Source organism: Ammospiza nelsoni, chromosome 11 (assembly GCF_027579445.1).
Source record: "Ammospiza nelsoni isolate bAmmNel1 chromosome 11, bAmmNel1.pri, whole genome shotgun sequence".
In the NCBI taxonomy this organism is placed as follows: Eukaryota; Metazoa; Chordata; class Aves; order Passeriformes; family Passerellidae; genus Ammospiza; species Ammospiza nelsoni.
The window spans coordinates 14,148,329-14,280,465 of NC_080643.1; the positions used below are offsets into that span (position 1 = coordinate 14,148,329).

General features: G+C 62.1%; 13 protein-coding genes across 14 annotated transcripts in view; 7 read left to right on the forward strand and 6 right to left on the reverse strand.

The window, feature by feature from the left end:
* The first annotated feature begins 283 nt into the window (after window positions 1–283).
* GRM2 (glutamate metabotropic receptor 2) lies at window positions 284–6,708 on the forward strand. The gene is made up of 5 exons (XM_059480102.1): window positions 284–742; window positions 2,463–3,300; window positions 4,005–5,068; window positions 5,919–6,093; window positions 6,536–6,708. The coding sequence occupies exons 1-5, from the start codon at window positions 284–286 to the stop codon at window positions 6,607–6,609; spliced, it is 2,610 nt and encodes an 869-aa protein (XP_059336085.1). The 3' UTR covers window positions 6,610–6,708.
* A 657-nt stretch (window positions 6,709–7,365) lies between these two features.
* On the reverse strand, window positions 7,366–11,739 carry RRP9 (ribosomal RNA processing 9, U3 small nucleolar RNA binding protein). The gene is made up of 16 exons (XM_059480357.1): window positions 11,452–11,739; window positions 11,121–11,258; window positions 10,902–10,984; window positions 10,533–10,645; window positions 10,380–10,453; window positions 10,220–10,261; window positions 9,927–10,053; window positions 9,612–9,736; window positions 9,295–9,387; window positions 9,095–9,195; window positions 8,843–8,977; window positions 8,649–8,711; window positions 8,427–8,572; window positions 8,260–8,339; window positions 8,045–8,118; window positions 7,366–7,949 (listed from the first exon to the last, which is right to left on the reverse strand). Exons 1-16 carry the CDS (start codon window positions 11,737–11,739, stop codon window positions 7,844–7,846), a joined length of 1,788 nt encoding a protein of 595 aa, XP_059336340.1. The 3' UTR covers window positions 7,366–7,843.
* A 726-nt stretch (window positions 11,740–12,465) lies between these two features.
* Window positions 12,466–16,462, forward strand: NAA80 (N-alpha-acetyltransferase 80, NatH catalytic subunit). Its single transcript, XM_059480358.1, has 4 exons — window positions 12,466–12,845; window positions 13,521–13,665; window positions 13,697–13,700; window positions 14,549–16,462. The coding sequence occupies exons 1-4, from the start codon at window positions 12,466–12,468 to the stop codon at window positions 15,268–15,270; spliced, it is 1,251 nt and encodes a 416-aa protein (XP_059336341.1). The 3' UTR covers window positions 15,271–16,462.
* Window positions 12,807–18,126, forward strand: HYAL3 (hyaluronidase 3). Its single transcript, XM_059480171.1, has 4 exons — window positions 12,807–12,845; window positions 16,436–17,365; window positions 17,473–17,562; window positions 17,691–18,126. Exons 2-4 carry the CDS (start codon window positions 16,469–16,471, stop codon window positions 18,042–18,044), a joined length of 1,341 nt encoding a protein of 446 aa, XP_059336154.1. The 5' UTR covers window positions 12,807–12,845; window positions 16,436–16,468; the 3' UTR covers window positions 18,045–18,126.
* Window positions 18,127–18,560: 434 nt separating this feature from the next.
* Window positions 18,561–20,392, forward strand: LSMEM2 (leucine rich single-pass membrane protein 2). Its single transcript, XM_059480064.1, has 4 exons — window positions 18,561–18,582; window positions 19,734–19,874; window positions 19,956–20,165; window positions 20,251–20,392. Exons 1-4 carry the CDS (start codon window positions 18,561–18,563, stop codon window positions 20,385–20,387), a joined length of 510 nt encoding a protein of 169 aa, XP_059336047.1. The 3' UTR covers window positions 20,388–20,392.
* Window positions 20,393–20,591: 199 nt separating this feature from the next.
* Window positions 20,592–24,270, reverse strand: IFRD2 (interferon related developmental regulator 2). The gene is made up of 12 exons (XM_059480063.1): window positions 24,232–24,270; window positions 23,983–24,099; window positions 23,804–23,891; window positions 23,565–23,689; window positions 23,329–23,486; window positions 23,052–23,102; window positions 22,546–22,715; window positions 22,329–22,434; window positions 21,999–22,136; window positions 21,743–21,871; window positions 21,574–21,669; window positions 20,592–21,428 (listed from the first exon to the last, which is right to left on the reverse strand). The coding sequence occupies exons 1-12, from the start codon at window positions 24,257–24,259 to the stop codon at window positions 21,348–21,350; spliced, it is 1,287 nt and encodes a 428-aa protein (XP_059336046.1). The 5' UTR covers window positions 24,260–24,270; the 3' UTR covers window positions 20,592–21,347.
* Window positions 24,271–26,952: 2,682 nt separating this feature from the next.
* On the forward strand, window positions 26,953–29,343 carry LOC132078135 (2'-5'-oligoadenylate synthase 1-like). Its single transcript, XM_059480065.1, has 6 exons — window positions 26,953–27,396; window positions 27,566–27,860; window positions 27,952–28,127; window positions 28,208–28,449; window positions 28,533–28,668; window positions 28,752–29,343. The coding sequence occupies exons 1-6, from the start codon at window positions 27,202–27,204 to the stop codon at window positions 29,277–29,279; spliced, it is 1,572 nt and encodes a 523-aa protein (XP_059336048.1). The 5' UTR covers window positions 26,953–27,201; the 3' UTR covers window positions 29,280–29,343.
* Window positions 29,344–30,224: 881 nt separating this feature from the next.
* On the reverse strand, window positions 30,225–41,721 carry SEMA3B (semaphorin 3B). The gene is made up of 18 exons (XM_059479979.1): window positions 41,513–41,721; window positions 35,206–35,333; window positions 34,208–34,365; window positions 34,065–34,127; window positions 33,857–33,976; window positions 33,690–33,783; window positions 33,482–33,601; window positions 33,025–33,170; window positions 32,812–32,926; window positions 32,666–32,735; window positions 32,436–32,580; window positions 32,109–32,328; window positions 31,924–32,015; window positions 31,732–31,773; window positions 31,482–31,639; window positions 31,312–31,367; window positions 31,098–31,237; window positions 30,225–30,989 (listed from the first exon to the last, which is right to left on the reverse strand). Exons 2-18 carry the CDS (start codon window positions 35,303–35,305, stop codon window positions 30,549–30,551), a joined length of 2,280 nt encoding a protein of 759 aa, XP_059335962.1. The 5' UTR covers window positions 35,306–35,333; window positions 41,513–41,721; the 3' UTR covers window positions 30,225–30,548.
* Window positions 41,722–49,767: 8,046 nt separating this feature from the next.
* On the forward strand, window positions 49,768–63,103 carry SLC38A3 (solute carrier family 38 member 3). The gene is made up of 16 exons (XM_059480016.1): window positions 49,768–49,908; window positions 57,079–57,230; window positions 57,364–57,448; window positions 57,541–57,656; window positions 58,062–58,135; window positions 58,216–58,308; window positions 58,391–58,472; window positions 59,038–59,120; window positions 59,277–59,335; window positions 59,784–59,957; window positions 60,078–60,157; window positions 60,719–60,819; window positions 60,913–61,037; window positions 61,393–61,537; window positions 61,989–62,092; window positions 62,199–63,103. The coding sequence occupies exons 2-16, from the start codon at window positions 57,121–57,123 to the stop codon at window positions 62,301–62,303; spliced, it is 1,536 nt and encodes a 511-aa protein (XP_059335999.1). The 5' UTR covers window positions 49,768–49,908; window positions 57,079–57,120; the 3' UTR covers window positions 62,304–63,103.
* A 2,325-nt stretch (window positions 63,104–65,428) lies between these two features.
* Window positions 65,429–80,556, forward strand: GNAI2 (G protein subunit alpha i2). The gene is made up of 9 exons (XM_059480001.1): window positions 65,429–65,602; window positions 74,172–74,214; window positions 74,395–74,536; window positions 74,735–74,895; window positions 77,310–77,438; window positions 78,596–78,725; window positions 78,961–79,114; window positions 79,395–79,592; window positions 79,675–80,556. Exons 1-8 carry the CDS (start codon window positions 65,485–65,487, stop codon window positions 79,583–79,585), a joined length of 1,068 nt encoding a protein of 355 aa, XP_059335984.1. The 5' UTR covers window positions 65,429–65,484; the 3' UTR covers window positions 79,586–79,592; window positions 79,675–80,556.
* Window positions 80,557–81,662: 1,106 nt separating this feature from the next.
* On the reverse strand, window positions 81,663–84,923 carry GNAT1 (G protein subunit alpha transducin 1). Its single transcript, XM_059479945.1, has 8 exons — window positions 84,818–84,923; window positions 83,308–83,350; window positions 82,977–83,118; window positions 82,748–82,905; window positions 82,535–82,663; window positions 82,326–82,455; window positions 82,087–82,240; window positions 81,663–81,853 (listed from the first exon to the last, which is right to left on the reverse strand). The coding sequence occupies exons 1-8, from the start codon at window positions 84,921–84,923 to the stop codon at window positions 81,663–81,665; spliced, it is 1,053 nt and encodes a 350-aa protein (XP_059335928.1).
* A 3,761-nt stretch (window positions 84,924–88,684) lies between these two features.
* On the reverse strand, window positions 88,685–110,264 carry SEMA3F (semaphorin 3F). 2 transcript variants are annotated; one of them, XM_059479956.1, is made up of 19 exons: window positions 110,141–110,264; window positions 107,130–107,292; window positions 98,661–98,821; window positions 98,451–98,513; window positions 97,910–98,029; window positions 96,249–96,329; window positions 94,179–94,272; window positions 93,740–93,859; window positions 92,566–92,705; window positions 92,363–92,477; window positions 92,107–92,176; window positions 91,856–92,000; window positions 91,518–91,740; window positions 90,612–90,700; window positions 90,232–90,273; window positions 89,920–90,077; window positions 89,770–89,837; window positions 89,300–89,433; window positions 88,685–89,188 (listed from the first exon to the last, which is right to left on the reverse strand). In XM_059479956.1, the coding sequence occupies exons 2-19, from the start codon at window positions 107,239–107,241 to the stop codon at window positions 88,775–88,777; spliced, it is 2,349 nt and encodes a 782-aa protein (XP_059335939.1). In that variant the 5' UTR covers window positions 107,242–107,292; window positions 110,141–110,264; the 3' UTR covers window positions 88,685–88,774. The 2 variants fall into 2 exon arrangements, with proteins under 2 accessions (XP_059335939.1, XP_059335941.1); XM_059479958.1 differs by lacking the exon at window positions 96,249–96,329.
* An 18,875-nt stretch (window positions 110,265–129,139) lies between these two features.
* RBM5 (RNA binding motif protein 5) overlaps window positions 129,140–132,137 on the reverse strand; it is a 15,015-nt gene continuing 12,017 nt past the window's right edge. Inside the window, exons 20-24 of the mRNA XM_059479779.1 lie at window positions 131,294–131,473; window positions 131,007–131,081; window positions 130,475–130,572; window positions 130,256–130,385; window positions 129,140–129,757 (exon numbers count right to left, since the gene is read on the reverse strand). Coding sequence (XP_059335762.1) covers window positions 129,632–129,757; window positions 130,256–130,385; window positions 130,475–130,572; window positions 131,007–131,081; window positions 131,294–131,473 — 609 coding nt within the window. The 3' untranslated portion in view covers window positions 129,140–129,631. The remainder of the gene's footprint in view (window positions 129,758–130,255; window positions 130,386–130,474; window positions 130,573–131,006; window positions 131,082–131,293; window positions 131,474–132,137) is intronic.

A 132,137-nucleotide genomic window follows, 5' to 3' on the forward strand; every position in this document is an offset into this window, starting at 1 on the left:
ATCCCACATGGGGGGCACAGGCAGGCTCATGGCCTGGCTCTCCCGTGCAGCGCTGACTGTCCCAGTCCCTGTCATCCCTTGCATCCCACAGACCCAGCAGCTTTTCCCTTTGCTTTTCCAGGTGCCGAGGGCTCTGCTGGGGTGACACCACCTCTCTCTCACCGACACCACGCCGTGCCACCCCCCACCACCCAATGCCTGGGGACTGCCGGCCCTCGCCTTGACGGGTGGCAGCGGGTGACGCGGGGTGGCGTGGGTCCCCCAGCCAGCACCAGCACCCCCCATGGCGGTGCCCCTGGCCGCCTGGCTGGGGCTGATGCACCTGGCCACCTGTCTGGCTGCTGGGCACGGCATGGCTGGCAAGAAGGAGATCAGCATGGATGGGGACCTGGTGATTGGGGGCCTCTTCCCCGTGCATGAGAAAGGAGTGGGGAGCGAAGACTGCGGCAAGATAAACGAGCACCGGGGCATCCAGCGCCTGGAGGCCATGCTCTTCGCCCTGGACGAGATCAACAGGGACGGGAGCATCCTGCCGGGGGTGAAGCTGGGTGCTCACATCCTGGACACCTGCTCCAAGGACACCTATGCCCTAGAGCAGTCCCTTGACTTTGTGCGTGCCTCCCTGACCAGGGTGGATGGTTCTGAGCACATCTGCCCTGATGGCTCCTACGCCGTCCACGATGACGTTCCCACTGCCATCACCGGCGTCATCGGCGGCTCCTACAGTGACGTCTCCATCCAGGTACTTCTCTGAGGGGCAACAGGGGCTCTCATGGGGCTGGGGCTTTGAAGTGGGGGAGAGGGGTAAAACCTTGGCAGCAGTGCAGTGTGGCACAGGGAAGCTCACTCATCCCTCACGGTGATGCTCTGCCCCTTCCTCCAGCAGAGAGGGAATGCTAGGTGGGCACCTGAATGAGCCATCTCTGTGACTGTGGGGGATGTGCCCAGGGACCCCTGGGGGCTGCATAAATCCCCCAACATTCCATTAGCCACAGGAGCCAAGCCTCACATGGGGACAGGTGTTTATTCCTCTCCTGGGTTCAAGGTGGCAAGTGCAGCTCCTCAGCCCAGCTCATGTCTGGACTGTGCCAGGCAGGGCAGACCAGTGTGAGGGGGCACTGTCCCCCTTTCCCTCCCAAAGGTCAGCCCATGAGTTGCTGCAAGGGACATGCACCTCAGAGGGGCTCAGCCATAGGGCTGCCTGGCTAAGGCAGGCTGTGCTCAGAGGATGAGTGCCCCTGTGTCCCCAGTGATCCCACAGGCACCTCAAGCTTCAGACCTGGCTGTGACCCTGACTGGGGTGCATCTCAGTCCCCAAACCCACAGCTCTGTGGATCTTGAGGCTGGTTTCAGCAGGGAGAAGAGCATCCCCTGAGGACGCAGGACTCAGCAGGACCAGCTGGGTCACAGGGGTGGCTGGTGGGCCACATGCTTGCTGAGATTGAATGAGTCCCCAGCATGTGCCAGACTGTGTGTCCTGGTCCCTGGGGTCCCTGCATCCCCCAACATGGGGTAGAAAAAGCTGGGACTGCGTGATGGAGGCAGCATCCCAGCCCACCTGGGCACTTGTCCCTTGCCTTGCTGCGAACTCATCATGTCCCCATGTCCCAGTTCCGGGCAGGCAGTGTGAGCAGGGGCAGAATGTGGGCTGGCTGGGCAGCTCAAGGGGCACTGGAGGGGCATGGCAGGCTGGCAGCTCCCATGTATGGTGAGGACAGGCAGCAGCATCATTGTGCTCAGGGACACTCTTGCCATTAGGGGAATTTGTCGTCAGGATCATTTGTCCACGTTAATTAAGCTGCGTCTCCTGCCTGGGGAGCAGTGAGATGTGGGCAGGCTTGGCAGCCCCGCTGGCACACCCGAGGTCCCCTTGCTGCCCCCAGAGCCTGGGTTTAACAGCCTCATTAGTGGGGATTTTTCCCCTTTGAAGCTAACGAGGATTCTGCTGAGTGCTGGAAGGTGCCAGTCCCACTGAGCTCCTGATGTGGGATGCGCAGGCGCCGCTCCCCTGACCCACTTCTGCAGCATCCCCCAGCCTGGTGGGGGGACTCTGCCCTGGCTCCCAGCCCCTAGAACCCTTTCCCCTGTGCTGTGGGGCTGCCAGGCATCCTGGCTTCCTCCTTGCCATTGACAATCTCCCACAGGTCACCTATGGCAGACTTTCTGCTTTTGTCCCATCCCCAGACCAAAATTTCAAAGTGTAGTGCTTGAAACACTAAAAAATATATAAAAATAAAGATTAATGAGCATGTCTGAGGGCTCAGGCACTCTGTGAATGTGCCATCCATTCTTCTCCAGTCCCTCCACAGATCAGGATGCTCTGGGATGGCATGGGCTGCTCCTCAGCCCAATGGTTGTGTTTGGGAGCATCCTGCAGCACTGGGTACACGGCGGGGGTCCCCCCACAGCAATGTCCCTTGCTGGCCACCCCTTCAGGCACTCACCTCTCCTCCTGCACGCAGGTGGCCAACCTGCTGCGGCTCTTCCAGATCCCGCAGATCAGCTATGCCTCCACCAGCGCCAAGCTCAGCGACAAGTCCCGCTATGACTACTTCGCCCGCACCGTCCCTCCAGACTTCTACCAAGCCAAGGCCATGGCAGAGATCCTCCGCTTCTTCAACTGGACCTACGTGTCCACTGTGGCCTCCGAGGGCGACTACGGCGAGACGGGGATCGAGGCCTTTGAGCAGGAGGCCCGCATGCGCAACATCTGCATCGCCACCTCCGAGAAGGTGGGGCGCTCCATGAACAAGAAGACCTACGATGGGGTGGTGCGGGCTCTGCTGCAGAAGCCCAATGCCAGAGTGGTCGTGCTGTTCACCCGCAGTGAAGATGCCCGGGAGCTGCTGGCAGCTGCCCAGAGAGCCAACGTGTCCTTCATGTGGGTGGCCAGTGATGGGTGGGGAGCCCTGGAGAGCGTGGTGGCCGGGAGTGAAGCGGTGGCAGAGGGAGCCATCACCATTGAACTGGCAGCCTACCCCATCAAGGAGTTTGCTTCCTACTTCCGTAGCCTCCACCCCTACAATAACAGCCGAAATCCCTGGTTCCGGGAGTTTTGGGAGCAGAAGTTCAGGTGCAGCTTCTACACGCAGGACTGTAGCCGGTACTCCCTCAAGACAGGCAAGTTTGAGCCAGAGTCCAAGATCACGTTTGTGGTCAATGCAGTCTATGCCATGGCTCACTCTCTGCACAACATGCACCGGACACTGTGCCCCAACTCCACCAAGCTCTGTGATGCCATGAAGCCTGTCAATGGCAAGAGGTTTTACAAGGACTTTATACTCAATGTTAATTTTGATGGTGAGTCCAAAGTGGAGATGGGGTTTGGCTGCCAAACTGGAAAGGGATGGGTGAAGAATAGGAAACACGGAGTCCCAAATTTGACCCAAAACCCTCCAGTTCCTCCAGCCTGCTCATGCTCAGGGCTGTTGTTGTCCTGAGGTGCCAACAGCCAGCCCACCATCACCCTTGGGAGGCAATCCAGGCCTTCTGTCCCCAGTGGAAACATGGAGAAGCTGGCCACCAGCTCCATCCTGCTACAGCTGGGTGGGACCACTCCCACCCAGCCCCAGGGAGCCTCGAGAACAGGGTCCTTCCAACCATCATGATTTATTTACATTTCAGGGATTAGACTGGTGGGATACCCTTGATCAGGGAACCCATGTAGTTTGGGGTGCATTAGAAGCATGTCCTCTGTGACTTGGGCTGAGGATGTCTTGGCTCCCAGGAGTCACTGAGAGCCATGGAGGCTGCACAACCACCCTCTGTCCCTGCAGAGCTGGCTGGGGCTCACAGGCTCTCAGGCAGGTCGGTGGTTCTCCACCTTTGCTTTCCTGCCCCTGACATGCACAGGCAGCAAGGATGGGAGTGAAGGCAGGAACCAGGCTGGGCATTTTCCTGTGGCCATTGTGGGATGTGACCCTTTGGATGAGCCCTGCCTCGAGGCTGGAGTGAGTGTTCTCCTGCCCTGGGGCAGTGACTGTCTCCCCCTCTCCTCCCTGCAGCTCCTTTCAGGCCAGCGGACACTGAGAGCGTTGTTCGGTTTGACCGCTACGGCGACGGCATCGGGCGCTACAACATCTTCAACTACCACCACACAGATGGGCGGTACCGGTACCAGAAAGTGGGCTACTGGGCAGAGGGGCTCATGCTGGACACCAGCCTCATCCCCTGGGCTGACACCTCCATTCCCGTGTCCCAGTGCAGCGACCCCTGCAAGAAAAACGAGATCAAGAGCATGCAGCCCGGAGACATTTGCTGCTGGATCTGCATCCCCTGCCAGCCCTACGAGTACCTGCTGGACGAGTTCACCTGCATGGACTGCGGCCTTGGTTACTGGCCCAACGAGACCCTGAACGGCTGCTACGAGCTGCCCCAGGAGTACATCCGCTGGAAAGACGTCTGGGCCATCGGTCCTGTGACTATCGCCTGCCTGGGCTTTATCTCCACCCTCTTCGTTATCGGGGTCTTCGTGAAGAACAACGACACTCCCATCGTGAAGGCCTCTGGACGAGAGCTGTGCTACATTCTGCTGACTGGGGTGCTCATGTGCTACAGCATGACCTTCATCTTCATCGCCAAGCCCTCCACGGGCGTGTGCACGCTGCGGCGCCTGGGGCTGGGCACCTCCTTCGCCGTCTGCTACTCGGCCCTCCTGACCAAGACGAATCGCATCGCCAGGATCTTCAGCGGGGTGAAGGAGGGCGTCCAGCGCCCCCGCTTCATCAGCCCGACGTCACAGGTGGTCATCTGCATGGCCCTCATCTCCTGCCAGCTGATCATCGTCATCATCTGGCTGCTGGTGGAGACCCCTGGCACGGGCAAGGAGACTGAGCCTGACAAGAGGTACATTGTCACCCTCAAGTGCAACAACCGGGACTCCAACATGCTCATTTCGCTCACCTATAATGTCCTCTTGATTGTCCTCTGCACGGTCTACGCCTTCAAGACACGGAAATGTCCCGAAAACTTCAACGAGGCCAAGTTCATTGGGTTCACCATGTACACGACCTGCATCATCTGGCTGGCCTTCCTTCCCATCTTCTACGTGACCTCCAGCGACTACCGTGTAAGAACTGGAGCTCTGAGGGGCTCTGACAGGGCTTGGTCTAAGTGGTCCTGGAGATCTGGGCCAAGCAGGGTCCATGATTAGGAGATGCATGGGCCAGGGGAGTGGTCTGCATCCACACACCTGGTGATGGTCACCTTTGCACTGGGTAATTCAGGACCAGGTGGAGGGTCCTGAAGGGCTGTGGCTGATGGGGCAATGAGTCCTGGAGAGAGGACCTGGCCCTCTCCCTGCTTTATTAGGATGAGAATGGGAAATGCCCTGAGACCTCCAGAGATCCTCCATAGCCATGACTATCATGGAGCAATGACAGTCATCCTTCAGCCTGGTCAGACAGCCCCTGGCTCACCCACACACCACAGCCCAGGGCATGAGTGCCAGCCCCAGGGAGAGCCTAGTCCCTGGGCTGGAAGCAGTGCCAGGAACTGGGTAGCATGTGGCACATCCTGGCATGGACAACCAAACACATCCTTGATGGGCCTTGAGGACTTGGTGGGGCAGTTAGTCAGGGGCTCCCAGAGAGGACCTGCACCCCCAGAGAGAGTGGGCACCGGGGTGGGGGAGTGCGGGCTCTGGCCCTGGGCAGTGCCACAGAGCAGTATGTTGGCAGGGCTGGGGTGTACCTGCTTTGCAGGGGCAACTTGTCCCCACCAGGGCAGTGGCCATACTCTGCCCATGGGTCTCCTGCAGGGCCACCCTGACAGAGGGATGTGGTGTGGGGTGGAATGTGCCTGCAGGGTGCAGCCTGTGCCCAGTGGGGCTGGCCAGCGCCACACCATGGGCTTCATCCTGCCCTGCTTGGGGCAGAGGGCTGACGGGTGGAGCACCTGATGCCCACCCCTGTCTCCAGGTCCAGACCACCACCATGTGCATCTCGGTGAGCCTCAGCGGCACCGTGGTCCTCGGCTGCCTCTTCACCCCCAAGCTGCACATCATCCTCTTCCAGCCGCAGAAGAACGTGGCCAGCCACCGCGTGGGCACCGCCCGGTTCAGCGTGGCAGCCGCCAGCTCCAGCCAGTCCCACGGTGAGCACGCTGGGGCTGGGGCAGGGCTGGGGGACAGCACCCCTGTCCTGCTGGGAGGGGTGTGGGCACCCCAGCATGGGCTCCTGAAGAAAAGGGGGTGTGGGGTAGGGCAAAGCGGGAAATGGGGGGAAATGGTGGGTGTGCCCCCAGGGGCTCTTCCCTGTCCTCTGTCCCTCATCTCCCAGCGCAGCACAGCTGCCAGAGGGACTCTGCTCCTGGGGGGCCCTCATTGCTCTGAGGGGACAGTCTCCACCCCACACAGGGGGTTCAGCTGCCCCCATGTGCCTGTCACTACCCGAGGCACTCTCCCCTTTAGCTCCAGGGGGGACATGGCCATCCTGGGCACCCTCCACCCCAACTCCCTGGGCACCACAGCCATGGGATGCTGGGCAGTACTGCTGCCAGACCCCAGCCCAGCCCTGACTGCTGCCTTCCTGTGCAGGCTCAGCCTCGCCGTACGTGCCCACGGTGTGCAATGGCCGTGAGGTGGTGGATTCCACAACGTCATCCTTGTGAAGAACAGGGGGCCAGGCTGTGGTGCTGCCACACAGCACCCCCACTGCTCCCCAGGGAGGGCAGTGCCCACAGCACGGCCTGCTGAGGTGCCAGGTGCAGCCGGGAGGCTCAGTCCCTGCCCCAGCACGAGCTACACATCCCACATGTCGTGTCACCCCTCCCTTGCACTGAGCCACCTTACATGTACCCTGTCCTCCACACCCTGCACTGAGCCTTGGTGAACACCCCCTCCCTGAGCTGAGCCACGGCGCACATCCCCAGGTCCCCAGCCCTGAGCCATGGCACGTCCCTCTGTGTCACCTGCACTGAGCCATGTGCCCCCACAGCCCTGCACTGCGCCATGGTGAATGTCCCCATGTCCCCCAGCCCTGCACTGAGCCGTGGTGCACATGGCACGGACCTTGCACTGAGCTGTGCACAAATACCCTGTCCCTGTCCCTTGCACTGAGCCCTGGTGCAGACACAGCCCCTGGCCCTTGTCCCCAGCCCTGGGCACACCTCCACTCCCTCTCCAGCCACGTTCCACCTCCTGCTTTTGGCTTGCACCCATCCCACTCCCTCACTGCAGTGCCACACACTGCCTGTGCCCCAAAGCCCACCCCAGCTTCCCAGGGATGCCTTTCCCATCACCTCCTGTGCCAAGCCTTGGATCACGTCACCCTTTCCCCAGTGCTTTGCATTTTCATGTTTTCCTCCTGGTTTTGGGCTCAGGAGAGCCACCGAGCGTGGCTGGGCTGGGCCTAAGCCTCCCCCATCGCTTCCCTCACTGGGTGTGGCGCTTCTCAGCCCTTACTGGGAGACAGGGCACGAGTGGGGGCAGACAAATTCCTGCTGACCCCAGCCCCTGCAGAGCCCAAGGGGGCATTGGAGGCTCAGGGCAAGTAACAGGACCCAGGTATTTGAGCCCAACCAAGTTTTTAACAGTAGACTTTTTCTGTGAACAAAAGTGTGATTTTTTTTTTTTTTGTAATTTATGTAAATAAAGTGGTTTTGGTGTTGTTTTTTTTTTTTTACAAAACGGATTGTTCCAGAGCTCAGGTACAGCCAAACCTGAGAGAAGGGAACAGACCCTCGCAGAGGGCAGAGCCACATCAAGACATGGGGGCCAGCAGAATCAGGGGCCGTGGGACAACCCCCACTCACATCCTGCTGAGCACGGTGGTGGCTGCACCAAGGATGGGGGCACAGCTCCAGGGACAGAATGACCTGCTCCAGTGGCTCCAGGGACAGAGGGCTAGGAGCTGCCAGGGGATTCAGGGCTGGAGGTTGTGGTCTTCTGCTTCAGGGGGATGATGTAGATACTGTTTTTGGCTTCTTTGATTCTCCACCACCGTCCAAGCCTGTGGGTGAGAGAGATGAGGGGGTCACCATCCAACAAGACCCAGAGGAGGGGGAAACTGCACCCACAGGCAGCACCAGGGAGGGGGGACAGTACCGGTGCTCCTGCCCAATGCCAGCCACCAGGAAGTCACCAGCTGCTGAGAACTTGAGGCTGTTCACAAAACCCACCTGGAGGGAACAGGGCAGGGTAAAAGGACAAGGCAGGGTGAGGGGCTCCCACAGCTTCTCCTGCTGCCCAAGAAGGGCAGTCCCTGCTCAGAGACCCTCCAGCCCAGCTCCAGAATTCCCAGCCTGCCCATCCATCCATACCAAGGGGATGTCCAAGAGGTGCTCCAGCTTCCGAAATCCTTCCCCACACTTCCAGAGTTTCACGCTGCCGCTGTGGGACCCTGGGGCGCAGAGAGGAGCCTGTCACGCACCCCAGCCCAGGGGTGGGAGCAGGACTGGTGTCCCCCCCAGGCTGCCACCCCACACACCTGTGGCCAGGAGGTCACTGTTGCGCAGGGCAGCCACGGCTGTGACCCAGCAGGGCTGCTGCAGGCCCTCGGTGCCCTGCTCGCCGTGCGCCTGCCGAGCCAGCGCCAGCGGCTTCTTCTTCGTCAGCCCCCACAGGGCTACAGACCTACGGGGATGGGAGGGATGAGGGGGCTGAGGGGGCACCCTGCCCACCCCAGGCATCATCCTGGCCCCGTGCTCACCCATCATCTGCACCAGACACCATGTGCTCCTCGTTGATGAGCTGGATACAGTCGATGGAGCCCCTGCGAAGAGAAGAGGTAAGTGCCAGCAGTTACAGGTGTGCTTTGGGATCCTGCAGGGCTCCTGGCACCCACACAGCACTGCCCCAGCTGGACACACCTGCCCACAGCCCCCTCTGCCACCCCAGACCTACTGGTGCCCAGAGAAGACGAGCTGTGACTCCTCGGGGATCTTCCAGAGCCGCACGGTGCCGTCCCGTCCCCCCGCGGTCACACAGCACTCCCGGGTCAGGCTGTCCAGCCCTGTGATGACGTCCTGGTGTCCAAACCTGCACAAGGAGATGATGACAAACAGCTCTAGCAAGCTAGAGGGTCCTTTGCCCCCTCACTCCCCAGGGCTGCTGGGCACCCCCTGGAGGGGTCAGTGGGATTTCCCCAGGTCTTACAGGGTCTCCACGTATGCGTTCTCAGCCACGTCCCAGACCTTGACGCAGCGGTCGTGAGAAGCGCTGTACAGCTGGTGTGTGCCCTTTCGGAAGGACAGGCCCTGGGACAGACAGACAGACACAGCACAGCAGTGAGGATGCCAAGCAGGACACAGCAGCCTGGCCCCACAGACACTGTGCCCAGAACACCCCCAGCTCACCGAGACGGCGTCGCGGTGCCCCGTGAAGATGTGCAGGCGCTTGCAGGTGGCAGCATCCCAGATCATGATCAGCTTGTTCCTGTCTCCCGTAGCCTGGCAGGCAGCAGGGGACACCTGAGACCTGCACCCTGGAGACCCACAACCCACCCCTGCCTCCACCCCCACTCCTGGGCTGTGGCTGTCCCAGGGACCTATTCCTGACCCAGCAGGGGACAGGGGCTGCTTTAACCCAGCAAGGCACATCTGGGCATGAGGCTGTGCCTCCAGAACCCAGGGAGAACACTCCCCAGGGCCATCTCTCCCCTCTGTGCCCGTACCAGGTACTTGCCGTCCGATGAAATGGCCATGCAAAGGACCTGGGACGCGTGCCCCATGTGCCGCTCCTCCGTGCCCTTCTTCCCCCCGGGCGCCACGCACAGCCTCTTCCCACTGTCCACCTCCCCTGCGGGAAAATCGTCACAATCACCCTCTGGGAGCCTCCCACCACTCCCAAAAGTGTCAATGAGCCTTCCACAGAGCCTGGAATTATGCACAATCTAATAGTCAAGGGCCAAGCCACCTCAGAGGGCACCTGGGTCCCTGCAGGGGTTGGGCTTGGCAACAGCCAGTCACAGCCCCAGGTGAACACTTGCATTTGATGAGGGAGCCGTCCTTGGAAGCAGAAAAAATGAATTTGTCATCAGGAGAGATGACGAGGCAGGTAACGGGCAGCTGGTGTCCCCGCAGCACACGGATCCTGGCTGGATCTGGGGGCTGTACCTGCAGGAAGAGCAGGACGTGAGCTGGGCTGCCCAGGATCCCTCCCCGCGCACAGCAGCACCGGAGCACAGCACCCTGACTGCTCCAGGGACAAAGGCTGCACTGTGCTGGCCGTGCCCTAGTGTCCCCGAGGCTGGCACTGGCAGTCTGGCACCCCGGCACTCACATCTTTGGCGACCAGGCGCTGCAGCCGGCCTCTCTGCTCCAGCTGGGGAAGAAGGGGCACGTTCAGCAGAGGGGGCGGCCTCAGTCCCGGTCCCGCGGGAAGGGGACCGAGCCCGCTGCCGCCCAGGGGACCGAGAGGCCGCGCCCGCCTCCCCGCTCACCACGTCCTCCTTCAGGCGGTCGCCGATGAGATCCGCCGGCTCGAGCTCCTCCTCGTCCTCCGCCCGCTCCTCCTCTGCGGCGGGACAGTGCGTGAGGCTCGGCCTCAGCGCCCGGGGCCGCCCCGCGGGGCACCGGTACCGGGCGGGACTCACCGAGCTGCCGGAGCTCCTCCAGGTACTGCTTGGCCAAGCGCAGCTTCTTCTCCTGCGGCGTCTCCTCCACCTCCTCCTCCGCTGCCTCTCGCCGCCGCCGCCCCAACAACGGGCTGCGGGGACACGTGTGGGTAAGCACCGGTACCGGCACCCCACAGGTACCGGCACACCTCCGGTACAGGCATCCCTCGGTCCAACACCCCCTCCGGTACAGGCATCCCCGGTCAGACACCCCCTCCGGTACAGGCATCCCCCGGCCCGGTATCTCTCCGGTACAGGCATCCCCCGGCCCGGCATCTCTCCGGTACAGGCATCCCCCGGTACCGGCGCCCCGCTGCGGTAGCGGCACTTCCCAGGCGCAGCCCTTACCTCTCTGTCTCGGAATCGCTGGACACTTCCTCGTCGGCGGGCCGACCGGCCGTCGCCCGGGGTCTCCCATCGGCGCCCGGTGCCTGCGGAACAAAGTGGGGCGATCGACGGGACGGGAATGGGGATGGGGACGGGCGCAGCGAAAGCCCCACGGCGGGGACCCCCGCGAGGCAGCCCTTCCTCGCCGACCTCGCTATCTCCCTCCGGCCCGGTCCTTACCGCCGGTCGTGGCCGCCGCCGCGCCGCCGCCCCGCGCGGGGCCTTGGCCCGCCTGCCGCCCGCCGCCGCCGCCATGCTGCCGCCGCACGTGGGCGCCCCCGGCCGCCACCGGGGCCCAGGCCGCGCCCCCGACAGCGCCTATTGGCTGTGACCGGCAGGATCCCGCCTCCTATCCGTCCCGCGGCACCGCCTCCCGGTCCCGGAAGCGCGCCCCGCCCTGTCGCCGTCCGACGGCCGCGCTGTCACTCCAGCGTGACGTCACGTGTTAGCTCCGCCCTCCGACATAACCACGCCTCCATGGTTTGGCCACCTGTCCCTCCAGTACCGGTACCGGGGGTCCCTGCTGCCGGGACCGGCCACTCGTGCCGGGGACCCGCGGCTCGGAGCGGCTGTCAGAGCCCCCGGGCCCCCGGGCTGCCTCCTCTGCCCCCATGGCCCTTCGGGCCCCGTCCCGCAGCTGGCAGCCCCCGTGGTGACAGTGGCAGTGGGTTGGTGCTACCGAAACAATGATCAGCTCGTCCTGCCCCTCAGGGACCCTTAACCAGCCTCCACTGCCGGGCATGGCCTCTGCTCCCTTCCCATGTCCTTTGTGGAGTGCCAGGGACCCGTCCTTGGCCATGCCGGGGTAGCATCTCTCTGTTGGGGATGGATAGTGCTCTGAAGAGCTAAAAACCACTTTTATGCAGAAATTTTATTATGTGCAAACAATCTCTTTTCTCTTTGGCACAGGGGAATCAGGGAAGGACAGTGGGAACGTCCTGCACTGGTCTCTGCAGGGCAACAGGCCTAGGGAGAGCCTATCCCAGCCTGCGCAATGGATGCACCAGTGGGGACTGATGCTGCCCCCAGGTTCAGCACCCCAGGGCATGACAAGAAGAGCCACCGTCTCTGGCTGGAGGCCTGTCCAGGCTATGGAATTGGTGGTCTTGGTGGCCCCAGGCTGCTGTGGAGCTGCTGCTCAGGCTCGGAGGCTGCAGGAACCCATGCCAAGGGCAGTGCTGAAGGAGCTGTGTGGACAAGGAACCCACCCCCCATCCATCCAGGCAGCAGGAGCAGAAAGGCAGCTGTGGTCATGGAGGGCAGCTCTGCCTAGGAACTGAGCATGCCAGAACCCATGGGGGCACATCTGAAGGGTCCAAACTGCAGTACCCAAAAGGCAGAGCCAGGTTGGGAATCCCACCTTGGCCTCGTCTGTGCCTGGTCATGCAAGTGAAGGAGCTGTCCTGCACCTCCTGCTTCATTATCTTCTGGGTGCTGCCCTCTGTAAGCCCCATCGCGACGTGAAGGAGCGGGATGGAGAGCTCCCGTGCAGTGTATCACTCCTTGGGGAGAGGGGAGCGTAAAGATGGACATCCCAAAACAGCCTCGGGCCGCCCAGCTCCAGAAAGGAGCGGAGATGCAGCACCGCACGTCTGCCCAGTGGGGCTGGGTGTCCCGGAGGGCCGGCCAGGTCGGGCTGGGATGTGCCGCCGTCCTGCCGCGGCCCGGGGTGGGTCGGTGTGTCCGTGCGGGAGCGGCCGGAGCCGAGCGGCAGCGCGGGGCTGGGGCACGGGCCGTGCGCCCTCCGGCCTCCAGGGGGCGCGGGCGGGCCGGGCCGGGCCCAGGAAGTGACGGCGGCGGCGGGGCCGGAGAGCGGTACGGGCGGGACCGGGCTGGGCAGGGACAGAGCGGGGAGACGGGCAGGGACAGGGGCTCGGCCGTGCCCCAGGGATGGGCCAGTGATGGGTCAGTGATGGGGTCACTGGTAGGGTCAATGACGGGTTGGTGAGGGGTCAGTGGTGGGGTCAGTGGTGGGTCCGTGGTGGGGGAGTGGTGGAGTCATAGGTGGGTCAGTGCTGGGTCAATGCTGGCGTCAATGACGGGTTGGTGGGGGGGTCACTGATGCGACAGTGATGGGTGAGCGTAGGGGTCAGGGATGGGGTCAGTGATGGGTCAATTCTGCGGTCACTGGCAGGGTCAATGACAGGTTGGTGGAGGGTCAGTGATGGGGGTCAGTGATCGTTCAGTGAAGGGGTCAGTGATGGGTCAGTGTTGCGGTCACTGATAGGGTCAATGATGGGTTGGTGGAGGGTCAGTGATGGGGGTCAGTGATGGTTCAGTGAAGGGGTCAGTGATGGGTCAGTGATGGGTCAATGCTGCAGTCACTGATAGGGTCAATGATAGGGTCAATGACGGGTTGGTGCGAGGTCAGTGGTGGGGTCAGCGATGGGGTCAATGGCAGGCCAAACGACAGGTCAGTAATGAGGTGACTGTTGGGTCAGTGGTGGGGTGGGGACCCGTGTTCAGGAGGTGCAGCCATGAGGTGGGAGCAGCGATCAGCTGCTGTGTCTGTGTGTGAGTGCTGTGTGCTTTGGAGCAATCGGGGTGCAGGCAGGCTGAGTGCCCCGTGTGGGGGTGCAGCGTGCAAAGTGGGGGGTGCTCTGTGGGGCCCTGGACAGACGTGTCATTCACACCGGGGAAGCAGAACGAGGCGCTGTGGTTGGTCATGAGCCTGGGCTGCTTCCTGCTGCGCTGGCACCCGGGGCAAAGGAGCCAGCAGCAGCGGGCAGGGTGAGTGTGAGCAGGGTGAGCATGAGCAGGGTGGGTGTGAGCAGTGACTGAGCAGGGTGAATATGAGCAGGGTGGGTGCAGACAGGGTGGGTAGGTGAAGGCAGGGTGATGTGGGCAGGTGGGTGGCAGGCAGATGCTGTTGAGGTCATGGCGTGGCTTTGCTGGGCAGGCAGAAGGAAACCATCACCTCCTCAGGAGTGCTGGTGGGGTCCGGCCTCTGAAGGGGACAGTGCAGGCTGGGCTGTGAGTCAGGAGTCTTGGAGCTAGGGGGGTGACCCCACCATGTCTCCTAGAAGAACCTCGGGTGTGGGAGGGCAGACTCAGGCCCTCCCCAACCCCCAGAGAGGAAGTGGGGCAGTTTGCTCAATCCTAGTTAATCAACTGGCATGGTGGTTGCTCCTGCCTTCTGCCTGTGGCTTGTTTGCAAGGGGAACTGCCAGGCTGAGAGAGGGGACCCCACGGCATGGTGTAGGATAGGGGTTTTCTGACCCCTCAGAGGCTATTTGGGCTCCTCAGAACCCTGACTGAGGACATGTGTGATGAGCTAGCTGGTCTGATGGGTGCCAAGGTGGCAGGACGTAGTGGCAGGGGCTGGGGAGGAAGCACTGTGCCTCCTGCCGCGCAGCTGATTTGGCAGTGCTAGACCTTTCTGTAGGTCTCATGGCATGATTTCCTGGAGCTGGCACCATGTGCCACTTCCCTGCCATGAGTCTCTTGTTTGTTCTTGGACCTGCCAAACCTCCATGAACTCATCTGGCTGTGCTGCTGGGGCACTCACTGTGCCTGTACTGGGGCCAGTGGCAGGCTGGGGGGAACACACACACACACGGTCTGTGCCTTACTGCCTCTAAGCTGTGACCTGCTTGGTTTCCTGTCAGTGAGAAGAATGGGTTCTGTGTCAGAGGAGCTCAGCTTGGTCCCCTTGCACCAGAGGCCGGAGCTGCTGGAAGCCTGTGCAGAGCTGCTGGGCGAGGAGTGGGGGAAGAGCCGTGCGTCGCGGCTGCACTCGCTGCAGCGCTCCTCGGACGCCTTTCCCGCCTGCCTGCTGCTGCTGCGGAGCCGCGGCCCCAGCGACAGCCCTGCCACCCGGCAGGGGCCCTGCGAGCTCGTGGGCCACGTGCGACTGTCCCGCGTGCTCAGCCGTCCCCGTGACCTCTTCGTGGAGAGCGTGGTGGTGGCGCGGGCGCTGCGGGGCCGGGGCTACGGGCGCCGGCTGATGGAGGCCGCTGAGCAGTGGGCCCGGGCCCGGGGCTTTCGCTGCCTGCGCCTCACCACCCACGACAAGCAGCATTTCTATGCGCACCTGGGCTACGTCCTGGGCGAGCCGGTGCAGAGCGTGGCCTTTCTCAGCCCGGCGATATCCTCTGAGGTGCTGCGGCTCTTCTCCGCCCCTTCTGGGGCTGCCGCTGCCACCAGCGCCAGGCCGTGGGTACCCGCGGTTCCCCCGCCGCCCCTCGCTGTGCCCCCACCGCCTCCCCCACCCACTGTGATCTGGGCGAGGGGTGTCCTGGCTGAGGGCGGCGAGCAGCAGAGCCTCCTGCAGACGCCGCACCGCGATGCCAAAGGGCTCCCCATCTTCTGGATGAAGAAGGACATCTGAGGGGCCCCGAGCAGTGATTGATTAAAGCAGTGCGGGTGGGAGCTGCCCTCCACAGCCCTGCCTGACTGCTGCCATTCTTCAGGGCTGGCACCAGCTCCCCCAGCCTCTGTGGTTCACCCTGGCCCCATTGCTGGGGCAGGGAATGGGCAGAGTTCCTGTACCCTGCCCTACCTGGGCACGCTACCTCTGCTCCTGCCTGGCCCCCAGCTCGCCTGGCTGGGGCTCTGGCACCACCAGCATGGTGGTGGGGTTGGCACTAGTCCCCAGGAGCACTGCCCAGTCCCACCAGTTGTGTCCTCCACTCAGGATTTGCTGTGGGGCAGCTGGGGCTGATGGAAGTGGTGGCCTCCAGCATGGCCACAGCTGTCCTCACTGAGCAGTCTGGGGAAACTGAGGCACAGGATGGCTGGGGGGGCACTGTGGGAGTAGGGCATGGTGGTGGGGCTGCAGAATTGGGTCCCCTGCACTGCACAGCGAGGGGGGCAGGTGGCCAAACCCCGCTAAGGCAGCGGGTGTCAGTGAGGGACAGGCATGGGAGCGGGAAGGTCAGAGAGAGTGTCCGGCCTGGCAGCAAGGGATTAGCGCTGTCCTTGCTGTGTCACGCGGTCCTGGGCCCATTCCCTGCCTAATCCCCTCATTCTGGGCAGCTGGCCAGTGCTGGGCAGGGGCATTAGACCCCTCTGGCCCTGCCTGGGCTGGGAGGGACAGAGCTGTCCCTTTGGCCCCACACCATGCCTCTTGGTGGGACTCGGTCCTTCAGCAGGTCAGCCAGCCTGGCTCAGCACTGTGCTGAAATGGGGACCAGGAAGTCTTGGTGCCTCCACTACAGGCAGGACTGGGAGCCAGCAGGGAAATTGAGGCACAAGGGTCAGTGGCTTGCAGTGCCACTCCAGAGCTGTGCCATGGCTGTGGTGGTGCAAGTAGGATCACAGCACCAGAGAGCAGCAGGCATAGGGTAACACTGGCAGTGCTGAGGCAGGAGGGATCTCAAAGCCCCAAGTGTACCCAGTCCTGTCAGGTTTTGGGGTGGGCAGCATGTGCTTGCAGGACAGCCCAGCCCCTGTGGCCAGTCCTAGTCCACCATGTGCCGGGGGGCAGTGCCTGCATTGCTGGAATGCCCACTGCATCCCACAGCCTCATCCCCACGGCTCTCCTTTCCTCGCAGGGTGCCGGCCCCGCAAGCAGCTGGTGAGGCGGGATGGTGCTGGTGCTGGCACTGTGGGCCTGCCTGGCACTGGGCACAGCCAGCGAGGAGAGCCCGGCACCCGAGCCCCTGGCAGGCGGGCAGCCCTTTGCCGTGGTGTGGAACGTCCCCACCGAGCGCTGCCAGCGCCGCTTTGGCATAGGGCTGCCCCTCGGCGACTACGGCATCGTGGAGAACCAGGGTGGCCACTTTGCCGGCCAGAACATCACCATCTTCTACAAGAACAAGTTTGGGCTGTACCCCTACCTGTCACAGCACGGTGTGCCCCATAACGGGGGCCTCCCCCAGCGTGTCTCCCTCGACGCCCACATCAACAGGGTGGCTGAGGACATCCACCTCCTCCTGCGACCTGCTTTCCATGGCCTGGCTGTGGTGGACTGGGAGGAGTGGAGGCCCCTGTGGGCCCAGAACTGGGGAGCCAAAAGGATATACCGGACAGCCTCGGAGCAGTGGGTGCGGGAGCAGCACGGCTTCCTGCCAGCACGGCAGCAGCTCCGGCTGGCCCAGCTGGAGTTCGAGCAGGCGGCACAGGCTCTGATGGAGGAGACGCTTCTGGTGGGCCGAGCCCTGCGCCCCAGGGGGCTCTGGGGTTTCTACCGCTTTCCCGACTGCCTCAATGGCAACTGGGCCAAGGAGGCAAACTACACCGGGCAGTGCCAGCCGGCGGAGGTGCAGCGGAACAACCGTCTGGGCTGGCTCTGGGCCGCCTCTTCTGCCCTGTACCCCAGCATCTACCTGCCGCTGGCGCTGCCGCCCGTGCTGCGCCGCCGCTTTGTGCACCACCGGCTGCGCGAGGCCCTGCGCGTGGCTACCCGTGGGGCCCACGGCCTCCTGCCCGTGATCCCCTACTCCCGCCTCTCCTTCCGCCGCTCCGCGCGCTTCCTGCAGCTGGTGAGCACTGTGGGGCCGGAGCTGGCTGCGGGTGCCACGCGGGGTTCTGGTTGGCGCAGGGACACAGGCCATGTCCCCCAGATGGGTCACATCTGTGTTCCTGGCAGGCTGACCTGGTGCACACCATCGGGGAGAGCGCAGCGCTGGGAGCGGCTGGACTCGTGCTCTGGGGAGACCTGTCCTACTCCCACTCGGCTGTGAGTATGGCCCCTGCAGCACCAGAGGCTGTGGGATGTATGGGGTGGCCACATCCCCCGTGCCCACCAGGGTGGGCTGGCCAGGTCTCTGTGGCTGGGATGGGTTCTCACTGGTGCTTCCTCCCCAGGAAAGCTGTGCCAGCCTGCACCACTACCTCGTGTCCACCCTGGGTCCCTACGTGGCCAATGTGACAGCAGCAGCCCGAGAGTGCAGCTACGGGCAGTGCCATGGGCACGGGCGCTGTGTGCGCCGGCAGCCCCACGAGCTGGGCACCCTCCTGCACCTTGGCCCCGGTGCCAGCCCGTGGGCTGCTTTCCGCTGCCACTGCTACCGTGGCTGGGCAGGGGAGGGCTGTGCCCAGCGGGTATGGCTCAGCCCTGCCACCTCCTGCCAGGTGCCCGCCCATGCTCACAGCCTCTATGGGCACAAGGATCTCACATCCTCTGACACCTGCCTGCCACAGGGCACGTGGGGCTGGTGACAAAGGCCAGGGGCCACCACGGTCCCCTACCCCAGCAGTGCTGCTACTGGCACTTCCTGTGGTCCCATTAACATAAATAAATTCTCCTGGCACAGCTGGCATGGTCTTTGTGGGCAAAGCTGGGGGACTCTGTGGTGTCCCCACGCTGGGCACAGTTGCCATTGCTGCTGAGAGGCAGCACAGCCCGCAGTTTGGCTCTGGATGGGTCCAACAGTGCATCAGTTTTCCTGCATGGGCTCTGCCCTGATCCCGTGAGCTGGCAGCAGTGTTACCCTGGGAAAGGGGGCATGGGGCACTGCCACAACCTGCTGTCCCTTTGCCACTGGCACTGTGCTGCCCGCAGCTCTGTCCACGCCACCAGGCCCCCCTCCCCACAGCTATTTTTATCGCCCCCCAACCGTGTTTCTCACTGTCCTATTTTAAGCGGCGCAGTTGGCGCACCGGGAGCCCAGTGCCCAGCTCCTGGGGGCCCTGCACCACCTCACTGCCCGCTCACACTGCCCAGCACAGGCAGCCATGCCCAGGGAGGCTGCAGAAGGTACTCAGGGGAGTGGGCTTGGGGCAGGGGCTCTGGCACCCCAGGGGATACTGGGCGATGCAAGGCTGTGGGGTTGGCATGGGAGCAGTGGACAGATGGTGCCCTCTGCCATGGGGGCTGTGGGCAGAGATGCCTGCCCAGGGAAGAAAGGGTCCTGGAGGGCTGCAGGTGTAGGGCAGCAGGGTTTAGGGAGGGTACAGGCAGCTGGCACACACAGCCCCCTGCAGCGAACCTACGTGACCAGCTGTGCCCCCGTACCTGGGGCAAGTGGGTGCAGGGGTGATGTGGGTATGTGTGCAGCAGTCCCTGGCCAAGGGTAGGGCTGTGGGGAGGGTCTGAGGGGGCCCTGGGTACCGGCTGAGGCTCCCCAACCCTGATGCCTGCCAGCCTGTGGGTGACACACAGTCTGGACAGCAGCAGCACGGCGCCACGCTGCCCTGTGACACACCACTGACCCCGGGAGGGATTGGGGGTGGGCACACTGCCAGCCTGCCATGCTCTGCCAAGGGCACAGTGCGTGGGCCCTGCACACCACTCAAAAATACACAAACACCTAGAAAACAGTCTTTCCCTCTACCCCAATGCAGGCATGGTTGCTTCCCAAAACAGTGCTGGAGGAATGCCTACTTCCAAAAAGCCCTCTCAGTCCCGTGTGACATGCTCACTAGGGCAATGGGCACCAGGGCCCCCTGGCACAGCATACACCCCACATCTCCATCTGTGCACCCCAAGCAGCACAGGTACCTGCAGGGCAAGCCGGGCCACATGGCAGACTGGCACTGCCCTGAACCTGCCCACCAGCTTCCAGCTGGCCCTTGGAGCCCCAGCCAGTCCCACAGTGCCTGGGCTATCCTGGGGGGTGGCACATTCCTGCCCCCAAGCCAGGGCCAGATTCCAGCCCCACTAACAAGGCTCCGGGATCGTGGCCACCAGGCACCCGCTAACTGCTGCGATGACAGCAGTGGGGCCGGGGGGGCACAGCCAGGGCTTGCCCACGATGGCTGCAGGGCTGGGCCAAGGGAGCACCAGCCTTGGCTGCCTGCCCTGTACAGCACCGGGCTGCTGTGGCTGAGATCCCCCCAGCAGGGCTCTGGTCCCACAGGGGTGCCCAGGGCAGGGCACAGGCTGACCCTTTGCCTCTGTTCCAGCAGACACCATGGGAAGGGCTGAGGGTGCTGCACCAGCAGAGCCTGGGGACCCCGAGAGCAGCGAGTCTGGAGCCATCAGCCTGCGCCCCGTGGAGTCCATCAGCGACCTGTACTGGGCCTCGGGCGGGCACAAGGGCACAGAGGGTGAGAGGAGGGGCAGGGGGGCTGTGCAAGGCCCGGCTGTGCCCGTGGCCAGGCTCTGACTCCTTCTCTCCCCTGCTGCAGGCAATGGCCCGGCTCCCTCCAGCAGCCTGCACCGGCCCCCAGCTCGGCCCGTGTCCCCCGTGCCCCCGCCGCTCCTGCCCACCCTGCGCCCTGTGCCCCCCGCCAGCCCCTGCCCCTGCCTCGGCCCCGGCCACCCCCTGCTGCTGGCCCTGCTGGCGCTCCTGGCACTGTCCAGCCTGGTCCTGGCCACGCTGGCCATCTACCTGAGTGGTATGTGGCACTGGCAGGGTGGGAGATGGGGAATGTGGGGGACCAAAGTGCCCCCGCTCAGCACGCTCCCGTCCTGTCCCCGCAGTCCTGCAGAGCCAGTCGGTGAGGGCGCTGGCCCAGTGGCTGCAGAGCCAGGAGGACGCCGTGCACCAGCTGCGGGCAGCCAGCAGGCAGCTCTGGGCTCGCCTCAACGCCAGTGCCCAGCCGGGCGGGCACCGCTGAGCTGCCCCTGGCCCCGCCACGGGCTCTGGGCCGCCACGGGAAGGGGCACCGAAGGGCAGGAGGGGGGAGCGGCAGCCTTACCCACTGAGACCTGGCAGCATTACCCCTTGGGGCATAGAGGCAATCCCAGACCCTGTCCCAGGCTGTGAGAGAAAGAAACTGGGCTGTAAGGACCTTCATCCGCCCCAGTGACAGCCCTTCCTCTTAACAAGGCAGAAGGCATACTTTATTTAGCCTTTTAATTACCTCTTACAATCAAAGTCTTAGAAAATCACCATGATAGATACATTCCCAGGGTGGCAGGCACTGCCAACTGGCATGGCCCCATGTCCGCCTGGGCAGTGGCCCCCCCGTAATTAATTTCCCACAAGATTACTATTTCATATAAAGCATTTGGCTGCAAAAGGATTGAGAGTAGGCAGCTGGCAGGACTGGGCAGAGCTTCCCACTCCACACTGCTCTGCCACCATCACTGATGCCAGGCTGGCTGGGGAGGCAGGGGCTGTACCCAGCATGGCAGGGTGGGGAGAACGCTCCTGCCACAGGCACAGACACCAGGACCAGCTGCTCTGCAGCCCTGCACAGCTCTGCCCTCCCACCCACTCTTCAGGCTGTGCCAAGCCACCCTGGTGCCCCTGCAAGTCTAGGGAGAGTATACACAAGCCCTGCCACTGAAAGTGGCTGCAGAAGCCTGGGTGAGACCCCCTCCCACTGTGCCACATAGATGCCCAGCCACGGAGCAGGCACACGGCAGCAGGCCACCACCTCCCCCTGCTCTTCTTTTATCCTTCCTATTTTTGGTTAAAAAAATAAAAGACGGGGGCAGCCCCCCCTTGGGGCAGCTCCAGGCATTAAATACTCTGCTGTACATGAATAAAAGCCCGAGGGCTGGGGGCACCTGCCCCTCACAGTGCAGGGTCTGCAGTCCAGGTGGGCTGGGGGCTCTGCCCCCCGTGCCCATCACAGCACATCCGCCCGCTTGTCCCGCACGCGGCTCCGCGCTTTCGTGCGCGCTTTGAAGGCAGCTGAGTTGTAGAGGTGCTGCAAGGAGAGGGACGGAGAGATGAGGGTTGGGAATGCCCCTCTGCTCACCTCGCCAGCAGCACCCACACACTCAGGCACTCAGCTGGAACCCCTGGTGGCAGAGGAGGGGACTGTGGGCACAAATGTGGGAGGTGGCACCCACCTTCTCGAAGCGGGAGACCTTGCTGGCTTTCAGAGCAGCCGCATCCAGCACCAAGGGGGGCCCGAGGCCGAAGATCTCCCGTAGCAGCTCATTGTTCTGTGAAAGCAGGGGTCTGTCAACGCCCACCAGCACCAGCCCAGCACTCCCTGGTGCATCTGCCAGCCCATACCTGGAGGTGGTGGTGGATGCCGGAGCCCAGCACCTCCTTAAAGGCTTGGTAGGTGCGCTGGCGTGCCCAGCTGTCCAGGTACATGCACTCCAGGCCAAATCGGATGGTCTCCTCCTGGTACTCTCCAGTCTGAGCAGAGAGAGGGGCATCAGCAATAACCTGGGCACCAGCCCTGTGTGTCCCCTGGCTCTCCAGAGAGGAGTCATCAGGCAGCTGGGAAGCAGGGGCAGAGCAGGGCAGCCCCAGGCTCCGGTACCTCGATGAAACGCAGGATGTCCCGGAAGATGGATCGCTGCCTCCGTCGGTCTGTCTTGGCTCGGTACTTGTTGCTCTCAGTAGCCAGGACCTTGAGCTGGGTACACAGGAACTCTGTATGTTGGTGGCACAAGTCCTCCTGCCAAAAAGCAGGGGATTTAGAGGGATGACCTCCAGGCACTGCCCACTGCCATGGCCAGGGCAGGGCTGGGGGATCACTGGGGCCAGCCCCTCTGCCTGGGTGCCTGCTGGTCAATGCCAGCTCAGCAGCTCCCTCCCTGCTGCCTGCTTAGTGCCCACCCACTGTTCCATGCCAGAGTCCATGCCTTACCTCCAGGTCCTGGGCCAGCTCGAAGAGCAGAGCAATGGTTTCCCCAGCCAGGATGCGCAGGGCAACGCTGCTGCTGGTCAGCAGTGGGGGCAGCTGCAGCCAGCGACTGGGACAGGGAGGCAAGAGGGCATCAGAGAGGCCAAGCACTGCCCCAAGAGCTGTGTGCTCCACAGCTGGCTGCCCACACCAGCCTCCACTCACTTCACACCCCACTCACTTGTCCAAAATACTCCTGAGGTGGGAGGGGGGGCAGATGGTGAGGAGCAGGGACCATGACTGGAGCGCGCTGCAGTGCAGAGGCCCGTGCTGGGCAGGTGCTGAGCCCCCTTCGCCTGTGCTGGGGGTGCTGAAGATGCCCTCCAAGCAGGACAGGCATGAAACCAGGTCCTGGAGGAGAGAAACTGTGCCAGTCAGACCACAGCTGCCATGGAGATGCCACACTGAGCTGTGCACTCGGGACCAAAGGGGGACACACTATACCAAGAGGTGCCAGGAGCCCCTTGGGACAGGGGAGGCTACTCCACCCACAACACCCCATCTGCTGGCTCCCCCCAGCTCAGCTCCAGGCTGCCCAGGGAAGGGGGCTGGGCTGTCACTCATGTCCCCGTACCCCTACTCCAGCTCAGCTCCAGGCTGCTCTGGCACTGTGGGCTGAGGGCAGGTGGCATGGCAGCCCCAGGGTGCCCTCTTGCAAGGGTACAGACAACACCCAGGCACAGTTACCTCGAGGTCAGCAGCAGCAATGTAGCAGCACATGCCCAGGGCCATGGCACACTGGCAAGAGAAGTTAGGGAAACAGTTAGATCGGGCCCAGGATCATGCCAGGCCTGATCCAGCACCCAGCCAAGGGGCAGCCGGGTTGGGATGCCCCTGCTTTGCCCCAGCGCACTCCACAGCACCCAATCCTGTCACCCTCCCGGCACTGCAGGGGCTCCCAAAGGCATTGCCTGGGCTCTCCCCAGCACGGAGGTGTCCCCAGGAGGAAAGGGGCCAGGCTTACGCTCTGCCGGGCGCTGGGGCTGGCTGTGCTGTCTGTCAGGACGCTGACGAGCAGAGGCTTCAGGCTGCGGAACAACTCTTCTCCCTCCGGGCCGGAGCCCATCTGGAGGCAGAGGAGGGTGAGGACGCTGCCCGCCAGCGCCTGTTCTTCCCCTTTACCTGTGGGCAGCACCAGAGACCTGCCTCAGACACGGCCCAGCGACCCCGCCGACCCCGCCCGCCCGCCCGGCCCCTGACCTTTCTTGAGGCACTTCTCCAGGGAGTCGGTGAGCGTGAGGCGGCGCTCCAGCAGGAACTCGGACAGGGTTCTGGAGGACAGGGCCAGGCGCAGGCCCTGCAGTGCCGCCTGCCGCGCCTTGGCGCTGCGAGACACCGCGGCACGTCACGGGCTGGGCTGTCCCGGCACCGGGCACGTCCCTGCCCGCGGCTGGCAGCGCGCCCGGAGCGCCCGCCCGCGTGGGGACACCGCTCCTCACCTCTTGTCCAGGAGGGTGTCCATGTGCTCCTTCAGCCTGTCCTCCGCCTCCTCCTCCTCCTGGCCGTGCTCACTCGTCGCCTCGCTCCCTGCCCGGGCGGCACCACGTGAAGCCGGGAAGGCCGAGGGCGGGCACACCGCGACCCACGTCGGGGTCACCATGGGCTCCGCGTGCCTCACCTGCTCCCTCCTCAGCGGGGCCGGCGCTCTCGCTGGCACTGCTGCAGTGGCTCAGCACCTCGCTGCCGGCCTCCTCCTCGCTGCCGGGCGAGCTCGCCCGGGCGCTGCCGGTGCCGCCTGCGGGGTTGGGAGCAGACTCGTGTGAGCCCGGCGGTGCCAGCCCGGCGCTGTGAGCCCGGCCCCGCCAGCCCGGCCATGTCACACTCAGACCCGACCCCCGGTCCCCTTTCCCGGGCCCCCCTCACTCACGGCGCGCGGCGCGGCGGGAGCGCGGCATGGCCGGCGCGCGCGGACCCCGCGCCCCGCCCCCGCCGGGAGAGCCCCGCCCACACCCCGCCCACGCCACGCCCCTGAGAGCGCCCCCGCTATCTGCGCGTGCGCCGCGGGACCTGCCCGAGTCCCCTGTCCCTGTCCCTGTCCTGGTCCCTCTCCTTGTCCTTGGTCGCCTCCCTGCCCCTTTCTCTGACACTCTACCTGCCCTTCTCCCTGTCCAGGCGCTATGTTCATCCCTGCTCCCTCAGCATCCCTGCCCCTCTCCTGTCCTGACGCTATCTTCATCCCTGGTCCCTGATAGGAACGGTGCCTACTGATGTCTTTAAGACAATTTGATGGGTGCGGGTCTTTAGGAGAAATCGGTGTTCATGTATTTGAAATGGGTCTTAATGTCTCTTCTAAGCTCAAGCCACACAGGTTTGGTACAGAACCCAGACAGTCTGACTACAGCTCGAATTCCTGAACTTTAAGGCAATAGATAATTGGGTCAGCACAAAGTCTCTTGCAGAACTCAGCCTGAACTTCTGAACTTCAGGGGCAAATGACAGGTTTAGGGGCGGAACACGTGGTAGGCGGTCCGGGAAGGCTGTACCTTCCTAGTACCTCAGCCAATGGGGAAAGGAAGAGGACAACAAGCAGCTGGGAGTTAGGATAAAAGGATGCTGCATCGTGAACGTCAGGAGAGAAATTCCGTGGGGATATGGCCCAGTGGAGTCTCTCCCTTTATTTGAATAAAGTTGCAGGACTCCTCTGTCTCCTTTATGGACACTGGCCTCTCCTAATGTGATTTTCTGCACATCCCTGCCCTGTCTGTGTCCTTGCTCTATCTTCATCCCTAGCTACTCAGTATCCCTGCCTGTATCCCTTCCTCTGTCCCTGTCCCTGCCTGCATCTCATTAGGAAAATCTCATTCCTTGAGTAAAGTACCAATTAGCCTTTCTAGTATGAAATGGTTTGGCCCTTACTAAGATCTATACATCCCCTGTACTGCTGTACACTGCATTGCTGTGGTTGGGTAGGCAGGCAGATAAGGCCCATACCCTGGGTCCTCCCACCATCTGGCCTCACAGATAGGCACCCCTTGGCATAGTGAGACTGACTCCAGAACGAGGAAAGGAGGAGGCCAAAGCCACAAATTGCACTGGCTTTACAAAGCCATGGGGACAAGCAGGCAATCTGTGGAGCCTTGTTGTACCCCAACACTTGTAGGGTGTGAGACCCACATGTGAACCACATTCGAGGTGCCTCTGTTTGGCTGGGACACCCCCTGGGTGAGAATAAAGAACATCTCTTGTCATGCTCACCTTGGTGTCCTGGCCTTGCTCCTCAGGTATGAAATGCTCATGACACCTGTCCCTGCCCACAGCTCTGCCCCTGCCTGTAACCCTGTCCCCAGTGCTGGTCCCCTCCCTGCCTCTCCTCCTAATATCCCTGCCCCTGCCTGTATTCCTGCCTTGTTGTCACCCAATACTCAGGGACACCCCTCCCTGCTCCTGCCTGCATCCCTGACCTGGCCATTTGCTGCTGCTGCCAACCACGGAATCACAGGGTTGGAAGAGACCTTTGATATCACCAAGTCCTACCCAGCCCTAACACCTCAACTAAACCATGGCACATCCAGCCTTTTTTTAAACACATCCAGGGATGGTGACTCCACCACGTCCCCAGTACTTTATCACTCTTTCTGTAAAAAACTTTCTCCTAATATCCAGTATCTCTACTCCTGTCCTTGTCCCTTCTCCTGACTGTATCCCTGTAACCCTGCCCATCTCCCCTCTGTTCTATCTGTACCCCTGTCCCAATCCCTGACCCAAAATGGACCCTATCTCCCTCTTCTTCATATCCCTGCCCCTCCTGCTGACCTTTCCCTGCCCCATCCTTGTCCCCATCCCTTCTCCTCCCTCCCTGTCTCCCTCTCCCCAGCCTCTGCCTGTCTCCTGCCCATGTCCCGACTCCCTGCCCCTTTTTGCTCTTTCCCGCTCTGTTACAGCCCCCGCCCATCCGCCTGGCCCCGAGCCGAGCTCCCAGGTGTGTTTCTGTCATTTGGCTCTTCGCTGTTTATTTGGGCCACGGGGGCAGTCGCGGGCTCCTTCGCACTTTCGTTTCCAGCTTGGCAGAGCTAGAAACTGAAAATTGCGTCGAGAACAGAAACCGAAACTCCCGATCTCCCGGTTTAAGGCAGCACGGGCTGAAACATCCCACACGTACTGCCTGCTCCCGGCATCGAGGGGCTCCGGGGGCTCTGCTGGCGCTGCACCGGCCGCATCCCCCTGCAGGGGACGGCACAGCCTCCCTGGTGATGCCGGCATCAGCCGTGTCCCACCGACGGTGCTGCCACCAGGAGCCTCAGAGAAACTGGCTATGTCTGCATCTCATTGCCTGCAGCGGTGCCGGGCATCTGCTGGCACTGGGGACAGCCTCATTCCATTGCCCGTGGTGGCACTGCCACATCCCTTGCCCCTGCTCACACCATGGCACAGCGTGAGCCGTGTCCCAGCACTGGCTGTGCCCCAGCCTGGACACTGGGGCTCTGTCTGTCAGGGGAGACCCTGTGTCACCGAAGGCACGGGGCTGTGAGACCCTGTGTCACCGAAGGGGCTGTGAGACCCTGTGTTACCGAAGGCACCGGGCTATGAGCCCCACGGCACCCCAGGGCCAGCCTGCAGGCTGCTGCCTCTCTGCCACGGCCAGCCGAGCTGGGTGTCAGGGTGACCGCAGTCCCCTCCCAGCCCCCGCAGGGTGGCACCGGAGACACCCGGAGCATCCCGGGGAAACGACCAGGGGCCACCTTAAGTTCCCCGCGGTGACGCATCGGGGCGGTGGCCCGGGAAGGTTTAAAAGCTGCTGCAGGCAGAAGCAGCCTGTGGGCGTGGAGTGCTGCGGGCAGGAGTAGAGGTAAGAGGCAGCAAATCAGAAGAGGACAAAGGGAGCGATACACCTGTCAGGATGGATGTGGACCCGGCGGCATCCATGGACGGACTGAGAACAGTAACTGCCAGGGAGCTGGATGGCTGGATCGCCAGAACCCTGCAGCCCAGCCCGGAGTTCTCTGCACAGGTGAAGGGGACAGTGTGGAAAATCTGTGAATTCCTGAAGAGGAAGTGCTTTGAGGATAATATCCACGTCCAAAAGACCGTCAAGGTGAGTGCTGCCCGACTTGGGGGCTAGCTGCCACCCCTGCTGCCACCCTTCCCACTGCCCCATGCTCCAGCTCCTGCCCTGCCTCAGTTTCCCTTGGCAGCTCCAGGAGTGGTGGCAGCCGATCCTGGTGCTGGCAGTGGTGCTGAGCAAGCAGGGTCTCTCTCTGCAGGGTGGATCAGCAGGAAAGGGCACAGCTCTGAAGAACAGCTCTGATGCTGATGTGGTGCTCTTCCTCAGCTGCTTACCCAGCTACGAGGACCAGAGGAACAACAGAAGGGTTATCCTGGATTTGATCATGATAAGGCTGAAGGACTGCAGGGAGAGCTTGCAGTTCGATGTGTGCATTGGTGAGCCCAGGTACAAAGGTCCTGACAGCACACCGCGCTCCCTCAGCCTTTCTCTGTCCTCCCCGGAGACTGGAGAGTCCATTGATGTGGACATCCTGCCTGCCTATGATGCTTTGGGTAAGGGCTGCAGGCTGGCACAGGGACAGGCAGTGGTGTCAGTGCTGGGATGGCTCTCACCCTTCTTCTCACCCTCCTTCTCACCCCACAGGGCAGGTGACCCAGGATGCCCCACCAAACCCAGAAGTGTATGTGAGGCTCCTGCATGCCTACAGCCACCCCGGGGAGTTTTCCCCCTGCTTCACTGAGCTGCAGAAGAAGTTTGTGAAGCATCGCCCTGCCAAGCTGAAGGACCTCCTGCGCCTGGTCAAGTACTGGTACAAGAAGGTGAGGGCCGCCCAGCTTTCCCAGTTCCCAACAGACACCCATCCCAGCCAGCTCTCACCTCCATCTGTTCTTCTCCCCAGCTGCTGTATCCACAGTACCCCGATGCGCACCTGCCCCCTAAGTATGCCCTGGAGCTGCTGACCATCTATGCCTGGGAGGAGGGCACAGGCTCCTCCTGCAGCTTTGACATGGCTCAGGGCTTCCGCACAGTGCTGGAGCTGCTGGGCCGGCACCGGGACATCTGCATCTACTGGGAGGAGTACTACTCACTGCAGCACAGAGACATTGGTGCCCACGTCAAGGGCTTGCTGAGCAGTCCCCGGTGAGGACCGTGCCCAGTGGGATTGTGCCTGCTGGCCCCATGGTACTGCCCAGGGCTGACAGCAAAACACTCTGTGTTTTCAGCCCTGTCATCCTGGACCCTGCTGACCCCACGGGGATCCTGGGCCAAGACAAGAACTGGAACTTGATGGCGCAGGCAGCTGCCAGCTACTGCCGCTCACTGCCCTGTCTTGCAAACGTCCAGCCCTGGAATGTGCAGGTAAGGCTGCTTGACCCTGTGAGCATCTTGTCCCCCACCCCTGTCCCTGCTGTCTTTGCCCACCCACTCTCCTGTCCCTGCAGCCAGCCCGGCCCGTGACCATTGAGGTGATGCAGCTGTCAGGCACCAGGCTGACGCAGCGTGTCAGCCCCTACACCACCATCGGGCAGCTGAAGGACATGATCCACCAGAGCTGGGGCATCTCCCCATACCAACAGCGCCTGGCACAGCAGGAGCCAGGCAGGAACAACATCACCCTGCAGGACAGCGATACCCTGGCCACGCACAGCATCTTCTACAACACCACGCTGATGCTGCTGCAGACCGAGCTCCAGAGGATGCAGGTCCTGGTCAAGGACGATAAGAACCGGACCACGACCTACACGGTGCTGCCCACCGACACCGTCCGACAGCTGAAGGAGCAGATCCAGGCCCGGCAGGGGCCCTCTGCCAACGAGCAGCGCCTGACCTACGGCTCCAGGGAGCTGCAGGACCAGCACACGCTGCAGCACTACGACATCAGGCCCATGAGCACAATCTACATGCTCCTGCGGCTCCGGGGGGGCGCAGGCCCCCAGCTCCCCCAGCTCCCTGCCTGCTTGACCTCCTGAGCACTGCCCTCAGCACCAGCCCATGCCCCTGTGTACCCTCCTGTCATGCTGGAAATAAATACTTACTAGATTCTTGTGCTGCTTGCTCTGTTGGGTGACAGTGACAAGTGTTACCTGGGGTAGTCAAAGGAGTTGGGGTCGCCAACACTTTGAGGGGGGACCTCAATGCCACAAGCTGCCGGGATGGCACAGGGACACAGAGGTGCAGTAAAGCAGTGCTCCCTGACCCCAGGGTGTTTGGTGGGGTGAAGGATGCCAGCCTGCTGCCAGCTGGACCTCAGGAGAAAAAACCATCTGCTTTATCTGCCTGCTCCTGCCTGCACCACTGCCTGCCTGTGCTCAGGCTGGGGGGCAACCAGCGCTGGGACATGGTTTGTGCTGGTAGCATGGTGTCACTGCAGGCCGTGGGATGTGGCCAGTGCCACCAGGGGTCCTGATGCCAGCACAGACAGCAGGAGGCAGCAGACTCCGAGGTCACCTTCGGTCACTGCCTTAATTGCTGCCTGCTGGCACCGGGGAAGTTTGGTTTTCATCTTCCAGAAAGCAAAGTGGAGCTGAAAGCACGGGCAGCTGGAAGTCTGGGGAAAACCCATCAATCTTGGCAATGTCCCTGCAGGTCTTGTCTCCCCTCAGCCCTCCAATGTTGCCAGGCATCCTACCCCTCCAGGCTTGGGTGCCAGAGTGGGTCTGTGCTGTGCGGCACCGGGCTGCCCCTGAGCGCTTCTGGGGCTCTGGGTCAGACGCGGGAGCCTGGGCGGCTGAATCTGCTTTATTGTGCTCAATTAGTACAAGGTCCCCTGTGCCACTGTTCTACACCCAGAGCAGTGGGTGCCACCTTTATGCCCCCCAACATCTCCCCTTTATGCCCCCCTCCTCCTGCGTCCCACCAGTGCCTGTGCTGCCCCTCCGTGCCCCCACTGCTGCCCGTGGCCCTTTTGGGACCCGAGCGTGACCCTGCTGTGCCGTCCTCCCGCAGTGCCGTGCTGGGGGGAGCACTGCCTGGCCCCGCAGTTTACATTCATAGTAACAGTCGTTAATAAATATTTCGGTGACTCTGCGATGCCGGCAGCCGGCTGGGTCCCCACCGGTGTTGCAGCCGGTGGCAAGGGCGCTCGGCAGCCCCTCGAGGGGCGGCTCAGCCCGGCTGCCCTCCTGCGGCCCCGGAGCTGCTGCCAGCCCCCGGCAGTGCCCCCGCGGCGCTGCCGAGGCGGTGCCCCGCCCGCGGCCCCGCTCCTAGGCAGAGCCCGGCGCCCGGGGCCGGCGCCCGGGTCACCAGGGGGATGCGCTGCGGGGCCCCCGCTCTGCCCGCGGCCCCTCGTGGGTGCGCCGGCGCCGGGCCCTGCGCGGCTCCGAGCCCTGCCCGCGGCCGGGGGGCCCGGCGGGGCTGCGGGCCGGCGCCGGGGGTCTGCCCCGGCTCCACAGCCTCTGGCACGCCTTGTCCGTGGCTCCCAGCGGCGGGCGCTCCACCAGCTGGAGGAAGTCCCGGTACCAGACCTTGCGGCCGGGGATCCCGGCGGCGAGCTGGGGGTCCCCGGCAGACGCCGCGCCCGTGGCCTGCCCGGCGCCGATCACCTCCAGGGAGAGCCGCAGCAGGGGCTGCGTGAAGCCGTGCTCCGTGGCGTGGCAGAAGTAGAGGCCGGCGTCGGAGCGCTGCACGCTGCGCAGCAAGACACCCCGCTCCGTCCGCACCACCCGCTCGTCCATCTGCACCTGCAGTACCCGCGGGGATGGGCGGTCAGCTCGGCACGGCACGGCACGGCACGGCACGGCACGGCGCGGCACGGCCCCACCGGCGGTACCTGGCCGGGGAGAGCCTACCTCTCGCTGGGGATCATTCAGGGTGCGCTGGTATGTCCAGAGGATGTGGGCTTGCAGGGATTTGGGGATGCACTCCAGAAAGACGGTGCTTCCCTCCACCCCATAGAGCTGCTTCTGGGGCACGGTGTCCCGCCTGGGATCTGTGGGGACACAGCCTGGCTGTCAGCCCCCACCACGGCAGGGCAGCCCCAGACTCGGGCTGGTCCCAGCTCACCTTCAGAGCAGAGCACGTTGGGGTCCCCGTTGCGGACGTCCTGCCGGCGGAAACGCCTGTGGGAGGGCGATGGAGGAGCAGGGGCTGCACAGCCTGACCGTGCTCCTCACCATGGCCTGGGAGCAGGCTGGCTGCCCCAGCACTGCATCCCGGCACGGCATGGCACCTACCTCTTGGTGTTGGGCACGTAGCGGGTGCAGGTGTTGCCATCCCAGGCGCAGTATGGGTCCCGGGCCAGGCAGCACTCGGCACAGGCTTTGCCATAGGCGCTGCAGCGGTGCAGGGGCAGCTGGGCCAGCGCTGTGGTTGAGCCAGCGTAGAGCTGATGCTGGGGGAAGAGCAGAGCTGAGCACCCCGTGCTGTGGCATGGGGCTACGCAGAGCCATGGTGGACCTGGGAATGCCCAGGGGTCCCCCTTACCCGCTTGGAGGAGAGCTGCAGGCTGATGACGGGGGAGGAATCCTGTGGGCAGAGCATGGGCAGGAGTTAGGGGGGAATGGGGCAGCCTAGGGATGCAGCATCCTGGCTCCCACATGCAACCCAGAGCATGGACAGCACATGGGGATGCTGCAGGGACGTCTGACTGGTGGGATGTGGAACCCTGACCCTCACCTGGAAGACCTGCAGCTCCTCCAGAAGCAGCGGCTCCATGCGGTGCCAGCTCTCCTTGGGCACTGAGACCACCTTCAGCACTGTGCCCACATCTGCAGGCAGGGAGGGGTGAGGCCACAGGTCCCAGCCCCAGCATCTCCCCGCTCTCCCCATCTCACTGCCCCATCCCTAGGGTCACCACGTGCCTGTGCCAATGAAGAGGACGTCGTAGTGGCCATCGGCAGCGGTGACACGGTCCACAGCTATGCGGGTGAAAGTGTAGGGCACGGTGGCTTGCAGAAACAGGGGGCGCTGGCCATGGGGCAGGACAGGGTTGTACATCAGTGGGTGGTGACGGGCAAACTGTATCACCTCGTCTGGGAAGTCCTTGGTGGAGCCAAAGGTGCCGAAGGTTTTGCTGGGGCACTGCAGGGAGACAGCAGTGGCTAAGCAGGGTCTCACAGCCCATGTCCCCACCCCACGTAGTGGCATCCCAGTGGTGGCAGCAGCCAGGACACCCCTACTCCACGTACCATGCCTGGGCGGGGGTATGGCACCCGGCCCTGGTATGACACCCACTGGTAGTTGGGACCTTCCTTGTGTGCAAAGGGGCCCAGGAAAGCCCGGCGGATGTCAGCCATGGTGTAGACACAGACAGCTGAGCCTTGGAAAACAGAGCTGATGGGAGAGAGAGGGGAAAGATGTGAGGGGGCAAGGGAGGGCACCGCTGGGTATGTGCAGGGTGCTGGGGAAGGGGCTCGACCTGGAGGTGGAGAAGATGGCGTAGATCAGAGGGTTGCGCTTGTCTCTTGTCTGCAACAGGAAAACATCCCCTGCAAGCAGGGAAGGCATCAGTGCTGCCAGTGCTGCCCAAGCTGCACTGCTGGGGCCGCATCCCTGTTCACTCACGGAGCTCATCAAAGTGGGTGTCTGCCCCGTCGGGCCCTGGCACAGCGCACACCAGCCGAGCCTTCAGGAATGTCGTCCACTTGTTCACCAGGCTGCGCTGCCCGCCCATGTCGTTCTGCCAGGGCAAGGGGGACACCGGTGTCAGCAGCAGCAGCAGCAGGTGGCACCCCTGGGCACCCTGGCCCCAGCCCCCCTGCCCGTGCCCGCTCTCACCCGGCAGATTTGGCCGATGCGGGCGAAGCTGGTCTTGCCCAGCCCCTGCTGCCGTTCCACCGCCGTCTCACGGAAGAAGAAGTAGATCTTGTCATCGTCGGGGTCCTCACTCTCCGGCACCAAAAAAACAGCCACGAACTTGGGCTCTGGGGACAGAGGGGTGGTGCTTCCAATGCTTCCACTGGCTGTGCTCCCCAGGGACCCTGGAGCACCTGTTGGGGTCCCAGGGGAGGGTGCAGAACCAACCCTGCCCAGCTGCAGAGTAGAGGCATAGTGAGGATGGGACTCCACCAGACATTGAGGGTCTGGAGGCAACACACGAAGCCCTGAAATCACCCTCTGGAGGCAGTAAAGATATATCTGAGCCTGGAGGAGTCCTTGCCCTGATGCCTCCAGGCAGCAGCACTGCTGTGCCAGTGGCTCCCTCTCCCCCACCCTCCCAGTGCCCAGCACTGACCGTTGAGCCAGCGAGAGTCGTGCTGCTCCGTGCGGATGGAGGGACGCCGGCCCAGGCTGCGGAAGATGGTAAAGTCACGGCCCATCAGATCGGTGGCCACCCCAGAGTAGAGCTCCTCGCCTGGCAGGCACCGAGGGAAGTGTTATAGGGGCCCCCCTGGCACCCCTGTGCCACGCTGCACCCAGCACCAGGCTCAGAATGCCCTTACCCACAAGGACAGAGGCGGCTGTGTGCCGGGGGTCATACGGGCTCTTCCCCTTGCCATCCTCAGTGTGGTGGGGGTCCAGCTTGAAAACGGGCTCCTGGAGAGGGTAAGGATGGGAGGTGGGCAGGTGGCAGCAGCTGGAGGGTGTGGTGGTGCCAGGGGAGGCTCACTTCTGCATGCTGGCCAGCCTCGATGAAGGCACAGACTGGGTGGAAGGCACCAGTGCCGCAGGCGTATAGGTGGGTCCGGTTGTAGGGGTGCAGGATCTTCACAAAGTTCATGCACTCAGCCTGAGGATGGAGGGAATGAAGGGTGAGGTAGTGCTGGGGCAGATCCCTGGCACAGTCCTGGCATCCCACAACACTCCCCATAACTCACAGTGATGTCCTTGCCGGCCCAGTTGCATTCTTCCCTCCACTCCACGGGAGCCGGCCAGTAGATCTGCGGGTGGAGAAGGGGATGCTCACCACACCTGGAGCACCCAGCACTGTCCTGCCAGCCTGTTCCCCCCGCCCCGTTACCTTCCTGCCCCGCTGGCTGATGTCATCCAGGGCCAGAGAGAGGAGGTGGTTCTTGGCGCCCACGAAGAGACGGCCGCGCTCCTCGTCCAGCAGCAGGGCCTCGTAGCAGCAGGAGTGCTCCAGCGAGAAGAGGTGCAGCCCATGGCGAGCCCGCAGCTCTGCCGGGAGCCAGCGGCGCTGCTCAGCCCGGCCCCGCCACTGCCCGTCCATCCCCGCTGCCCCGGACACGCTCCGAGGCAGCCCGGGTCAGGCCACGGCCCCCTGCCCTGCCATCCCCTCCCCCAAACCTGTCCCACTGGCTTGACCAGGTTCACCAAGCCCTTGCCTGCCCAGCATTCATCCCCATGCCAGCTCCACACCCACCCCCGAGTCCCCCGAGACTCATCCCCAAACCGCTCAGCAGTGATTCCCATGCCCTCGGCACCCATCCCTGCACCGCTCACCCGGCAGCGGGGGAGAAGGGGCCATTCCCTGCCCCGCGGAGCTAATCCCACCGTGGCGGGAACAAACAGCCCTTTGTCAGGCTGCGAGGAGAGCTCTCGCTGAGCCCCGCCGCTGGACAAAGCCCCCTGCGCCGTGCTGGAGCCCCTGGAGTGGCCGGTCGGGACACGGCAGCAGCTCTCCAGGTGGCACAACATTCCCGACAGGTATGGCACAGCGGAGGCCAGGGAGTGCCACCACGGTGCACGCAGGGATGGGGCACCTGCGCCTGCACATGCCGGGGGATGGGAGCGAGGTCCCAAGCACCGGCATGGCCCTAAGGACAAGCAGGTGGCCCTGGAGGGGCTGGCATGAGGTCAGGAGCAGTACCAACACCTGATAGCCCGCGGGGAGGGCGGCAGCAGTGCCAGGGATGTGCCACCGCTGGGGCTTGCACCCACCGCACGGTGCTGCCCCCGGACCCTCCCGTCCCTGTGATGATGCTGGCTGTGCTGACACGGAACCAGCGCACCCAGAGCTGACCCCGCACCCCCGCCCTGCCCGTGTCCCGCGCTCACCGGGGAAGGACAGCTTGAGGCGGGGGGTGGCAGCGGCCGGGGCCCGGCCCGCGGAGAGCCCGCGCAGCAGGAGCAGGAGCAGGAGCAGCGTGCGGCTCATGGCCGGGCTCTGGCTGGTGGCGCCGCGGCTGGGGCACAGAAACAACACCTCAGCTCGGGTTACAGCCCCCTCCCCACAGCCCCCAGACCACGATCCCTCCCCGATGCTGCCGAGTGTCTGCAGAGCCCTGAGCATCAGCACGGGGCAACTCCAGGCACGGCACAAGGGGATCCCCCACTGGGCTCGGCCTCGTAGTCGGAGGGGATGTGAGCCAGCCACGTCCCTCCCTATGTTAAAGTCCCCATTAATCTAATCCCAAACATAATGGGCTTCAGAAATACCCCTCCTGCTCCTGCCCGTGGGGAAACAGAGGCAGCCCAGCCGAGCAGCATCCAGCCCTGCCCATGCCTGTCTGAGCCCATCAGCAGAGTGTGCCGGGCTCTGCTCATTCCTGCCTGCACGCACGGAGCTCTGCTAGGAATGGGGACAAGGACAGAGCAAGCACCGAAGTGGTGACAACCAAATAGGGCACGCTGGGCAGTCAGTGGGCTCCTGAGCACTGGGCAAGCTGTCCATGATGGTAGTCATGGGGTCCCGTGCCTCAGTTTCCCCCACTGCTACAGCCCCACCATTAGCCCTTGGCCTTTCTTGTACCACCATAGAAATGAGAGCAGGATTTGGGGGCTCTGGCTGAGCAAGTGCCCACAACACCCAGAGGGACCCATGCTGGTGTGTCTGCCACTCTGATGGGTGCTCACCACGAGGTAGGAAACTCCTCCTCTGACTCTGGCAGCAGCAGCTCTCCCCTGGGGAGTGGGAGGTGGTGGTTATCAGGGCACTGTGCCAGAACACAGATCCCACCTTGCCTCCTGGCCATGCTGCGGTGCCTTGTGCAAGGCACACACTGAGCCATGCCGATCATGGCACAGCCACAGCACTGGGTCTCACCAGGACACCAGTGACAGCCAAAGCCCCACCACAGCCTGGAGCTCGGTGCAATCACCCCAGGCTCTGCTGCCCTGCCTGAGCTGGGAGCCGGTGGATGCTGGCCGGGAGGATCGCACGAACACGCGGCACGGAAGGGGCTCCTGCGGGCAGGGCAGCCCCTCTGGGCTGGCCGGTGAGCCCGGGGCGGGCAGCGGGCAGCGGGCAGGGCCTGGCTGGGCGCAGTGCCGGCTACGGCTGCCCGGTGTCCCGGCACGGAGGCGATCGGCGCTAATGGCATTTACAGAGGCGCCGGGATGAGGCGCGGAACCCGCCGGGCTCTGCCGCCAGCCGGGGCCGTGCCGGGGCACGGGGGAGCTCCCGCCTGTCCTCACTTACGGAGCGGCCGGGGCAGACCCCCGGGCACGGACCCGCGTGGCTCCGACCCGCCTGGCACGGGGGTCGGGCGGGGGGCGGGCAGCAGCGGCAGCACCACGGACCCTCGGTGCCAACCCTGGCAGATCCAGCCCGCGAAACTCCTCGTGCCAACCCCGACGCCAGCCCGCCGGTGCCCCCCGGTGCCGGAGGGGTCACGAACCCCGCCGCGAGCCCCCCAACACCAGCACGGGCCGCCCCCCCGACGGCAGCGCAGAGGCCCCGTCACCCCGGGACACTCCCCGGTCACCCCCGTACCCCGCCGGCCCGCGGCCCCGGCACCCACCTGTGTCCCGGCTCGGCTCGGTCCGGCCCGGCCCCGCCCGCGTCCGCCGGGAGCGAGCGGGGCGGCCCCGCGGGGCGGGGCGGGGCGGGGCGGGGCCGGGGGCGCGCACAGGGACACGCACACGAGTGTGCGAGCACACGCTCACGAGCGGGCACCTCACACACGTGCACACACACACGCACAGGCAAACACCCACGGCCCCTCACACACACACACAGACAGAGACACACACACACACAGCCGTGCGGCCACCCCCCCAGCGGCCCGGGGTGACGCCCACGGGGACACCCACGGTCACACCCGCTGCCCCGGGGCAGAGCTGAGGGTGCCCAGCTCCGCACACGCGTGGCCCAGCCCACGAGCGGTGCCGGGCTCCCTCCTCTCCGGGACAGGCACTTGCTTGCCCGAGCGTGGGGGCCGTGCCGGGGGTGCCGGGGCCGTACCGGGGGTACCGGGGGCCGGTCCCGCGCCCCGCTCAGCTGCAGCCCAGATGTCTGGCCCGGGCCCAGCCCGGAGCAAACAAAATTCCTCCGCTGCCTCCCATTTTCCAGCTGCCGCTGCCAAGAATAGCAAGTGCCGAGCGGTGCCGGCAGCGGGGCCACGCGTGCCTCGGCGGGCAGGGCTCGGGGCGGGGAACAGGAGCTGCCCCGGGGGCCGCACCTGCCTCGCTCTCCCCCTGACTGTCCCTACCTGCGGGTGCGGGGGTGCAGGAAGGCGGGTCCGGAAGGCGTGGGGAGGCAGAGCTGTAGGCGGGCGGGCAGGGGTGCGGGCAGGCAGGGGTGCGGGCAGCAGGCTGTGCCGGCAGGTGCAGGGTGAGCAGCAGCGCGGGCAGCAGCGGGTGCGGACAGGTGCGGGCAGTGGGTGCCAGCAGGCAGCGAGCGCAGGTGGGCTGGCAGGGAGTGCGGGCGGGCCGGCAGCGGGTGCGGGCAGGTCAGGTGCAGGTGCAGGCAGGCAGCTGGCACAGGCAGGCAGTGAGTTCAGCAGGAAGCCAGAGCCGTGCAGTAGGCAGAAGCTGTGCCAGGCAGGGTGCCCGGGAAATGCCCTTCTGTCCCGCTGCCAGTAACCCTCGTGCTGCCAGCCCCGGTACTCTGGCGTGCTGGCAGGCTCTGTTCCAGCACCACATCTTGTTCCTCTCCTGGCTGTGCCGCGGTGCTGAGTGGCATTCAGCCCAGCCCAGCCCAGCCCAGCTTTATGGCAGCAAGGAGGACAGAGACAGCGAGGGGACGGGTGGGGCAGCAGGGGAGCTGGCACCGGTACGGCAGGGGTTACTCTGCTGTCAGACTTTGACCAGGCACCGGCAGGACTCTGGGCTGGGTGGCCCCACACGGGCATTGCGTCCCTGTGCCTACTGTTACGGGACGGCTCTGAGATGGTGGGGACAGGGATGTCGTGCGCAGCCCTGCACAGTGGGCACCTTCCTATTCCAGCGCCGTGCCTCAGTTTCCCTTCACCCAGTTGGGACCTTTCCAGCTACCGCCGCTCCCGGCAAGCGTGGCGAGGTGACCAGGTGACGTCACTATCGCCCCGGAGCCCTGAGGGGACCTTGCTGGCAGCGGCTCCGCCTGGAGAAACCATCAAGCGTCAGGAGGGCCGGGCTTCCATCCCGGAACAAGCGGCGCGGGAGGGATGCGCCACGTCGCCCGCCGGCCACCCCTGCCCGCCCCACGGGGTGTTCCTGGCCAGCCCGGGAGCCACCGGCCGCTGGCACGGTGGCGGTGCCCATGTGGAACGGGCATGGCCGCTGGCATCCCGCCCCCATCCCCGCGCTCCGCAGCCCGCCGAGGATTTCACAGCCAGGTGCCGGCGGCCTGGCTCCCCGCCAGAGCGGGGGTGTCGCTGCCCACGGCACCTGCAGGTGCTGCCGCTCTCGCTCTTTGATCCCGACCCTGCCGCTGGCAGATCCGCACCCGGGGATCGCTGCCTCGGCCAAGTCTCCCCCGGCGGTTCCGGCTCCGGAGAGCATCTGCGGCTCGGCCGGCAGCGCCCGGGCCCGCGGCGGTGTCACCGGGAGTAAACGGCTCCTCTGCACCCCCGCAGGGCCCGGGGGCGGCACGCAGAGGCAGCGCCAAGGCTCCGGCATCTCCCGTGCCGGGCTGAGCCAGCAGGGCACGGGAGGTGCCCGGGATGACCAGGAGCTGCTGGATGCCCTGCATGCAGGGAGGAGGGCTGGGACTGGCATCCACTAGCCCTGAGGATGGGTACCAATCCTGCATCCCAAACAGGAATGGTACCTCACCAGAGGAACCCTCCTGATTCTGTGGGGTGACTCCCCCAGGGGTGCTGCAGGGTGGTTCCCCATATCCCTGGGGCCTAAAGTGCTTCCCTCAGGCCTGGTGGAGCCATCATGGCTGGGACATAGCAATCCCTGGGTCCAAGGGTCAGGGTGAGCTGTGCCATGACAGCTGGTGCCATAGGCATCCCTGTGACACATGGGCTGGGCACGGCACTGCTCCCCAGCCAGGAGATGTGCTTGTGCAGCAGGGTGCCTTGCCAGCACTGCTAGTGACACTGCCAACTCGTCACAGGGCTGGAGAGTGGTGGCATCCTCCCCCCAGCCTACACCCATACCCAAGCACAGGGATATGCTGCTCAAACTAGTCTCCCCTGGGTCTGGACACCCCAAAAAATTGCTGGTCCTTTGTGATGGCACTAAAGATGTGGCTTTAGGACTTCTTTGGGAGCCTGTCTGTGGTGGTCCACATCCATAATGTTGGGCCATGAGATGGCATCAGGCCTTGCATGGCTGCCACATTCCTGGTACAGGGGAAGGATGTGCTAGGCGGGGGACAGAGCTCATGGCATCCCAAGTGGGCCATCGTGAGGGCTTGGCTGGCAGCAAGCAAACGTGCCTGAAACAGCTGCATCCTTGCAGCACAGCATGCAGCAATGCCCCAGGGCGACACCAGCTCTGGGCTCACACCCTGTCTGTGGATACACCCTGACCTTATGTCCACCCCCATCACAGCAGGCTGGTGAGACCCCAGCCTCAGGGAGCCCAGTGGCCCCAGTGCATTCCTGCCGGGATTAGGTGCCGGCTCCCGGCAGTGCCATGCTGGTGTAGCCCAGCTAATCCCTTTTTAATTGTCCCAACCCTGTTCTGGACTGATCTGGGCTGCCCAGGGAATGGGGGCCTTGTGTGCACCCCAGTGCCTGAGCACCTGTGGGGTGCTGCCATCGTGTGTCCCTTCTGTGGCACCAAGCCATGATGAACCTTTGGGGTGGTGATGAAGAAGGGGATGTCCCTCCTCCAGGTGCAGGGCAGTGGCTTTTTAGAAAGGGAAAGGGAGGGATCCTGGTCTTATAGGATCCTATCCTCCTAACCAAGGTGACCATTTGCCCTTGCCTTGGTGTCTGCCAGCAGCCAGGCTCTGGGACAGGCAGAGGGGCCATTGCCCTGCACTGAAAAGCACCAAAGCTCCTCAAAGCCATACTTGGGGCAGGAGCAGGACACCCAGGCTTTCTGCCGCCATGCAAGCACTCTTCCCACCCCAGCAGGAGGGCAGTGGGAGATGCTGGCTGAGTCCCCCTGCCTGCTGTCCTGCCCACGTCCCTTTGGCCCTGCCCTGAGCCACACCAACCAGCGGCATCCAGCTCCTTAGGCTTTAAAAATAGGATGGCGTCCCTGCGATGGGGTCAGTAATTTTAGCCAGGGTGTGTCTTGTTGGGAAGCATGCTGATCCATTCATCTTCTCCTGCTGGCCCCGCTGCATCCACGGACACAGGGCTGATGTCAGCCCCTCACTGCCCATTGCTCCTCCCTGCCCCGGGGCAAAGCAGCACAGCCACGGCCTCCTCGGGCACAGGCAATGCCCTGGAGGGATGGTGAGGGTGGGGAAGAGAGGACAGGGGTGTCCAGCTGCCCCCCGAGCCTGCCTGCTCCCTATCGTGGGCTTATTGCCCCCAGAGCTGGTGGCAGCAGGGAGCACAGCACTCCTGGCACCCAGCAGCACCCGGACAGGCAGCCGTGGAGCAGTGCCGGCACCCTGCCCTCTCCTCTCACCCTGCTCCTCTCACCCCGGACCCCAGCACAACAGGCACTTCAGCCTGCCTCCCACGGTGCTCCCGGGGGGCTGTGCCGGCTGGGAAGGCTGCGGGGGCCGCCACCGAGAATAATGGGGCCATTGAGGGCCGAGCCGGCACGGCACAATGGGGCCTTGTGTGCTGGCCCCGCTCCGCTCCTGCCCAGCCCGTGCCCAGCCGCAGGACACCCCCTTTGCCCATCGCCCCGGGGCTCACCCAGGTGCCAGCCCCTGCCTCGGCCGAGCCACTGAGTGCCGCGAATGAGCAGCAGGTGGGAGGCCAGCAGGGCAGCTCCCCTTCCATAAACCAGTGCCAGGGAAGGAGCCCGCTTGGGAAACTTCCCAGCGTGCTGCTGCTCACCCCTGCCACCCCCGCTGGGACAGGGCTTGGGGGTTCCTGCCCGGCTGTGGGGTGACGGGAACAAGGAGGTGGCACCTGCCCTGTGATGCCTTCACTTCCCTCTCAGCACCACGTCCGAGCCCGCTGGCACCCGCTGTGGGGACTCAGGGACCTCACAGCTTCCCAGGGAGCCCCGTTGTCCCAGGTCCCCAATGCCACAGCCCCCCTCATCGGGCCGGCCCGGCTCCCCAAACCCATCTCACCTGCTGTGTGCAGCGGTGCCTCCGCCGCAGCTCGCCTGCCTCCTGGCCCGCGGTTCAGCTGGGCTCTGCCTGCCGCCGGCTCCTTAAACCCCAAATCCCGGCGCTGGGAGCCAGTCCCGCCGCCGGCGGGGGTGGAGGGAGGGGATGCAGAGCCCCGGTCCTGCTCCCGGGGCCGCCACCAACAAAAGGCGACTGTGTCGTGTGTCCTCCCTCTGCACCCAAGGACCTGCCTGGGAACAGCCCCTCGGGAGCGCGGGGCTTTCGGGGCGCTGCCACCCCGTCTGCCTGCCCTGGGAAGGGAGGAGAGGTGCGAGCAAGCCCAGGAATCCCGATCACAGCCGCGCTACATCCCGATGTCCCCACGCTCCCGCTCCTGCCTGCTCGGTCCTGTTCCTGCCTTGGAGCAGCGCCAGGGTGAGGGCACTCATCACCGTCCCAGCGCCTCAGCTGCTCCTGCAAAGTCCAGCCCAGCCGGGCTGCAGGGGGAGGAAGGGGATGCGGCTGCTGCCATGGTGCCGGTTCTGGGGGGACTCACACCCCGGAACCCCCATAGCTGCCGTGGGGCCGGGGGAAGCGCCCCTGCGGTCCGAAGGCCGAGCAGCCGGCGACGCCTCATTAGTGCGGGGTAAATGTGTAACAAGTTCTCGGCTGGGCTGGGGCTGTTTGAGCCGCATGACTTCTCCTGCCTTCCCGGCGTCCTAGGAGCAGGGGATCGAGTGGCTCTTACTGCTCTTTGCTGCTCTATCGCAGTAAGAGCCGCTCAGGCAGGGCAGGAGGGAGGAGGAGAGTCCGTGTCGTGGCTGGACACGCTGGGGTGCCCAGAGCTGGCTGGCGGAACACAGTGGGCAGCGCTGGGCTGGGCACAAGCACATTGCTGGAGGGACACGATGATCTCAGCCCATGTGCCCTCCAAGAGGGCATGAGGTGAGAGAGCAAGGGAGCAAGGCTTTGTTCAGCAGTGCCTCCCAGGACGGGAAGCAATGGGCACCATTCTAATAAAAAAACAAAACAGGAAATTCCATCTGGAGGCAAGGGAATGTGTTTTTCTTCTGTGGCAGTGGCCAGGTGCTGACACGGCTGTGCCAGAGGCTGCAGAGCATCCAGCCACGAGGATCTGTGCCCAAGCAAGCAGTCGGCACCAGCTGAGCCCCTCCTGCATTGGGGTGGGCTCAGGACAGCCAGGGACTCTGCCTGAACTGTGCCAGCCCAGCCTCCCTCCTGGCAGCTGTGGCCATGCAGGTGGAGAGGGGCTGGGGCACATGATCCTGGCATGTCAGTGCCACCACAGGGCTGAGCAGAAATGACAGTGGATCACTGTGCTGTGCCATGTGGTACCAGGTGAAACTCCAGAGCACCTCTCAGCGCTGAGTTCCATGGAAAGCACTGGGGCGGCCAAAGGCCTCAGGAAACAGATGACACACACTGGAGATGTGCAAGGCAGCACGGCCACCACTGCCCATGGGATAGATTGAGGGACTGGAGCTGTCCCACACAGGGGCAGCCAGAGTTTTGGGGTGCAAGTGGGGCGAGAGGGCTTGTTGGGACACACATCTGGGGGAACATGGGCTGGAGTCACATGGGTGTGACAGGGCAGGGGGTGCTGGGGAAGCCCCAGGCACGGAGCAGGCAGAAGTGGGCAGGGTGCGGGCAGTGGGCAAGCAGGGGGTGGGAGGGGGCAGGCAGTGGGTGGGCAGGCAGGGCACGGGCGGTGGGCAGGGCATGGGCAGTGGGCAGGGGCCGGAGCGGGGCGGGGCCGGGGGCGGGTCCGGCTGTGCCGCCGGTGGCCGCCAGAGGGCGGTGGCGCAGCGGTGCCGGCCCTGCTGCTCCGCCCGCGCTCGCTGCCGCTGCCCCCGGTGCCCCCGGTGCCTCCGGCGCTCCCGGTGCCTCCGGCGCTTCCTGCTGCTCCCGGCGCCCCCGGCGCTCCCAGGCAGGGCATCGCCAGCCCACAGAGTCACGGGACCGCCATGTGCCGCGTAGGTGGTGTGGGGTCACCGACGCCATGCCCGTCCCTGCAGCCGGTGGGAACCGGGAGCGGCTGGCCGGTGATGGGGATGGCGAGGCCGGTGCTGCCGTAGCACCGCGCTGACCTTGCCGGCGGCAGCGCTCAGGGCAGAACCGGCGGAGCTGGAGCAGCCGCCCGTGGCCTGGCACCCATGGCTTGACCTTCCCAGGGACAGCCGTAGTGCCGAGAGGGCAGCTGGGGGCCTGTATCCCCATCCCACGCTGCTATGGTGTCACCGTTGTGTCACCGTTGCGCCACGGTGGCTGCTCCTGCTGGTGATGCCATTCCCCATCCCATCCCAGCGCTCATCCGTACTTCCTGCCGCCCACCAGGCCGGTGGAGCGTGGCTCCGGCTGCTCACAGGCAGGTGGGGGTCCCAGCAGTGCCACGGAGTGGGTGGTAGGACTTTGGAAGGTGTGGGATGTGCCCAGGGACGTGGGACTGGAGCTGGCCTCAGGTGTCCCCCTGGCATCTGGTGGGACTGGGGTGGTTCTCCAACAGGGGAGCTCTGGGAAGGGTGCCAGGGGGACTTCTGTGAAGCACCGTGCTCTGCAGGTGGGAAAAGGCTTCAGGGAATTGGGCTGTGGGGGAAACATGTGAGGTGGCTGGGCAAGGCCATGGCACGTGCCCTGGGCTTGTGCTGGCCTCCTGCCACCAAGCAGCTGCCCCGGCCAGCCTGCAGCCCCCGGGACTGGCCCAACCCCACGGCAAACAGGGCAAAAGTGGGCGAGCTGACCCTTGGACTGGGCGAGCAGGGACGACCCCGCGCCCAGGGTCAGCGGTCACAGCGCCACCCTGGCTGTGCCTCACTTCCCCCGCTGCCAGCGCGGTGCGTGCTGATCCCGGTTTCTGTTTCCTCCTCCTGGCTCAAGCCCTGCAGCCCCGGGCTCACTCCTGGCTGTGGGGCGGGTGGGTCGGTAACCATTGCCCCGCCGGCAGCACCAGGCAGGGCTGGGTGGCAGGGCTGGGTGGCAGAGGAGGGTGGCAGAGGAGGGTGCCAGGGCTGGGTGGCAGGGCTGGGTGGCAGAGCAGGGTGCCAGGGCAGCGTGGCAGAGCTCCGGGGACAGCAGCCCTGGCCGGGGTGCCGGGCTGGCCGCATGCCGGCGGTGGCAGGAGCGGCCGGGGCTGTTTTGCTCTCTGTTTGCTCGGCCCTGGGGACGGCCAGCAACGCGGATCAAGGCCGGCGTCCTTCGGGCAGCCAATTGTTGTACAGCTCAGAGGGGAGGGAGAGGGGCAGCTGCCCCTGGGCTTTCCCAACCCCAGAGAGGGACACCATGCCAGCACTGCCCAGCCTGAAACAGCATCACGTTTAGTCCACCCAAACACAAGGCTGGGTGGTGCCAGCAGGGACCCAGGGGTGCCTGCCAGATCCAGCTCCCCGGCTGCCCCCTGGCTGGGCAGGCACCCACATCCACCCTGGGACAGCTCAGGAGCCCCGGTGCTGTGGGACATGGCAGCCTCAGTCCTGAGTGCCAGCACCTGCTTTTGTGCTTTTCTCTGAATCCTTTCTCCTGATGGGCCATGAAAGGGCTATGAAAGGGCCTTTATCCCCTCTCCTGCTGGATCTCACCAGGCAGGAGCCTGTGGTGGGCTGTCTAGCCCTGGGACTGACAGTCACCCCAGCCGGGGAGGGGGTTCAGGACAGCCCTGTGGGTGCCTCTGCAGGGAGCCAGAGCAGGCTTCCCTTTCACTGGGGCTACAGGGACCAGATCTGCTCCTTGGTCAGCTCTGGACCGACCACAGCGCCTTGGGGAGAGGAGGGACACGGCTGTGGCCACAGCTCCATTTTTGGCCCAGTTATTTATAACTCTAAACAAGGATGCTACAGTTGTGTGGGCTGAAAGGTGTCCCTGCTCCTCCCCTGCTCCCTGGTCCCCAGCTCCCCAGCCATCTGCCACCCTGCTGCCCAGGCCCTGGGCACTGTGCCTGGCATCCCCCAGGGGCTCCCACACTCCTAGCAGCTTGCAGGGAGCTTGGAGATGAGCAGGAGAGCCCCTCCCCAGGGACTGGAGACCCCCCAACACTGCCCCATGCTTCCTTCCACTGCCCCATGCTGCACTGTGGGCATCACCTTGTGCCTCCCCAGAGGTTCTGGCAGCTGCCTGAGCTCCCTCCCTGTCCTCAGGAGGCCTTGGTGGCTGCAGGGTGCAATGCTGAGCTCCCTGAGGCTTGGGGAGCTGATGGAAGGCAGCTCCCAGCCCGGAGAGACTCAGGCCATGTGCACATGGGGGGGTTCCCCTGTGAGCAGGGGTCCCCCTGCAGACTGGAACCAGGTCACCATCCTGGGGGATAATTGCCAGATCACCCCTCCAGAGGCTGATGGAACCCAATATCTCTTTGCCCACCCAAGAGAAAGTACTGCTGGCCCCATGTCTGCCTTTTGAGGGGGATGTGGGGAACAACAGAGCCCAGCAATTGGGGTCACTGGGGAAACAAGCCAAGACTCAGGGGAGCTGGGTGCTGGATGTTTCAGGAGCATCATGGTTACTTGGGTTTGTTTGGCTTGAAAGGCATTTGAAGGCATCCAAGTCCTTGCTAAATCCTTGCTTAATTACCTTAACAGCATTTAAGCCTTTGCTGCACGATTGTCAAGCCTCAGAAGCAAAGCCCCTGGCCCTGGTGGGGCTGTGGGTGCTGCCTGTGGGGATGGTGGGGACACGGCTGCCCAGGGTGGGTGGCAGAGACGAGCAGGCTGCCAGCAGGTGCCAGCACCTCTGGAGGGAACTGAAGGGACAGTGTCCCTGTGCCAACAGGAGCAGTTTATTCCCACACCTGATGGCTCAGGGCATCCTCCTGTCCCCAAGTGCTCCCAAGCAGCCATGGTGCCTGATGGGTTGGAGCTGGGGGAGCCTGTGTAGATCCCGCCAAACCCCTCAGTGGTGCAGGGAGAAGCACTGGGGTTACCCCGGGGCTCGTCCTGCAGCCCTTGGTTCCCAGATTGAGCGATTGAGCACAGAGATAACCCACCCTTCAGGTCTGCTGAGCAGTGCTTTGCTTCTGGCTTCTGTAAAGTTAATTGGTTTCGAGGTTCCAGGAACAAACGAAGGAGAAAAACCCACTCTGCGATGTGCGGGATCATTGAATGCTCTCTGGTGAGTTATAATTGCAAATCATGTTTTGAAATCACATTAACCAATTAGCCCGTGTTGTTGTTGTGCCCTGCCACATGACAGCATGTGCCGCGAGGGAGGCGGCCAAGGGCGAGGCAGGGGGCACCAGCTGCTCCCCAGCCCCTCTGTGTGCAGGCACAGGCACCAGCACTGGGCTGTTTCTGAGCTGGGAGGGCTGGGGGAGCAAGGCTGCAGCCCTGGACATGGCCTGGGGTCACTCTGGAGCCCACCCAGCCCGTGCTGCTGGCCACAGGCATCCCTCTCCTCTTACAGTCAGCATTCCTTTTGTGCCTCACTTCTTCATGCTTCAGGATGCAAAAACCTCTGCAACTGCTCCCTCTTGGAGCCCCTGTGTGTGCTGGCGCTGTGTCTGTGGGATGCCCAGGGATGGGGACAGAGGCACCCTCTGGAACGTTCCTGGAAAGGGCAATCTCCGGAACACTTCTTGCTCGAGAGGTCACAGTGGTGGTGAGGGGAGCGCTGCTTGGGCTGCAAATGTCAGCATTATCTCTGCCCTATCTTCCTGCCATCTGGGCCCTGGGAGCAGCGGGCAGCGGCAGGCAGCAGCGGGCTCAGGGCTGGGGAGGAAGCCGAGCGTGACAAGGAGAGCGTGTCCTGGCCATACACAGCACCCACTGCTCTGTGCCCGGCTCCTGGGCTGGCCTTGTCCCTGCTGTGACATTTGAGGCCCAGGGTTTTATGGGTTCCCTTTAATCTCTGATCTCGAAGCACTGCTGAAGGATAAGAAACAGGGCAGCTTTTGGCTGGGGGAAATGGTGAGAAGGCAAAGCCCACGGGGCTGTGCTGAGGGCAAGGCTCTGGCACGGCACTCGGCTCCCTGCCATTGGTGAGGCTGCTGGAGAGATGAGCCGTGCTGGGCCGTGCTCCCCTGAAGGCTCCTCACATACGGGAATCCGGCGTCAAACTTTCCAGCCAGCTGGAGAAAACCGCACGGCTGCAATTTTGCAATCCACTGGAGCCCTGACACCAGCAGAGCCATTGGTGAGACTGGCCAGAGCTGCACTGGGGCAGCCCTGGTGACCAGAGGGCTCAGGGGTTGAGAGAGGGTCTTAGCCCCCCCCTCTCATGGCTCCTCTCTGTGCTGCCAGCCCGGCTGCAGGAGCCTGCCGCTACTGTGTGCCGAGTGCTGGGACAGGCTTTGGGAGGTTCTGGGGACATCTTCACTCTCTTTTCCCCCTCTCCTCACTGCTTTGATTCTTCACAAAGCTTCAGCTTGACACGGTGGAGCCCTTGTCCTCTGCCCACCTGGAAAGTGGGAACACCAGTGAGGCTGTCACATGCTGGACAAGAGAGGGGACGGGACAAAGCAGACATGGCTGCATTTGTGCCAATAGCAGGGGAAGGGCATTGGAGGCTGGGAAGGAGCACACAGCCTCCAAATCACTTCCCACAGGTCCTCCAGCACGCAGCCCCAGAACAGTGGCTGCACCCAGTGCCACAGGCCCACAGTGCTGTCCCCAGGCCCAGCACCTGTGCTGTGTTTGCTCACAGGGCGGGAGCTCCCGCCGCCTTTTCCAGCCCCGCTGAGACGCGTGGCCGCCCAGCCCGGGACGCTTCTCCGCAGGTGCCACGTGGCTGCACCCGCCTTCACCAGAGCAGGGAAAGGGTTAAAGTGATGGCCTGAGGCCAGCCATGCCCATCCTCTGGGTGCCTCTGGCTCCCCCGTCACACTGCCAAACCTGGCTGCCTCCAGTCCCCCGGCGTGCCAGCCAGCGCTGGTTCAGCACTTACGCATGCTGCTGTTATTAGAAATTAGTTAATGGATGTATGTCTGCAGCCAAAGGAGAGCGGCAGTAACAGGAGCCGCGGGATTGCCGGGAGCGGGAGGGCAGAGCTGCCACTGAATTTTTAACATCCCTCGATGTCCAGGCGAGAGGGAGGGTGCCTCTTCTCCCGATGGCGACGCTCGCTGCTGGCTGGCAAAGCCATTTCCATCCCAGGCTGCCCGAGGCTCCGCAAGGATTTATGAAAGATATGCATAACACAAATAAAACCTTCCAGCAGCGTGAGGAGCCATTCTGCCCAAGCACAGCAGCTGGGCAGGGTTTGCAGCTCGGCATGGGAGCTGGGGGGACTCCCAAGCGTGGACCCCCAAAATGTTCCTCTGAAGTAAAAGCTGGGCAGGACAGAGGAGCAGGAGGTAGTTTAGGGGGGGGGCAGACCTTGTAAAGGTACAGGGAATCTTTGGGGACACAGCTGGTGACTCTCCAGAGCTCATGGCTCTCCCTGAAGCATATGGGATGCACTTGGAGAAATTTCTGCTTTGGGGAACTGGGGGTTTGTTTCTTCATGAAAATAGACATCTTTCAGCTCAGGTGGGGAGGTTTGATGGAGACTGGGGAAGGGGGATGGCCCAGTTACTCTGGGTCTTGTTGGGATGAGTCCACATGGGTTGTTTCCTCCCAGTGTGCTGAGATGCTGGGGTGAGAACTCTGGGGGCAGCAGGCACCATGAGCAGGGCGGGCAGCTGGGCTGGCTTAACGTGGGAGCAGCCTGAGCTTCCCAGGCCAGGGAGAGAATCTGACTGAAGGACGGGGAAAACCCTGTCCCCACACTCAGCATGTACTGGATTTATCCCTTCAGGTAGATTAGAGCAGCTGCCCCAGCCCTGCTTCTTTGGAAGCGGCCCCTGGCCTCCTGCAGGAGCCTCGGCTGCTGTAGGCAGGGGTGCCCGGTGGGATGTCAATACCTGGCAGGATAGGGGTGCCCCATACAGTGATAATGCCATGAGGGGCACAGACACCAGGTGCCGTGAGGGGCACAGACACCGGGTGCCATGAGGGGCACAGACACCGGGTGCCGTGAGGGGCACAGACACCGGGTGCCGTGTGCGGTGCGTGGGGATGTTGGTGACTGCCCTGTTCCGGACAGGGCAGCGCTGCTTGGACACTGACAGCCCGAAGGGGATGATGCCTGGTGCGGGGTGATTCACTGGCGGGAGGCGATGCCCAGGGACGCTGATGCCCGGCGGGGGCGATGCCCCGGGGGCGGCCGTGCCCGGGGAGCGGTGGTCCCGCCGGAGCGGGGCGGGGCGGGGCGGGGCGGGGCAGGGGTCGGTCGATGCGGGGCGGTCGCTCCCCAGCGCTCCTCCCGTGCCCCGGCGGAGTGCAGATTGGGAGCCTTCGCACTGGGGGCGGGATCGGGTCCTGTTTAATCTCGGGCTCCGCCGGATTACGGTCGCAGGATAGTCTCTAATCCGCGGCACCGGCCACCGGGGGCTGCTCGCCCCAGCCCGCAGCAGAGGCACGGCGGAGAGGGGGCAGGTAGGTCTCTCCGCTCTCCCCTGCCGCTCGCACTCCCGGGCTCGCTCCTCCCTGGAGCTCCGTGGTTGGAGGCTGCCGGGCGCTCGGACCCCTCACCTCCCCTAATTCTCCTCCGCACCCCATCCAGTCCTTTCTCTCATCTCTCTCTCGCCGGCCCCGCTTTCCTCTCACAGCCCGTCTCTCTCTCCTCCTGCGTTTCCTCCTCCTCCTCCTCCCGGCTCCGGGCAGCACGGGGAAGGCTCCGGGGCCCGGCAGCTCTGGCAGGTGCTAACGCCCCGGGACTGTTTGCTTTGCTGTACTCCTGCCACTTGCCAGCGGCTGGCACCTTCCCACGGGTGGGTGAGAGATCCCGCGGGTGCCGGGGGAGGCAGAGCCCAGCGCCCCGACACTGCCCCTGCCCGGAGCGCGGTGTGGGGGCTTCGGCGTGCATCGTTCCGCTGATCCTCACAGTGGCACCAACCCCCAAACTCCCTTTACTTTCCCTGTTTTCTGCTTTAATTTTTAATCGCCCGTGGGAATGACATATGTTTCTGAAGGCTGGAAGCGGCTGTGGGCAGGATCGGGTGTCAGGGTGCCGGGGTGCCGGGGCGGGGGGCACGGGCAGGGAGAGAGGTGCCGGCCGTCTCGGGCACCGGGGCTGCCTGGCACCTGCGTGCGGCGATTCCACGGGCTGGGGTATTAATAGAGCCTGGCTGGCCGGGCCAGCAGCGTGGAAAGGCGGGCAGCACACTGTGTTCCTGTCGGCCACGCGTGTCCTGGGCCAGCCGGCGTGGTGTGGTGGCTCTCTCTGCCGTGTCAGCTCTGAAAGTCCCACTGGAGAGAAACCTTCCCCAAGGGAAACTGAACCACGGCAGGTGGTTGCTGGACTTGTGCCCCCCAAGCCGTGGGGTGGCACAGGTGAGACAGGGGACCTGGCAAGTCCCCAACAGGTGGGATGGCAGGGACGCAGAACCCTGACTGGCTGTGGAGGGCATGGCTGCACTGAGCTGACACACAGGAGATGGGGAATTTTCCACTGGTGCTGGACCAGGCCCAAGATGAGGCGTTAGACCTGTCTGGTCCCTGTGGCTTCAAGGGGGTACCCCAGAGAAAGGTGCCTTTGCCTGGCAGCACTGCCCCGTATCCCAGAACAGAGTGCCGGTGTGCCTTGGCTCAGGTGCCAGGGATGCTCAGGAGCAGTGGGACACTCCGTTCCACTGGGGGGTGGCACGGGGGTGCTGGCACTGCTGGACCCTGGCTGGGGCGCAAAGGGCCCCACAGCACCCGGCCGTGCTGCAGCTGTAATCACACACCGGGGCCGTGGCCACGGCAAACAAACAAGCGCCGGCAGAGCCTATTTTCCTTGGCACGTGGGGATGGGGGAAGGAGCGGAATCCCACGGGCTCCTTTGGAAGTGCAACCCTTGAGAAAACAGAGGCGGGTTGGGGCCAGAACGGACCCCCGTGCCCCGGCTCTCCTCGCTGCGTGGGTCTCGGCCGCCGTGTGCCTCCCCAGCTGCTGACGCAGCTCTGGGACTGGCTGGGTCCCCCATGCCAGCGGGGCACAGCCAGCCTGGTTCCGCTGACCCTGTGGAGCAAATGTCCGGCTGGTCCAATGGTGAGAGTGCCATGGGCAGGCACAGCGGTGGTGCCATGGGGCTTGGGCAAATCGTGGTTCCTGATTGCCACAGGAGGCTGTGCTGGAGGTGCCAGAGGCACGTGAGGCTGTGGCTGAGGCCAGTTCCTCCTGATGGAGGGACAGTCCCCAGCACAGCCAGCAGCAAATGGCACCTTGGTGGTTTTGCTGTTGACCCCTCTGTGTCATCCCACTAAGGCCGGTTGTGTTTTGGAGAGTGTGAACTCCTGGAAAGCATCTTGCTTCCAAGGCAAAACAGAACTCCAGAGGTGTGGTACGAAACCTGACGTGTCCTTTTCCAGGCACTGTCTGTCCATCAGTCTCTGCAGTGCCACTACCTGTGCCACCACCTTCCCTGGGCGGCCCTGTGTTTCCGGAGGGGAGTGTTTGAAGTTTATAGCAAAACTCATCATACAGCCTAGCACTGCCTGAGATGCTTTGGGCTCAAACTGGTGTCTCACCCAGCCTCCCCAAGAACCACACTGAGTGCCATCGGCCCCGTGCTGTGCCCACCCTGTCCCCATCCCCGTGCTGCCAGCTGTACCTGCCACCTGACCTTGTACCACATGGACTCAAGCTGGCAGGTGACAGCAACAGCCTGGGCTGTCCCAGTGCTGGACATGACTCCCCTTGCCTGGCCTCAGCTTCCTCACTGCTTTTCCCAGCTTGCCTTGTCCTGGTGCTTGGATGTTGGAGGATGTGGCAGGATGGTGATGGCTGACACCTGCAGCCATCCTGGGTTGTGTGCCTGGCAGGTGATGCCATGGCTGAGCTGCACCATGGCTCTGACACTGGAAACCCTCTCCATGGCCCCACCATGAAGTTTGGCTCCACCACTCCCTTCCTGGAATTGCCTTTCCCTTCCCTGATGTGTCCCAGACCCCATTCCCAGGCTCAGGTACAGCTGTCCCCCAGGAAAGAGATGCCACTTGTGCTCTTAGAGGTAAGACCCTGGATGGACAGAGATGCAACAGAGATGGCCAGAAGCGCCCAGGCAGCTGCCAGAGCCCTGCTAGCCAGGACAGCAGCTTTCAGAGCCACTTGTTCCTACTTGCTACTGCCAGTCCTGCCCTGGCTGGAGCACTGGGGGGATTGCCTGCCCCGAGGCTGAGCCGTGGTGTGGTATTTGGGGTGAAAGAGGTGAGGTGAGCCCAGTGCCTACTCTACCCACCTTGTGCTGGGGGCATGAGTGGGGCTGGCTGGCATGACCAGCTGGTGGGGCTGTCATCTCCAGAGGATCCCAGGTGGATCTATCTCAGGAGAATCTCCACAGATCTGTTTGGGGAAGGTCTACAGCAGGGCTACCCAGAGAGGTTCTCCAGCCATGCACCAGGCAGGTTTTGCCTCCAGTTGTCTTTTCTCACAGCTACTGGGGATCCCATGCCCACATGGGCACCCCCCAGAACCTTTGCCCCAAAGTGGGGTGCCTGGCCATCCCCTGAATGACTGGATTTGCCCCTTTGGGTGCCCCTTTCCTCTGTGGGAGGTGGCACCCTGGCACTGCCTTTGCTTGGCTGGTAGGTGGGGGGTGGAACAGCACTGGTTAAATCCAGGTTTGGGTTACTAATTTTAGGAAGACAGGCTGGGAGGAAAGCTTTGCCTGTGTGTGCTTCAGGGGAAAGACAAAGATATTCCCAGGGCAGCTCTGGAGAGCAGTTCTCAGTGGAAGGCAAGGAGAGAGGGGTTTCTCAGCTGTGTGCCCTGCTGGGGTCAATTTCCCTGGGTAGGGGTTGCCCAGGGACTCCCCAGTTTGGGCTGTTGCCCAGCTGTGCCCACAACCCCCCTGTGCCCACAGCGGGGCCAGAGGCTGACCAGGGACCCCAGGCTGGGCTCACCCTGGGCTCAGTTCTGGGGGGAACCCCAGGGCTGGGGCTGATGGCACTGGGGGAACATGGCTGGTGCCATCCCTGCCCATTGCCCTTGCTGCCCATCTCTCTGGCAGGGCTCGCTCGTCAGCACAGCCTCAGGGAACATGAGACCTGTGTGCCAGCTCTGCTGAAACCCGAACGGCCACCTGGGCCGGGGGGGCTGCGGTGCCCGGCGCACAGCAGCGGGATGGGAGGGATACCTGGCTGCCAGCACGCAGGGCAGGCCGGCAGCTGCGGCAGGCTTGGCGCTAAAGCCGGATTACCACCCGGAATAGTCCCACGGCTCCAGCTGGGCCGGATTAACAAGGATTCATCTACAAGGAGAGGAGATGGGGAGGGACTCTGCCCTGTGGGGGTCCCCGGCCTGGGGGAGCACCCACCTGCTGCCAGGGACACCCTGTGCCCTCGCTGGGCACAGGTGGGAGCCGTGGGTGCTTGCATGTGGGTGCTGCGGGCTGTGGGGACACTTAGGCTGTCACTGTGTGGCACAGGCAGGGCTGGCAGGACTGGCTGCCTGTCCCCACGTGTGCTGCTGGGGACCGTGTGTGCTGCTGGGGGCTGTGCCGGGCTCTGACCGGGGGAACGGGCACAGCGCAGGAGCCAGTCTTGCCCAGGGTCATACACATCCTGCTGGCCACGTTGCCTGATGCAATGGACCTCCCATCCTGCATATCTGCTGGCACTGCCGACAGAGCTCCCCTGCCCAGCCCCCAGCTCCCGCCTCCCGCGGGGATTTTCCACCTTTTCAATGAGATGCGTGGAAGCGAGGTGTGAGGCAGAGAGAGGGATGCGGTCCCTTCCAGGACCCAAACCCTCCCCGTGGTGCCCTGGTCCCCGAGGAAGCCTGGCCGGGGGCCGAGGTGAGCCCAGGACTGCCCGTGTGCCAGAGCAGGGCCGGGATTTGGGAGCCGGGCCGCCCCACACACGTGTCCCCATCGCAGCGAGGGCGGGCAGGCTGTGTGCTGGCCGGGACGAGCGTGCAGACCGAACGCAGCCTGCCCGGGAGCGCAGACGTGGCCGGCGGGACGGGACGTGCCGTCCCACGCATCCGGCTCCGTGTTCTTCTGCCGGGGCTGCGGGACAGCACCGGGGCCCGGCCCAGGCTGCCTGGCCACCCCGCAGTGTTGGTGGGGTGTCAGCAGCTCTGGGAGCAGCCTGGCAGAGGTGGGAGGTCTGGCTGCAGCGCTGTCCTTGTGTCCCAAAGCCCGGCAGGCAGCAGAGAGGCACATGCTGGGAAATCGATGCAGCTTGCCCAGCACCCCCAGGAACGCTGCCCTGGGTGCCACAGCCTGGAGGGTTCTGTGCCCATGCATGTGGCCAGGTCCACACCGTCAGCTGGGTGAGTGGGCACTGGAGCTGCTGGTCAGGAGTGGGATTATGCCAGGCAGCATGCGAGCTACCCTACATGTCAGTGAAGATGGGATGGCAGTATCCCATCTGCGTGGTGGCACCCTGAGGGAGGAGATCCCTGAGGAGATGCTCTTTGCCCAGAGCACAGGGTTCCCAGCTAAGGTGGGCACACAGTGAGGTGGTGAACCCACCAACCCCACTTGGAGGGGAACCAAGCCACCCCTTCAGGGCCGCCCGTCACTCTGTATTTGCTGTTCTGCCTTATCGCAAGGCAAACAGCAGCAGGCAGGGCTCACACTGCCCGATCGAATCGTCTCATGCTCCCTCCTCTTTCATCTCCCCCCTTGCCCTGGCTACTGCCACCAGGAGAGCCTGGCCGGGGGGGCAAAGGCCAGGGCCAGCTGGGGAAGTGGCAGTGAGTGGTGCTGGGCCCGTGCCAGGGCTGTGCCAGGGCTGTGCCAGGCTGCCCGGCGGGAGGAAGCGTCTGGGTGGCAGCACGAAGCCCGGTGCATGCTGAATGAGCCCGGCCGTGCCGCTTGCTATTCCGAGAGACGCTTGGGGGAAGAAGTTGGTATTTCCTGAGCTGCCCAGAGAGGTGTAATTATAACCTGGGAGAAGAAAGGGGCTGCAGACGAGAGTGCCCAGCCTTCCTGGCGCCCGTGGGGGAGCGGGCAGGGGAGTGGGCAGATGCTGCGTGCCACCAGCGGGATGCGGTGAAGCCCTGCCCGCAGGCAACCCAGCGGCACTGGGGGGCTTAGGGAGGTGTTGGAACCTCACAGATCTGGTGCCCCCACTCAATCCCACGCTGGGTGAGCGGTGGGTTCAGCGATGCCTGCCCGTGGTGGTGGGAAGGCGCAGAGTTAACGGTGGCTTTTGGACGTGCTGGCAGCCTTGTTCATGCCTGGATCCATCCCAAGCGGAGGCCTAGTGGAGGGGATAAATCATCACCCAGAACCCGCCCTGCGCTTCCCTCTCGTCCCCCGCATGGCTGAACCTTCTCATTTTGGTTCCTGCTGGCCTGTGTCCTGCCTCAGCCTCCCCACCTGGCTGGGTGCTGCAGGTAGGGTGGCCCAAATATGTGCCCACCACCCGGGCCAACCGCAGGGGTTCGGCCCCCCTGGCAGTGCCAGCAGCCAGTGTGTGGCCTGGGATGACCCTGCCAGGTCTTTGTGGCCTGGATGGGCAGGGACAAGCAGGGCAGCAGCTCAGGAGACCGGAGGTGCTGGCACCCACACCCTGACGTGTCATCCTTCCCTTGCGTGCCAGCAGGACTGCTGGACCCGACTGTGCTGTGGGAAGGCTCCTCAGATTTCTGGGGACACCAGTCCCCTGGGAGCATAAAGATGGGCATGTCCCCTGCTCACCCCATGGCGACCCCAGGCAGCGGGGTGGTGGGGCAGCAGCATCCTCCCAGTACTGGGGACCATACTGCATCCCAGCCAGGCCTAACCTCCGGCTGGGTGGCAGCAGCCCTTGGCTGGACATAGCCCCAGTGTGGAGCCCCCTGGCCAGCCGGACAAGACCCCAGCCCCTCGGGGCAGTGGGGGGTGGCGGGACCCTGCCCCGGCTGCCAGCCTGCCCCAGAAAGCCACCCTGTGCCGTTTCCCAGCGGGGCGGGGAGGGCCGGGGCTCGCACAGAGGCGGCTTTGTGCGGCGTGCCAAGGCGTCCCGCGCTCGGCAGCCCGGCCGCCTTCCCCTGCCAAGGAGCTGTCTCCCGGCCCCGCGCTCTTTCCTGCTCCGTTTGTCCAGCCCTGACGTGCCCCCGAGCCCCCCGCCTTGGCACCCCGGCAGCGGCGGGACGCGGGTGAGCCCTTCGCGCCGGGCAGCACCACGGGCTTTACATAACGGCGGCCGGGGGGTCCCTGAGCTGCCTGCCCCGTCCTCAGCCTCCCGAACGCCCCCACTCACTCGCCTGCTGGCACCCGTCTGCAGGAGGGGAAACTGAGTCATGGAGCCGAGAGCTGCGGGCAGGGGAGTGGAGGTGGGCAGGCGGTGTGCATGGGGACTCTGGGGCTGGGCAGTGCTGTGAGCAAGGGGACGGGGTGGGCTGTGGGATGTCTGGCTGGGCGAGAGGGCACCCGCACACTGGGGCTCTGGTGGGGCACTGGAGCTGGGGCTGAGTTCCGTGGGACATTGTGTGCTGAGCAGGCAGAAGGGAGGAGAAGAAGCACACCACCGTGATGCCTGGCTCAGTGACCCTCCCATCCCTGCCGTGCCACCAGCGCTGGTGCTGAGCCCAGCTCCAGAGTCCCTGATGGAGGCAGGACTTGTGAGGCTCCAGGCCAGCCCCTCCGCTGCTCCTGCCCAGAGCTGGACCGCTGTTGCCTCCCTCTTGCAGAGCCTGAGCAGAGCCCATAGCAATCCCAGCTGTCTCCCAGCCATGGATACCACGGACGTGCCCCTGCAGGCTGAGATGGTGGAGCTGGTGCCCAACGGGAAGCACACGGCTGCACTCACCACCTCCACTGTCCCCTCACTGGCGGGTGACAGGTAGGGCACTCAGGGCAAGGGGTGGTGCAGGGACTTGGGGGGTCCTCCGAGCTGCTCCCTGCCCGTGAGATACCAGCCAGGGCTGATGGTCCCTGACTCTGCTTTGGCTTCACTCCTCTCCCTCCATGGGCAGATTTGAAGAGAACCAGACTGGCGTGGCAGAGATGGAGGAGTTCCTGCCCCACGGTGCTGAGAAGAAGCAGACACACTTCACTGATGTGAGTAGCAGCATGGGCACAGTGCCTGGGGTGGCATGGGGCAAGCTCCCAGTGTGACTGGTGCATCCCCTCCCTGTTGTGTCCTGTAACAGTTTGAAGGGAAGACGTCTTTCGGGATGTCCGTCTTCAACCTGAGCAATGCCATCATGGGCAGCGGCATCCTGGGGCTGGCCTATGCCATGGCCAACACTGGCATCATCCTCTTCCTGTGAGTGCCATGGGGGCATGGGAGGGATGTTCAGGCATGGGGGGCTCCTCCAAGGGGATCGGTGGGTGCAGGCAAGAAAGAAGTCTCTGGCTTGGGATGATGCAGGGACCAGTGTCCCCACTTGGGGGGAGGAGGAAGAGGGTGAAGGTCTGCCTTCCTTACTACGAAGTCAGATTTTCAAAAGTAGCTTGAAGGAGGTGAGTCATGGCTCCTTTTGTGTGTGGAGACATGGACTGAATCTGCCCCATGAACACCCAGCTGGTGCTCAGGCAAGGGTGTGGTATCCTGGGGGTGGTATCCTGGGACAGCTGCCCACAGGTAGAGCACATCTGCATGGGGTTTGCCCCACAGCCATGTCTGAGTCCTGTGCTGTGACCCACTGGTAACTGTGCTCTCCTCCTGCAGCTTCCTCCTCACAGCAGTGGCCCTGCTCTCCAGCTACTCCATCCACCTGCTGCTCAAGTCCTCGGGCATTGTGGGTGAGTGCCAATCCTCAGCAGGGCTATGCTGGGGCTCCCACCCTGACTCTCACCCACCACCACCGCTCCCTGTCCCACAGGCATCCGTGCCTATGAGCAGCTGGGTTATCGAGCATTCGGCACGCCGGGGAAGCTGGCAGCGGCCATCGCCATCACGCTGCAGAACATCGGGGGTGAGCTGGGGGACCTGCCAGGGCTGGGGATCGGGTGGGACCAGAGAACACCAGTGCACCAAGACCTCCTTCTGCCCCGCAGCCATGTCCAGCTACCTGTACATTGTCAAATCTGAAGTGCCTCTGGTCATCCAGACCTTCCTGAACCTGGAGGAGAAGACCACGTGAGTGCCTCCTGCCCACGCTGCCTGCGTGCCTTCCCTGGGCAGGCGCCGGGGCTCTGGCTCCAGCTGTGCAGCCCGTGGCAGGGATTTACTGTCATTAAGCCACTACTATTTTTGATAACTGTCAGTGCCGAATAAGCCCCTGGGTGAGATTAAACTGAGCTGAACTTCCAATCCCTGCTCCTCACATCCCCTTGGGATCAGGCTTTCCTCCTTGAGCAGAACCTGGGGCTGCAGGGTGGGGGTCTGGTTGGGTATAGGTCCCCCCACCCCATGCCCACATCCCCACTAGCAACTCTAGCCCTTGTGGGCGCACCACTGTGGGGGTGGGCAGAACCCTAGTTCGAGGGCCCCTAGGGATGCTGGCCTCAGGGTCTCCAAGGATGCTGTCTCAGGGGTCCCCAGGGATGTTAGCAGAGCAGGAATGCCAGCCTCAGGGGACACCAGTGCCCCTGGGATTTGCCAGCTGAAGGGTCCCTAGCAATGGCAGACAGCCCCCACAGTGGCTGCCTCTGCCTGCTGTGCCCCAGCAGACTGAGGTGGTGAGCAGACCTTCTGCTTCCAGGGACTGGTACATGAATGGGAACTACCTGGTTATCCTGGTTTCTGTCACCATTATCCTGCCCCTGGCGCTCATGAAGCAGCTGGGTAAGTCAGGGAGATGCTACCCATGGCACTGGGGCCTGGCACCCTGGGTCTCCCACGGGGCGATGGTGCCAGCCTGGATGTGCTGGGCAAGGAGGGAACACTGAGCCAGTGCAAGGGTCCTGCCCACACCCAGCAGCCACTCTCCTCCCTCCGCAGGCTACCTTGGCTACGCCAGCGGCTTCTCCCTCAGCTGTATGGTCTTCTTCCTGATCTCGGTGAGCGCCCTCTGGCACTGGCAGTGCCTTGGGGTGCCAAGCATGCCTCCTGCCGAGGTGTGAGGCTGGGCTGCTTGCTGTGGGGACAGCAGAGGCAGCAGGGACAGCGGGTGCTCGGGGCTGCAGAGACGCTGTGGCTGGGCTGTCAAGCTGCTGGGTTATTTTCGGCTGAAGGAACCGAATGTTGTGGAAAGGGAGAGGGGGGAAGGTGCTGGAGGGGCATCTGCACATGTGGCCCCTCCACGTGCTGCTGCCTGGCTCTGTCCTGCTGCTCACCCCCACAGGGACAGGCTGGGGGAGCAGCATTGCCACAGGGCAGCACTAGCAAAAGGTGTCCCTGGGAGGGGGTCCCAGTAGGGTCACTCTCCAGCTGGGCATGTGGGCAATGTGTGCTGGGAGCTGGGGGCACCAAGAACTGACTGGCCCCATATCCCCTCCCCCACCCCAGGTCATCTACAAGAAGTTCCAGATCCCCTGCCCGCTTCCAGAGCAGGAGGGGAACATCACGGGCATCCTCAACGTCACCACTGTCAGCACCAGTGACTACCAGAATGGCTACACAGTCCTCCAGGCTCCCGAGCAGGACACTTGCACACCCAGCTTCTTTACCCTGAACTCACAGGTAAAGACCTGAGGCTCTGGGTGAGCTCCCACCCTGTGCACCCAGTGAACATGGGTGGTCCTGGTGCTGGCAGCCCCTGCCTCTGGGCCCCCAGCAGTCAGTCGTGCTCCTCTCACACAGACAGCCTACACCATCCCCATCATGGCCTTTGCCTTCGTCTGCCACCCCGAGGTGCTGCCCATCTACACTGAGCTGAAGGAGTGAGTCCTGGGTGGGGGCACCCACGGGGAGGGGTGGGCTTCACCCGGCGCCCACCCAAAGGCAGTGCCATCCATGTGGGGACCTGTGCCGGGGCAGTGTGGGGAGGTGGGTGATATGACCCTGGGTGGGGCAGTGGGTGGGTGCATGGCGGCTGATAGGACCTGGGATGGGTGGTATCAGTCTCAGGAGGTGGGTGATACAACCTGGGGTAGGTGGGTAGGCAATATCACCCCTGGGAGGTTGGGGATATAACCCTGGGTGGGCACTATCACCCCTGGGAGGTGTGTGATATGACTCAGAATGGGTGCAGGGATGTTATCACCCCTGGGAGGTGGGTGCCATGATCCAGGGGTGGTGGTGTGACCCCTGGGAGGTGGGTGCTGTGACCCGGAGAGGGTGGGTGGCTGGTTGGTGCCACCCTGCCCAGGAAGGGGGACGTAGCCCCACTCTGCACATCCCCCACGCACCCCAGAGTGTTTTGGCATCACCTCTCCTCACTGGGCGGGTGCTTGGTGTCAGCGGGTGCCACGGGGCTGTGCTGAGCCCACCGTGTCCTGCAGCCCCTCCAAGAAGAAGATGCAGTGCATCTCCAACATCTCCATCATGGTCATGTACCTCATGTACTTCTTGGCTGCCCTCTTTGGCTACCTCACGTTTTACGGTGAGCCCTCGGGGAGGGGACTGGGCTGGCACACCTGTGCCAGGGGGTGATGGTGCTGGGGCTCACTCAGGGGCTCCTTGGTGGTGTTCACAGACCGTGTGGAGTCAGAGCTGCTGCACACGTACAACAAGGTGGATCCCTTTGATGTGCTCATCCTGTGTGTGCGTGTGGCTGTGCTGACAGCTGTCACCCTCACCGTCCCCATTGTCCTCTTCCCGGTGAGTGACCCCACAGGAATGCCAGGTGGCTTCAGCAGCAGGCTTTGAGAAGGAAAACTGAGGCAGTGATGAAGGTGGGATTGGGGAACAGGACATTCTGGGTGCCAGGAGCAGGGCTGGGGCAGAGGCAGGGGTGATGGGGCAGAGGCAGGGCCACAGGGACAAGGCTGTGAAGGGGTGACAGGAACCAGAGGGGCATCACGGTCAGAGCTTGGGAAGGGAAAGGGGTTATAGTGACCTGCAGGGCTGTAGGGACGGGGCTAGAGTGAGGGCAATGGGGACCAGCAGGACTGCAGGGACAGGGTACGGGTCCTGGCTCCAAGGATGGAGTGTGACACCCTGTCCCTGTCCCCAGGTCCGTCGGGCCATCCAGCAGATGCTGTTCCAAGGGAAAGACTTCAGCTGGATCCGCCACATCGCCATTGCTGTGATCCTGCTGACCTTCATCAACCTCCTCGTCATCTTTGCCCCCTCCATTCTTGGCATCTTTGGCTTGATTGGTGGGTGGCAGCACCCTGCTCCTGTCCCTCCTTGATCATGGGGGGTTGCAGCAGCATGCCAGCCCCTGTCCTGACTGGCGCTCAGCTGTGACTGACCCTGCCATGCCTCAGTTTCCCTGTCACCTGCCAGGACCAGGTGGTTGTGTGGCTCACCCATCCCATGGCTGTCCTGTTCCCACAGCGCAGTGCCTGCACTGCTCTTCCCTGTGTGTTTCCCTTGATCCCCCCGGCCAGGCTCCCCCCCCTCAGAGCTCAGCTCGGTGCCAGGGCTGCGGGAGGGGTGTGGGGACAGTGCCAGCACACTGCGTCCCTGGGTTCCTGGAAGGCTTTGCCAGGGCTGGGGAGGGCAAGGAGGGGGTGGGGGTAGACAGGACCTGTCCTGGCAGTGGGGCTGGCAGGGCTGAGCTGCAGGGTGGGAGGCCCCTGCCCACTCTGTCCCTGTCTTCTCCAGGTGCCACCTCCGCTCCCTGCCTCATCTTCATCTTCCCTGCCATCTTCTACATCCGCATCATGCCCAAGGACAAGGAGCCGCTGCGCTCCACCCCCAAAATATTGGTAAGCGTGGGCAGGGGTACAAGGATGGGGACAGGCATGGGGCTCTGAGCCTGGCTGGGAACCCTGTTGCCCTGGCCATCCCTGAGTCCCTTCCTTGTCCCCACAGGCTGCCTGCTTTGCCCTCCTTGGAGTGGTCTTCATGATCATGAGCTTGAGCTTCATCATCATCGACTGGGCCACGGGTGGGGGGAAGAGCGGCGGCAGCCACTAGCCACTGCCGGTGCCCAAGCCAACCTCGCCCCCGCCCGCCCGGTGCCCAGGGAGAGCCCACCCTGGGCTCAGCCCCCATGCTGCAGCCCCACCAGGATTCCCTGGGGACTTCCGCTGTTGCTGCCCGTCACCTGTGGTGATGGTGAGAGGGCATGAGCCATGGCAGTCATGGAGACTCCTCGACCTGTGTCCGGGATGGGGCAGTGAGCCCGGGGCAGGTCCTGTGCCCCCCAGCCACTCCAGCGGGCACCTTCCCTGCTCTGCGCCTCAGTTTCCCCCATCTGTAAAATGGGGAGAATAATACTGCCCTACCTCACCCGGAGCTGGCTGTCAGGTGGAGCTCTTGTGCACCGCAAGAGCCACCAGCAGCAGCAGGCACTGCCAGGGGCGCAGGGCACTGCCTGCCATGGGGACCAAGGCTGGGCACTTCCCTGGCCTCCTCCAGATAGCATCAAGAGCCTGATGAACAGTGTCCGTGGGGGCTGGAATCCAGCGGGGCGGTCGGACCTGTGACAGCACCTGTGCCCAAGCCACCTGCCCTCTCCCCTGCCATCCCCCATCCCCAGAGAGATGCCACCCGCTGCCCTGGCATTGCAGGGGCACCCCGGTCCCTGTGGACAGGCGTGGCCCTCGTGCTGTGGCTGGTGGTGCTCAGCCTGCTGCTCCTGAGCCTGAGGGGAACTGTTTGCTACGGGTGCCTGTGGATGGGACCCTGCTGACCCCTGGGCATGTATGGGGGGGGACCAGCTGCATTGCTCCAGGGAGGTGGCACACATGCCATGGGCTTGGCATCCATGCTGCGGCTGGGCTGCTGGGGCCTGGTGCACCCAGGGGGCATGAGGGGGATTTGGGGGCGGGCTGGGGGCAGCACTCACTGGGGGCAAGCTCGGGGCTCTGGAGGCACCCCTGTCTGCATGCCCAGATGCCAGGGTGATGGGCACCCCAGCAACACAAGCTGTCCCTGGTCGCCCTGCACCCTGGGCCAGCACTCAGACCCTACAGCCCTCATCCATCCACCCATCCATCCATGCCGCTGGGATCATCTATCCCAACCATGCCAAAACCCAGAGAGCGGCTCTCCCACCCCCCAGCTCCCCTCCCAGGATGGGGGGCAGCCCGGCAGGGTGGGCAGCACAGGGCTGGGGGTCTGTCCTGCGGCAAAGTACATAAGAGACGTATTTTTTTATGAGGTGGTGGAGGCTGGGATGCTTTTTATAAATACTGTACATAAGAGTAGATCTTTTTTAACGTGTTGTGTTGCTCTGGGTAGCTCTGTATAATGTACATATCACATGGGGGGCACTGGACTCTCACCATGTGCAGCGTGGCCCCACTGTTCCTGTCACCAGCCTGGCTGCCCCAGGGCCACCCTGACACCTGTAAATTATTGCTGGGGCTGATGCTGGCCGTGGCAGGAGGCCTGAGGTGAGAATAAAGATGTGAATGTGCCCAGGTCTCGGGCATCACTGGGGCGGGTGAGGTGTTGGCATGCAGGCTGGCACCTCACACAGGCATCCTGAGGTGGCACAGACAGACGGACACGAGGCACACGGGTGCGCAGATGTGTGTGAGGACAGCAGGGATATATGGACATGGATGTGCAGTGTCAGTGCACACGGATGAACAGCAGGACAGAACAGACACACGGACATGAATGTGCAGGGACCCCTGTGGGAGTTAGACCCTGGGGAAATTGGACTGTGAGGGAGTGGGATCCCTGGGGAGCAGGACACCTGTGAGAGCAGGATCCCCAGGACAACAGGACATGAATGGGAGCACAGCCCTGGGGAGTGGGACTCCTGAGGAGTGGGATATGTGGGAGCAGGAGCCCAGCAAGTGCCATGGCAGTGCTGGAGAGTGCTGGGGCTGCTCTGGAAGCAGGGCTCCAGGGAGGCGGTGCTGGGGCATCTCGTGCGTGGTGCCAGGGCAGTGGGTGCCCCCAGTGCCCTCAGGGCCAGCCCCCAGCCCTCACCCATGGCACAGTGCGGAGTGAGGGTGAGCCCCCCCCCGGCCTTGGCCCCTCGCTCCCTCAGCTGGCCCCAGCTCTGGGCTCAGTGCCAGCTCGTTAGCAAAGCCTTATTAGCTCGGCAGCCCGCTCCCACGGGAACAGCCCTGCTCCCCCACAGCAGGCCCACGGGCACAGGCCTGCAGACCCCACGGGGAATGCTGTACCCTTCCCCTGGCATTCTGAGTGGAGAGCATCCCTGGCTGCCCTCATCCTGCTCAGCTGGTGCCAGTGTGGAGGGGCTGCAGGGCCTGGGCAGGCATGAGGCAATGCTGTGGGGCTGGCATGGAGTGAGGGTGGCTGCCTGGGCACGGACCAGCCCCCAGGGCACACCTGGCCCCCTCCTCAGGACCTGTGGGGAGTTCTGGTTCCTCAGGGAGCAGCCCTGGGAGATGGGGGACAGGCCAAGCGCCTGAGGGAGCCCCTGTTCTGGGAGAAACCTGGAGATGCCCCATCCTGCCCAGTCCCATCCTGCCCCATCCCCTGTCACAGGCACCCCCAGCCCCAGAACTTGCCAAGGAGCTCCCTCCCCTGCAGCAGGGGACCCTGAGGAGTGAGAGATGCTCAAGCTCTGAGCCACCACCCTGTGACACCGAGACTCTACAGAAGGTAGCCCTGAAACACAGCGTCACCCAAACCGCTGTTCCCAGGGCTGCACCCACTGCTCTGCACCCAAAGGGCCCCAAAACGCAGCACCCGGACTCCATCTCCCTCCAATGTGTGTCCTGGGACGTACCGTGTCCCACGCACACGTCTATCCCGGGACACGCCGTGTCCCTCCCACATGTCTATCCCGGGACACGCCGTGTCCCACGCACACGTCTATTTTGGGACACACCGTGTCCCACGCACACGTCCACCCCGGGACACACCGTGCTTTATCCCGGGCCACCCCGTGTCCCTGCTCCCTGCGCTCCCTCACAGCCCGTGTCCCCCCGACCCTCCCCCGCCGTTACCGGCCGCTGCCGCCTGAGGGCCCGCGCGCCGACACCGAGCGGCCCAACCCCGCAAGCCCCGCCCACCAGCACCGCCCCGACAGCGCCCCGCCTATTGGCCACGCCCCGTTGGCCCCGCCCCGGTAGGCCCCGTCCCCGGGCTCGCAGGGCGGGGCCTGTCGGGGCGGGCCGGGCCGGGCCGGCAGAGCCGCGGGCGCGCAGCAGCCGCCGCCGCCGCCGCCATGGGCTGCACCGTGAGCGCCGAGGACAAGGCGGCCGCCGAGCGCTCTCGCATGATCGACAAGAACCTGCGGGAGGACGGCGAGAAGGCGGCGCGGGAGGTGAAACTGCTGCTGCTGGGTAAGACCCCCGGGCCCCACCCCCGGGCCCCCCATCTTGGCTGCTTCGCCCGGCCCGGCTCGGCCCGACCGGAATCGGGCTGCCTCGCTGCCTCCGCCCCCCGCTGCCCCGGGGCCATCCTGGGTACCAGCGCCCGGAGTGCCCCGCCCCGCCCCGGGGATCCCCCGTCTGTGGGATGCTGGCCCCAGCCCAGGGTTCGGGCTCTCCCCACGGTGAGCTGTGGGCTCCATCTCGGGCCGCGGGGATGTCCCCGGGAACTGGGGCCTGCCCGGCCCCAGGCTTCCGAGTTCCCCCCCTCCGATGGAGGAGCAGGCCGTAGGGTTTCCCCCAGGAGTCGAGTGTTGATCCCATCCCCGGTCTGAGGGATCTCCCCTAGGAGTGAGGTGTTGATCCCATCCCAAATCCCAGGGATCCCCCCCAGGAGTGGGGTGTTGATCCCATCCCAGGTCCCAGGCATCCTCCCGAGGACTGGGGTGTTGATCCCATCCCAGGCATCCCCCCCAAGAGTGAGATGTTGATCCAATCTGAGATCCTAGGGAGTCCCTCCAGGAGGGGGTTATTGATCTTATCCCAGTCTCCACGGATTCCCCCCCCTCCCCAGGAATGGGATGTTGGCTCCATCCTAGCTCCCATGGTCTCTCCCCCCAGGAATGGGATGTTGACCCAATCCCAGCTCCCAGGGTTCCCCCACAGGAATGGCACCCTGTACCCACAGCAGACTCTGGCTCCCCTCCACATTGGGGTTCTTTCCCCACCCCTCTGTGAGCAGGATGCCAGCCGATTCCAGGCTTTGGGGATCCCCCTGGCAGTGGGGTGCTGGCCCTACAGCAAGCCTTGGGTACCCCTCAGAGAGGCTGCCACCCCACCCTGGGCTGTGGGGATCCCCCCAGAATTAGCAACCACCCCACTATGGTACTGTGCTCCCGGCTGGTCATTGTCCATCCCTTTGGGACAAAGGTGGGGGCGTCCCCACTCACCTGTTGGATGTCCCCCCCCAGCAAAGGTCCTGCAAGCTCGGGCACCCCGTCCCACCTGCCCAGGATCCCTGGACTCCTCCCTGCGCTGCTCTTACCCTGGCCTCTGGCTGTGGTGGAGGTAACGGGGCTGAGAGCCACCCATTGCCCCGTGTCTTCCCCACTGGAGCCCTGGGACAGGCCCGAGCCTCTCCATCACCCTGCCCACTCCGTGGGGGTTTGGGGGTCTTGGGCCATTGCCTGCCATGGGCAGGGCCCCCCACAGCCCACGGGCTCTCTGATAACGGGCCGCTTTCCTCTTCAAAGCACCCTGGTGATGCTCCCATGGGCGTTCACAGCCCTGCCCTGTGCCTGCGGGCAAGGCAGCACTTCGTTATTTTAATTCATTATTTCTCTTAATGACTCTCCCAGTTGGGTTTTTTATTCCCTTTGCCAAATTCCCAGGGAGGGCCTCCCGCCAGGTGCGAGCTGGGAGCTGCGGGGCTCCAGTGGCACCGTGGGGCAGCGGGACAGAGGGAACCCTGACAGAAAATGTCTTTGGACTCATCTGCTGTCTGCAGAGGAAGCTGCCAGCAGCAGGAAGTCACGCTGAAATCCGGCAGGCCTTTATTTGCTCAACCCCTGCCTGCCTTGAGAAATACGTAATTAACGCCTCAAAATGCTCCTTTATCAGAGTGCGGCTCTTTTGCCGTCTGTTTTATTTTGATTCTTTTTGCCTTGGCACGAGCAGTGCTGGCAACAAAACCCCTCCTGGGGACATTGGGAGGGGGTCTGTGCTGTCTGGGGGGCTCCATGGTTGGGCACACTCGCTGCCCCGTTTTTTTCCTGTGGAAGCGAGAGTGAGGGGAGTGGAATCCCGTGGGATAGTGGAGGAGCATGTGGTGGCTCTTTGCTGTGAGCTGCTCCCGTGCTGGCTTTGCTGCCAGGTCTGCTCCTCTCAGCCCAGGGCCTGGTGGGGACCAATGGGGAGGTCGCTGGCCAAGGGGGTTTGGCACCTCCAGCTTCGGGAGGCTCCTGAGACTGTCCAGGCAGTGTCACCTGGTGCTGTGAGCTCTGGGTGCCTGGGTAGGGAGGGCCCATCCTGTTGGTGCTGAGCGTCACCAAGGAACAGGATTGTGCTGTAGGCTTGACTGGCTGACATCCCTTTCCCGGGCCTTGCTCTGTCCTGAAGTGGAGGCAGGAGGAGGAAGAGGATGTCCTCACTCCCTTCTGCTGGGGCCAGTGTTTACAAGCGGCATTTCTGATCTCAGCTGCTTTCTAAAGCCAAAAATAGAGCAAAATGGCTCTTTTTGTACATTAAGAAAAATGGCCTTTTCTTCCCCTTGCAGCTGTCAGGTGTCAATAGCACCACAGCCTTGGGTCAGCACTGCCCATTTCCGAGCTGAGCCTTGGCTGGAAAATCCTCCCAAGCCAGCAGGGAGCTGCTGGGCAGGTGTGGCCAGCACTGTCCCCTGGGGCTTGTGATATGTCCCCTCTGTGAGGTGGGACCCAGTGCTGGGGGGATGCTCCCACCTCCCTGCTGCTCGTCCTTTGTATGGTTTATTTTTTTTCCCCATGGTCAGGGGAAGCTTTGAGGAGACCTGAGGCCTCACATGCTGTTTGGTGAGCACCACAGCTCCTCATCACTCTCAGCAAGGCAGAGCTCCAGGGTCCTCCATGAGGGCTGCAGCCCTCCTGCCTCCTCCAGAAAAAGGGAGGCAAAAACTAAAGAGAAAAACAGCTTCACCCTTTGTGCTGCATCAACCTACAGCATGAAGAGGGAATGTCTCTTCCAAGTGTGGCATATTTTTGGTGTCAACTCATGGTGTCCCACAGCTGAGCTTTGGAGCTGGGGCACCACTGCCAGGCAGGGCAGGGTGTTAGTGGAAGGCACCAGTCTCGGTGTGTGGTGATGGCATCAGCAGTGTAGGAGCAGAGAAGGCTTGGGGCTGACTGCTGCAGGTGCCTCAGATCTGTGCTGTGCTCATTATGTGGGCATGAGCCGCCTCCTGTCTTTCCTCTGCTGTGGTGGCTGAGCTGGGGAGGCATGGACACACTGTCAGGACAGTGGGGACAGCCAGGATGCCCCAGTGGCACACTGTCAGGGCAGTGGGGACAGCCAGGACCTGCCAGTGGCACACTGTCAGGGCAGTGGGGACAGCCAGGACCTGCCAGTGGCACACTGCTCTGCCACATGCTCCTGCTGTGGCTCCTGTCCATGCCTTCAGGTTTTCCTGTGCTGTTTGCTCTGGCAAAGTGAGTGTCTGCCAGATAGTTTGAAGCTCCAGTCTCTGGTGGAGAGAGGACTGGAGAATGAAGCAATATCCCCCAGGCAAAGCAATTCCCCCCAAACAAAGAATGTGTCCCTTCCTGCTACTGGAAACCACCAGTCTCCCACGGTTTTGGTGCTGGGAGGGGCCAGGAGCCATCACTGACATCTAAAAGCACCTGGAGCATCTGTCCCATACTTGCAGCACCTCCTGGTGCCACTGTCAGCTCCTCACCATCCCTAGCACACAAAGTCCTGCAGTCAGTCGCTGTTTCTGCTGGGCAGCAGTGTTCTGGCCAAGCCACCTCCTTGCCTGTGGGAGCTGCGATGCTCCAGGGGGATTGAGGATTGGCAGCAGACAAGTTATTGCTGTGTTCAAAGCCCCTTATTTCTTATCTTTGGAGGATTAGGAAAGTGAAATATTTCCCAGCTGTGTTAGAGGTTGAGAAGGCACTGGTAGGGTGATGATGTTCATCCCCAGGGGTCTGTGCAGACCCTGGGATGAGGGCACTGCCCTTGCTGGCGTGGTGGCACCAGGGTACGTCATGTAGGAGCTGCCTGTACCAGATCCTGCCTGGGACAGACAGTGGCCGGGCAGGGCTCGGAAGCAGTTTTTTGGTTTTTTTTTTTTGGTTTTTTTTTTTTTTTTTTTTTTTTTTTTTTTTTTTTTTTTTTTTTTTTTTTGGGCTTGCATAAAAATAGAGGAAGGGAGGGACCAGCTGTGACTTTCAGAGGTTGTGTGGCTCCAGAATTGCCCTGGGTTCTGTGTGAGCTGCCTGCTTTGCTGTGCTTGGTCCTGTCTTGGGGGTTGTTTCTGCCCTTGCTCCTTCCTCTGTCCTGACTGTTGAAGGGCTTGGGTTCTCCCTTCAGTGGGAACACTGGGAGCCCTAATGCTGTTTTTTGTGATGGGCTAGGAGGTGTCACAGTGAGGGGGACCAGGGAAGAACTCAGTGCTGTTAAATCCAGAGGGATATGATGTCCAACCCCTGAAGCTGGTGTATCAGCTTGGGATAGGTTGGGATGGGATGGGTCACTACAATGCCCCTACTGGTGATGTCCTAGGGGCTGGCAGCTGCCCTCTGCTCCAAGATGAGCACTTAGACTTTGCCCAGAGGAAGCAGCAGAATTATATGTGTATGTTTAGCATATATTTTTACAGATGTACATTAGAAATGCATTTTATATTTTAACTTTTGTGTGTGTGTATATATATACATGCACTATCTTACATTTTTGTGGAACAACGTATACATTGATTTATATGTATCAAAAAGCACATAAATATATATATCTGTCTTCACCTATATATATGTATAGCTTTATGGTGTCCCCTGGTCTGAGCCTGCCCAGGGCAGGGATCACAGTGTCCCCAGGCACTGGTGCTGCAGCCAGGGCTGGCCTGGCCTTTCCGCAGCCACCGGGTTTCCTGCTCCAGGCCGGAGCGCGGCTTTCCGGCCCGGAGACTGCTTGAATCACCGGAGCCAGGGGAGCTGAGTAATCCTCCATCCCTGGTGGAAAACCCAGCCAGGGAGATTCAGGTGTGGAAAACCCAGCCGGGGGGATTCGGCTGTGGAAAACCCAGCCGGGGGGATTCGGGTGTCGGCAGCATCCCGGCTGTGCCAGAGGGTGAGGCCCCATCCTGTCAGGGCAGGGTGGATGGGATAATGGCACCCAGGCCTGAGGGCACGTAGCAGCAGTGGTGCAGGGGGAGAGGGAGCACTCTGGCCATGGCAGGGGCAGAGACAGAGCAGCAAAGTTTCAGGATTCCTGGAAAAAGCCCAGCACAAGGATAGTTTTGTCCAGCTTGTGGACACCAGCAGCCCTTGTTGGCACCAGGGGTGCATTTTCCATGCTCCCTCTGGGAAACCATCCCCAGCCCACCTCCTCTCTGTGTGCCCTGAGCATCCTTCGTGCTGCCAATTTATTTCTTTCTGTTTTATTTATTTTTGTGTTTTTTTTTTTTTTTTTTTTTGTATCTTTATCAGCTGCCTTGGACAGGGGGTCTGCACCCCCCAATTTTTTGAGGTCCTGCCTGAGGACGTGGCATTCCACCAGCCAACGATGCACGGCTCCTTCTGGGAAGCAGCCAGCCCTGTGCTGGAATGGGATGGCTCTTGGGAAAAACGCCCTGTGTCACTGTGGGGTTTTAAAAAAATGTGATTATTTTTACAGCAATTTTCCATCTATTTTGGGTAGGAAGGAAAATGTCGAGGGGAATCTCTTTTTGTTATTAGAATCTTTTGGGTAACTCTGCTTTTAACACACCCCTTTGTCCGTCCCATTTGATGGTGGGGACCTCACAGGTGCCAAGGGGGGTGGACTCTGCAGCCGTCCCTCTGTCCTGCTGTCTGTCTGTCCTGCAGGGGAGAGGATTGGTGGATTTGTCCAGAGCTAAAACCCATCTGTAAATCCATGCTCAAATAATAGCTGCTGTTTGCCAGGTTGGGAAAGCTTGCCGGGACAGCAGCAGGGGATGGGCCTCTGGGTGCTGGGGATGGCTCTGGACCTGCTGGTGGATTGAATTTCAACTTTTCCCCCGTAATGAGAATTTTCCAGCTCTGCATTGCTTCCATCTATGCCTGAATATTTGAAAGGATTGTGCCGTGTGGAAAAATGGAAAATCCCCTGTCAGTGATGGGGGATGAGGTGGATCCTGAAACCTGGGGCCAGCTCCTAAAATACAGGGATTATGTAGGTGCTGCCCAGAAGTATGTGCATATATTGCACTAAATATCTGCTGTCCAGAAAGCACCATAAATCATGCCTGCAGAATATATATGTTGTCTCAATAAAGTTTTTGCCAGTGGATTAGCAGGGAGTTCTGGAGCCAGGCAGCTGCTTGCTTATTTTAAATTTTTGGAGATTATTTTTAACAAAGAAAGGAGGAAATGAGCCCAAGAGAGAGCTCTCGTCCTGTTTTTGCCAGGCTCTGCCCTGGGAACAAGCGCTGCCTGCAGAGAGGCAGGGCTGGAGGAAGCACAGCCCTGGGGTCAGCCCATGCTAATGGGGGGTCTCCACCCCACCCTGATATGCCGGCACAGGAGTCCAGAGCTCCTCTGACACTGCCTCATCCTGCCCGGGCTGGGCTGCAGGGTGGGAACTGGCAGTTGGCATCCAGCCCAGGAATTGTTTTGGGGCTGAATGGGCGGCAGCCGGGGTTTTCCGGGGATTGGAAATCCTTCCCCTCTGCTGTGCTCATGGAGGGGGCTGGGGAGGGTCCCCCGTGTGGGGAGGGGGGGCTGTTAATTCACATCCAAATTCCTGCTCACTGCAAGTGTGCAATCTCCTCTGCTCAGAGGCAGAGGTGCTGACTTGGAACATGGCTGCCTTCCTCAGGGGGATGGGAAGGAGCTGGGAGATGTGGAGGAAGTTTGCAAGGAAATAGCCAGCCTTGGTGACGGTCACTCTGTGACTGTCACCCAGCCCGGGGAAAGCAGGAGGCCCCGGCAGGGTTGTTCCCTCCTGGCAGGGAGAAAATGTCAGGCAGGGTCAGAGAGAGGAGGAGCTGGGAATGGCTGTCTGGCACCTCATCTCAGAGATGCTGATAATCCAGGTTCTTGCTTGCCACCTGCCTCAGTTTCCCTGTCCAGGCACCCAGTGTGAAAGGATTGAGTGAATGCCACTGGCCACCAGACCCAGTGCTATGGGATGGTGTTAGAAACTAGAGATACTTAATGGAAAAAATGAAGGGCTACACCGAGTCCTTCCCCCTGCTCCCAGCTCCAGGCAGGAGCTGCCAGCACTGACCACGAGCGCTGGCCGGGCTGTTCCCGGTGCCGCGTCAGCATCCTGGGGGAGGATGGCTCAGCAGGGCTGAGAGCCCCTGCTGTGCTGGGCTGTGACCTCTGAGCTGAGCAGAGCCCCTCCCTTGGCACACACAGCATGGGAACCACGGAGCAAGGTGCTCCAGTGGTAAATGCCGGGTCTGTGTAGCCTCAGTATGGCCCCGGCATCAGGGCACTTCATGCCCTGAGCACTGCCAGCAGTGGTGTCCCTGGGGGTGCATGCCTGTCACCTGGTGGTGTTCAGGCTGGTGACATGGGTACAAGGAGTTTGTTCCCTGCCACCATGTCTCAGCTGGCATGATGGGCCCTGTTTTTCCCAGTTAATTTTAGCATAATCTGCTGCTTTTTTTTCTGATTTTTTTTAACCTCCTCTGTAATCTCTGCCCCCTCTGGGGCCATGCTGGCACCATCTTGCTTGGGGCCCCCTGTAAGGGCAGCTCCAGGGCCAAGGGTAGCATTGGGGGGACCCACAAGAAGGGCTGTGAGAGGACACAGGGATGGACTTTGCTTGGGACATCCTCTGGGATTTGCACCTGGAGGCAGGGACCACACTTGTCCCTGGCCAAAGGGGCTTCATCCTGCTGGGGGTCCTGGGGCAAGACGGGCCAGGCACTCATCCATCTCGTGACACTCCCTGCACAGAGAGGGGACAAGGGACATGCCTCTTTCAGCTTCCCCTTTTGGCTTCCCCTTTCTTGCAGCCAGGGTGACTTTGCTTGTTCCCTGCTCTCAGCCAGTGGAGGGAGGGCTGAGCTGAGCTGCACATTGCCTGCGTGGGGTGACGTCCCTAGGGGACAGGGTGGGGGAAGGAGAACCTTAGGCACTCTGGTTGTCTCGCTGAACTCACAGAACCCTGCGATTGGATGCTGAAAAACAAAACGACCCCAAAAGCCACCGGCTCTCCCTGCTGGCAGCCGCCTCCACAGCAGGCTGGGGCTCAGGACCCAGCAGGCTGGGAAGTGCACGGCAGGCTGGGAAGTGCTCGCTATTTAAGAGCCAGCCTGGGGGCGGCTGAGCCCGCTGGGATCGCTTGAGCTGCTGCTGGAGGTGGCAACTTATTCCCCAGTTCCCTGCCTGTACTTTGTGGCACAAGCATCCCTGCATCCTGGCTGTGCATATGTGCTGGGGCTGGTGCTCCATTGTTCCTCAGCACAGAGGGGATGTGGGATGTGCCTGGAGATGGGATGGCAGGTGATGGACAGGGCTTGGTCCCCTTGTCACAGGGAGTCCCCAGGTTCAGCCAAAGCCAGAATTGCCCATCAGCTGTGGCATGTGAGGATTGTGGGGAAAACGTTAGTGTGTTGATGCCATTTTCCTGGCCCAGAGCAGGTGTCATTTCTTCCCTTGGGACCTATTGCGAGGGCCCCCTAGGCTCTACTTTTGTTCCCTCTTTTTTTGGTCCTGACGTTTCCAGTGTAGATCCAGTCATCTGCTCTGGCTAATGCTGCTTCTCCAATAGCTGAAGCACCTGCTGCACTCCCTCTGTGGGCTGGGCGGGTGTCCCAGTAGGGTAAGGGTTCCTGGCTCTGCACAGGACCTCATCCCTTCTCATTTCTCCACAGGTGCTGGCGAGTCTGGGAAGAGCACCATCGTCAAACAGATGAAGTGAGTGGTCCCTGCACTGTCACTGTGGCTGGCACTGCTCAGGCATTGGCCACAGGCTCCAAAACCAGTGTCTGACAGGGAAAGCTCCCAATCAGTGTTGCCACAGAGCATGGGTGGGGAGCAGCATCCTGGGATACCCCACAAAGGGCTGACCTGTCCTGTGTCTTTTCCCTGCCCCAGGATCATCCATGAGGATGGCTATTCAGAGGAGGAGTGCCGGCAGTACAAAGCTGTGGTCTACAGCAACACCATCCAGTCCATTATGGCTATCATCAAGGCAATGGGGAACCTGCAGATTGACTTTGGAGACTCCTCCAGAGCGGTGAGTGCCATCCTTCTCCTACTGTGCCTGGCAGGGAGGGAGGTTCTTGGTGGCTAAAACAGATGTGCCCAAGACTGGACTAGGATTAAAGGTGGCTCAGCCCAAGCCCTGCTGTTCCCTGGTGGGCTCCCATCAGATCCTTTGAGTGAGTGAGCTTCAATAAGTCCGTGCCAATGCTCAGCTGTTTTATCTCTGCAGGATGATGCTCGGCAGCTGTTTGCACTCTCCTCCACTGCTGAGGAGCAGGGCATCATGCCTGAGGACCTGGCCAACGTCATCCGGAGACTGTGGGCTGACAACGGGGTGCAGGCTTGCTTCAACCGCTCCCGAGAGTACCAGCTGAACGACTCTGCTGCCTAGTGAGTGCCCCCTCCTCTCCCCCAGCTCAGCTGAGCCCTGGGAGCCACAGTGCTTTTATCAAGCAGCAGAAAATCCCCCAGGGGCTGCTGTTCACCCTCCCCAGGCTTAGGAGCTGGTGCTGCCACTTCCCGCAGGGTGCTGGGGCTGAGCCTGAGCGGAACTGGGAAGGCGGATGTTTCGAAAGCTGTTTCCTTCTCTGGCGGGGTGTGTGTACCCTGGGAGGGGGGCACTGGGGCATCCCACTCCTGCCACTGCTCTGTCCCTTCTGCCCTTCCCCAGGAGAGGCTCTCCACTGGCTGCCCACTCATGAGCACAGCCCATCCTCATCACCCTTCATGGGCTGTCAAGGCAGGAAAAATTCCCAAGGAAAGCCCTGGAGACACTCTAGGTCTCAAGAGGATGAGTAGGATGCTCAAGAGGCTTCTCTTTTTCTTTTAACTGTTTTTATGCAGAAAGACTTGGCATTATACTTGTGCATTACCCAGAAAATCGGTGTTTAGGTAGATTGCTGCAGCTGGTTGCATTTATTTTTGAAGAGATTAATAAATAAAGTTAATCTGCCTAATGTACCATTGCTGGAGAGAGCAACACAGCTGAGTCTGTGTTTAGCTTGCACAGTGCCCTCCTACCCTCTCCACTCAGACCGCTTATGGTAAAGCAGTGTTGGGGGGAGCTCATGGTGTGCCAGGAACACCCATCAAGCCTGGTCTTGCCTGGGATCCCTGCACACTTGGGACTTGCTGCCATCCCATTCCCCAGCTGTCCCCTCATGCATAGCAGTGTCAGATCTCTCTTTTGCACTGAGGTCACCATGGGGAGGAGACTGCAGGAAAGCTCCTGGCAAGCCCCAGACCTGGAGAAACTCCTGTCAGCTCTTTCCCCCAGCACCCGCAGCTTTCACTTCCTCCTGATGGTCACACCCCACCTTCCCCAGCCCCTGTCTGCTCAGCCCCATCACTCCCCAGCCAGCCCTGGCATTTCCCTGGCAGTGGGTGCTGGTTTGGAAGCACAGAACACCCAGCAGGTGCCAAGGAGCTTGCACACACACTTGGAGCAGGTGTATCTGCACAGTATCTGCCAAGTGGCTGTCGCTGTCAGTGCCATTATGCAGTGTTTAGCACATGGTGGGGGTTGGACAAGCATTAATTAGGAGCACCTTCAAGCTGTTGCTCCAGCCTTTACCAGCCCTGTGGACATCCCTGTGCAGTGGCCAATCCTTTGCCCATCACGCAGGGATGATGTGCCCATGGTGCTGCTAGAGCAGGACAGTATGGGAGTGAGGAGCCCCGTGCCCACCCAGCACACAGCCCACCTGTGCCCCAGCCCTCTGCAGCACAGCAGCCCCCATCCTGGTCCTCCTCTGCCTCTGGGAGTTCCAACAGTGCCGGGGTGGTGCTCGGCAGCACCCTGGGGCTTGATGCAATGTCCAAGAGCCTGTGGCGCTGCGCAGGGCCCTGCTGTGGCGTTTCCTGTTTTTCGTAGCCAGAGGCCATGTGTGTTTCCGGCTGTTTTTGAGCTGCTCTGCAGCAGTAACGTGCAGGTCCCCCACCCTCACACCCACAGCAGGCTCCTGGGGCACCTCCAGCCCTGGCCTTGCCCTGACACGCTGCAGGGTTTCCCAGCAGCTGGCGAGTGGCTGTGCTGCAGTTGGAGCCAAGGATCCCTGTGGCCTCGCGGGCTGTAATCTGACTTTCACCAGATTACAGGGCCACAAATGCCTTAATTAAGACAAGCCTAATTTGCTTAAAGGAGCCCGTTTGTAGTAACCCAATTAAAGCAATGTGAGCGGGAGAAATCAAAACCTGCCTTGATCCCCCTGGCAGCCCTCATCAGTCCTGGTGGGTGTTGCGCACTGGGGACCCGGCCACCACCTGTGGCTGTGCGGGCAGCAATGCGGGTGATGTCCCAGGGGGCTCAGGACTCCTGCAGCCCCCCACGGCGCTGCTCCCTGTCTCTCCTGCCTCCCACCTCCTGCTTCCTCCCAGGACGCCGTCCCTTTGTGTTTTTGACTATAAATGGCATGGCGCCATCGATTGTTTCCGCCGGCACTGCGGCTGGTTGCCATAGCACTGAATATTTTCCTCTTGCCATTTCCCCCCGTGCAAACGGCCAGGGAAACGGGGTGAGCCCCTCAGCCCCGGCTGCATCCTCTGCCTGGCTCCCAGTGCCAGCACACTGCCCCCAGTCCCTTGGTCCTGTGCGTCCCTGGCCACTGGTGTCCTGCCCTGCCTGTGTCTGGCAGGGATGTGGGGTTACCCCGGGATGCACATGGGGACTCTGCTGTGCACCCCAGCTTGGCACTGCCCACCCCAACTGAACAATGCTGGGAGATGCACAGGGGATGTCCCATGGGATCTGGGTGGATTGTGCCCCACAGTCCAGCTCCCACAGCACTTCTTCTCTTTGTCCCCAGCTACCTGAACGACCTGGAGAGGATAGCCCGTGCTGACTACATCCCCACCCAGCAGGATGTGCTGCGCACCAGGGTGAAGACCACGGGCATTGTAGAGACTCACTTCACCTTTAAGGACCTGCACTTCAAGTATGTCTGACATCTTTCCCTTTTGCCTTTTTGAAAGCAAAAAAACCCCTTCCTCCCCCTGTTCAGATGGAGCATGGTGCACGCTGTGTGCACTCAGTTCTCCCCACCTCCTGGTTTGCTCATGGCGGGAACTGCTGCTTCAGAGAGCGGAAACCGCTGAAATAGCTGGAACAGCCTCAAAAACACTTCAGAGAACACTTCAGAGATCCTGGGGGCGGATCCAGGCTCTGGCGAGGAGGGGAGGGGGAAGGCGTCCCTCCTCCCGCTGCTGTGACGCTGCTTCCGCTGCAGGAAGGGCGCTGGGCAGGAGCTGGGGGCTCGGGGTCAGGCAGTGGCAGCGCTGCATGCTGGCACCCCGTGGTTGCTTTCCACTGAAAACCCAGGGGAAATAATAAGGGCTCCAGTTTCGGAGGCAGAAAGCTGCCATTGTGCACATCCCCAGGGAATTTAGTCCCATGGCAACAGAGCTGATGTCAGAAAGATCTGCTGGGGTCCTCTCTGAATGCAGGGGGCTCACAGGGACCCCGATGCCACCCTGGTAGAATGGAGACACTTGGTTGTGCTTTGCCAGGGCAGCACTTTGGGGGTGGCAGTGAGGGTGGTCTGGGGGAATGCAGTGTGTCCCAGTGGGGAAGCCTTCCCTCCAGCCAAGCAGTTGGCATTGGGCATGGCAGTGGATGTGGAATGCTGCTGCTGGGCTCTTCTCCATGGAGGCAGGGCATCCTCTGCTGCCCGTGGAGGGAGAGGCACATGGTGCATCGGGATCATCCCTGAGCCCTGCTGCTGCCACAATCCTGCTGAGCCCACGCTGACTTGGCTCCCCTTGGTCCAAGGTCTCTGGCAAAGCTCTGCTGTGCCTGCTCTGGAGCAAGTCTCTGGGGACCATGACACTGACAACCCCTGGGAAAGGTCGCCTGATCCTGCCCCAGCTCACGTCAGGGATTTGCTTTGGCTGGGAAATGAGCCTGGGCACTGTCCTGGCAGCAGGAGCCAGGGCAGATCCTCAGTACTGGCAAAATCCCTGGGGCAGAGGCACCGTGCTCTGCCTGCACCAGTGCTGCACCTGCTGCAGCATCTGGGGACACTGAGGCAGGGCATGGGGTGAGGGTGGTGGAGCTGGGAGCTGCCATCCATCCCGTGTCACCCCCCTGCTGCAGGATGTTCGACGTGGGAGGCCAGCGCTCGGAGCGGAAGAAGTGGATCCACTGCTTCGAGGGGGTGACAGCCATCATCTTCTGTGTGGCCCTGAGTGCCTATGACCTGGTGCTGGCTGAAGATGAGGAGATGGTGAGTCATGGGCGTGGAACCAGTGCCATGAGCTGTCCCCTCTGTGGGGGGCTGGGGGGGCAGCCCCTCCTCTGGTGGCCACCAGTGCCCTGGCCAGGGTGGCCCAAGCCTTGCAGGGCCATTGCCATCCCCTGCCCAGGCAGGCAGGAGCATGAGGGGTGGCAGTCTGGGGAGCAGTGGGGTGGGTGCTGCCTGGGGGTCCCTGCCTGGCTCATGCTGCTTTCTTCCCTGCCAGAACCGGATGCATGAGAGCATGAAGCTGTTTGACAGCATCTGCAATAACAAGTGGTTCACAGACACGTCCATCATCCTCTTCCTCAACAAGAAGGACCTCTTTGAGGAGAAGATTGTGCACAGCTCCCTCACCATCTGCTTCCCTGAGTACACAGGTATCACTGGGAGCCTCTGTGCCCCCTGCCCTCCTGGCAGGAGCAGTGGGTTGGGGCAGCAAGTGGGGTGTGATGGGTGTTTGGGTTGCCCCAGGAGATGTGGGAGGAGTGATGCCCAACACAAGGGGCAGCTGTCTTGAAGGGGGGTTATCTGGGGGTCATTCTGCCTTTGGAGCCTCAATTTGGCAACAGGACAGTGGCTGTGGAGGGCCAAGCCAAGCCCAAACCCTTTGGTGGCTGTGGGCAACTGTGGGGCAGCCCAGTGTCTCTTCTTGCCCAGGGGCCAACAAGTATGATGAGGCAGCCGGCTACATCCAGAGCAAGTTTGAGGACCTGAACAAGAGAAAGGACACCAAGGAGATCTACACCCACTTCACCTGTGCCACGGACACCAAGAACGTGCAGTTCGTCTTCGATGCCGTCACCGACGTCATCATCAAAAACAACCTGAAGGACTGTGGTCTCTTCTGAGGCTCAGGTGGGTGGTGGTCATGGACCATCCTTCAGCTGCAGGCTGCCCTTCCCCAGACCCTCCCCTGCTCACCGTCTCTCTCTCCTAGGAGCTGCAAAGGAAGGACCACACCATCTCCCACTCCTGCTTCTCTTCTGATTCATTCCTCCGCCCACCACGTAAAGAGACTTTTTGAGTGTCAGCATGGTGGCAGGGCCCACGTACCCCCTGCTGGCCGTGTTTGCCCCCCACCGCTGTCCTCCTCCTCGCCAGCGTTGCCCTTCCAGGGAAGACAAGTTTTTAATCTTGGTTTGTACCCCCTCAACCCTTCAGCCCCCATTTCATTCACTCCGAGCCCTGGTGCTCTCACTGTTTACATTGCAAGTGTTCCTGGCACGGGGGGCACAGGGTCCCCTCAGGGATGCCCACCCAGCCACAAACACGACCGATGACATTCCTTTTAGTAACCAGAAAAGAAAGAAGAAAGAAAAAAAGGAAAAAAAAAAAAAAAAGAAAAAAACAACAAAACCAAACCCAAAACCATGCAAAAAAAACCACACCACACCGGTTGGGCACAGGTTACTTTTTAAACAAACCTTTTAACCAAACTATTTAAAAGCATCAAGTGCTACGTGGTGGTGGCATCCTTCGTGGCCAGCCCACCCCCCAACCGTGTGCCTTTGGGGGGGAGGGTCTGCACCCCACCCCGCCTTGCTGCCCCCATGCCGATGGGCAGCTCAGGCAGGAGGGTGGGCAGGGGGTGCTGCCCACTGCCTCTATCCCCCCCCTCTTTCTAAGCCTAGTTTTTAGGGCTAGCTGTTGCGTTGGGCGAGGAGAGCCCGCTGTACAGAGCGGCCCCCGCTGTCCCCCCAGCCCAGGGGGACCCTCCAGCCGGTGCCTGCGGCCTCGCTTTTCCCACAGGATGTTTTACCAAACTGTTCACGTCGTTTGAAATAATAAAATGTAGAAAGGAAAAAAAAAAAGAGAGAAATGTTATATATACTGAAATGCCCTGTGTGGCATGGGAGTGGGCAGGGGGGCTTCACCTCTGTGGGAGGGTTGGGGTGGGCCCCAGGGGTGGGAGAGGGACACAAGGTGGGTTGGCATCCCACTGGGGTCAGGAGAAGTCCCTGGTCGTGGGAGGTGAGGGCAGTGGGGGGACCCTTGGGGGTGTAGCTGGGATGCTGCTGCAGGGCTGAGCCCTACCCCGAGGGGCTGTGGGGTGGGGGGGAACAAACACATGACCACCCCCTGGCTCTGCAGCGGTGACATGGTGGCAGCAGTATCACACAGTCAGTCCCTGGGGTCACCCAGGACCCAGAAACACCCAATGATCTGCAGCCCAGAAGGAGATGTAGCACCCCTTGCACCCAGCAGCCCCCAGGAACTCCCAGCCCCAGGGATCACCCATGGACACCCCACACCCAAAGGACCCCCAGCTCTGGGCTTTGTGGAGACTCCCAGTACCTCCAGCTCCAGGGGGGCACCCATGGACACTCAACAGCACCCAAGGGACCACCCCAGCACCCAGAGCTTCAGAGGGCACCTGGACCCCCCAGCACCCAAGGGAACCCCTAGCACCCCTCAGTTCCAAGGGGTACCAGGGACTCCCAACACCAAGGGGTACCCAAAACCCCCAGTGTTCCCAATGCCAAGGGTCATGCTGGGAACCCCAGCACCTGTCAGGCCTAAAGGGAACCCAGGGACACCCCAGGATCCCTCAAGTACCTAGGGACACCAGGACCCCCAAACACCCCTCTGCTCCAAGGGGTACTCAGGGACCCTCAGCACCCAAGGGAACCCCCGTCCCCCACAGCTCTGGGGTTACCTGCAGCACCCCAAAGTATACAGGGTTATCCAGGTGCCCCTGGGATCTGGAGCCCCAGAGACCCCCAGCAGAACTGGGGACCCCACAGTGGGACAGTGGGTGGGGAGGGGGTGTGAGATTGTGCCCCCCCAGCCCCCCCACTTCACCAGGGGTGGCTTTGGAGCTGGGCAGGTCAAATCCCAGGGGTGTGGGGCAAGCGGGGATGGTTGTGGAGGTGGAATGGGGTCAGCGGTGGGGCTGGTCCCGGGTGGGGGGTGCTCGGCCGGGGCTCAGAACAGCCCGCAGTCCTTGAGGTTCTCCTTGATGATGATGTCAGTGACGGCGTCAAAGACGAACTTGACGTTCTCGGTATCGGTGGCGCAGGTCATGTGGGAGTAAATCTCCTTCACGTCCCGCCGCATGTTCAGCTCCAGAAACTGCAGCTTGATGTAGTTGCCCGCATCGTCGTAGGTGTTGGGACCTGGTGGTGTGGCAGTGAGCAGGATCCCTTCCTGGGCTGGCCTCCCGCCAAAATGCCGGCCCGGGATTACCCAGGGCTCCCTCAGGTGGGTAAAGCTTGTACTCTCCCTCAGCAAGGCTCATGCAGCACCACTTGCGTGGGGTGCTGAGGACACCTGGTGGGGACTCCTGCGGGGCTGGCGGCACCCAGCCCTCCGGCAGCACCCCACCACCCCCAGCCACCGCCCCACTCACCGTCATAGTCGGGGAAGCAGATGCTGAGGTGGGCCTTCTTGATCTTCTCCAGGAAAACGTCCTTCTTGTTGAGGAAGAGGACGATGGAGGTGGTGGCAAAGTAGCGGTGGTTGCAGATGCTGTTGAAGAGGTGCAGGCTCTCGTGCATGCGGTTCTGCGGAGGGACACAGCCCCGTGGTGACACCCGTGTCATGGCTGGGGCAAAGCAGAGGGGCTGTGAGGTGGTGAGCGTTCCTCACCACTTCATCATCCTCCACCAGGACCATGTCGTAGGCGCTGAGCGCCGCGATGAAGATGATGCAGGTCACGCCCTCAAAGCAGTGGATCCACTTCTTCCTCTCTGAGCGCTGTCCACCCACATCGAACATCCTGGGCAGGACAAAGGAGGGTCAGCACCCCCTCCCTGCCCACCCCCCAGCACCAGCCCTCGCTGGGGCCTGGCCCCCACCTGAAGTTGAGGTCTTTGAAGGAGAACTGGGTCTCGATGATGCCGGTTGTCTTGACGCGGGAGCGCAGCACGTCCTGCTCTGTGGGGACGTAGCCGGGGGTCACCAGGCGCTCCAGGTCTGACAGGTAGCTGGCCAGGCACGCGGTGGGCATGAGACACGGGTTGGAACCCCTGATGCCCGTCCCACCCACGCTCCCCGAGCCCAGCACGTACTAGCCCGCAGAGTCGTTGAGCTGGTACTCGGAGGCGCGGTCAAAGCAGGCTTGGATGCCCGAGTCCTTCCAGAGCCGCCCGATGATTTCTGACATCTCCTTGGGCATGGTCCCCTCCTCGATGGTGTCTGAGAGGTGCAGCAGCTTACGGGCATCGTCCTGTGAGGGACAGGGGGTCAGTGGGGTCTGGGGGCTGCGGGGAACCCCTGTCCCACATGGATGCTCCTCACCTGGCGAGCCGTGTCCCCGTACTGGATGTTGAGGGTGGTCATGGCCCGCACGATGGACAGCATGGACTGGAGAGTGTTGCTGTAAATGATGGCAATGAACTCCAGGCATTCCTCCAGCGAGTAACCGTCCTGGTGGATGATCCTGGCCGGGGAAGATCACAGGCGTGGGGCTGAGCTGGGTGCCATGGAGCTGAGCCACAGGATGGATGCACCCCATGGCAGTGGCACGGGGCACTCAGGCACAGTGGGATGGGGCACATCATGGCTGCAGTGTGGGACAGACACTGTGCATGGTGGGCACCATCAAGTGACCCCCCCCCTTGGCACTTACTTCATCTGCTTGACAATGGTGCTCTTCCCCGACTCCCCTGCTCCTAAGGGGACAAAGCAGGGTCATGGTGGGGCCATGGGCACTCCCAGCTGAGCCCGGGCTGGCTCTCTGAGAGCCTTGGTGCCTGGCATGGCTGTGGGCACTGCTGGCTGTGCTGGCTCCGTGGGTGTGCAGGGGGATTAACAGCCTGGTGCCAGTGGCATTAAGGTTAGCCTGAGCCGCTGCATCTAATGGGATCTGAAGCAGCTCAGCCAGGACACTCTCAGGAGCCCAGGGGAGGGGTTGGGGACATGGTGACATCGCAACCCTGCCACCCACCACGCAATGCCCCAAACCTGTGGCTGTGCAGGCAGATGTATCCTGGTCCAGGCTGTGAGGACAGTGATGCCACCCAAGGCCCCACCACACACACAGCACCCCAATCCTCAGGCACCCCTGGGGGACTGGGAAGCACTGGGAGGGACACACAGCACAAGGGGGCTCCAGAGACAGGCATGGGGTGGTGGGATGGGCTGCCTGGGGGTCCCCAGGAGCTTGGGGGTGCTCACAGGCTGGGGTGGGGGTAGGTAGTGTGGGCGAAGGCTCTTAAGGTGGTTTGGTTGGGTTTGGGACCAGGGCTTGGGGGAATGTTAGCAGGGCTGGTTGGGTTGAAGGATATATGGAAAACAGGGGATCTTAGGGTGGATCTTGGGACCTTAGGATCTCAGGATCTCATCTTCTTGTTGAGATGGTCTGTTGTGTTTGGGGTGCATGGTAAGGGGTGCTGAGCAAGGGGGGATGAGCTGGTTTAGGGGATCCTGGAAATGAGGGGGCTGTTGGGGTGGCTGGTTGGGTTTAGGGATGCCGAGGGAAAAGGAAACATTGGGTGGGCTTTTTGGGTTGGCTGCTTGGCTTTAGGGGTGCTGTGGGGGTCAGAGGACTGCTAGAGTGGGCTGACTGGGTTTAGGGGTGCTTAGGAGCAGGGGCCTGGGGACTGTTGAACTGATTTGGTTTAGAGTGGGGCCAGGGAAACTTAGGGTGTTTTATTGGGGAGGGGTTGGTTGGCATTAGGGATGCCTGGCAGTGGGAGGCTGTTGGGGACACTCCTGGGTTGTGCTGGTTTGGTTCAAAGGTGCTGGAGGGATCAAGGAAACATTGGGTGGGCTCTTGAGAAGGGGAGGTTTGGTTTAGGGCTGCTGGGAATGGGGTTGATGTTGGGGTGGACTGCTTGGTTTTAAGGGTCCTGAGTGAGTCAGGAGAAAGTTGAATGGACTGTGAGGGTGGGCTGCTTGGGTTTGGGGCCCATCTGGGAGCCAGAGGAATGTTGGATTGGCTGGTTGGGTTTGGGAGCAGTTGTGGGGCGTGCTGGTTGGGTTGAGGGGTGCTGGTTGGGTTGAGAGGTGCTGGTTGGGTTTAGAGGCACAGGTTGGGTTGAGGGGCACTGGTAGGTTTCCGGGATGCATTGGGTTGGCTGTTAGGGTGAGATGCTCAAGGGATGGGTATGTCCCCCCGGGTTTTGTGTCCCCCTTACCCAGCAGCAGCAGCTTGACGGTCCTGGCATCCTTCTCAGCATCTTCCTTGAGCTTCTTCTCCAGCTCTCGGGAATGCTTCTCCTCGGCGCTGGCCCCGGCTCCCATGGTCAGCCCCGCAGCCCTGCGGTTCAGCGCCCGCTCCTTGGAGGTCAGCACCAGGATGGGCAGCGAGCTCCAGCCTCCCGCCGCCTCCAGCGCTCGCTCCCGCGCCCGCCGCCGCCGCTGCCACCGCCGCCCGCCCGTGTGCGACAAGGACGGGGCCAAGGTCCCGCGGGGCCGCCCGCCGGGGGGCTTAAGCTGGGCCCCCCCGATAAACCCCCTGCAATCTGCAGCGGGCTGAGCTCAGCAATCCCGAGGTTCCCGGAGTCAGCACTTCTGCCGGGAGGGTGCCCCGGCCCCACCAGCCCCCGGGGATGGGGCAGTGACCCGGCCACCCTGGGGCAAGTGGGACTCCTGCCCATCTCCAGCTCTGCTGTGGACCCCAGGGATTTGGAACTGGGATGCGATGGTGTGCCTGCTGGGATCGGGTCAGAGGGGGAGCTAATGTCCCCACTGTGTCTGCCGGGATCTGGCCGGAGTGGGAGCTAATGTCCCCACTGTCCCCATCTCACCTGGTCAAACCCCCTGCTCTGGAGCAGTGCCCACTGTCCCACCCCAGTAAGCCGTGTCCGTGTCCCCATGGGCACTCCCCACAGTGACAGAATGTCAGCCTCAGTCAGCACACCCTGTGTCCCCAGGGACACTTCCAGAACTCTCCATGCCCTCTGGGTGCACTTCTTAGTGTGCCTGCACAGCCGCTCCCAGTGCCACCAGTACACTCCCAGTGCCACCAGGCCAGCTCAGTGTCACCTGCACAGTGCCCCCAGGCCCTGCAGCAACACCTGCACCATGTCCTCGGGGATACCTGCATACCCTCCACAGGGTTCCCAAAACCTCTCCAGTAACACTGTCCAGTGACTATGGAAGAAATCCCAGCGCTCCCAGGCAATTCCAGTTCCTGTGTGGGGACCATGCCCCTCCTGCCCCAGTCCAAACAAACCCAGTCCAACGCCCAGGGACACTGCAGTGCCGCCTCTGTGCTACCACCCCAAAGGCAGTGAGGCCTCCCAATGTCTCTCGGTCCCTCAATGTGCCTTCCCAGTGCCCCGCTCTTACGGCCCTAGTGCCCCCCAGTGCCACCGCGCCCCCCATTGCCACCACCATGAGGCCACCGCAGCAAAACTGAGTATCCCAAGGAACTCCTCAGTGTCCCCCCACCTCTGGTGGCTCCAGGCCTGGCCAGGGCTGCCCCAGTGACCCCAGTACAGCCCAGTTCTCCCCTGTATCCCCCTTTTGTCCCCAGCGCTCCCCGTCCCCGCGCGGCGGCTCTCCTGCAGTGCCCCGCTCGGCCGCCAGAGGGCGCAAGCGCCCAGCGCAGCTCCCAGTACAGCCCAGTGCTCCCAGTACAGCCCAGTGCTCCCAGTACAGCCCAGTGCTCCCAGTACAGCCCCGTGCTCCCAGTACAGCCCAGTGCTCCCAGTACAGCCCAGTGCTCCCAGTACAGCCCAGTGCTCCCAGTACAGCCCCGTGCTCCCAGTACAGCCCAGTGCTCCCAGTACAGCCCTGTGCTCCCAGTACAGCCCAGTGCTCCCAGTACAGCCCCGTGCTCCCAGTACAGCCCAGTGCTCCCAGTACAGCCCCGTGCTCCCAGTACAGCCCAGTGCTCCCAGTACAGCCCCGTGCTCCCAGTACAGCCCAGTGCTCCCAGTACAGCCCCGTGCTCCCAGTACAGCCCAGTGCTCCCAGTACAGCCCAGCGCAGCTCCCAGTACAGCCCAGTGCTCCCAGTACAGCCCCGTGCTCCCAGTACAGCCCAGTGCTCCCAGTACAGCCCCGTGCTCCCAGTACAGCCCAGTGCTCCCAGTACAGCCCCGTGCTCCCAGTACAGCCCCGTGCTCCCAGTACAGCCCAGTGCTCCCAGTACAGCCCCGTGCTCCCAGTACAGCCCCGTGCTCCCAGTACAGCCCAGTGCTCCCAGTACAGCCCCGTGCTCCCAGTACAGCCCAGTGCTCCCAGTACAGCCCAGCGCAGCTCCCAGTACAGCCCAGTGCTCCCAGTACAGCCCCGTGCTCCCAGTACAGCCCAGTGCTCCCAGTACAGCCCAGTGCTCCCAGTACAGCCCCGTGCTCCCAGTACAGCCCAGTGCTCCCAGTACAGCCCCGTGCTCCCAGTACAGCCCAGCACAGCTCCCAGTACAGCCCCGTGCTCCCAGTACAGTCCAGTGCTCCCAGTACAGCCCCGTGCTCCCAGTACAGCCCAGTGCTCCCAGTACAGCCCAGTGCTCTCAGTACAGCCCAGTGCTCCCAGTACAGCCCAGCGCAGCTCCCAGTACAGCCCAGTGCTCACAGCAGTGCCTCTCAGGACTGGCCCGAGGAGCACAGCACCACCTCCATTGCCCTGCCACGGCCCAGTACTGCCCACTACGACCCCCAGTCACCCTAGAGAACCATCACCACTTCCCCTCCGCTGCTCCCAGTACTGCCCAGTACCACCAGCTCTGACTACCAAACCCTAATGCCTCAGTACTTCTCCCAGTTCTCCCAGTATCAACCTCCAGTGTGCCCAGTACTACCTCCAATAGAGCCCAGAACTTTCAGAACTGACCTCAGTGGCTGCTGTAACTACTCAGAGGAGCTTGGTACCACCCCCGTATCAATCAAGGTGTTCCCAGCATCTCCCACTACCATCCTCAGTGCCCTCTGCTGTTTCTCCCCTGCTCCGTGCTGCCAGTACCAGTATCCTGGTGCTCCAGAACTTTCCTCAGGGCCCACAGTACTTCTCTGTGCCCCCAGCAGTGACCCTGAGTGCTCCCAGTGCCTTCCTCAACACCCAGTGGGTGCACCAGCCCAGCCCGGGGTACCCCAACACACAGCAGTGCCACCCGCTAGTGGCACCTGCCCACAGCCCCTGTGCTGCCCAGCACAGTGACCCAGAGCCCCCAGGGGCAGCCCTGGCAAGGCTCAGAGGGTGTTGTGATGGGGCCAGGCCTGTCCCCTACAGAGCACAGCAGGCGCCCACGTCTGTCCCAAAGCCAGCCTTTATTTGGGGGTACCCCTGGCAGCACGGGCACTTATTAGCCCTGGTCACCCCTGTGTTCCCATGTACAGCTATTTACAGCCCTCCACACCCACCAGGGTGCCCAAGGAGGGTGGCTGATGGGCTAGGTGCCCCAAACCCCTCTGGGTGCCACTGTCACCAAGCTCCAGCAGCTACTCAAGGTTTCACACCAGTGTGGCTCCTTCTCCTTCCCTTCTGCATCCCACGACCCTGGGGCCAAGCCCCCACTATTGCCTGGACACCTCGGTCCCACCTTGAGGTCCGATCTCACCCCTGCCAAGCCCGCAGGGAGGGGACAGAGCCATGTACCCTTGCCCCTCCTCCTCAGCTTGCCTGGTGGTCTACAGCTTCCCCACAGAAAGCACTTGCTCCTCCATAACCCTGTGGGGAAACTGAGGCACAGAACTATGATGGTCTTGCCCAGCTTACAGCGGGCAGCCCTTGGCTGGCACTGCAACCCCCCTGCCCTCCCCAGGGCCTCCCACACAGGGACATCCATCCTCCAGCACAGTGTCCCAGCTGTGTGGCAGAGGGGCTGTGGTGACCCATGGTCCCTGCACAGCAGGTACTGGGGGTCCTTGGCAGGGAGAAAGACAGCGATGGTGGCTGAAGCCACCTCAGGGGCCCCTGCTCCTCCCTGGAGCTGGGAGGTGGGGGCAGCACCACCCCAGTGCCTATGTACAGCCTACAAATAAATACCACCTCCTGTGGGAGGGGAGAGCGTGTGTGTCTGCGTGTGTGTGCGTGCGTGGATGTGTATATATATATATATATATATATATTTATTTATTTATAGATATTTTTAATATTAAAAGGGGGGAAAAATAGACCACTGTGCTAGCAAAGTCCCTGATGATGGTTTCATGTATGCCCATAGGTCTCTGGCTGGTGATTCCGGCGGTTCCGAGGCTTCCTCTGCTCCTGCTGCTCCTTGGCTTTGAGGCCCGCCAGCGGCTGCGGGGGGCTGGCGGCCGTGTGCCTCCAGTAGCCCTGGCAGTACTGGTCCAGCAGTCCCATTTCGGGCTGGCTGAGGAGCTGCAGCAGGTCCTGGTAGCGGGGAGTGGGGGCGCCGGGCAGGCCGGGGGCCGGGCTCTCTGCCTGGACCAGCACGGTGTGCACGGCGCGGCTGCTGAGGACGCGGAGCTGCACCTTGGTCACCGTGTGCTTGAAGTTGTTCTCGGTGGCGGTGCAGGAGTAGAGGCCGCTGTCGCTGAGCTGCAGGGCGCGCAGCAGCAGGCCCTGCTCCGTGCGCAGCACCCGGCCCTCTACGCGCACCTGGGGGCACAGCACAGGGGGCACGGCTCAGCGCTGGCACCCCCGCGCAGATGGGGGCACAGCTCAGCGCTGGCACCCAGCACCCCGCGCCCCAGCGCTGCCCTGCCCTACCTCCTTCCGCCGGTCGCTGTTGTCCTTCTGCAGCAGCCACTTGATGCTGGCCTGGGGCGAGCGGGGCTGGCACTCCAGGAAGGCTGTGCTGCCCTCCACCCCGTACTGCACGGCCTCCACCGTGTTCTTGTTGGCTGCAGGGGGGCCACAGGCAGCCAGGTCACCCCCAAACCCACTGCATCCAAGTATGTTCAATCTCCTCCCCAATGTCTCCATCCAGCCATGCATCCGTGAACCAACCCATTCATCTGTGCTTGTTCTCATTCCCAATGTTTCCACTCATCAGTGCTCATCTTCCCCCCTACAACTACCCACTCATCCACCACCCACCCATTCATCCATGTATCTTCCCCTACATCTACCCACAAAACCATCCCTGCCAAGGAATCCCTGTGTCCCCAGGCAGCCCTGTGCCCTCAGCCTCCCCTCCCAGGTGTCCCATGCTGGAGCCTTGTCCCAGCCCCGCTCACCGTTGGAGTTGTAGCCGCGGCACTGCCGGATGGGGTTGCCGTGCCGCACGTCCTGCCGCCGGCTGCGCCTGCAGGAAGCGGGAGCTGAGAGGGGCAGCCTGTGCCTGGGGTGCCCCCCTGCCCTCCCTGCCCTCCCTGGCCACGCTGTACCTCTTGGAGGAGGCGGAGTAGCGGGTGCAGGCGCTGCCGTCCCAGGCGCAGTAGGGGTCCCGCGCCAGGCAGCAGTCGGCACAGGCCTCCCCGTACACGTCACAGCGGTGCAGCGCCAGGTGCGTCACGCCTACGGCCGAGGACACATAGAGCTGTTGCTGTGGGGAACAAGGAGGACAGGCTGAGATACTGCCTCATCCCCACTGCATCAGGGCCCTGCAAACACCCTGCTCAGGTGCTGTGGTGATGCTGGGCAATGCCACCGCTGGGACAGGGACGGGATCTGCCCACCCAGCCTCTGCTAGGACTCACCCTCTTGGAGGAGATGGTCATCGTCTTGATGGGGGCTGGCACCTGGATGAGAGCAGGAATGAAGGAGATGGAGGGATAACTGCTTGGAATGATGCTAACAGCCCTGGGGTGGGCACTCCAGACCCCCCACAGGCAGCTGGAGCAGGCAGAGCAGGCAGGGGGAGATATGAGTGGGCAGCAGGCAGGAGGACCAAAGCCTGGAGTCCCTCCAGAGCTAGCACAGAGGTAACTAGTGTCCCAAGGGACTGGCTGATGTCCCAAGGGGCTCTCTACTGTCCCAGGGAATGACTGGTAACTCAAGGGACTGGCTGCTGTCCCAAGGGATTGGTTGGCAGGGTCAAGAACACTCAGCAGAGGGTGGAGGACATGCCAGCCCTTACCTTGAACACTTCAATTTCCTCCAGCATGAGCTCCTCTGTCTCCATGTCATCCCGGGGGAGCACAATGACCTTCTGCACGGTGCCCCGATCTGCAAGACACCACAGTGTCCAGGTGCTCAGTGCTACCCTGGGCACCCATGCCCTCCCTGTCTGTGAAGGGCATCCCTGCTGGGCCTGTGGAAAGGAAGGATCCCCCAGGCCCATCCCCATCTCTCTCCTGCTGTGGCAGCTAGCTATGTCTGGGGTGGAGTGTGCCAGCTCAGGTAACCAGCTGTGTCTAACGAGTGCCACCAGAGTGCCAGAGAGTGCCCAGAGCAGCATGCAGACATGCACCAGGGCAGGAGAAGGACCAGGATGGATCAGGGGTGCTCTGGGATGCAGGGGAAGCACTGGCCTGGATGGTAGTGCCCCTAGGATGGGCATTGAGATCTGGGAAGGACAGGGCTGGATGTCAGTGCCTCTGGGATAGGCAACTGGGTAGGTAAGGTGCAAGGCTGGATGATGATGGGCTTAGCATGGGCAATAGGAATGGGTGGGTGCTAAGGTCAGGAAAGGATGAGTCTGCATGATGAGGCCCCTGGAACAGGCACCAGGACAGGGGGAGGATCAGGCTGCATGGCAGGATCCCGAGGATGGGAAGATCATGCTGGATCACTGGCTTCAGGGATGGGAGGCGGGCTAAGGGAAGGACCAGGCAGGACAGCAGGGTCTGTGGGATGGCACTGGGACAGGGAAAGAACAGTCTGTAGCCTGGAGGAGGGGCAGAGGGCTCTCAGGGGGGCATTCTCAGCCCCACACCCCGCCCTAGCGGTGGAGGGCACCGTGCTCTGGCCAGCCCTGGTGGTGCCCGTGCCCTCCGGGCCGCGGCGGAGCATGCTGCGTTCCCGCGGTGCGCGGCGTGGGTACCTGTGCCCAGGAAAAGCACCTCATAGCGCCCGTCTGCCGCGTCCACCTGGTCCACGGCCACGGTGGTGAAGCGGTAGTTGACGTTGGTGCGCAGCACCAGCGGCCGGCGGTGCGTGGGGTACACGGCGTGGAACATCAGTGGGTGTGCGCGCATGAAGTTGATCACCTCGTCGGGGTAGTCCTTGGTCGACTTCATGGACGGGGTGAAGGTCCCCCCGGGGCACTGTGGTACAAACATCACCGGGGCTTGGTGAACTGGTGCCTGAGCACAGGTCTGAGGGTGCCGGCTGCCTGGCAGGCACTGGCTCACATACCCATGGTGCCCGGGGGTAACTTACGGTGCCTGGGCGGGGGTAGGGCATTTTTCCTGTGTAGGGCATCCACTGGTAGTTGGGTCCCTCCTTGTGGGCAAAGGGCCCGTTGAAGACCATGCGGATGTCAGCCATCGAGTAGACACACACAGCAGAGCCTTTGAAGACCGACCTGGGGGCAAGGACGTGCTGCCACCCTTTGTCATAGCATTGCCAGGACAGACGCCCAGCTGAAACTCCCTCCTCTCCTGCACTGTGCCAGGAGGGTCAGCACTCACCCCGAAGCAGAGAACACAGCGTAGATAACAGGGTTCTTGGTGTCCTGAGTCTGCTGGATGAAGACGTCCTCTTGGGACAGAAAGATGGAGGCGTCACCATAGGGAAGGTAGGCAGGGACACCAGGGTACAGGCAGAGCAGTTACCCATGGAAGAGCAAGAGGCAAGGGGCAGCAGCGGTGTCCCCAGCTCTGCCCAGGGTGCCGCCCAAGCCTGCAGGGGTAGAGAAGGCTCCCATCCCTTTCCTGGCACACTCACGGAGCTCGTCGAAGTGCGTTTCAATTCCATCGGGTCCCGGCACAGAGCAGACCAGCCGGGCCTTCAGGAAGGTGCTCCACTTGTTCACAAGGCAGCAGTGGCCCCCGTCGTCATTCTGCAACAGTGAGACCCCTGTGCTGAGCCCTGCCTGTCCCCCTGCCCACCTCCTGGCCTGCTTCCTGCCTCTCCTCCGCTACACCTACCAGGCAGATGCGCCCGATGCGGGAATAGACCCCAGGACTCAGCGGGGCATCAGCCGACTTCTCTCGGAAGAAGAAGTAAAGCTTGTCATCATTTCTCTCGCTGCTGTCAGGGATGAGCTGGGCACGGACAAAGGCTGGGTCTGGAATGGCACAGCACAGCATGGCACCATCAGCCCAGTGGCACCCCTGCTCCATGTCATAGCAGGATGCTGAGCCCCCCTCTGCTGAAGCATCACATCTCTCACGCTGTCAGAGTGAGAGCTACATCTCTGAGTGTCTCTTGTGATCTCTAACACACCAGGAGAGGCTTGAAGCATCTCTGGGGGCCCTGGGAGCATTCCTGAGGTCCACAGGTTGAAGAGATACATCAGCTCTACGAGCAAGGTGCTGGGAACCAGTCTTCCCCAGGAAGGAACCACACAGCATGGAAGCTTCTCAGGAAGCTTCTCCCTGCCATCCATCAGCCCGTGTCCAGCCTGTGCTGACAGCTCCCCCTCTTCAGGTTACCACCCTGCTGGCTCCCCAGCCAGGCAGGATCATCCCATCTGCTCTGCTGTGTTTACTCAGCTGCTGCCCCGCAGGCAGGGGTGCTCCGAGGGGGGCAGATGAACATTCGGGGTCACCGACTGCAGGCGACACGGGTGACATCTCAGCGCTGCACAAACCCATGCACTGACACTGACAGGGCCAGCCCCATCTCTCACCAGTCTGCTCCCTCCACCCAGTAAAGCTCCAGGCATGTCTGTCACTGCCCCACACAGCTAGCCCTGCTTCTGTGTGCCTTCCCATCCATCCATCCATGATCAATTCATCCATCATCCATCCATCTGTCCATCAATTCATCTATCCATCATCAATCCATCCATCCATGATTAATTCATCCATCCATCCATCCATCCATCCATCCATCCATCCATCCATCCATCCATCATCAATCCACCCATCCATGTACAATTCATCCATCATCCATCCATCCATCCATCCATCCATCCATCCATCCATCCATCCATCCATCATCAATTCATCTATCTATCATCAATCCACCCATCCATCCATCCATCCTGGCTGCTGTCTCCGTTCTGGAGAAGGAGGCAGTCCCACATGTCAGGTCCCACCTCTAGGCCTGGAGCCATGATGTCCCCAGAGCACCTGGGCCAGTGTCCCCTGCACTCACCGTTGAGCCAGCGGGAGTTGTACTGGTCTGTCCTCATGGCTGTCTGCTTGCCCATGGTGCGGAAGATCGCCGCGTCCGTGCCCATGAAGTCAATGTACACACCAGCATAAAGCTCCTCATCTGCAGAGGGCAGAGGTCAGCCAGGAATGCCCACCTCATCCCATCCACCCACCTTCTTCAACTGCCAGCCCCAGACCTGGCCAGTAGCCACCAGGCAACCAAGAGCCACTGCCTGTGACCATCCCAGAGAGTTCTGGAGGTTGGCACTGGTCTGTAACCACGATCTCCTCCTCTGCTGGCTCAGGTGCTTGGCCAGCTGAGGCAGGCAGGGGTGGCAGAGCAGGAACCCTGCTCCTCTGGGTGCAGCTGTTCCATCCCACCTGCATATTCCCTCTGCCCAGAACAGGAAGCACTGGCTCCAGGGAGCCACAGGACTCACTTATTAATGCAGAGACAGTGTCTACTTTGGGGTCGTAGGAACACTTCCCCTTGCCCGACTCCAGCTTGTCTGGCTCCAGGTAGAAGATATAATCCTGAAGAAGGAAGCAAATAGAGCAGCTGGTTAGACTTTCACCCCTCCACTCATGTGACAGCTCCCAAAGCCCCCCAGGAGAGGCAGCCTCCTCCAGGACGGTGCACAGCAGCGAGGACAGACGTGGAAGGGGTCTGCAGGTCTCCTGAGAAGCTGAAGCTCCTGTGAGCAATTCCTCCAAAGACGCTGGCTTCTTCTCCATGCCCTCCACCACTTGGAGACTTGGCTGAGCCATCAAGCTGAAGTGGGGCATCCATCCTCCAGGTCTGGGAAAACATCCCCCTCTGACAGCCTCTTCACTCCAGCTGGCTGTGCTGCACATTGTCACTTGCCCAGCAAGGTCACACAGCCCCAGCAGCTTCAGCAGGCAGGGCCGGCCCTGCAGCACAGCTCAGCACAGCTTGGCTGCTGGACCCACTGCACTTCTCTTGTCAGGGGCCATTTTCCAGTTCTTTTCTTCACATGGTGAAATGCTGTGTCTGCTCCATGGGATGCCTCCCTACCATTGCTTCTGCCTTCCCGTGGCCATCCCTGGCACCATCACACATTCCCAGCCAGGAGTGAGACCCACACTGCCTCTGGAGGCACTTCCAAAATCCTCTGTCAGGCTGGCCCAGCCAGGTCACTTCTCACCGTGGCAGAAGGACCACCTTCAGCTGAGACAAAGCAGCAGCACAGAGCACCCATGGGGAGCCTGGGCATGGGGGACCTTAAGTAACCAAATTGGGCAGATGCCCGCTGGCCCTGTGCCCTGGCTTTGGCACATGGGTGACAGACACAGTGACAGCCACCCTCCACTGAGAGGCCAGCAGGGTCCTGGTGGAGCCCAGGCTCTGGGAAGAACAAGAGAGGGTGAGGGGCTGGGATCTCACTGTGGGCATCTCCCACTGGAGGGTTTGCTCACACCAGCTGCCCAGAGAAGGGCACAGCCATGTTTCACCATCCCCATCACGGCACTGTGCAGTCTGTGCCACCATCACCATCACAAACACTTCTGCCCACTGCTGGCCCTGCTCCTGAAGTGGGCAACCACCTCACATGGACAACCTCTGTCTCTCCAGCACAACCCTGGCACTGGCTGCACCATCTCACCCTCCTGATCAGGCAACACAGGAGCCATTGTGGTGCTGGCACTGCTGATCAGCTAACACACCTGGAAATGCACCAGAGCTGCCAGGAAGCACGTGCTGGCAGCCCCAGGGAGCTCCTGCTGGGACACAGGGGTGACCATGACAGGCCCAGCAGGGGTGACCTGAGGGGGCTAAAATGGACACAGCCTTTTCCCAGCTGGCATTGGGGAATTGGCAGCAGGAGCTGCCCACAGTCTGGGAGATGCTCACTACCAAGCATCACCCTTTGCCCCCACCCACCCGAGGAGCTGGGGGAGCCTCAGGCTGCACCAGGGTGCCCATGTCCCCCATGCTCCCCAGCCCATGCACTGCCCGTGTTAGTCCGGAGGGGAGAGGCTGGGGGTGACACTGTCAGGGTGGGCTGCACACTGGGGTGCTCCCAGGAGCTGGGGATGCTGTCACCTCCCTGAGTGCACTTGACTGCCAGGATGACATAAGCCCCTCTTGGGGCAAGGTGAAGCAGCTGCTCAGTAAAGTCTCTGTAGGTCCTACCCCAACACATTCTGCACATCCTCCCCTGAATCATTCCAAGCCCCGTGGCTCTGCTGACACACAGTCCCACTTCCAAGGGACACAGCAAGCCTGGAGTAGGCAAAGGCAGCGGTGGGTGGAGAGCCACCATCCCTGACAGTGTCCCCCCTAGGATGGGGGGATCCTACACGGGCTGGGAGGAAGGAGTTAGTGGGAGGAGGAGAGCTGCCGCCAGGCCGGGGCCGGAGATGCTGCGCTGGGAGGGAAGGGGGCAGTGCCCGGCCATGCCCAGGGTCCAAGCATGCCAGTGGGAGGAGGAGCCCGCGGCTCTGGCATGGCGCCCCTGTGCCAGGCGGGCTCCCAGACCCGTTCCCACCTTGCTCTGTGCTGGTCTCGGGCTGAGGGGGCTGTCGGTGGAGCTGCTTCCCCGGCCTCCCGGCTGGCTCGGCGGGAACCCCTGGGGAAAAGGAGCAGGGCAGAGAGTTAGCACCAGCAGGGGAAGGACCCCCAGGGCAGGGGGGAGCAGGGGACCCCAGGAGATGGGTGATGGATGCCCACTGAGCAGCAGCACTGCTGTCCCCCTGGGCTCCTTCATGCTCCAGGCTGGGCTGGCCTCCAGCAGGAGCTTCTCCAGGATGGATCCTGCTCTCTCCCACAGAACTGGGGTGCCCTTAGCATGGGGTAGGAGAGAGTGGAGAGATGGTTGCCCACAGCCAGCCAGGCTGGGCTCACACCTGGGGGCTCAAAAATAGCACCTGCCACCTTGTTCCTCCTGCACTGATGAGCAACGCCTCAGCATCAAAGCTATGAGCGCCACGGGGTCACTGAACACTTCCACACTGCCACTGACCCTGCTGGCCAGCTAGTGCTGTCCTCCACTGCACTGGCACCCCAGGTCCTCCTCATATGCTGCCACTCCCCAGTTCAGACCCAATCCAATCCAAATTTGGGATGTCTGAGCAGCATTCCCCTCTCTCAGTGCCCATGCCAGGTTTGGGGGCTCTGAGGCAGGCACCCTTCTCTCATATCCAGCGCCGTGATCCTCCATCAGTGGTGACTCCCTCTCCAGCCTCAGGAGAAGACACAGTCTGGGACCTGTCACTCCAGCACAGAGAGGACAGACACCTCACAGGGCTTGGGACCCCTGGGATGCTCATGCTGCCACTTGCAGAGACCAGCTCCCTCCCAAGGCTGTCCTGGAAATGCTCCTCTGTCTGCCACACCTCCTGCCTGGCGGCATGCAGCTCTGCCACCCTCTCACTGCACGCTGTGGTCCTTGGTGCTGGGTGACACCCATCCAGAGGTGTTCCTGACACGGCCACACGAGCTGGCACAATCCCTGCACGGCTCTCCCTGTGCAGCACTGGTGCTGGCATCCTTGGAATCTACGGTGAGGGGCTCAGGAGACTGGCAGCAAGTGGGAAGCTGGGTTGACATGTCCCTTGTCCCAGTGGAGATCCAGCAGTGGCTGCAGCCAGCAGGGTGGGAGGGCACGTTGTGTGCGAGCTGCCACAGAGTGCAGCCAAGTTCCAGCGTGAAGAGAAGTCCTTGGTCTGCGGAGATGGCTTGGCCCCGCTCAGCAGCACAACACTGTTAGCCATGGTCACACCCAGACTGCCCTTGCCCACAACCTTCACCTCCCCAGCAGCCAGCAGAGATGAGCCAAGCACGCACCCCACTGCAGCCTCATGGTGGCTGTGCCAGCACCCCTGTGCCAGACAGCAGCTCAGCACCCCTGTGGCACACAGCAGCTCAGCACCCCTGTGGCACACAGCAGCTCAGTATCCCTGTGCCAGACAGCAGCTCAGCACCCCTGTGGCACACAGCAGCTCAGCACCCCTGTGCCAGACAGCAGCTCAGCACCCCTGTGGCACACAGCAGCCCACCATCCCTGTGGCACACAGCAGCTCAGCACCCCCGTGCCAGACACGGCTCAGCACCCCCGTGGCAGACACAGCTCAGCACCCCTGTGGCACACAGCAGCCCAACACCCCCGTGGCAGACACAGCTCAGCAGCCCATCCCTCCCGCCCCTCACCTGGGCTTTGCGCCCGCGGTTGACGAAGGCACAGATGGGGTTGTAGGCGCCGGTGCCGCACACGTAGAGGTGTGTCCGGTTCCAGGGCTGGATCAGGCGGATGAAGTTGCCACACTCCCCCTGGGAAGCAGAGGAGAACATATCAACCCAAGCACAGGGGCTGTAGATTGCTGTGGGGTGGTGCTGGTGTGGGCATGGGATGGAACAGATCATTGGATGGCATGTGGCATGGGACAGCATGGATCAGGGGATGGCATGGTTCACAAGTTGGCAGCCAGAGGGCCCAGTCCTGGCTGGTAGGAGGAAGCAGCATGGGGAGCTTGGCCTCCTACTTGCCCAGAAAGCTCTTCAGGACCTGCCTGGCTGGAACAGAATGGGTGACAGGACACTGCAACACTCTGGAGCACCACCCCATCCCAACACAGCTGTACATGCTAGGGGGTGGCGTTTCCAGAGTAGGATACAGGGACACAAATCCCACTCCAGTGCCAGGCACCAGCCCCACCCCACAACCAGAAGGGGGTTCATGGTGGTTACTCACATTGCTGTTCTTGCCTGACAGGATGCACTCCTCGATCCTCTGCTGGGACGCGGGCCAATGGATCTGTGGAAACACCAACCCAGGGAGACCAGGACTCCCACCTGGCCCCACCAGCACCAGCTATGCCCATCGAGCTCCTGCCCTGGCATCCAAAAGGTCCCCAAAATGCCCCATTCCCCCTTCCACCTGCTCGCCCTGCCCTGCCCTTACGATGAGGGGCTCGCGGTTGATGTCGTGCAGGTCCAGCGACAGCACGTAGTCCTTGCTGCCCACGTACATGCGGTCGTGGTCCTCATCCTTCAGCAGGATGCGGTAGTCGCTGGAGTTGAGGAGGAAGTTGAAGAAGTGTGCTGTGCCCGTGGCCTTCAGCTCTACAGGGGAAAGGGAAGGTGTCAGTACCCCAGGGACCCCGGTGTCACCCCTGAGTCCAAGCTGGGCCCAGCTGGAGGACAGCCCATGAGAGGAGGTGCCTGCTTTCCACCCCATGAGCACCATGATACTGCCACCTCTATGCGGGACAAGGGACAATGACAGAGATGCTCATGGCCAACTGGGACAACCAAGAGTGGCCAGCATAACCCGGGTTCAGGAGATCCAGCACCCCACAACAGGGAGTGAAGGTTGCCATTGAGATGGGGCAGGAGACCAGAGCTCTCTGCCACCTCAGCCCAGAGACCATATCTCCCAAAATTTCCAGCATCATCCTCCTCCTGCACCATGACTACATGTTCCAGCCAAGCCTCTGGCTCCTAGGATGGAGAGCTGGGACCCCCGGGAACGAGCTCCAGGGGAGGTGATGAGCCTCCCCCCCGCCCCGCACACCCCATCCCCCCCTGGAAAGTTATTTTTAGTCTAAGTGTGGGAGCAAGGAGTGAAAGAGGATAATGAGGGTCATGAATATTCACAAGTGCAACGAGGCAGCCAGATGGAAGGCAGAAGTGCTGCAGATGATGTGGGCCAGTGCCAAGAACCACGCAGCAGGGCCAGGGCACGAGTAAGACAGAGCACCCTACCCCAACAGGATACAATGTCCTGGAGGCCACCTCTTTGGAGATGCCACTCTTTGGAGGAGTCACTCCCCTTGGAGGTGTCACCCTCTTTGGATACCACCCCCAAATATCAGAAGCCACCTCCATGGGATGACATCTGCCCTGGATGCCACCCCTTTGGATACCACTCCAAGCCATCAGATGCCGTCCCCATGGGATGTCATCTTGCCCATATGCTTCCTTTTGGAGGTGCTGCTCTCTCAGGATGCCATCAACAGCCATTGGATGCCACCTACACGTGATGCCATCAGCCTCTGAAGCCAACGACTTTGGAGACACCGCACTTTTAAAAGGTGTCACCCTCTTTGGATGCCACAAGCAACAATCAGATGCCATCCTCAGTCATTGGATGTCACCCTCATGGGATGCCATCTGCCCCCGATGCCATACTCTTTGGCCTTGTCATCCTCTTTGGATGCCACCAACAGCCATCGGGTGACACGTCCATGATGCACTGATCCAATGAGCACCTTCACCTTGTGGAGAGTGTCACAGGAGGCACCAGGAGCAGCTCTGGGGACCCTTCCAGGGGAGGAGCAGAGCAGGGTCCTGCAGGTCAGTGTCAGGAAGCATCACCCTGGCTTCCAGGCAGCACCGGGCAGGGCTCCAGCAGCTAGCTTCCATTGCCAGCACGAGGCCAAGTGCCTGCACATCCCCTGACCTCCGGGCTGCACAAGGGACTGGAGTGTCCCACAGGTGCCCCCAGGGTCCCTCCCATGCAGGGCAGCCCCTCTGTCCCACGGCTGGCAGTGGTTGATGGTCCCCAGTGCCACCCCTGTGCAGATCTGGATGTGCTCAGCCGCAGCAGCGAGGCCAGAGCACACACATGGAATGGGAACTGTGGGGGCTGGCTGCGGGAACGGTGTCACAGCTGTGACAGGAACCCCCGCTGGCCTGGGGGCTTGGGGCCTGCCTGTCTGCCAGGGCTGCAGGGAGGGATGAGCACAGTGGGCATGAGCAAGGGCTGGAATTTGGGCTGCAGGCGGGGGAGCCATGGCAGAGCTGCTGCAGTGGAACAGTGCCAAGGATGGGGGGCCAGCTCACCCACCCACCCGCGGCAGGCTCCTCCTCCTGCCTGCCCCATCTGGGCTCCAGATGCTCCCTGCTGCTGGCTCACATGCCACCCATGGCGTCCCCAGCCTGTGCTGGTCCCTGACTGTGCCATGGCACTCTGGGGCTGCTCCCTGCCTGTCCTGTGTCCTGAGGCTGCCCCACTGGGCTGTACATTGTGTGTGTACAGGTGTGTGCAGGTGTGTACCCCTCACTCTGGGTGTGTACAGGTGTGTGCAGGTGTGTACCCCTCACTCTGGGTGTGTACAGGTGTGTGCCCCACACTCTGTGTGTGTGTGTACAGGTGTGTGCCCCACACTGTGTGTGTGTGTGTACAGGTGTGTGCCCCACACTCTGGGTGTGTGTACAGGTGTGTGCCCCACACTGGGGGTGGGCTGGTGCTTCCCTCAGTACAACGGTGGTGTCACAGAGCTCGGGATCAGGAAAGGCAGGGTGGCTCTGGCAGTGAGTGACACAGGCAGAGCAGAAGAGCTCCGTCCCCAGCTGCCAATGACGGAACTGCAGGCAGAGACAGGGATGGCAATTAAACTGGGCAGGAGCCCCCATGCCAGGACAGCCCCTCATCTGTGATCCCTGCCAAGCCTGGGAACACCAGCACCAACAGCCCCGGGATCCTGGAGTGCCGGGACACTGGGTGGTGGAGGGTTCCATGTCAGTGACAGCCCCAGATATCCCACATCCATTCGGATGGGCGTCTCCAGGGCCTGCCAGGGGACAGGGCCAGCAGCACAAAGGGCCCTGGCCCCCCGCCGGTGTCTCCATTCAGCCCCCACGGCCCAGCGATCAGAGGGGCGCTCCCGAGGCAGGGCGGTGCCGGACCCGCTGCCCCGTGACGCCCTCTGCAAACACAATGGTGGGGCGGCCAGGACCCTGCCACCACCTCTGACCTCCCAAACCGCCACCGCCCTGCCTAATCCCCAGTGTCCCTGTGCCCCCAGAGCTGCCCCCGCAGCCATGGGGTGTCCCTGGGGATGCCGAGGGGCAGGGGCTGCAGAATCCCGCTCCCACCGATGCGCCCCAACGAGCAAATTCCCTCCTGCTTCGCCATCGCCAACCCCAGCACCGACACAGCTTCCCCGGCTGGCCGGGAGCCTAATCCTATTTTAATTGCCGAGCACCGGAGCCAGGAGCCGCTCGGCATCACAGCCAGGGTGGCCTCCGTGGGGACCGTCCCCTCGCAGCATTCCGCGGAGCCCCCACCGAGGCGCCCCCCGGGACTCTGCTGCCTCCATCGCTCCGTGTCCTCGGGCTCTGCGCCGCAATTACCCCGCGCCCTGGAGCGATGCCGGCGGCCAGGAGCCCCAGGCTGGCAGCAGGGCGCGATGCTCAGCCTTGCCCGCGGCACCGCCGCCCCGCTGCAGGCTCTGCAAAGCCAAATTCCCCCTGCAATGCCAGTTTCGGGCTGCATTCCCGGCTCCGGCAGCTGTCCACCATCGCTGGCCGTCACCGCTGACCCCCATCGCGCAGGGGTGAGTGGTCCCCATTCATCGCCCACTGGCACGGAGACCGGCGCTGATCTCCAAAGGAAAGGGGAGATTTTGGGGGTTCTCGATAAACCGCGCACCCCGTGGGACTCCTCACTCCAGCCCAGTCCCCCAAACCCTCCCGACTCCCCCAAACATCACCAGGGCACCCGCATGAAGAGTTAATGCCATTACGACCCGCGCGGGTCACCTCCCCAGGTGCACCATCACTGCATTCCCCAAAACCAATTACAGGCGCTCTCACCTAATTAGATTCTAATTATGGGCTTGTAGCGCATTCAACATAATTAGCATGTAAATTACACGGCGTGTTTATATTCAATAACCGCACTCCCGCCCCCCCCCAGTCCCCGGCTGGCGGAGCCAGCGCCTTTCGGGAGCCCTTTCTTTGCATGGGGAAGAATGAATTCACTTTAAATGCCGATGGAGAAGCCCAGCACTGATCCCAAGGGAGCCTGGCACAGCAGGGATAAATCCCATCTCCATCCTGCAGCGTTTCATCCCACAAATTTAAAAGCGTGCCCCAAATTTTGATTATGTTCCCTACTAATTTTTTTCCCTGCTCGGAATTTGAGATGCAGCTTTTTGGGTATGCGTCAGAGGGGCAGGATGGGGAGCGATGCCAGGAGAGGGATGGGGGGCTGGATGTGTCCCCTCTCGTGGTTAAAGCATTTGTTGTTATTAGGGCTGATCAAAGAGCTGGGTGGGTCGTCCGATGAAAGCAGAATTGCTTATTTGTTTGAGCGTCACTCCGCTACCCCTTGATGGGTTATTTATGATGTAATTAAGCTAATTACATGTAATAAGAGAGTTTCCGTGGCCCCCAGCCAAGCTCTTTTCCCATTTAACCGATTCACAGGTGGGAGGAAACCGAAGCTGCCTTGCAGGGGCTCGGGAGATGAAATAACTCCTGTTCGCGCTTGCTGCCTTCCAGCCCCGGCCATCTCCAGCCCGCTGGAGCACCGCCCCGTACCGGCACCCGCGGCACAGGACAGACAGACAGACAGGTGCTACGGCCGCTGCCCGGCTCAGATCCCCCGGGATGAAAGAGGTGCCGGCCGGGTGCTCCCGCAGCCATCGCAGCCCGCCCGCTTGGGCGCAAGCCAAAAAACAATTAAAAAAATAAAAAGAAAACCCACATTTTTTCAGCGGAAACCGCTGATTCATCCCCGGGCCAGCCTGCCCCAAGCGCTGGTGTGTGCCTGTGCCCCAAGGAGCAGCGCTGCGAGGGGAACCCATCCCCACCGAGCATCCCTGAGCAGTGGAGACCGGGCTCCTGGCTGGGTCGGGGGATGCTCCAGCAGCACGAAATCCCCTTCAGGAAAGAGCCCGGCTTCAGAAAAAATACTTCAATCACCCCAAAAGCAAAGTGCTGAGCGGAGGTGCCCTAAGCCACTGCTGTTTGGGCTCTTTTGTTTAATGTTTGGACACGATTTCTTTCCGCAGCCCCCGAAGAGAGGGCACGGTGCCGGGTGGGAACTGCGGCTGCTCCAGGCCCTCTGCTCTGTGCCCCAGCACCCCTGCCAGGACCCCGGGAAGGGCCATGCTGTTCCATAAGGAGCACTGTTAATTTGAGGGATAACTGGCTTATTAGATACAGGCTTGGGGGGGCTGAAATAGCGCAGGGTTTTTGGGGGAGGGAGGGTTTAAGGAGCTTATGGAGCCTCGCAGCCGGAGCCAGGGAGCTCAGCCCCAGCAGCAGCCGGTCCCAGCGGGTGGAGGGGCTCTGCCGCAGCCCCCCACTGTCCCAGCCGGGGAAATCCTCTTAGGGGTCACAGGGTTCAGCCCCATGGCCCCGCCCCTTCGGGCACGCCAAAGGGGACTGCGGCATCCCCCTGACCTTTACGGGGCCTGAGGAGCAGCACGGGGCACCCACGGCAGGGTGGGGACCAACAGGGCCAGTGTTCCCAGCACATTCCCAGCACTGGCTGTCCCTAAGCCCTTGGCCCAGCTCGCACCCCCTGTTTATCCCATCCTGCTGTCACCAAGCAGTGCCCACAGCTGCAGCAGCTTAGGAGGGCGCCTGGGTGGCCCCCAGGACATGGTGCCCTGCCCGGGCTCCTCTCCAGCCATCTGCCACCCCCCGGCCCGGATCAAGCGTGCCGGTATCTCCTGGCCACCAGCAGAGATGCCAGCGGGGTGGGAGGGGAAACTGAGGCACGAGGCAGGCAGGAGTGAGGCCAGGCAGGGGGCTGGCAGTGCAGCCCAGAGGAGACTCCACGCTCAATTCATTCTTTTTAAAGTAATTTTTTTCCCCTGCAGGAACTGCCCTGCCTCTCACCCCGGCCCTCCCCGCCGGGGCTGCCCCCGGCTGGAGCTCAGCCACAGCTTTTCCGAGAGGTGCCAGCAGGGCTGCTCCCCTCGCTGCAGGAGCAGCTCCCGTTTGGAAGCCCCACGGAGAGCCCTGACCTCGAGGGCTTCCCGCCCTGATGCGGGGCCGGAGCCCACCCTTCCTTCCCGCACGCTGTTCCCACGCTGGACAGGGAGCAGGACACGGAGGGATGAATCACCATCATCACCATCACCTCCTGCATGCCCGTGGGGAACGGGCCAGCCTCTCCGGTGCCCGAGCCCCCGGCCCGGAGGAAGGCCCGGAGCAGAGGGGAGCGCAGGATGTGCACGGCAGTGTGGGGAGCGAGTGGATTGTTAGCACGGAGATGATTAAAAATATCCACCCTATTTCTGGCCAGCACTGGGCTGGGATCTGGGAAGAGCTGTTGGCAAAAGGGAGCTGTGCCGGAGCCGCTCCCAGCACTGTTCTTTCCATGCTGGTCACCTTCCTCCCACCGACACACGGACAGGAAAGCCTTGAGAGGAGGACAGACGTAAAGAGACCACGGGGGGAGGACTGACCCTGCCCGGCCATCACCCTGCACAGGGCACTGCAGCCCAGCTCCCACCCCTTTCCTATCACTCCAGCACTTCACAGCTGTATTTTTTCCCTGCTCTCAGACACCGGGGCTCCGTGGAGGATGACGCAGGCCCCGGGGAGCTGCGACAAACCCCTGGCGCGCGATAACAGCGAAGGCAAACAAACCCAGAGACGCTCCCGCGGCTGGCAGCGCTCCAGGCAGCACAGCCACCCGGCCACGGCGCCGGGGACACCCCTGGGGACACGGCCCCTCCTTCCCCAGCAGCCTGGCCACAAGGCCACCCCCATCCCACCCTGCACTGGGATGCTTTAGCCAGAGGGATGCTGTGCTGGAGACCCAACCCCAACCCAGCAGCCGTGACTGTACAGCCACTGGTGCCCTGTGGCAGCACAGCCATCCCTGACAGCAGAGCCCAGCCCAGCTTATCACAGCAATGTCCCCAGCCCAGACCCATCACACCCCACCCCACTGTCTGCAGCTGCACTGGGAGGTTTGGGGCATTGGGTATCATCCCTGCCTCTAGAGGCAAGAGAAGGGGCTGGACCATCCACCAAGTGCCACTGTCACCCCATATCTCTTGGCTCTCGGGCTTCAGGGAGGCTGCACATGGATGATCACCTCAGGAAGCTGCTCACCAGCAGTTTGGTGTGAGGCTCCCAGCTGGCCCTCGAGGAAAACCCTGGGAGAATCCTCCACCACTGCCACCCTTGCCAGAGTACAGGCAGGAAGGAGGTGAGGGGCACCCCTTCCCAACCCCAATGTGCTTGGATCCAGCACACCACTGGCATTTCTTCTCCTTGCGCCAGTGCAAATCAGCCCTTCTCCCACCACAAATGCCCCCTCTAGGCAGTGAGAGCAGGGGGAGCCCTGCCACACCTCAGGCAGGAGGGAGAAGGACTGCAGATCCTGAGCACAGCCAGGAACCATTGCTCCAGCCAGCTGGGGCCGAAAAAAACCAACCCCAAACCAGCCCCTAACTTGTGGCACAGCAAGCTTAACCATGCCTATCCAGAATTAATCTCACTCCTGGAGCACACCGCGGCAGAGGGCACCAGGTCCAGCTGGGACTGCTGGAGCCTCCCCTCTCCACAGCTGTGAGGATGAGGTGTTTTAAGCCAAGGTAGCGAAGCATCTGTACAGCAGCTAAAGTGCCCCAGCAGCCCCCAAACCCTCTAAAAACGCTGTTTGGAGAGGAAAGTGGCGCCTGCCTCTGGGGAGGAACTTGCTCACTGCTTTCCAGCCTGGACTTGTCCCCAGACTCTTCATACCAGCCATTTTTTCTGTCAAGACCAGCCTGTAACACCCATGGCTATTGCTGCTTCACTGCATTTGCTGTCAGCCCCCCAGCCCCTCCTGCCTGGCTCTGCTGTGCTCACCGCCAGCTCTGCCACCACATCCCTGGGCTCACACCTTCAGCAGGTGACCAGAGGGCAAAGGCACAGTGGGACAGCAAAGGAAGGGCACAGGCAGCACAGCCCCAGCTCTCCCACAGACCCCAAGGGGAGGCAGACATGAGATTCCTCGTGTCTGTCACCTCCTGACACACATCCAAGCAGGAAAACCCACAGCAGGAACAATTCCTGTTCCACTCCTCCAGGTTTGCAGCCCTGGGACCTGCCTCATCAGCCTCAGCCCGCCCTGCTCAGCAACCTCCAAACAGGAGCTCAACACAAACCCCTCGGCCAATGTGCACCCCAGAGCTGACCCAGGGGTCCCCCCGCAGCTCCTGGAGTGGCTGGGTGGGCTAAGCAGCCCCGGAATGAAAGGGTTAAGCCCCTTCCCCCCACCCAGCACCCTCCCCTGCTGCCTCTCCCGGCTCCCTGCCAGCTCCCAGGCGTTAATACCAGCTGGGGGGGTCGGGGCGGCGTCAAGCTGCTGTCTGGAACCGGGGTGCTGCCGGGGGGGCTGCTGCACCTCAGCACCCAGCCTGGCCAGATGGAGGGAGCCACCCACCCACAACAGGGAGCACACTGGGGGCACTAGGCAGGCTACCAGCACCCCAAGACTGCACCAAGTGCTGGTGCAGATTGGGAGCGCAGCCACACCTGAATATGGATCCCCGAGGAGATTGTGACGGTGCAGATCACTGGTGCCCCCCAAACGAGGAGGAAGAGGAGGAGGAGGAGCCTGTACTGGGGTGCCCGTGGTTTCCTCCACCTTGGGGTCCCACCCAGCCCCCCAGTCCAACAACCAGTCCCTTACCTTTGAAGGAGAGCTGCACCCTGGGGGTAGCGAGGCCGTGGTCCTTGGGGTGGGCAGCCCGCCAGCCCAGAGTCAGCAGGGTGGCCCAGAGCAGGACTCCGACCACGGGCATGGTGGGCACGCGCCGGGGCGCCCACACCGAGGGCAGCCTGGGGAGCCGAGCCTGCCAAGGGGGCACACGTGGGAGGGAGGTCAGTGCACTGCACCCACCACCCCCGAGGGGTACAAGCCCCTCATCCCGCTCTCCATCACCCACAGCATCCTCTGGGTGCTGAACCCCGCTCTGCAGGCTGCACAAATAGGGGGGCCACAGCCTCACCTCTCTGGTGAGCAGCAGGGCGAGGCAAGCACGGCGAGAGCTGCTGCAGCACCCTCCTCCAGCCCAGCTGGCCAGGTGAGGAGCATCCCTCCATCCCTCCTCACTCCCCCCCCTCAGCTGCAGCATCCCCAGCCCCCCACTGGGTTGGCTCTCCCTGCCCCAGCACCCAAAGGGGTCCCACTGCCAGCCCTTGCCTCCCCACCTCTCCTCCCAGCCCCCAGCAAAGCCACAGCAAGCAGAGCTGGGATCAAATCTTTCCAACATGAAGGAAATCTGGACTTCATTATTCCAAGAACGTACAAAAAAAAAAAAAAAAAAAAAGGATTTTTTTTTTTTTCATAAATAAAAGAGGAAGAAAAAGAAGAGGGAAAAAAAAAAAAAGCCCTGCCTGTGTGCCAGGCAGCTGGACTCCCTGGGGCTCCGGCACTGAGCGGAGCCCGCCAAGCTGCCTCCAGCAAGCCACACACGCACCCCGGCACGGGGCACGGGCACGGTGCCCCCCACGTGCCCCACGGCCCCTCCTGGACACGCCACGCCCCGGTCAGGCCCCTGTCCCGAGGCAGCACCCTCCTGGGGGAGTCCAGGGCACCTCAGGCAGGATTTGGGCAGTGGGAAGCCCCTGGTGTCCCCAGGGAGCTGCACGCCGGGGTGGGATGCACTGTGCCACAGCACTCAGGCATGCGGGGAGCATCCAGCCGGCCCGGGCAAAGGGGGCAGCTCTGTGGGAACAGGGGTCCCCACCGTGACACCCCGGTGAAGCCATGCCCTGCAGGGCTCTGCCAGCTGCCACCCACAGGGGACAGGCACACCCACAGAGCTGGATGGATGGTGGGAACCCTTTGGGGCACCCCGGAGAGAGATGCTGAGCTGCAAGGGGAGCAATCCCGCACCCCACCCGGGTGGTCTGGCTGGCCTCTCCTGCAGTGCACAGCACCCACACCGCCAGCCCCCAGCTGGGCAAGGGCAGCAGCACTGTCACCAGCAGCAGGGCAGGACCCCGAGTGCGGTGGCACCGCTGCTCCCTGGGGCTGTGTATTTTTTTTTTCCTTCTTGCCTTTGGGGTCAGTAAATATTTCAATTTGCTCCTCTGTCCCTGAGCACACCCAGCTCTGCTCCATTGTACTGGTATTCAGTCCCTTTTCAGGCTGCCTTCTCCCACCCATTCCCAGGCTCTGCCCTTCCCATCAGCGCCAGGCCGGGACAGCCTGCACCCCCAATTCCTCCACCAGCCAAAACTCCAGTTGGTTGCAGTTAAATAACCCCCCTCCATCCAAACCTCCCCCCTCTCCCCGGCAGCTTTAGGAAATAATTCTGGCAAATCCTACTATTGCATTTGGATGGAGCGGCGTACGCGTCAGAGACAGGGAGCGAGATGGCAAACAAAGGAAAAGAGGGAGAGGAGGGGAGCGCAGCGAGCGCAGGGCGAGGAGAGGGGAAAGGGCCGGCGGTGAGTGGGGGGCACACAGACCCGGCTGGGAAAGGCAAATTCCAAGGAAGCAAAAAAGGGAAACGGGCCGCTGGAGTGCACCTTGGCCAGGAAATGTCCATTTCCAGGGTCATCTGCACTCGGGGGAAACGGAGAACTCCAGGGGAGAGCGGCCGCATTCCTGCCCTCCAGCCCCCGGGCTGTCTGAGCTTGGAGGACTTTTTTAGCAATTAAAGTTTGGCCATTGCTTGTGCTGCCGCAGGAAGATCAAAATCCCACTCGGCTTTATCCCCCCTTCCCCGGGCTGGTCAGCTCCGCGTCGCCGAGCCCCAGCAATTAGGGAAAGGTTTTCTCGTCTGGAACGGGGACTCATTTTGGGATCGAAGCCCCAAAGAGGGCTCAGGGGATGCCTCGGGAGAAGCCGGGGGGACCCAGGGGTAGGGCTGCCTGCACGCCCGCTCCCCGCGGCCTCGGGAGAGAGCAGGAAACATTTCGGGAGGGAAAAGCAATAGAGGCAGGATAGGCAGTGGGAGGGGAGCCTGGCCCACCTCCGGCCACGGCGCGCGATGCCATCAGTGGGACGGGGGGAAAAATAGGGGGGAAAAAAAATAACATAACATAATACAATAACGCTAACTGCCCAGCGCGGCCCCGCGCACACGGGAAATAACTTTGCACAACTTTGCGCTCTGGCACGCCTGGCCTGTCCCCAGGGAGCGCCGGCTGTCCCCTGCGCCCCCCGCCCGGGCGCCCTCCGCGCAGCCCCAGCGCGCCCGGCTCCTGCCGGGGCTCGCCGTCCCACCGGGCGGGCTCCGCCAGCCTGCTCCGGCTGCCGGCCGTTCTCCGGCGTGTGTGTCTGCCCCGGCACCCCTCCCCGGGCACCCGCTCGCCGCCGAGCCCTGTCGCAAGCCCCGTGCCCCGGCAGCTCCCCGCCAGCCCCCGTCCTCTGCGCCAGTCCCCCCGCCCCGAGCGGCACCGGGGCGCGCCCGCCCAGCCGCGGCTCCCGGAGCAGGGCCACCGGCAGGGTGTCCCCACCTCGGTAAAACCCCGCTGCGAGGCGGGGAGCGGGGGTCCCCAGCGCGCCCGGTGCCACCGGCGGCTCGGGGATGGGGTCCCGGCACCGCACCGGCGCCGGCAGCCCGAGCCCCACCTGCCCGCTCCACCGGCAACTCGCGGCGGGGGGGACCCACACGCGCGAGTTCCGAACGGCGGAAAGTTTTCCCGGGGCGCCCCCCGCGCCGGGCATCGCTCCGCCGCCGCTCTTACCTCCGCGGGGTCCCGGGGCGGCGGGGCGCTCGGAGGGCGCGGGGCTCAGCGCCGCGCCGGGGTCCCGCGGCCCCCCGCCATCGCTCGGCCGCACTGCCGCCGCGGCCCCGGCCCGTGAGCGCCGGGCGGGGCGGGGCGGGCACCGGGCGGGGCCGGCCCCCACTGGGCCCCGCTCTGGGCCCGCCGCGGGGGGCGTCCCTCGCACGGCCCTCCCCCGGCCCCTCCCACCGCCCCGGGCCGCAGGTTCGAGCCCCGGCGCCGCCCCCGCCGCTCACCTCCCGCTCCGGCCCTTTGTTGCGGGGTGCCGGCGCTGCCCCGCCGCGCCCTGCCCGCCCGCCGGTGCCTCGCCGCACCTCCGCAGCCCAGCAGCCTCCCGCCGGTCCCGGGAAGGAGGCGGATAAATAAGTGCCGTCCCTCCTTTGTCTGCCGCGGCGGGGGGCGGCCCGGGGCGGCGGGGTCTGCGGGGAGCCGAGCCCCGGCGAGTCGGCGGCTTTGTGAGAGCTCCGGCTCCGCTGAGAAACCAAAACCGACTCCCAGACGCGGCATCTCCAGATGCCGGGAGTGGGGCGACGTCCCCAGCCCCACCTTGCCCATTCTGCCGCCCCCAGCCCGGGTACCCTCACGGGTGACCCCAGCCCTCAGCCCGGGGCAGGAGGGTGAGCCCTGCCCGCTCTGGTTGCACGGCATCCCGCCGCCCTGGGGCTGCTGGCACCTGGGGATCCCTGCTCGGTACCTGTGCCTGGCATCCAGGACCTGCTGGCTCCCGGGTATCCCTTCCTGGCACCGTTCCCTCCGGGGCTGGCACTGGTGATCCCTGCCCAGCACCGTCCCCCTGCACACCCAAGGCAGTGACGGGCAGGTGCTGTGCACTGAGCTCTGTAGCCCTGCTCTGGTCCTTCCTGCCTGAAGGGGACACTTTGGAGTCCCCCAAGTGCCAGGCGTGTGTCTCAGTTCCCCTGCTCTGTTTCTGCCAAGCTGGCAGCCTCTGCCAGGGCCTCCTCATCCAGATGTGGGTACAGCCCCCTGCAAGCACCACAGGGCTTGGCCCTATGCCCCCCAATCCCAATAGGACCTTCCCCCTTGGCCTAAGAGGATCCATGCAGAGGTTTGCAGCCTCTCCTTCTGCTTACCTGCTCCCAGATGGGGTAATGAGGCGTTAAGGATGCTGAAAAACTACAACGACACGCGCTGGAGCAGAAGGTGCCCTGATCTAAGACCCATCATTTCCTCTGAGCCAAGGCTTCTTGGATGGGAGCGGGGCAGGGGGAGCCAAGGCATTCCAGCACAAAGACCAGGGAATGGAGAGCAGCAGCCACCCACAAGCAGGCATTGCTGCTGGAATAACTCCTCCCCTGAGCACAGACCCCTGCCCTGTCCCAGCGCCCCTCCACCCCCCTAGGTACCCCACAGGAAGAGGGGAAATCCACAAGGCGGGGTTTCCACACCCAGGGTCACCTTGTCACCCAGGCACTGCTGCTGCCTGAGGAGGGGGCACAGAGGCTGTCTGCTCCCAGCCCCGCCGTGAGATCTGCCCCCTGCTGCCTCTTCTTTTCCCAGGGATGGCTCCGCAGAAATAAGCTGGCGCCGTCCTTCACCCTCGCACATCTGCTCTGTCTTCCTCTGAAAAATGAGGAGTTTGTCACCAGATTCTCATCACCAGCCACTCTGTGTGCGGGAGGGCAGCAGCAGCGGCCCCAGTCAGCAGCACAAATAAATGGCCCGAAACACGATACGCGGGAGCTCCCTGGGATAAAAGAATTTCTAAGGAGAGGTTTTATTTTCCCCTCGGAGCCCCAGTCTCTCGTGATCTGGTCCAAACACAAAGGCTGTCCTGAATTTCCAGTCTCACTTTCTCTGCTGGCAGCTGGTGAGCTGGATGATGCTTTGGGGCACCTTGTCCTCTGTGCTGGCACCTCACACACCGGGCTGTGGTGGTGGCAGATCACCTGGCCCCCCCAGGCACTCCAGGGCCACTGGGCTCCGGTGCAGCCTCCAGTTTCAGTTCTGGGGGTGGTGACACACATTTGGCAGCGAATTTAAGTGGGGCAGCCACAGCCAGAGGCTCTCAGCACCCCTGAACTCCCTGCCTGATGCTGGGGGGCTGCGGGTGCTCCCCCAAGCTGCATTGGTGTGATGGCAGAGAGCGCCCACCTCCCGAGACCTGGCCCCCAAAATAGGTGTGGGTGTCCTGGAGACCCACAAAGGAGCAGCTGGGTCCCCACCATCCCCTCCATCCCCATGGTCCATGGCTTGCTGGCACGGAAAGGGTCCTGGACCTCCCTGTGTATCATTAACCCAGAACTGAGCCATTAACTCTCCCAAGTCCCCATAGTTATAAATCAGCCTTCCTGTAACTTCCTTCTCCCCTGCTGCAGTTTAAGCCTGTGGCTTCCTGTCCTAATTAGCCAGTGAGGTTAATTAGCCCCCAGCTTCTTTACACTTCCAAGCCTCTCTGAGGGGTGGGTCACTGCATCCTCTGTTCGTGCACTGACCCTTGGACCCTTCCCCACTCCATGAGCTCTTCCCCCAGCACCAGGGATGGGAAGTGCTGATGTGGCCACATCCATGCCATGGCTGAGGGTGACTGCCTGCCTTTTCCAGCTCCTGCAAGCTGCTTTTTGCCTCCTCAGCCCCTGCCAGGCCTGGGGTGGATAGTCACTACCTACCCAGCACCCTATCCCTGTCTTCATTCTTGTTCCTGTCCCAATTCCTATCCCCATCTTTATCTCCATCCCCACCTCATTCTCATCCCTATACCTGTTCCCATTCTCATTTGTATCCCTTTTCCTGTCCCCATTCCCATCCCTATCCCTGCCCTCATTCCCATTCCCATCCCTTTTCCTGTCCTCACCATGATTCCTGTTCCCATTCCCATCCCTTTTCCTGTCCCAATTTCCATTCCCCTCCCTATCCTTGTCCTCATCCCTGTTCCTGTGCCCATTCCCCATTCCCAGCCTGTCCCTGTCCTGTCCCTGCTGCGTGGTGGTGCAGAGGCCCTGGCAGCTCTGGGATGCCTGGGCTCAGCCCGTGCCAGCTCCATCTCTGGCCATCTGTGCCCCACCTGCCTGTCGTCTCACACCTCCTCCTGGGGGCCAGGGGTCCCTGTCCCGCCTGCCCCAGCCGGGGCTGCCGGGGAGCAGGTGCCCAGGGAGTGCCACGGTGCCAGGGGGAGCTGGCTGCCCGGGCTGGATTTGGTGCCCCTCTGAGCCAGCCTGGGGACCAGCCCGCTGCCACCCACCGCAGGGAACCTGCAAGGACCTGAGGGGTTGCTCAGCCCTTTGGGCCGTGCCCCAGCACCAGAGTGTCCCCAGCACCCCGTGTGCCCTCAGTGTCACCCCAGGGCGGTGCCACCATCCTCTGCCAGGCTGGCAGGCATTGCCTGCCCTGTGCTGCTCTGGGGGAAGCATTCCTGCTTTTTATAACCCTGCTGAGGCTGCCCAGCTGCCAGCGCCGTGCCAGCCTGCCTGCCCTGCCTGCCCAGCTGCCAGCGCCATGCCAACCTGCCTGCCCTGCTGCCTGCCCTGCCTGCCCAGCTGCCAGCGCCGTGCCAGCCTGCCTGCCCTGCCTGCCTGTGCTGCCTGCCCGGGCACGGCCGGGAGGGGCGGCGGGGCCGGGGGCTGCAGGGCCCGTCCGACCTGCACAGCTGCATAGCTTGTCTCCAGCTATTAAACAAACTCCTCCATCGCCCCCCTCCTCCCGGTCCCCTTCCCGCCGCCAGACGCCGCTTAACCCTCTGCTGCCCCGCTCCTCGTCCCGCAGCAGCGGGAAGGGAAGGGAAGGGAAGGGAAGGGAAGGGAAGGGAAGGGAAGGGAAGGGAAGGGAAGGGAAGGGAAGGGAAGGGAAGGGAAGGGAAGGGAAGGGAAGGGAAGGGAAGGGAAGGGAAGGGAAGGGAAGGGAAGGGAAGGGAAGGGAAGGGAAGGGAAGGGAAGGGAAGGGAAGGGAAGGGAAGGGAAGGGAAGGGAAGGGAAGGGAAGGGAAGGGAAGGGAAGGGAAGGGAAGGGAAGGGAAGGGAAGGGAAGGGAAGGGAAGGGAGCGGCTCTGCCCCTCGCTGCCCGCCGCGGGTCTGACTGCCAGCAGCGACCCCCGCACTGCCAGCGCCCCCAGGGTGCCCGCAGCCTGGCACCATCCTGGGCACCCACCCTGAGGGGAGCTGGGTTGCAGGCTCTGGGGGATGCAGGCAGGGGGATGCAGGCTCTGGGGGATCCAGGCTCTGGGGAATACAGGCTCTTGGGATGCAGGCAGGGGGGTGCAGGCAGGGGGATGTAGGGAATGGTGGATGCAGGATGGGAGAAGGGAGGAGCTGTACTGCGGGGCAGGGATGCTGCGAGGGCTGCAGGGCAGGCAGAGGGGTGAGAGATGAGGGGCTGGACCTTCCCTGGCCCATCGCCCTCTGCCCTTCCCACCCCCATGAAGCCTCTGCCCTTCCCACCCCGCTGTAGGAAGCAATTCTGGGGATGCCCCAGCCCCCAGGAGAGCTCCAGCTGCAGATGTCCCTGCATATGTGGGACAGTAAAGGGGGCAGGAGGGCTCAGCGGCTCTCCCCAGGGTCGCTCCTGACATGGGCACACCTCGGTGCACAGAGACAGCCGTGCCACAGCCTCCTCTTCCAGTCTGGCTTAGCCTGACAATGCCACGAGAGCAGCCTCCATCCCCCAGTCCCCCCCAGCTGCCTGTACCCCCCTGCACAGCTCTCAGAGACACCAGCTTCGCACGAAACCTCAGCAGCTCCCAGCTCAGGAACCGCTGCAGGGGACGGGATGCGAGGGAGGAGCGGGATTTGCCCCTCCAGGCTGAACCGAGCCCTCTGGAAGGGCTGACGTGGTGATGCCACGCTCTGCTGCCACCATTTTAGGACACTGTGCAGAGGACAGACCCTGTCCGGCCCCTCCAGGACCTCCCTGGCTGCCCTCTGCCTCCCACGCTCCTTCCCCCAGATGTTTGGGATATCTGGTCCTTTCCCGCTCCAGCCCAGTGACAAATGCTTGCCTGAGCTCGGTTTATTATTGTAAGAGCCTGGAGCTGGCTCTGGCCAACTTTCTGCCTGGGGCTAAGCCAGCAGCTGCAGGGCACCCTCCGGCACAGCCACCCCGGGGACCGGCTGGCCCTGCCGGGCACTCTCTGCGTGCCCAGGGTGGCACCGACCCCTGGCATTGCCCAGCGCCCCGGGGGCATCAGGAACCCAGGGAAAGCCCCAGCCCCGGGCAGGGTACGAGGGTGGGATCTGCACCCCCCAGCTGGCAGGGCGGGGAGAGGCGAGGGGGGTTTATTGAGACCCCCCCAAGCCCCCTCTGCCCTGCTCTGCCCACGGATGGGATGCTGTGGGCTGCGGCACGGCGGGCTCGGTGATCGATGGCCGAGGCGGGGACTTGCCAAGCCCTGCGTGTTTGGAAGGCGCCGTGTTTGTCTTGGCAGGAGCAGGGATATCATCTCCTCTGCCTCGCACCGTGACGAGCTGGGAAAGCCTCCGGGGGGCTGCGCCGGAGCGGTGCCCCTGCGGGACCCCGGGCAGCAGCGGAGGGGTCTGACCCCAGGGGCTGAGCGAGGTCCCAGCGAGGCCAGGGGCCAGGCAGAGGCACCCCCTGGGTGTGTCGAGGGGGACATGGGGACAAACTGAGTCTGTCATGCCCTGGCAGAGCAGGTTTGGCCATCCAGGTGTGCCTGCAGCTGGCAGAGCTGCCCCCAGCCCGGGCAGTGCCCACAGCGTCACCGAGCTCTGAGCTCTGCTGCTGCTGGGGAAACTGAGGCAGGAGGGCAGCGGGCAGCAGGGCCATGGACAGGGGGCTGAGGGGCCGTGAGTATGGCAGGCTCTGGGACAGGCAGCCTTTTGGGCAGGGAGCAGCCCGGCGGGAGCTCGCTCTGCCCGGAAAGGTGCAGCGAGGACATGAAAGGCGCCTGCCGTGATCGATGTCCTGCCCAGCGCCCGCGGCAAAGGCGTTTGGAGAGCAGCTCCGGCCGATGGCAGCGAGGCGCTGGGCGGTCGATAGCCGCCTGCGAGGGCCGGCTCGCGTCCTGCTGGGGTCCCCAGGCACAACGGGAGACCGAGAGGGGGGAGATGAGTGCCTGGTGTGTCTGCGGTGTGAGGTACTGATGGGCATGGGGCTGGGAGAGGCCGAGACTCCTGAAACTGCTGCAGTAAGCGCTGCCCCGGGACTGAGGCTTTTCCCTTCCCAGCTGCAGTCAGGACGCCTGGGAGGGCAGTGCTGACACACAAGCCCTGCCCAGGACCGTGGGCAGAGGGTGGCTGGTGCTGCCTGCACCAAGCCTGACCGTGGTGCCCATCCGGCTCTGCCCCGTGATGGTTTCTAAGCCAGAGGGGCAGGAAGGATGCCCACTCCTGGCATTCCTGCAGTCTGGCTGGCGATGCTGAGGTCACCCATCCTTGCAGCTCTCCGTGCTCCAGAGAAAGGAGCCATCACCCACCTCTGGGTGAAGCCAGCCCCACCTCACCCATCCTTCATCCATCCAGCCCGGCCCCACAGGCACAGCCCCAGGCTCTGCAGCAGCAGCAGCATCATGGTGCCCATGCCTGGCCATGCCTGAGGATCCCTGGTGCCCTCTGGTTCACATGGGACCAAAGCATGGTGTGGGACCACACCTGTGTCACCTCACAGGCTGCCATGGGAATGGGCAGGAGCTGTGCCAATGGCAAACAGCCCTGCACTGGTGGCTCTGGGTCCCAGTGAGCCAGTCCCAACACCCCACATTTCCATGGGGTGCTCTGTGCTGGGGGGCTGATGTGGAGGGACACCGGGGCACAGGGGTGAGCACAGCACGGCAGGGATGTGTCACAGTGTGGGTGTGTCCCCTCCAACACATCCCCATGCACACCAAATCTATGAATACCACTGTTTTGGAGGGCTATAAGACCCTTTTCCTGTTTTAGGAGAGGCTGAGGTCCTGTGGCTGCAGTGGCCATGCAGGAGGTGGCACCAGGAGCCACTGGGCCAGGAGCAGCAGCATCCTCAGATCAAGGGCTGCATCCAGAGTGCCTGGGCTGAGCTTCACTGCTGCCTGGAGCCACTCCCAGCCCCCACAGATATAGGGAGGTGCTCAATGTTATCTGTGTGACAAGGATAACCAAATAACTCAATAGTTTTTAGGTAACTTCCCAATTTTCTGGGGTGTCCAGGGGCTTTCCTGACATGGGGAGGGAGTGTGGGCAGAGGGTGGGGGCCAGCAGCTCTGTGGCACAGCCCTGACGTGCCAGTGTGCCACGTAAGTGGGTCAGTGGTGCTGCTGTGGGCATTGGTGTGCACAGAGGAGCTGCAAAGGACAGGACAGAGGCAGCTGGAATGGCTCAAGGGCTGCAAGAAACTGGGACACGTCCATGCACGTGGGTGCACACAGAGAAGTTGGTCCGGGAGCTGGATCAGCTCACAGGGATAACAGCACCAGGCACTTGGAGAGGATTTTGGCTGTGTGACTCAGCAACTGCTCAGCTCCAGGACCCTGCACTGGGATGTGTCTGGTGGTGGCTGCCCCATTCCAGCCAGGACAGATGGATGTCCCAGCCTGGCATGGCCCAGCCAGCCCCAGCATCCCTCTGGGGTGGAGGAGGGATGGTCAGCCCAGCCCAGCCCGGGTCTGTGGTGGGAATGCTGGTGAAAGGGTTCTCTGTGGAGACTGAAGGAACTGGGAGAGCCCCAGTTTGAAGAGAGCTGACTCCCCAGCCCTCTCCCAGAACCGCAGCCTGCCTCTCCCTTTCCCAGCGACATCCCGTGGAAATGATGCTCCTGCTCCCGGGTCGCCGTGGCAACCGGCAGGCCCAAGAGGAGCGGGATGCAGGATCTGAGTCCCATCCCTCCTGCACTGGGACCCTTCCCTGCACCCCACAGCCCCCTCACCCCCGGGCTGGCTCCTTGCTGGGGGGCTGCCCCCGCTCCAAGGTCAGGCTCCAGCCGGGGGTCAGGGAGGCTCAGGCAGCTGATGCTGGTGCCAGCACGTGCCTTGTGGGAAGCTGTCTCCCTGCCTTGCCCTTCACCACATCCCTCCTCAGCTGCTGCCTCAACTTCAAAGCCACTGAAGGCCACATGGCCTGGAGCATCTTCTCCATATCACTTCCAGGGAGAAGAAGATGCTTTGAAAGCCCCCGGCCCTTCTCCCCTCCTCTGCAGGGTAATTTCCATTTTTTTCAAAACCCCACAAAAAAGGAGCCTTTTTCCTCTTTGTTTCTCTTCTCTCTCTCTTTCTTTCTTCCCCTTGTCTTTGTCAGCTAAAAATATGCAACCCACCAGGGAGGGCTGGTGGGGGGAGCTGCTGCTGCACCGAAGGTGAGCGCCAGACTGGGCTGGAAGAGCCACTGGAGGGAAATGCAGGTGCTCCCACCACCTTTGGGAGGGCTCCTGCCCCAGAGGGCCCCTTTGCTCAGGGTGGGTTCAGGGCCTTGCCCTCAGCGTGCTGGGCATGCCTGGGAGGCAGCAGCCGAGTTGGAAAGCAGAGCCTGCTCAGGAGTCGGTGTGACACAGCGCTCAGTGCAGGGGGCAGGCACAGATCCGTGTGTCCCGGCTGTTCCCGGGGAGCTGGGGGATCCCGGGACCTGACCCCGCAGGGCACGGATCAAAGCAGGGTCGGCAGCTCCGGGATGGAGCGTGGGAGGGACGTGGGCGGCCTGGCAAAAGAAGGATGTGATTTACCCAATATCCTCCTCCAGCCAAAGAAGGGATGGAGGAGAAAAACATCCCGGGGGTTCCGTGTCTTGGGGAGATGCTGTCAGGGGCTGAGAGGCACCGAGCGGTGCCAAAGACAGCTGGGAAATTAAATTGGGATAAATCACCCGGAGCCGGGAGCATTCACCTGAGCTACAAACCTGCCACAAACTCGGAGAAAACACATTTCCCAGCTCCCAGCATTGCTATCTTAAGACTCGTCCAGCTTTGCCGGAAGGTGACAGACTTCAGAACTGGCTCACTATTTCTTGCCGCCCCCCTCGCTCGCCCCCTCAGGCACGGGAATGCTGCAGCAGGATGTCTCGGCGTGGGGGTACGAGCAGCCAGGGCTGCCCTCCGGAGATCCTGCGGGATGCCGGAGCCGGGCCCGCGGGCAGCACCGACCCCCGGCTCCTGCAGGGCTGAGGGGACGGGCCGGGAGCGGAGACCGCGGAGCCAAAAGTGTTGAGAAGGCAGGAGACACAGTAGGAAAAAATGTCCAGGGCAGCTGTGGGTCAGGGGATTTACTGGCGCCCTGGGATGGAGGTGTGAGAAACAGGGAGGTGACAGAGCCGCTGCTGCTACTGGAGCGGGGAGACACCGACACGGGGTGCTCCAGACAGAGCTGCTTGGGCCGGGGGTCGGGGAGGGCCGGGGGCAGCTCGTTCACAGGATGCCTTGGCTACTTCAAACGAGCTGGCAGACCCCAGCCCCGCGGACAGCTCGGGCGGGGCTGTGTGTGATTTATGGAGTGGGGGATGAGGCGGGAGGAGGCGGCGGCAGCGGGACGCACATGGCAGGCGCTGACGGAGGGGAAAGGGCTGCCCGAGCAGGACGGGGTGAGCCCTGGGCGGCCAGCACAGAAATTCCTCAGCCTTGCCCCGAGCTCGGATTTACCCCGTGGCGATGAGGGGCAGGTCTGCTCTCAGAAAAGCACCCTGGTGCTTGGCGGCAGGGAGGGAGCAGGGTACGTCCTCACGGGGGGCTGTCTGGACAGATCTCCCCTCTCCTCCCACGGCCCAGGCATCAACGTGTCCTCCCCAGAGGCGACATCAGGGCGGGGAGGCCTTTGGCAGGGGGTAAACTGAGGCAGGGTTGGGGACGCCTGGCCCCGTTTCATGGCTCAGGACGTGGCGGCTCTGGGATTCCCAGCCCCAGCTCATCCGGGGCCCCCGGAGCTGGTGGGACCAGGCGGTTCCTGATGGGCACCCAGCGCTCGGAGAGCCCTCACGCCTCCGCCGGATGGCGATGTGCCCGTGGGAGCAAGGACATCCCGGATCCTTCCCGCGCCCGGGCAGGTGGCGTCGGGTGTCCGCAGCTGAGCCGCCTTTGATCCCCGGCCAGGCCGGGGCTCGCTTTCCGTCACCTGCTGCCCTCCCGGAGCGGGGCCAAGAGCCCCGGGCAGCGCCCATGTGCCAGACACGGCCGCTCTGCCCGCACGTCCTCCGGCCTGGGGGGGCAGCGGGGTGCCCGGGGCAGCATCCTGCCAATGGATCCTGCCCCATGGATCCTGCCAATGGATCCTGCCCCATGCATCCTGCCAATGGATCCTGCCTGAACCATGGATCCTGCCCCACGGATCCTGCCAATGGATCCTGCCCCATGCATCCTGCCCCATGGATCCTGCCTGCCCCATGCATCCTGCCCCATGGATGCTGCCTGCCCCATGGATCCTGCCCCATGCATCCTGCCCATGGATCCTGCCTGCCCCATGCATCCTGCCCCATGGCAGCTCCTCGGCTCGGGGTGCGCAGGGCAGGGCCCTGGCAGAGCCCCAGCCCAGAGACAGCAGCTCCAAGCACTTTCCCTGAAAAGTTTCCATCGCCCTTCATTGCTGCAATCACGGGAGGAGCAGGCGGCAGGGTGTGGGTGCTGCTGGAGCACGGGGGTCAGTGCCCAGGCACACAGGTACCTGTGCCAGCACATGTGTGTGAGCAGGACCGAGGGCACACATACACACACACACACACACACATACACACACACACACACACACACACCTCCCTGTGCATCCCTGAGCGGGCCCTGCACGCCTGTGAGACTGCAGCATCCCTCTTGCTGCAGCGTTTCCCAGTGTGTGCAGCCTAATGAGCCGGCACAGCAGAGTTAATTGGGGGACAGGCAAGCAGAGCTCGTCATTAAGGAAGGCACTGCAGCAGGTACCGGTGACAAGATGCTGCTGCCTTGTCCCCCCGGGCTGATGGCAGCGCTGCAGGGGACAGTGACAGCCTGAGTCCCCAGGAAGGATGGCTGGAGATGAGCATCCCACGTGCTGTAGCCCTCGCCCAGGGCCAGCTCCATTAGCAAAGGCAGCCAGGGAGTGGGAATTGCTGTTGCCTGCATGGAGGAATGAATGTGCCAGACTTTACAGTGGATACCCAGCCCTGGAGATGGCGGCTTGTGCACAGCCCTGTTTGCATACTGTCCCCAGCTCCTTGCAGCAGGAGCACGTCCCTGTGGTGCACACTGGCTCTGGCTGTCAGAGCTGCCCCCTCAGCTCCCACCATTAGGTTCCAGAGTGAGCAGGCAGCAGAGGGGACAGAACAGCCGGCTCCCAGCAGCGTGGTGAGACTGTGCCAACAGCCCACAAGGATGGGGAGCCTTGCTCAGGGCTGTCAGATTCTCGCTCAAGAAACTCAGAGAACTGGAAAGGAGCCTTCCCCGCCTTCACAGCCAGGAGCTCCCACACTCCTCCTCCCTCCCCCTCCGGCTCTCTGGCTGGCCATGCCTCTCCCTGGGGCCATGTCCTCACAAGACGTGTCCACAGGTCTCCCTGGGAATCTGGCTGCTCCTGTGGGCATCTCCATCTGGGGGGCTGGGAATGCCCCTTCTGTCCCTTCCGGTGGGTGATCCCTCTGGAACATAATGGTGGGCCAAGAGCCTGTCTTGCAGGCTGGAATGATCCTGCTGGAGCAGAATCCAGCCCTCTGCCTCCTGCCTCTTCCTCCATCAGGGCAGCCCCGCATGCCCTGCCCCAGCCACCAGTGCCACAGGCAGAATAAAACCTTCCAGAGCGAGCATCCCCCTGACCAGATTTACTCTGCTCCCTGATGAGGGGCTCAGTCAGCAACTGCTGGGCTTCTGTCAGGGGAACCTGAGTGTTTACGAGTTGATAACCTTATCACAGACACATCCCTAATTAAGCTTGTTAGCTCTTTATGATAAACAACATATGGGCTGGGGCCAGCGTGCTCCTCAGGCCCGTGTGCTCCCTGGCAGCCACACAGCCCATGGGGCAGGGCAGGCAGAGAACAAGCAGCCCTGTGTTCGTGCCTGCCTCTCTCTCCCCTTCACAAAATGAACCTTCAACCCTATGGCTTCGCTGACCCTCCAAACCATAATATTAGTCCTGGGTTTCTGCTCTGGACTGGGGTAAGCAGGAGGGGGCTGGGTTGGACAAGGCTGTCAAGGCTTTTCCAGTGCTGCAGAATCCTCTTCCTACTCCTGCAGGGTCTGGGGCAGCATGAGAGAGACCTGCAGTGTGCTGAGGGCTGGGACATGAAGGTGTGGTAGAGAACCCCAGCTCTGCTCCTCACAGCAAGAAATGATGGGACAGCAGTGCAAACTGCTGGGATTACACAGGCCCTGTGACCCACCCCAGGATGGTTTCTTTGTCTGCTATCTGGTTGGTAGCTGGAGATATCCATCTGTCCATCCATCCATCCATCCATCCATCCACCCATCCATCCCCACAGGCAGAGCAGGGTGCTAGAAGGGTCCCCTGGCATGGCTCACCCAGGCATCCTCCCCACCATCTATCCTTGTCTTCATCCTTTCTGCTCCCCTATCTATCCACCAGACATCAACCCTTGCCTTCACTCCTTCTTCTGTCCTATCAACCCTCCTCACCACCCGCCCTTGCCTCCATTCCTCCTCCTCTCTCTCCCATCTCCCTAAGCTCAGAGTGCTCATCACCTGCCCCCCAATCTCATTAATTACCAGCGTACATCTCTGGGGCCAGAGCTGTTAACGGGGAGCAGGGAGAGCACCCGCTCACTCCCCCTCCTCACACTCTGCCTTTCTTATCTCCGAGATCCCACCTTGCTGGCGGAGGAGTGAGGGAGGACGCTGCTCCCCTGGGGAATGGCAAGCCAGGCGATAACGAAATCGCAGCGCGAGGAGAAATTACCTTGCCTGAATTTTAAAAACTTCTCGCCGAGGTTGCCGTGGTAACTGAAAGGTGCATCACGTTGCTCTGACAACCCCGAAACAGACAGGTTTTTGCCTGGCGGGCTCGGAAGCGGCAGGTTTTGGGGAGGGAGGAGCCCGGTGTGCTGGGGAGCAGGGCTGTTCAGCCCCGAGCACCCGAGGCAGAGATGTCTCCCTCCCCATAACCAGCAGCTGCATCACTACCCCACCACAATTTCCAACCTCGCCCCATCCATCTCTCCTCAGAAACAATGGAGCAAGAGGAATAAGGAGCTCCAAGCCCAACCATACAGTCCTATGAGATGGTGGCAGGGTGGTGGGATGGGCTCCAGGTTGGTTCACCTTGCTCTGGGCATCCCTGGAACTGCAGGAGTTGCTGGGAGCCCCAGCAGGCAGCCTGGGGACCTCTCTGCAGCCTGTTTGGGGAGTGGGTTGTGTACCCAGCATTGCTGTGGGCTCCAGGACCCCAGGAGAGTGCCAGCAGCATTGTCCCAGTCCGTGTAAATCACTCTGCCACGGAAATAGCCCCACAGGGGTTGAAAAATAGCAGGTGACTCACGCAGAGCAAAGGGTCCAAAATAGCCCCTCCGGAGCACTCCTAAAATTAGTTTCCCTCCCGGGAGGTCCCAAGTACTGTGTCCTTGCCAGGGCACAGCCGTGGTGCTGAGCCTGCCTGGCTGCTGCCACCATGGCCACTTCCCTCTGGGGCACAGGGCTCCCTTTGCTGGTCCCATCCCTCCCGTATCTCCTGAAAACCCACCCCTGGGTGTGACTGTGCCGTGCATCTCCGAGTCTCTGTCTGAGCTATGTGGCTCCTGTGGCTGCAGGCTGTTTCTCGGGGGATGCCCCATGTAACACTCGCACACACCCAGCGAGATGCAGGCACCAAAACCCCCAGCTTTGGAAGTTGTGAGCTAGCAGGGTACCAAGGACTCGCCCCCATCCTGCTCCCTTTGCTGGGGTTTCGGTGGGAGGGATGCCGAGGCAGCAGATCAGGTGTTTCCAGCCCCAGTGAGTCCCGCAGACAGCCGGGTTTTCCCGCACCACCTCGCCCACCTCGCTGTTCCCCCATGGATGGCAGCCCCAGCTCGCTGCTCCCACCCGCCGCCGGTGCTGGGGGCCTGGGGGGACACACGGAGGGACCCCGGGAGCAGCTCCCGCTCTGCTGGCATGGCCGGGAGCGCTCCCCATGCCGGGCCACGGCTGCTGCTGCGCGGGGGAGCTGTACCCAGCTAATTAGAGGAAGGGATGAATAATTCCTTTTTATAATGCATCGTCGCACGGCAGATGCCGTCTGCCTCGGCGCGCCGCGCGCGGGAGCCCGCGATATTCTGCTCTCAGCAGAGTTATTTATACACTGGGACATTTTTCAAAGCGCCGCTTTGATGGTCTTCCACCAGCTCGGAAAAAAAAGTAGTCCATCCCAAAATAACCCGAGTGAAAGTCACAGCTCTTCATTACGCGCAGCTTCAACCGGGGGGCTCGGAGAACAAAAACCCGTCACATTCCTCCCATCAAATCCACCCTTTTCAAGTGCATTTCAAACAGGTTCAAACCGCCGCGGCGACGGCCAGACGAGCGCTAATGATGCTGCGGGCACATCCCGCCGGGGGGACGGATGGGGCTGGGGCCGCGGGGTTTAAGCAGCTTCCAGAGCCGACAGATGTTTTGGGGTGCCCAGGACAAGGTCCTGGCAGAACTGCAGTGGGATATGCTGGGGAAAATGCTTCTCTTGCCTGGTTTTTGGTGCTGCAGGAAGCAGTTTGTCTCTCCCCAAACTAGGCTTTGGAGGAGGAGAACAAGCACCATATAAATTTTTTTAGGAACTGGAGCAAAAAAGGCTCAGTCTCTGTTTCTCAATTGCACCTGCATGCACACACCTCGCAGGTCTGGTTGCTGCTAAAGGGAAAAAAAATGGGGGGAGGTAAAGAGATTTTTGTAGGTGGTGACAAATTCCTGTGAAAACGTTTTTGACATGAAATCGTCTCCCATTCAAGCTCCCCTCCCTCCTCCCCCATCCCACACCTGGTGAGGGCCTGGGCTGCTCACCCCTGTCAGCCCGCGGGCTCTGTGAGGCTCACGGGGTTCAGGTTTTCCCCATGGCCAGGCTCTGGCTCTCTCCCTGCGTCCCCAGGGCTGCCCCCAGCGAGGCTGGCACTGCCTGCCCGCAGCCCCTCGGTGCCCCCGCACAGCCCCCTCGTTGTCTCCATCCTCTCCGCTGCCCGCGGCTCAGTGCGGCTCCAGCCCAGCCCGGGGCTCATTGCTGCTGATGGACGGCTCATTGCCGCAGGCAGGGAAGAGTCTCTGCTGGGAAAACCGCTTCTTTACCCTCCAAATCTGCACGTTCCAGCATTTCTGCAAGGCTGGAGCATCTCCCCTGGGAGAGCCTGGCATTGGAAGATGCCCAAGGGCTCAGGACAGCGTGAGCTGCCTGGATAGGGGACAAGCATGCTGGATGTAGCCACAGGTCCCAGGCTCCGGGATCCCAGCCCCCATCTGTTTTTAGTTTTTCCCAACAACGAGAGCCCCCACACCCCACCCCCCAGGGCTGCAAATGGTGTCCACGTTGCTGCAGATGGCGAGTCAATTAAAACCATGCTTTTCTTTCCACCCCAGTGGAGAAACCTGGACCATGCAGTTCCCAAAATCACATCCAAGTAGAATAGCCAAGGGATAAGGGACACACCTCCCCTTCCTGACCCACCCTGGTGCTGTGGGGCTGGGGATGAAGTGTCCAGGATGACATGGCGGCTGGGGCAGGGCCACAGGTGTTCCATGCCAAGGGGCAGGAGGGGTGCTGGTGTAGTGAGCACCTGGAGCAGGGTGCCCATACCCTTCCCAACCCCCTTTATCTGTGCATCCTCCTCCTCCTCTGTCTTTTTCCTGCCCTTTGAGCATCCCAAACAGGCAGGGTGCCACAGCAGCACCCATGGTGTGCTGGCAGGATGCTGCACCATGGCCCTGCCCATCTTCCCAGCAGAGCCCCACAGCTGAAACCAGGGCCAGGGGGTTGTGGGGCATTTGGGTAAAATAGGGAAAACCGTTCCAGGGCAATTACAAAGTAATTTAGTAGCTCAGGAGAGGATGGACCAACATGGTGGGGAAGAGAAAAGGAAGCAGCCTTGAGGCAGAGTGGGGAAAGGCACTGGAGAGGAGCAGGAGCACACACATGGACACACAGGTGCATAACCTCACACACTGACTGTGCCCCTGCCCCAGGCTCTCCCATGGCAGCAAACACCGCCTCCCCCTTCAGATGCCCCTTTGGCACCAGGATACAAACCCCATGGAGCTGTGGGTGCCTGGCTTTGGCTGACACTCAGCATGAGCACAGCCCATGGTCCCAGCTCTCTCCATGCCTGTCCTGCTGGGCACAGGAGGCTTTTTGGCAGGGGAAATGCAGGAAAGCCAACCCAATCCACAGAGAGTCATGGAGCCTCTGGCAGCCCCAAACACAAGGATGTGTTCCTGCCTGCAGGCAGAATTCCAGTGACAGTGCAGGAGAGTCTGGGGCTGGCCATGCAGAGTGCTGAGCTCTGCCATGGGTTGAGAACTCCGGTGATTAAGGAACACTCAGGAGGAAAGCTGTTCACACTGATGGTTTGGCTGCATTCCTCACTTCAATTAGCGCGCAGGAGCTCCAAAGGCCTCCCGGAAAGCCAGGGCATCGCAGGCTTGGGAATTTGACATTAATAATGCTGAAAGCCAGCCAGAAAAATCTCAAACTTTGTAACTACTCCAACAAGGGCCTTAGATTCTGCATATTGTAGGTGCTGGAAGGAGCTGCAGGCCTGTTGGAGCCGAGGCCCTAAAAATCACCCTGCAGCTGCCCTGTGCCTGGAAAGAGCCCCTGGCTGCAGTCCTGCTCCCATGTACCTATTGCCCATGGCAAAGGGCTCATGTCACACCTTTGAGTGTCCCCCCTTCCTCCCTAGCCTGGGGTCTCCACCTGCTCTGGGGCTTGGTGCCTTTACTTTTCCTTTGTCAGCCACGGACAGACCTTGAGGCTGCTCAGCCATAGGGAAACTGAAGCAAAGGAGTGCAGTGAAGCTCTGCCCATCCAGGGACTGAGCTGCATCTCCTCCTGCCCCTGCCAGGCTACACAAGCCTCTCTCCAGTATGCTGTGTCCCTCTGCATTCCTGGTGGGACCAGCTTCAGCCCCCCAGCACTTTGACAGTGCCCCTGCACCTTTTTGGGGCATCCTGGCTCAGGCTCAGCTGCTCAGCCCCAAGTGGGACTGGTGCACTGGCAGCCCTGCAAGCCATGCCCAAGGCAGCTCCCTCCCTGCTCCGAGGGGGACCCTGCCTTGTCACTGCACACTTCTGGGGCTGGCCCCAGCCCAGGGTTTCTCCTCCCGCCCCCAGAGGTCGGTCCCCGGGGAGGCAGGGACACCACGTCCCTCTGGAGGCTGTGGGCCACGGTGCATTCAGTCACGAACAGCCGCGCTGCGCTGCCTAAATTGGAGGCGCGGGCGCTGGCAGGCGGTGGTGCCTCCATGCCCTGCTCCAGCGCCTGGCATGGGGCTCAGGGCCTGCCTGGGAGTGGGGAGGCTGCAAACCCCCCTCTCCCCAGCTTGTCTTGTTCCCTGGGCACCCAGCAGCAGTGCCCTAGCCCAGGAATGTCGGCTTTAACCATCTGACAAGAGGGGGTGGTTGCAAGCCCAGGACCCCATTAAAGCCTCGCCCCAGGAAGGGACCCTGCTTTGGGCATCCCCTTCTAGCAGTTAATCCCATCAGCAGATCCCTGTGCCCCCATGGCATGCTCCTGGGGCATGGGGCACTGGGGCAGCGCTTGGCTACAGCAAGGAAGGAGTGAATCTGACAGAACACTGCTGTGCCCACTGCAGGCCCTCCCCCCGTGCCCGCAGCATCACCCCTCGGCAGGAGGACGCACTGGGACAGGGATCGATGGGCTGGGAAGAAGCTGAGCTACACAAATGGACTTTATCGATCCATCGAACCCACCTGCTGGGAAACAAACCCCCCCATTTACAGCCCAGAGCAGCAGAGCACTTCAGTGGCCAGTGGGACACACAGGGAGTGGGGGGAGGCTGCCAAGGGCACACGGGCCCCATCGCAGTGCACCAGGGCTGCCTTCCCTGTCAACCCCCTCAGGGGAAGCTGGAACCGTCACTTTGAGGTTGTTTCAAGCCAGCCGGCTTCCTCTGTGGAGCCGAAGAGGGAATGTCACAGGCTAGGGAGAAGCCCTGGAGCCCCAGCGATGCTCGGCAGCCCGCCACAGACACTGTCAAGCTGGGCCACGCCTGCCACCTGGTGGAAAGGCCCGGCCACTCTGGCAGGGTCCCCAAGCCCTGCGGTCCCGGCCCTGATGCAGAACTGGGGGCATTCCCCAGCTTGGCTCATCCCAAGCCAGGCACCCCTCAAAAATCAGGCAGCAGCGTGACAGTGCAACAGGGGCAGAGGTGCAGCTAGAGCAGCCGGCAAAGCAGGATTCACCCATTCCAAACAGGAGCCAGAGGATGCTGGCCTTGATCCCCAGAAGGGCTTTGCACCAAGCATGAACGGTGAAGCTGCTCCTGCTTCATCCTACCCCTTCTTACACCCACCTGGACATCAGGAGAGCCCACTGCTGGCTCAGCTGTGTGTGAAGGCTGAGCAAGACCCCACAGCCCCCAGCACCAGCAAAGGCAGAGCTCAGGGCTGAGATGGGCTCTGATTACCCTGGCTCTTGTGAAGAGGAGCGTGAACAAGGCACAGCACAGCAGAGAACAGAAAGGCAGTAACAGGACGGCTGCAGGACACCTCTGGGGAACCTCATCCTCCCATCACCCAGCCTGCAGCTCCCCCACAGCACCGAGGCAGCCCAGAAGAAGCCGAGGTGAAGCACAGGAACCTTCCCAGAGGTGCCACACGTCACCGCCCTCCCTGCCCACCAAAGGGCCAGCAGGTAACTCCCAGGGTTCTGGGCAAGTGCAGACACTGCTGCTGCACCTCTCCTGCTCCCACAGTGATGGCAAGAAGGGCTGCAGAGAGATCTGATGCTGCACCAGCCACCATCCAGGCTGGAGCTGTGAGAAAGATGCTGAAAACAAGGCACAGCACAGGGAGAAAGGAGGGAGGCGAGTGGAGAACTGCATGGAACGGAGACTCCAGGATCAAGTCTCATCAGAGAAGAAGCAGAATGACAGAAAGGACAAGTAGCATTGGCAACTTAATTCTTCATTCACCCACCGAGAAACAGAAATAGGATAATTTTTGGATGTATTTCATTTGGAAATGAGCCAAATTGGCAACTAGAATCAAAGTCTTCAAAAAGTCTATACAAAGATGTATCATACAAAATGTACAGGAAAATTCTCCAAAAAAACACAGACAGACAATACAACAAAAGGAGAGCAGAGACAGTTTGAAAGCACAGCTATCAGGTCCTGCTGCTGCTCCAGGGGGCAGGAGCGGCACCTGGACAACATGCTAGAACACAGAATACATTACACTATATACACGACCATACAAAGATCAGCCATCCCCTTTGGTCTAACCAGGAGCTCTCCAGCATGAAGTTGAGTCAGTTCAAACAATCTGCTCATGGAAGCGTTTGTTACATGCTGAGCAGGGAACAACGTCCAAGGGAATGAAATGGTCAACTCTAAACCAAAGCCAGCATACAGCCAGGTCACCAAGGCTACAGAGTTTAACAGTCAGTTCTTGCTAACAAGAAGTGCTCTGCAGGCAGGGGTCACTCCATCTCCGTGAAGCGAGCGAACATGGCTTTCCGCACCGCGTCTTTGTACGAATCCGCCGTGGAGACGCCGTAGGAGCTGCCCTTGGCTCCCAAGCCAGCTCCTCTCATTCGTACCTGGGCCTGCAAGGGAAGGGACACGCTTCAGCTCTGCAGTGAGGGGCCAAACCACCACGAAGGCACCACCAAAAATCCCATCAATCCACCCAGCTTCCCTGGGGATCTCTACAGCCATAAATACCACCATGGACACCAAGAGACTGCAGCACATCTAATACCCCATACCTCACGCTACTCTGGCCCCAGTCCAACTGTGCAGAACAGCTCCTAACAGCACAAGCAAGGCCAGGAAAGGCAACAACTGGAGGGAGGGCAGCCCCTCCTGGTGTACTGGGGCCAGAGTGCCTCAGGACTCAAATGCCAAAGGGAGGAAGGCACAGCCATGCCTCTGCTTCAGCATGCAATGGGACAAACATTAGCAGGGGCCAACATAAACAGAGGCAGCTTTGCAGTGGCTGGCAGTTTATTCCTTCAGAGCTCTTCAGCAGCAAGTGCTTCTGGTTAAACAAGAAAAAAACAAAGGCACCAAACCTCCTCAAGGAGACATCCCTCTTTACTTACCTCAATGGGTGCTGTGATGCCCTGACACTTCCTTCCCAAGCCTGAACCTTCCCTCCAGCCCATGGCCTGCAGCATCTTGTTCCCGATATTACTGTTGTCAAGGCCATCTTTGGTGGGCTGCTCATAATTGCTGCAGGAAGAAGAGAAGAGTTAACTAACAAGCCACCCTCACTGCTCATGGTGCACTGAGACAGTTGCTGAGAGCTCTCAGATACGTACACTGTGCCTGCATCGTAGACCTTCTTGCGCTTGGGCTCTGGCGGCTCCGGGATGCCGTACTTTTCCCGCCTCTCAGCTGCTCTGTCTCTGTATTTCATCTGCACAAAGCAATTACAGTTAGCATGGACTTCAAGACACTTTTGTTCAGCTTTGAGCTATGGGAGTCAGATAAATGGGAGTCAGAATGCTTTAGACTGCAGCCCACTAATACCAACACCACCAACAGCAGAGCCCAAGACCCAAGTCCCTGGAGCACCATCTGAACCAGCACTGGGGTAAGAAGAGACTTGTAGGTTTCTAGCCCCAGCCTGGCAGCCCTGAGCTAGAGGTGGAATGAGCCTTCCATGCTAAGCCAGATCTGTGGGACACAGGACACTTCTCTCCATCTAACAGGGCAGCTCTGAACCTTGACTGGAAAAGGGGTTGGCTTACAAGGATTATCTCCAGTGACGTGTGTCAGGATAAGGAGAGCTCAACAGATCACCTGCACAGGTTTTCCATTAGCTACTCATCTGCTCATCTCAACACTGACCTCTCTCTCACGCAGCTCCAAGGCTTCAAGTTCCTGCTCGGAAAGCTTTGATCTCCTGTAGATATCCATGTTTTGCTGAAACAAGAAGAGAGATTCACTTTAACAACATGAAATCCACAACAGTTCTTCTTAAATGAAGTAGCTGACTTTTGGGAGAGCAAAAATCCACCTGCTGATTTTTGCTTTAAGAAAAACACTTTTCCAAACAGCACCATGCCTCATGGTTTCTGGTTTACACACCTAATTATGACAACCCCAGTGTTTTCCTCACTACATAGCGTAACTACCTTGTGCAAGTCAGACAACTGCTGGTGACGAATCAGAGCATCTTTGTTTGGGAACTGCCTTCTACACAGCAGACAAGCCATCTTCTTCCAGTCAGTCAGCTTCTCCTCCTCATTCTCCATTCTTTCCAGCAAGTCCTCATCGTTATCGCTGTCACCACTGTAGGCAGCCACAAGGCCACGCTGAAAAGCAAAGACAGCATTAGGGGAGTGCAACAGTGCCACAGTTCAGAGAGCACAAAGAGGGAACAAAGGCTGCAGATGTGTATCACAGGAGGAACAGCATGCTCCCAATTACTAAGGATGAAATCACAGAATGCCTCATGTTGGAGAGGACCACTGGAGGTCATCCAGTCCAACCCTCCTGCTTAAGCAGGGTCTGCCACTAGCACATACTGCTCAGGACTGTGTCCTGATGACCTCTGAGCATCTCTAGGAAAGGAGACTCCAGAGTCTCTCTAGGAAAACCTTCCAGTGCTAGCTCCTTTTCTCATGTTCCCCTGGGTCAGGGATTCCTAAGGGCTGGCCTTGGCAGTGAAGACTGATACAAACATGGTAAGTAGTTCAGCGTTCTCTGCCACCTTTGTTGCAGGGTCCCTCAAGCCACCCTCACTAGGTGTATTAAGTACTGGGCCCACACTTGTGAGTACTGCAACTCACAAGAAGTACATACCACACACCAACTGCAAGACAGTTCCCATTAGCCAAACAATACTTCTAAGTACAGCCTATGTAGAAACCTCAAAACCCCAACTGAGCCCAAGGCTAAGAAGAATCACAGCTGTCCTCAGTGTATCTCAGTCACCCAACCTACTGCACCTGGACCACATCGCTGCAATCATCAGCA

Excerpts from the sequence above, each read along its gene's own strand:
- GRM2 (XM_059480102.1), top strand. The coding sequence starts at position 284 with ATGGCGGTGCCCCTGGCCGCCTGGCTGGGGCTGATGCACCTGGCCACC. Across the intron at positions 3,301-4,004 it reads ACTCAATGTTAATTTTGATG|CTCCTTTCAGGCCAGCGGAC; the intron begins GTGAGTCCAAAG and ends TCCTCCCTGCAG. Across the intron at positions 6,094-6,535 it reads CAGCTCCAGCCAGTCCCACG|GCTCAGCCTCGCCGTACGTG; the intron begins GTGAGCACGCTG and ends CTTCCTGTGCAG.
- RRP9 (XM_059480357.1), bottom strand. The coding sequence starts at position 11,739 with ATGGCCAAGGACGGGTCCCTGGCACTCCACAAAGGACATGGGAAGGGA. Across the intron at positions 9,196-9,294 it reads GGCACCGCGACGCCGTCTCG|GGCCTGTCCTTCCGAAAGGG; the intron begins GTGAGCTGGGGG and ends TGTCTGTCCCAG. Across the intron at positions 8,712-8,842 it reads CTCGTCTTCTCTGGGCACCA|GGGCTCCATCGACTGTATCC; the intron begins GTAGGTCTGGGG and ends TTCTCTTCGCAG.
- NAA80 (XM_059480358.1), top strand. The coding sequence starts at position 12,466 with ATGGACATCCCAAAACAGCCTCGGGCCGCCCAGCTCCAGAAAGGAGCG. Across the intron at positions 12,846-13,520 it reads CAGGGATGGGCCAGTGATGG|CGTGCAAAGTGGGGGGTGCT; the intron begins GTCAGTGATGGG and ends GTGGGGGTGCAG.
- HYAL3 (XM_059480171.1), top strand. The coding sequence starts at position 16,469 with ATGGTGCTGGTGCTGGCACTGTGGGCCTGCCTGGCACTGGGCACAGCC. Across the intron at positions 17,366-17,472 it reads CCGCGCGCTTCCTGCAGCTG|GCTGACCTGGTGCACACCAT; the intron begins GTGAGCACTGTG and ends TGTTCCTGGCAG. Across the intron at positions 17,563-17,690 it reads TGTCCTACTCCCACTCGGCT|GAAAGCTGTGCCAGCCTGCA; the intron begins GTGAGTATGGCC and ends CTTCCTCCCCAG.
- LSMEM2 (XM_059480064.1), top strand. The coding sequence starts at position 18,561 with ATGCCCAGGGAGGCTGCAGAAG. Across the intron at positions 18,583-19,733 it reads GCCCAGGGAGGCTGCAGAAG|ACACCATGGGAAGGGCTGAG; the intron begins GTACTCAGGGGA and ends CTGTTCCAGCAG. Across the intron at positions 19,875-19,955 it reads CGGGCACAAGGGCACAGAGG|GCAATGGCCCGGCTCCCTCC; the intron begins GTGAGAGGAGGG and ends CCCCTGCTGCAG.
- IFRD2 (XM_059480063.1), bottom strand. The coding sequence starts at position 24,259 with ATGCCGCGCTCCCGCCGCGCCGCGCGCC. Across the intron at positions 23,487-23,564 it reads GGAGAAGTGCCTCAAGAAAG|GTAAAGGGGAAGAACAGGCG; the intron begins GTCAGGGGCCGG and ends TGCTGCCCACAG. Across the intron at positions 21,670-21,742 it reads GCATCCACCACCACCTCCAG|AACAATGAGCTGCTACGGGA; the intron begins GTATGGGCTGGC and ends CTGCTTTCACAG.
- LOC132078135 (XM_059480065.1), top strand. The coding sequence starts at position 27,202 with ATGGATGTGGACCCGGCGGCATCCATGGACGGACTGAGAACAGTAACT. Across the intron at positions 27,397-27,565 it reads ACGTCCAAAAGACCGTCAAG|GGTGGATCAGCAGGAAAGGG; the intron begins GTGAGTGCTGCC and ends CTCTCTCTGCAG. Across the intron at positions 27,861-27,951 it reads GCCTGCCTATGATGCTTTGG|GGCAGGTGACCCAGGATGCC; the intron begins GTAAGGGCTGCA and ends CTCACCCCACAG.
- SEMA3B (XM_059479979.1), bottom strand. The coding sequence starts at position 35,305 with ATGAGCCGCACGCTGCTCCTGCTCCTGCTCCTGCTGCGCGGGCTCTCC. Across the intron at positions 32,927-33,024 it reads GCATCGGCCAAATCTGCCGG|AACGACATGGGCGGGCAGCG; the intron begins GTGAGAGCGGGC and ends TTGCCCTGGCAG. Across the intron at positions 31,640-31,731 it reads TGCAGCTCTCCTCCAAGCGG|CATCAGCTCTACGCTGGCTC; the intron begins GTAAGGGGGACC and ends CTCTTCCCCCAG.
- SLC38A3 (XM_059480016.1), top strand. The coding sequence starts at position 57,121 with ATGGATACCACGGACGTGCCCCTGCAGGCTGAGATGGTGGAGCTGGTG. Across the intron at positions 60,158-60,718 it reads ATCTACACTGAGCTGAAGGA|CCCCTCCAAGAAGAAGATGC; the intron begins GTGAGTCCTGGG and ends CGTGTCCTGCAG. Across the intron at positions 60,820-60,912 it reads TGGCTACCTCACGTTTTACG|ACCGTGTGGAGTCAGAGCTG; the intron begins GTGAGCCCTCGG and ends TGGTGTTCACAG.
- GNAI2 (XM_059480001.1), top strand. The coding sequence starts at position 65,485 with ATGGGCTGCACCGTGAGCGCCGAGGACAAGGCGGCCGCCGAGCGCTCT. Across the intron at positions 74,537-74,734 it reads TTGGAGACTCCTCCAGAGCG|GATGATGCTCGGCAGCTGTT; the intron begins GTGAGTGCCATC and ends TTATCTCTGCAG. Across the intron at positions 77,439-78,595 it reads TTTAAGGACCTGCACTTCAA|GATGTTCGACGTGGGAGGCC; the intron begins GTATGTCTGACA and ends CCCCTGCTGCAG.
- GNAT1 (XM_059479945.1), bottom strand. The coding sequence starts at position 84,923 with ATGGGAGCCGGGGCCAGCGCCGAGGAGAAGCATTCCCGAGAGCTGGAG. Across the intron at positions 82,906-82,976 it reads ACGGGGACACGGCTCGCCAG|GACGATGCCCGTAAGCTGCT; the intron begins GTGAGGAGCATC and ends TGTCCCTCACAG. Across the intron at positions 82,241-82,325 it reads TGGTGGAGGATGATGAAGTG|AACCGCATGCACGAGAGCCT; the intron begins GTGAGGAACGCT and ends GTCCCTCCGCAG.
- SEMA3F (XM_059479956.1), bottom strand. The coding sequence starts at position 107,241 with ATGCCCGTGGTCGGAGTCCTGCTCTGGGCCACCCTGCTGACTCTGGGC. Across the intron at positions 94,273-96,248 it reads CGAGACCAGCACAGAGCAAG|GATTATATCTTCTACCTGGA; the intron begins GTGGGAACGGGT and ends TTCCTTCTTCAG. Across the intron at positions 92,478-92,565 it reads GCATCGGGCGCATCTGCCTG|AATGACGACGGGGGCCACTG; the intron begins GTAGGTGTAGCG and ends TCACTGTTGCAG.